Here is a 120,532-nt window from a genome sequence, read left to right as displayed (position 1 = left end):
GAGTCGATGCTTTTCTCGAGTACATCAGCACTTTGTTGTATCTATGCCCCTATTTAGTAATTATGCGTATCTGCGCCATCAGTCATCACTTCCCCTTCCAATTCGTCCCTTTTCATCCTCCAGCAGCCAGCTCCCGTAAATATGTAAAAGAACAGCATTGACGCTAAGCAACGCAACATAAAGGAAAAATACAATCATCTTGTATAGGCATAAAATATATAAGAGCACGTATATTTTATACCATGTGTTACTGTATTGGACTATTTTGCGTTTCATCGCATTGTTTCGCATCACTTCACGTCACTATCTGTGTATTCGTATCCTAACATTTTCATTAAATTACACCACATACAATATAAGGAATACTGAACTGTAGTTTAACATACATTTCGCATAATTTCACTTTGTTGTTTTCTATACATTACAATGCATTTTCTTCAATAATTAACTGTTAGTTCTAATGTTTGCATTATTAAACATATTTTTTATCTGATTTTTTAAATTAAAAAAGATTATAGACAAGAATAAAAATAACTACATTGAAAACAGGTTGGACAGGCGAGGTGCGGGACTTGCAACAGCGACTGCACGATTACCGAACAGCACTCTCGATCTGCTAATGTGGAGATAGTCGGTTTGCCAAAGACTGACAATGAAAATATTGTCGACTGTCTCCAGCACATTGCCGGGTCGCTTGGACTTGAGTTCAGGATGGAGGACATATCGATCGCTCATCGGCTGCGAGCTTACTCCACGAGAAGGCATGTACATCCGCCGATTATTGTGCAGTTCGTCTCCAGACGCGTCAAGGAGGACTGGCTGAGGGCAGCGAGGACGAAGAAGAATTTAAAACGCCGCGGACATCCACCCATCTCTCACACGGAGTAATGTATACGTGAACGACCACCTGACACCTCACAATAATGCGCTTCTGGGGGAAGGCTCGCCGGCTTAAGCGAGAGGGGAAGATCGTCCTAGCCGGATTTTTCAACGGAAAGGTCGTCATCAAGGCTGCTGAGGGTGCTGAGGCTGTTCGCGTCACCATGATGGAGGATCTCGACAGGTTTGACAAGAGATAACTTTCCTCTGTGGTCCGCATTACATAAGTAAGTTTATACGTCTATAAAATTGTTTTTCTTTCGTTAGTATAATAATCAGGCCTTTTCTTTTGTTTTATTCACTTTTTTATGTCATAAAGAAGATACTTTTAATTTTCATTTGTACTGTATTTATATAATCTAAAACTACATTTATAATAATTTTACAATACACTTTCTTTATTAGAGAAAATAATATTTCATTCTCTCGATAGGTTATTGTACGAGGAAATGATAAATTAAGTATGACAATGAGATTGATGTAATTAGTTATTATTAGTTTGGTGTATGGTTTTGTATTTTAATTTCTACGAGAAAGTAAAGTTACTAATAGGTAAGAGAGGCTCAAATTTTATATACATTTTCTTTTCATGTAAAATTTAATATCAGTATTTTTCGGATTATAAATTTCAGAATATAACTAACTATTTATTATTAATCAATTAAATATTTTCTAAATTACATATTTGCAATATTTTTTTTCTTTTTAAGTGAGTAAAAACATTGAAAAAATAAATTCAAATTATTTTAGTATTGTTATATTTGCATTGTCTGTTTGGTAATAAATTGTCAGCAACTTATACAAGCATACGCTTGTTTATTGTACTTATTATGTTTATTATGGTATACGGCCATCATAGGCCTAGGTGTAAGAAATTAAGATTAACATTATATAGTTAAATACATTTAGTACTATTTAATTTATATACACAGATGTCTTTACTTAGTCTGTCTTTCCACTATTTAATATCTTTATTATTTAACCAGAAACTATTTTATGATAAAACTTAATGTTCAGAATTCTACAAACTTCTAAATTTGTCTATGTAAGACTGCAATCTTTAAATTTGAAAAAACTTTAATATGTATAATTATGCAATCTTTTTAATCGTCTACTTGAAATTGGCCATTTTAAATGTAATTACATTGTAATAAATATGGATTTATATAAATGCATCTTACTGAAGTAAAAATAAGTAACATATTATATGCAATATTTAAAAGTGCTAATTAAATAAACTTCTGTGTATGCCAGGGTACGTATACGCATTTATAAAATATACTTTTATTACTTTCAAATATTTAGAACCGGCCGGGCGGGTGATTGGGCTTGAACGGCATAAATGGGTGAGAATGATGACAACTCTCTTTGTTTTTTCCACAACGATTGTTTAGAACTGGAATCATATTTTGAATACAAAGATTTTTTTTTAGTAGTAATTCTGTTGATAAACTTAAAAATATTCCATTGCAATATAAGAAGTATTTCAAAAAACTTTGACGAACTTTTGATTTATTTAAATGATCTTCCTTCGCTAGATATAATAATATTGACAGAGTGTTGGTTGAGGGGACGTGAGGAGGGGTGGACCATTGACGGGTTTTGACTTTGTACTTACTGAATAAGCAGCGTAACAAGGCTGATGGTGTAGTTGTTTACTACAATAACCGGTTGTCAGTTACTGCATCACAGATTTCTATAGGTGACACGTACGGCATAAAACTCTACTTTAATTTTTTGTCCATTAAAACTTTTTGTCTCGTGGCTCTCTAACCGTACGTTTGAACTGCGACATTAAACTTTTTTTTGGATTCTTTAGAACATTATCTTGACAGTTTGAATAAGGATGAAATAATTATCTTAGCTGGAGATTTCAACTTTTGACTTGCTTGAAACAAACTTCCCCTTATACTGACAGATACTTGAACTGTATAGTAGGTGCTGGTCTCATTCATTGTATAGATAAACCAACAAGGGTAAACAAAATCTAGAAAGTCATGCCTGGATCACTTTATTATACGATATAACGACATGAAACAAACGTACAGGCAGCTGTGTTACAGACTGAGATTACTGATCACTGATAGCACTGGTCTTACAATTACTTTTTCCCGTTTACAGCACCATCGGTTATGACAAATACAGCTTCACAGACGATTATAGACTCTGCACTCTTGTCCCGTTAATCTTGCTCATATTGACTGGAAGACGATTTTTCAGAACGAAAATGGTAAACGGTTCTACATACGAATTTTGTAAAATGGTAGGCCAAGCGATCGATAATTCTAGGAAAACCAATTAAAAAGTCATCTAGATTCAAGAGGCTTAAGCCTTGGATTACAAATGATCTGATCAAATTAATTCGCGATAGAGATAAATTGAGCAAAAAAATTAAAAAAACAGCCTTTTAATATAATTCTTAAAAAATAATTATCGAACGTTAAGGCAATTTATTGCCAATTCTATCAAAACGTCTAAGCGTAATTTACTACAGGGCTATAAATTAAACGAATATCAAAATAATCCTAAATTGTTTTGGACTGTAATTAACGAATTGGCAGGTAAAAAAAAATAATAAGGGTGTATTTCCGGTAGGAAGGTATCTGCCTAATGTACCAAGTGTTTACTCACGGTGTATGTAAAGAAGTCGCTAACGATTTCAACATGTTTTTTGCTAGCGTTGGACATAACTTGGCAAGTTCAATTAACCACCGGGGGTGCATTAATTATCGATGATGCAGATTACGGGCGAGACTCACTGTTTACGCTTCGGACTGTTCACTGAACTGGACCTATTCAGACACATTACTGCACTACGTGGCGGGTCCGCTCCTGGTTATGACGGCGTCACAGCTTCTGCACTCAAAGATAATATTAATATTTTCTCTAAAACCTTTTCTACATATTTTAAATCTTAGCTTGGCGTACGGTAATATTTCCTGATAGTTTTAAGTTAGCTAAAGTAATCCCCACTTCACAAGGCTAGCACATTTACGGAGAAAAATAACTATCGTCCTATTTCTTTGTTAAGGTGTGTTCTCTAAGGTGCTGGAGAGAATCGTCAAAGAGCAGTTTGTAAATTACCTTCAACACAACCATATTTTAGCGGAGTGTCAATACGGGTTTTAGGGGCTGATAAAAACATTTCAGACGTTCTCTTTGATGTAAACAAAGAAATTTATCATACTTTGTCAGATGGTATGAGGAGCTTTTTAATTTTCCTTGACCTAAAGAAAGCATTTGATAGTGTAGATAGAAAAACAAATTAATTTACAAATTATCAGCTATAGGTTGTAACGGGTAATGCTCTCGCATGGTTTAGGAGCTACCTTGCGGACAGACGGCAGTTTGTGTCTGTCTGCGGTGTGTGGAATGGTGATGAGGCTTCCTGTGGATTATGGTGTAGTTCAAGGAAGCACTCTGGGCCCTATATTATTTTTGATATACATTAACAAACATTTCAAAACTGCAGATTCATGGTAAACTATTTCTTTTTGCTGACGACACGCTAATTATTATCAAAGGTAAATCTTGGCAGGATGTTCAAAATAAATCTTTAAATGACCTCATGACAATTAAAAAATGGATGGACCAAAATGTTTTATCACTTAACATCTCAAAAACTAAATTTATGCCCCTTTCTCTTACATTAAATTCAGATTACAACTTACACGATTTAATTATTCATAATTGTAATAATCACTATAACAATGCCTGTGGATGTAATAAAATCGAGAAAGTGTCGTCATACAAATATTTGGGTGTGGATGTGTTGTTTGATTCTCGAATGAAATGGATAGATCACATTAATTTCTTAAAAAATAAAGCAAGAAAGTATATATTTGCTTTTAGGCAGTTAAATAGCATTTTGAGTTTTGATGAAACTAAAATCGTTTATTTTGCTTATGTGCAATCCCTTTTTTCGTATGGCATTCTAGCTTGGGGGGGTGCTTTTCCTTCACATATCAAAAGTTTAGATATAGTTCAGAAATCTATTCTGAAAGCCGGTTTTGCGAAGTGTAGACGATATCCCTCTGATTTATTGTTTCAAGAAACAGGAATTCTGCCAATTAAAAAAATTTTTATTAAAGTCTTATTTATTCATATTTACAAACATTTCGGCTCAATTTTTTCTACAATCCCACATTTTTATAACACAAGATATGCAAATATAGTCGGAATTAACACTATTCACCAACACAAATCATTCGCGACAACAAACAGTTTTTATCTAGCACACATTTTAATATCGAAATTATTCTAATAGTTTTAGAAATTTCAAGCTGTTCGACTCTCCCTCTCTTGATGTTTTTAAGAAACATGTCAAGGAGTTTTTGATTCTCATAAGCAGTGAGAGTGCCCAGTTACTTATCTCTGTTGACTACAGACGGACCTAGACTGTCTGACACTCACTGACTGACGGCACTGTCCTCTCTCCTCTCCTCTTCAAACTATATATAATAAAATCCAATCACTTAAGTACATAATTAGCCTAATTTTTGTAATTTTTGTTCACTCAATATTTTTATTTGTTTTGTCTACTTTATCCTCTAGATTGCTGATTATCGGAATTCGAGGTCATATCCGTAGTTTATTCTGCTTTAGATGTCTTCTTTTCAATTATCAAATTTTATAAAATTAATCTAACACTCTGCTCGAGATAAAATTTCGAATCGTAACAATTTCAACTCGAGTCTACGCACAGGCCATTAAGGCCCATGTAGGCTCTTTTCCCATTATTTGAATTTATCCAGAAATTATGTAGCAAATTTAATGCTGTTTTTTACTAGGTATGCGTGTATGTATGTGGATATGTATGTATGTGCGTGTATATGTATATGTATGTAATGTATATATGTATATATATATATATGTATATGTGTGTATGTATGTGTATGTATGTATATGTGTATATGTATGTATCTCTTTATTATATCATCTCTTATTCATTATATTGATTTTATTTATGTAACACAAGTTCCTCTTTTATATTATTTAACGTTAATTTATTTAATTTTAGTTTTTTAATTGTATTACTAGAATACTTCTGTAGGTTTATATGAATTAGATAATATACAAATGCTACATTTGTTATCATTTCAATGTAAAGGTTTATTTTGTATTTAATTTCTTTTTGTGTGTGGGAAATAAACGTGATTTGATTTGATTTGATTTTGATTTTGATTTGATTTTAAAAAGTTTCTCATTGAATTTAAAAACTTACTTATATCTTACTTGTAAGGGGTTCCCCTACAAACAAGTTAAATTTTAATGTAACTCCCTGTTTTGTAGCTGTAATAGGTTGTCCGTAGTTCAAACTGGTAGTATATTCAAATTCTGGTATGCACACTTTTTGATCCGAGAGCAGTAGAGCGGTAGGCGGCGGCGGGCAGAATCCCCATAAACAGTATCTGTTGACGTACACATAAACCTATTGCACCGTTATTGCGTGCCGGACACATTCAGACAAGTTTGTATTATGGCATGAACTCATGAGTAATGTAACATACCTTATTATAATTATTTTAATGCTTTATAAATATGTTATTATGGAGATGAAAACTTAAATTTTTCTGCCTCTTAAATGTTGCCGTCATGTGCGTTGGGGGGTGGGGGGGGGGGGGGGTGGGGGGGGGGGGGGGTGGGGGGGGGGGGGGGTGGGGGGGGGGGGGGGTGGGGGGGGGGGGGGGTGGGGGGGGGGGGGTTAAATCGGACCAAATCATGAATCTAAACCATTCTCGAATCCCCTTCAACACACACAGAAAATTTCATCAAATTCGGTCCAGTCGTTTAGGAGGAGTTCAGTCACATACACACGAACACAAGAAATATATATATACATACAGTATATATATAAAGATAAATATACAATATATATATTTATTTATTTAAATTATAGTAAAATTGCTATAAATATTCTAAATATAAATATAAACAAAAAAGACACGATCCAGTTTTTGAAAAATTTGAACATTTAATAGAAAAACTACAACATACCTTTTCTATATTTATGTCTTCTACATATTCATTTATATATTTTTAGTTAAATAAATATATAAATAAATATACTTTTTTTAGTTAGTTATTGTACACTGAGGCACTTGATGCTGAACCACGTTTCTTTAGAATAATAAATGTTAACAATAAATAATAATGTTTAGTTTCCTTTTTGTACTAATTGAAAAACTTGAAAAAATGTACATGTTTTTGGTATTAGAGGGTTGCTGTTGATGGGAGTGGTTATCATCTTAGTGAGGTCAAATACGTTGTTTAATATTTTTTTGGGAGGAAGGGGAGAGGGAGGAGTCCATAGGCGAACTCATTCCCAATATCTGTTGCAACGTGAATATCTATTTGGTCTCAGGAAGTAGGTAAATAATTTGAACGAAAATGTAGTTTTACTTTGTTTTAAAATGAAAAAAATAATGAATACAACATTTATTTTGCACTACTTAACTTTTTACAATAGTATGAGGGTTTCCCTTGGAAAAAAAGAAAATATCAAGAGTTTATTACAATTTACTGGTTTATAGTGACATGTACATAAGGAATATTGAAATATAGACATATTCACTTGAAATTATTGGAGCTTGAGAGAACCGAGTGGGGAACAAATAGACCAAAAAAGGTTTAGTAAATCGTAAAAAGTTATTTTCAGAACAAACTAATACCTCACATAACCATATGATATGATCAAAAACATAAACGTAAAAGCTAAACAAATAAGTAGTCCTTTTTTTTCTATTCAGCAAAGCATGAACTACACACAGTCCTTAAACATGTATTGGATACGCAAAAGAAATATCAGCTAGATAGTATAGAAAAACATTTAACTTTCGATTGTGTAAGGCAATAAGAGAATGTACTGGATACCAGAAAAACAAATATGCTGATGCCTAAGTAGCAGTGACAGCACAGTAACCAAAAGTGTATTAACGCGGGTACAGTAGGGTGGTCAAGAGTTTAATTTGAAAGTTACCAACCTGGATTGCAGTCAGTGAGCAGAGAGCAGATGGACAACAGGACCTTAGAGATAGTGAGGGCTGGTGACCAGTTGTCCTTGAGAATGTCCAGACATATCACCCCCTGACTGTTGATGTTACAGTGATATATCCTCGTGCGGAACGTCACCTAGTGGACAAATTGTGAACTATAATTCAAAACTTCAATTACGAGAAAGCGAATACAGTCTGGTGATGATTTTTGTTTAACAAGTGAAACTTAAAAGACTGTTAGTCTAATTATAACAAAATTAGTACCCAAGTCACTAACTTAACTCTTACCACGCGTATTACGGAAAATGTAGCACAGTGAAATGACTCTTCACGCGTATTACGGTAAATCTCACAATCGAAGTTTTTATTTCTTGTTGTTGTTGTGAACTATAGTTCGTAAAACTGCCGATAGAATGGGGTAGAATGTTGACTGAACCTCAAACGACTATCCTCCATTCATTGTTCTCAGCCACCCGTTACCGATCTGAAACTAGTTGTCACAGCAACTGAACGCCATTCTGACCTGTAGACTGGTGCGCCTTTCGGGATTTCCTGCGTGGTGAGGGCGACAGTGTTGTTCACGAGAGCTGCGCGTAAGCTTGTTCCTGTATTGAGTTGTGTGTTTTACGTTATTTCTGAACATTTTTTACATTTATACTTTTTGAACAATTTTGACTTCAATTTTGAAACACCTCAGCTTCAAGGTGTTTTTATTCACAAAAAAACTTAAAATTGGAAAATTCCATGTTTTGTTTTGTTTTACGTTTTAATCTGTAAAAATACAAAGGTCAAAAAAATTCGTTTTATGTTTTTTCTTCCAATAATAAGTTCAGAAATATTAAATCAAATAGAACTTTAACAAATTAAAAATTTATTTTTTATACTAATAGCACGCTAGGGGGAAATATAAGAATTTGTAATCAGCGCTCTAAGGGTTAACCTAAATCTAATCAAACATAACTACTGTTTTCAAAAGTTTGATACTGCCATATTTATAAATACAATAATCAATAGAACATAGTTTTGTATGTCTGCAATCTGAAACATGTTACAATTATTATTGTAGTGAAGTTATTTGTGTTTTAAGATCAGTTTAATTTATATAACAGATTTTTATTTGATGATACTTGAACTCTAAAGATGATAAATCATAAGCTTTTTGAAAATTTCTAGAAATCTCTGAGTTATTGTAAAACTTTATAAGACAATTAGTTTTAGAATTTTATTCAAGAATTCTAAATAAGTTTTTATTTGTGGTCTATTACAATGCTTTGTATAGCATTTCAGATATAGTCAACTACAACATCTTAACCATTATAACGTCAGTATATCTTTTCACGACTTTCAGCAAACGGCACAATATTAAAAAAAAAAAAATTTAAATGTGTAAAGTTTATTTTTATTTTTACTTTCTATAATTATGGGACATTAAATTGTAGATATAAATAAAGTCAAAATAAAAGGCACACAAAATTTTATTAGCTAAACTATAAACATTACCAGACAATTATATAAATATAATTAAAATAAATTATATTTATAATAAATTATATATAATAAAATTAAAAATAAATAAAAACCATATAAACAGAAAACACGACGAAGGAAACCGACTCAGCGATGGTTAGACACGCACTACCTGAAGCCAAACTGCAAACAAAAGCGCGCGTGTGCTGTACGGCGTCTGTGCCGTGTGGCGGGGAGAGTGTCTAGACACTGCGTCTATTGTTTCAAACAATGTAACGCGACAGCTATATTTTGATGCTTGACATAGGTCAATAACCCACACACATGGTTGACGCATACCGTTAGTGACATTGATCGGATTTAAAAGGAACTTAAATTTGCTATAGACGCAGTTTTGTGTCGATGCGCCATACTGCGTCTTTGCCGTTTGGAGATAGTTTGTCTATGCGCCATACGGCGTCTGTGACATTATAAGGGTTAAAATGTTACTAATTCCTAACAACTCGCAAGGGCAAAAGTTTTGGGAATAAATACATAACAAATTAATTATTGTATCAAATTGAAACAACTGCCATCTTGATATTTTCCTTGCTTAATGTTTAATATAACTTTTAATACGAATTAAAAAAAACTAAATGTTAATAAAAAAAATTGTTATGAATTAAAATTGCACAAACACTATTAAAATACAAATAATATTTATTTTTGGTCAAAATATATTTATTTATATAGTTAGTAAAAAGTTGCTGGGAAGCAATTTTATTTGGTTAAAAGTGCAACCACCACACTAAGTAAATAGTGCAGAAGTAGCGTAAAAAATAAAATACTTTCAGTAATGCAAAATAGAGAACAAAAATAAAATACACTACTACAATTTCTTAATACCAACACAACAGTGCGGGAAATCCATGTATACCAGTGACCCATAGGAGGCCATCCTACTGCTTGCATATATAAAAACGTACTTAAAGAGGATAGTCAGACTTAAAAAATTGATGGTTTGGTTAACCCTTTCAGGGCCAGGAGCAAATATGAAATGTTGCAAAATTTTTTCACATCTCATATCCCCGCCAGGCTAAAATTGGCGATTTTGCAGTCTCTTAGATTAAAATTAATAAGTTTTCATAAAAATTAGACAATGACCTAAAAGTTACACCAAATTACTCGTATAGATATATACTATCAACAAAAAAATAATATAGATGTAGTTTTAAGTAATTTAAAATAAAAAAAAATATTTTAATAGATTAGCCTATACGTTTTTTTATTTTTTTTTTTTTGCAAATAACTAAAAACGTAAAAATAATTTTACCATGTGAAGCTATTTTATTATATTATACATTTAGAAAGGAACATCCATACAAAATTGTGTGTTATTTCTCTCATAAATAAATTTTTTATGACACATTTTGTATCAGATAATGCAAGATCGTCATTTAACTGTCGGTCAATTTCACTCCCGTGAGATCGCAAATTGTCAGTCATTGTAACAACTACACACAATAGCTAAAACGTAACAACTAAAACTACTAATATTTACAACCACAAAGTAAAATAATGAAGAAGAATCCAGCATAAAATAATACGATTACACTGAAACATAAAGAATAAACAACGAAAGATCGAGCACTGACTGGCAGCAGTCAGCTGATAATGTCACGTGACAATTACAAAATAAAAATGCATAGACCTCCAAAATAAAAAATGATATTCATATTAATTATCTACAAATATACCAGGGAATAAAAAATCATAAAACTTTAATCATTTGACGTCGTATTTATTTAAGAAAACAACAATATATCAAGGAGACAATATATTGCCGCCTGGCGCTTTTCAGACACGATCTATGGCGGCAATATATTGCCTCTTGGTCCGGAAAGGGTTAACCCATTGGCTACCAATGGGTTAACCCCATATATAATGCCCATCCATCAGTAAGCATTTGTATAATTACTGAAGACGGGCACTGCCGTCATGCTCAGTTCATTATTTTGTAGTCGAACATCTTTCTGATATTGATTATTTTGGCATTTGTCTATACTATGATATCAATGGTTAGTCAGTTAAAACAAAGGTTCTATTTTGAAACTTGTCAACTCTCTGGTAATCGTTTGTCGTTCACTGTTTCATATGTTAATTGTTTGGATTAGTTGCCATCTGAAATGGTGTCATGGCAAGATCGCATTCAGTCTTTTAGTAACTTTGTAAAGAACACACTCAATGAAAGTGAAAATGAAGTTTTTTTTTTCCCCCTTGGGGCGGCCTACTGCCATGCACTTAAGCCTCAAGGGCCTTTTGCGCACCCCGGAAACACCATGAGGCCTACCAGTCTACAACTTCAGCAGTTCAACAAACCGCCGAAAACAACCTATCAAGTCCTCCTGGGAAAACTCACCACCCCTGTTCAAGCTACCAAAGATGGCATACCGCTCTCTTGCTATTGCAGGGCAATCAAAGAGCAGGTGCTCAGCAGTCTCCTCCTGCTCATTACACCTTCCACAGAGCGGATCCTCCTGAAGGATGCCAACTCTGTGTAGATGCTTCTTCAGGTGACCATGAAAATGAAGTTAGTGATGGTAACTTTGATGACGACATTTTTGAGTGAAAATGGTGATGAAGAAATTCAATAAAATTATGTGATAAGGCTAACCTCCAACTTGGGGGTGAACAAGACAAGAAAATGATCCACATAATTTTATTTTTAGTGGCAGAAATGGTATAGATCCAATTGTTGCGAGGTAACTAAATACTTAAAAAAGGTCATAAAATATAATTTTAACATGTTATGCATCTGTTTAGTATTTTTAATGAACTCTAAGCACTCACACAATGATTTCCATTTCAAAATGAAAAATTAATTCAGCATTAAGGGTAAATATATTTGAATTTGAAATTGTAGCCAGCCTATGAGTTTCACAATTTATACAATACTAAAACCCATCACTGTATACGTTAACTAATAAAAGAGATATAAATACACTTGGGACTTACTTTGGGTGGTTTAAATGGGTACTCCGGTGAAAAGTGTATATCTAGGAAGAAAACACCTCCTTCATAAACAGATCCTGGTGGTCCCAAAATGGTGGACACCCACTCATACAGGTTATCACCTTTAGGTCCAGCACTGTGTAAACAACATAACATTATTAGTTAAATGAATATATAAGAGACTTATTCAAAAATTTTTTTATTTATTAAAAAAATAAAATCGTAAAATGTAACAATTACAAACACAAACAATAACTCTGAACACTCTCATAATAAACAAAATTATAATTCAGATTTTAACCTGACCTTTTTAAAGTAACGTTTTGTTCATTAAATTTTGTTATGAGTGTTTTACTCAACTTCAAAAGTAATTATTGATTCGATTTTTGTAGGTTCTTAATACATATTTTCCATATTTAACCAATATCTTAAAAACTAAACAACTCATAATGGTGTTGTATCATTATTGTTTAAAACATGGTAGAAGTTATGACACAAGATACATATTATCTATAATTATACAGTTCTACATTAGTTATTGAAACCTTAGTATCTCTCTCAAGGTGTTGTAGAAGTTAGTGTTTCTTATCAACACATAAGTTATTTGCATCTGGGCTGGCAAGCAAATTTTCCTACTCACAATACAAATGTTTTCCTGTGTGCCAACAATAGCAGTTCTATTATTTTATTACACAAAACCTCTCTTATTATAAAGTAAAGAAATTAAAATGGTAATCAGCTACTATTCATATCCAGAGGTGATACAACTTACACTTTATATGAACACAACATATTTATTCATGATATATGTCGATACATGGATTTGTTTAAGAAAGGAATCGATTAACAACTTTGCTAATTTCAGTGGTACTCAAAACGGGAGGGTAGTGAAAAAGTTCATAAACTAAATGATATATATTTCAAACTCACATTTCTCAGCTTGATACACTTAACCCCCTCTGATGTAGTTATTTAAACCTCTGCAGTCTTGGTGGTAACAATTAATTTTTGTGAGAATGTTAGAGTTTGGTTATCCTTAACAAATTTTATGGTAGAGCAATGGAAATTGAAACATTGTTTACAATGAATGTAAAGGTTTAAAATATAATTATACATAATTTAAGATTAACAAAAATTGTATGTATATACAATTTTTTTCCAAAAGATTCATACCAAACTTTGTTATTGTAAATAGCGTCACTTGACACTGTATACACGTCTATTACTATCACTTGAGTTATGATCACAACACACAACAAAACCTTATCCACTTCAAAAAAATGCAAGTTTTCACGATTGTAATTGAAATATACCGTCAGGCAAACCAGTGTATAGCTGAGGTGATCACTGATGGCAAAAAAAAAAAAAAAACAAAAATAATAATAAAAAAATAGAGAATATATTAACAATATTTAGTGGAAATTGAGCGAAAAGTTTTATTCCAAATGTTAACCACACCAGTATGTAACCTGGAGTTTGGTCCCGCCCAAGCGGTAAATAATTTACCCCAACCACCAACCGTCATGCATGTCAATGACAGTTACATCATTATCAGCCAATGAGAAGTGAAAATAACCTGGAAGCCTTTCATTGGCTCAACATGAGTTAATAATTATTGTTTAGATGGCTGAAGGTTGGAAGTGTGTGACAAGTTCAAAATTTAACACCCCCGAACCCTTACATTTCAATTCACACCAAAATTATCAACTGAGAATCAATTCCTTTCTTCTATTAATCTTACATAAAACTAGGTTGTATAATATAAAGTAATAACTGATTCTCGCATTCTGGATTATACTTATCAATATTTTTACCTCAAGAGCCATATGTGATTTCAAACCCTTTAAAGAATCATAATAATTGTTAGTTTCTAAAAATGAATACAGAATCAAGAATATCGTCTCCATTTACAAAACTCAAAGTAACAGGCAGCATCAGGCTCATTCACCGCAAGACATCTTCCAGCATTTGTTTTACCATTTCATTAAATGTAAATAGTAAAACAAAACCATTTATATGTTAAGTTTACTATGAACTAGATAATGTGGTTAATAAATATAATAATAATAAAAAAATGTTTACCTGCAATTTGGTGGTGGGTCTAGAGTAATCTCTGCCAGTTCCTTTTGTATCCTGAAACAGATAATCTAAATGAATAAAATGAGTATAATTAGGCCAAAATAATTGTAATTTTAACTTAGTTTGAAATACAAAGCAAGAATAGTCTACTTTTCTTTTACACTTTAAACTAAATACCATAGAAATAACTAAAACAAACCACCCTTCAATGTTGTTTCATGTGGCAGTCTCAGTTGACAAACTCGCTGCACTGTAGATTTCTATTGAACGCCATTCTATTGTGATTTAACAGTGGCTGTTAGGCCTATATGTAACAGATGCTTGTGTTGCTAGATATAGGAACAATCATGTTATATTTTAATTACTAAGATTTTGTTGTATTATTCTTTTTTTGTTTGTTTTACATATGCTTACAAAAGAAGATGACTTGAATCAGTATAAGCATACAAACATAATAGAATATCGAATCCGCTGTTGTGTACTAGAACCTGTTGGCTTTAATCTTTTAAGTATTAGATCATAATTATATTACAATTAATGAGGATCAGTAAATCCAGGTTATATGTAATGATTAGTCATTATTAAAAACAATTATGGTAAATCTTAAGATCAGCGACTACCGCTCCGATTGCCATAATTTTTTGCATACTAACAAAGGTTAACGTAATTTCACCGGAAAAAAAAGTCCCAATTGTCGCCGGGCCGTTTAACCCCCCCCAAAAATTGAAAAAAATTAAATTTAAAAAAATTAAAATTGAACAAAATTTAAATAAAAACAATTAAAATTAAAAAATTTTTTTACTTACCTTAATAGTATTTTGGGAGGTACAGCGCAGCCACTGCCTCGAGGAAAGCGTGAATCCTTTCTTCTGGGATGTATTTGGTTTTAAACAAGTATTCTGCGAGGTATCTGACGAAGTGCTTGCTCTTGCGACCGTATTTGGGGACTTCTGACCGGACGTCACGCCACTTCCGTTCAATTGTGTTGGTACAGGCGGATGTTAAGGAGTCAACAAAGTCCTTTGAGTGATTCACAGTCAGTTCATTAAACTGATACTGTGAAAGGGTGTTGTAGGCCTTCCAGCAATCAGTTATTGTTGTGGATCCTGGCAACACCCAAGTTTTAATACACCGTATCAGAGTCTTCACCATACGGTCTTTAACTGGGATAAGGAAGGTGTGCTTGGTCTCCCGATCTATTTCCCCCAAAACCCACTGTCCTTTTACTATCTGTCCTCTGTTGTACTTTCTTTTGCCAAATTTGGCTTCATTAATTTCAACTACGGCGCCAGGTCCGCCCAACTGTTGGCTGTTTCTTTTCAAGTGGTCAATGTAGACTTCCCGGATGAATGAGTAGTAGTCCACTATTGTCGGGTCTGTGAGATGAAGATGAGTTTTAACAAATGAGTGCCTCGGAGGCGATGTGAAAAGATATGTTACAATAAAACGCCACAATGTTTTAATATTGACTTTACTGTATTTCGCTCCAGGAACGTGCCAACCTTCGCCGAAACACGCCACCCACACTTTTTCCGGGCTTTCTTCTGCAAAGCAACAATCTTTCCACACCAGAACTTTAAGTCATCTGTCAAGTTCATAGAGTTCCCGCACTTCACACAATTTGTCTTCGTTGGATGGAAGCACGTTGTGCGCACAAAACACGTTAATAACACGCTTTTCATCAAACAAACATGCTTCGAAGAATAGCGTGTGACAAGAACCATCGCACGCCATGTCAACAACTTCACTAATTATTCCTTGTCCATGTGGGTTTGTTTGTTTATGTCTGGCGGTCAATCGAAGCCATCCGCGGTCACGTGATCCGCCCGGCCAATTGGAAACTTTCCTGTTTGTCATGTGACTACTGTCAACTCATCAAAACGACCATGGTCGGCCATTGTTTTTAGTTAGATAGTCGAAAAATCTTGTTATATATGTGATTTGTATTGCCAACATTGTACTGCCGAAAAACGGGTTTTTATATATTAGCGACAATCAGGACTATTTTTTTCGGTGAAATTACGTTAACCTGTGTTAGTATGCAAAAAATTACGGCGATCGGAGCGGTAGTCACTGATCTTAATATTTACCAAAATTATTGTTTGATATTTTAAACCCTTTTAATATTTTCCCATTCAACCCACACCAAAAGTAGCGCAACTGATAATCAATTTCTTTCTTAGAAAAATACTCTATCAATTTTGCAAAAAACTTCATTGGGTACTAAGGCAAAATAGTACTTCGCTTCTGGCCTATTTAATCAAGTGACTCCTATCTGTAAAATAAATTTTCCTGTAATTTGTTTTAAGTAATAAAAGAGATTTAACTTTTATTTAGTGTGTAGAAATGCAATTGACACCACTGGTGACTCACACAACTGCCTAATCTAGAATTCCATGAACACTATTGTAAGTATGGAAATATTGAAATAAAATATCTATAGTATATATACAATGAAAGTTTGTGTTTTATTTTGACATTATTAATTTTATTTTAGTATTATTTATTTATAATAAGCTTGTAATTAATTTAAAATAGTCAGCCAAGCTTACCTTTTAGCAGACGTACTAAGTGCCTTGGACATTTTTGGATTCGGTTTGACTTCCTTGCTCTCGCTCTTAGTCTCTGGGACTGACGTTGAACCCCGGCCTCTACCTGTGCCACTAGAGCCTGCCCCTGACATTCTGGACTGGTATCTAAAAGGCAGATTAAGATAAAGATAAGACTCATCATTTTTTAATTAATTAATGAAAAGTTGGATAATGTTTACTTTAGCCAAAGTACCTAAAACAATCTAAAACCACTTTTAAACAATTTCTTAAAATAGTATGTATACTTTCATTTCCAGAAAGAAATTTTAGACAGTAATAGACTATAAACTAAACTATTTTAATTTTAGGTTATATCTTTATTAGTCCATCGATCTAGGAAACCGAGAGGCATCGGGGTGGATGAGGATAACAAACTAATGAGGAGTAGGTTAACCATTTGCGATAGGCATTAAACTTATATGATGCCGGGCCACAAGGGTGGCTATGGCTGTGTGAGGTCAGTGATTTATGACCACATCCTGTCCCTCAGCTCGGCGGGCCACACCTAGTGGCCCTCGATGTTTTGCAGGTCACTACGTGTGGCCTACTGTACTGCGCAGTTATAAAAAATTCAATCCTTTTATCCAGCTGTGGCTGGAAAATGCTGGAATTTCTTGGCCAAATAAGTAACTAAATTAATATTTCTTCATTTGCAGGACAAACCATAGGCTAGTAAACATTTTACAATACTTGGTTAGTTTAAAAGCAAATAATAAATAACAAATTGATAAAATTTCAACCTTGAAACAAATAATCTTTGTAAATTATATGAGATTTTCATTTACATCTAAATCATTTTAAAAGACGAAGGTAAAATACTGCCATTTAAATCCAAAACAGCGAAGTACATGAAGTGATGAGTGGTGACACTGTACCAAGCCCACACTACTACTATGTACTAAGTACTATGTGTCCCAGAGAGCTGAGAGGAAAACCACCTGAAACTCAACCTGAGCTGAGTGAGAGATAAGTTTCGGCCACATCAGTGGCCTCCCTAAGGGCAAGGGGTATGAACAGGGGATATCAAAGTTGCCAACATTGAAGTGAGAATTTGAGATAAAATAATAGGTGTGTGTACCAACTGCATTTGAAGGTAGTTTAAGAATTTTTCGTCATTTTGTTTAGTGGTGATGTTTATTCATCGTTTCTCACTTCCATGGTGAAGATTATTGATTGTTGTTTGTTTTCCTTTGTTATTACAGTTATGTTGACTATAGCACAACTTCTTAGGGAATCTCATTGCTTTTCTTGATTGGTTGTGTAGTCATTTACAGAAAAAGTCACTGTTTATTCTCGTCTGATGAGCTAGTGAGTGATGTTTTTCTGCATATACAATGTAAAAAGTTAGTGTGGTGAATGTACTTTAAAGTACATAACTTATTATTGTGTCGGAATAGACAGAAAACATGTTTTCTTTTACTTCTTATCGTGAATTTAAATTCTTTGTGTAGCCTACTTCGACAATAGCCGGTATCGGCCATTGCCCTGATACATAGAGTAATATGGTTAGGCGAGTTTGTAATGTTTTTAGTTCTCATGCATTAGTGATCAGCCTTTTGGAATTTATATTTTACTCATCAGTACTATCTCGAAGGATGTTTTTCGTTTGTTACCATCATTGTGGAGCAGCCCATTTATAGTAAGTTAAATAAAATCTGCTCTTTCTAATAATGTAGATCTTTTAGGTCTCCGTTAAGAAACTCTTCCAAAAACAGTGGCCTCTGAATAGTACCAAAGTACCCTCCAATCTACTCTACCTTAGAGCCAACCACCCTACCTGAAGGCCTACTCATACCCAGATGTACCCTTCCTATGCCCTTGGACAGGTCGGTTGGCCATCGGGTAGTGTAGGTGACTCCTCGGGTAGAGTAGGTTGAAGCACATGTGTAATAGTCATGTAGTTAGTTAGGGTAGTACTCATTTTTGTTTCCCAAGACCAATATATTTGCCTTATGTAGAATAGGTTTAAAATATGGGTACAAGACAAGTCTACCTTTCCACAGTGTCAAGAAAAAATTTCTCTTTTGCAAATTTGTTTCCTTCAAATATGTACTGTATGTCCATGCACTGCTGTCCATGAAGTGCCAGAGGTAAAATAGGGTAGGCTTATATGGTATTTAAAGTATTCGGTTTCTTTTTTTGTTACTAACCTGTTTCTTATAAATTAAGAGATAAACAAAATAAATATAGTATTAAAATAATAGTAATAAAAAGTTAAAAATTAAAATAGGTAAAACTTAAAACAAGTTTGTAATCATAATTTTTACAAAATAAACTAAAAGTATTTTTAATATGGGTATTGTATTTTGATGAATATATACAGTAGATGCTCTCTTAACCGGCCATTACAGGACCGAACCCCCAGCCGGAAAGCGGTTTGGCCGGTTAATCTGACGAACATTGGTATACTGTGTATGTACCAACTATGTAATAATGTACAAACAAATATGTATTTAATTCAAAAGGTTATTTTACTGAAAACCTAATTACTTTTAATGTTTAAAAGAACAGTGGCATACGAGGTCCAATCAAAAAGTATCCTACCTTTTGGTGCAACGTAAAACTGAAGTTACCTGAAAAAAGCTGGCGTTAATTTTATTCAAAATAAGCACCCTGAGAAGCAACACAACGATTCCAGCGACGTTTCCACTTCTGGAAGCAGTCTTGAAAATAACTTTTCGGCATTGCCATGAGATCAGCCGTCGTTTTTTCATAATTGCTTCTCGACTTTCAAATCTGGTGCCTTTCAATGGTTTTTTGAGGTGGGGGAAGAGCCAAAAATCGCATGGAGCCATACCTGGAGAGTACGGAGGCTGAGGAACTTGCGGAGTGCCGTGTTTTGCCAAAAAAGTTTGAATGAGCTGGGAAGAATGAGCTGGCGCATTGTCGTGGTGTAGCCGCCAATTTTGAGACGCCCACAAGTCAGGTCTTTTGCGGCGAATCGCATCTCGGAGACGACGTTGGACACTTAAATAGTACTGTGCATTCACAGTTTGACTCTCAGGGGCATATTCATGGTGTACAACTCCACGGTGGTGGGAAAAAAACAGTAAGCATCACTTTGACATTGCTTCGAACTTGCCTTGCTTTTTTTTGGCCGAGGATCCTGGGGAGACTGCCATTGTGATGACTGAAATTTGGTCTCAGGGTCATATCCATAGACCCAACTTTCGTCTCAAGTTATTATCGATGTCAAAAAGTTCCGCATCATCCTCACAACATTGCAGTATGTCCTCGGCAACATCCAATCGCCGTTGCTTCTGCTCGTCTGTCAGCAATTTTGGCACAAATTTTGCGGCTACCCGGCGCAATCCCAAGTCATCCGTTAAAATTGCTTCAGCTGATCCGAAACTGACACCTAACTCAGTACTTACTTCCTCCACAGTCATTCGACGATTTTCACAGATCAAAACTTTTGCTTTCTCGATGATTTCCGGAGTTCGACTTGTTTTTGGTCGGCCCGAACGTGCGTCACTTTCTGCTGAGGTTCGACCACTTTTGAAACGGTTATACCACTCTTTAATCTGCGTAACACTCATTGCCTCATTTTCGAATGCTAGCTGAATTTTCGGAATGGTTTCACTTTGTTTTTCTCACAGTTTCACGCAAAATTTAATGCAATAACGTTGCTCCACTTTTTCCGTCATCTTCACAGTTAGAGAAAACCGATACGCGCACTTGACTTATCAGTACATACTGACCCGTCTCCGGCGAACCAGTCGGGGGTTCAAGATAAGACTTTGTACCTTTCCTTATCATAGTAGGAACTATTGTCGCAACAAATCTTATCTCATTATTGGCAGCAGAAGCCGCGATACACGACGAGGTCGGATACTTTTTGATTGGACCTCATATAGAATACATAATAACAATAGAGTAATACTGTACTACATTGTATAAGAAAAATATAAAATGAAACTTACATTTTGTTTCCGAAATATGGTAATTTTAGACACAGAAACAGAACAGTACATTAAATATCCGGTACTGTAAATGCTAAAGGAAATCTGTTATTTTCTTTTCCACCGTCTTTATGAAGGCATAGTCTCTCCACTTTTTAATGAATATCACATCTACAGCTGTCAACAGGTCTTGCTGCTCAATATACATTGCGGCCAACCGAAGTGGTTTTTTTCCCCTCTACTCATACCCTCCAGTTCAATAAAGTGGTTAAATACAACTGATTTTTTCTGCTTGATGGTCTTCGTCTGAATCCTCTGGAATGCCTTGTTCATTTGCCTTCTCAATGACTTTTTCTACAATTTGATCGTAACTAAAAAAATCTTTTTTCAAGGTCGTCGTCACCTGTCACCCATTCATTTACATTTTTCTCTTCAAGATGATCATCTCTAGTACTCAATTTTCTTAAGTCATTAAGTGCTTACAGCTGATATAAGTTCCATCTCCGAGTCCATCTTCCCCAAAATTTCTGAAAGCAGTTTGCACCAATAACATCTCTTTCAGCATTCTATGACTCCTTGGTCCATAGGTTGAATGAGACTTGTGACGTTCGTTGGAAGGAAAACCAATTTTATACCGGGCGCTTCTTCACATTCAAGATCAGGTGGGTGTGTGCCAGAATTGTCTAAGATTAAAATGGCCTTTTCAGGTAATTTACGTTCTTTTAAATATTTTTTACTTTTGGAACAAACTCATTCACGAACCAGTCTTTAAAGATATTGGCATCCATCCATGCTGCTTTCTGGGCATGATAAAACACAGGAAGCAATGAAACATTTGCATTTTTAAACGCTCGTGGTTTCTGGGATTTCCCGATGACCAACACCTTTTCTGTTTCTACACTAGTGCAAAAATCCTGTAAGGATTTGCGATTATGTCACCAATCATTGACAGTGCTTTTACCGACGTTTAGTTGTCACATATCTTTTTCACTGTTTCGCCTTTGTCAATTCGCTGGATCGCATTGAGCTTTAGTTTTAGAGTTAAAACATTACTTTTACGTTTTCTTTCACTAATTTTTAAACTAAATAAAAGTATATTATCATACAAATTGTTAGTTCATTTAATAAAAACTGCACACCTAAAAACACTACAGCACAACACTAAACTGCACAAATTAAAACTGTCAACTAACTGTATGTATGTACTGTATGTATCACGTTCAGAACCACCTGCTCAACTGAACAGGCATTGTCTAAACCGTCCCAAAATAGCCGTTCGAGTTGTGACCTGTCGATCGTTTGCTTTGTGGCTGGTTAAAGCGGTGGTCGGTTGACCCGAGGCCGGTTAAGAGGGCGTCTACTGTACAAATAAAAAAAGGAAAACATATGGGAAAAACTTATTTTAGAAATTAAATATACTATGGCCACAAGAAGTAAATAAACATCAGCTTGAACAATTCACTGGCAATGGCCACAACAAATAATGCTAAGTATAAAACACATAAAAAAAGAACACTAAGTAAAACTATTTGTATTCAGATCTGAAGTTGTTTTCAACAATGGATAAATCGCAGATACCATATACCGAAAATTAGCAACGAGGCACCTGCAAGCTAATTTACCTCACTCATTTTGCTAAACAAAATTTTGTATTAACAGAAAAAGGGTAGAATTTGATTAAATTTGGTATGAACTCAGACTATGAAAATTGCCAATATTTTTCTAAATATCTCAAAAGGTTTCAAAGATCCTTAAAAACAACAATTTAGTTATTTACAAATCAATTGTTTTATAAAACAATAAAATAGAATAGCTTTGATTACTTTATAACACCTTTTATTTGAAAATGTAGGGAGACACTCATAAATAATAAATAGGAGATTCCGATCTAGATGATCCTTTAACTTGTGACATGAAAGGCGACTAATAGTAAGCAGGTCTGTTGATGGTTTCATGTGCAAACAAGAGTCTCATACATTCAAGTTGAGACAGGCTCACTCTTAACACGTTCAGTGCGGGTGGATTGCCGGCGAGCCAAAGGACCCTGGCGTACTGTATGGCGGGATCGCCGGCGCGATGCGTTGTCTAGGAATGCAAGACTGCTCAGTTTTTTTCAGTATCCAGTGACCCTTATAGGCGAAGATTTCGCAGTCAATGTGTTAATTTCCTCCCTTCCACTTGTGTTATATTGTTTAGTCTGCATTTGTAGGATAGTATGTGTCAGTGCATAATGTAGGTGTTAATAAGTGAACAACTTTTGATACTCAAATAATTGAAATATAAGTTATATTATTTCTTTAAAATTACTTGAATATTTTTTGAGATATTTAGAAAAATTGTCAATTTTCCCAATCTATAAGAGGACAATCTTCATACCAAATTTCATAACACTCTAAGGCTATAAGGTTTATACCCGGTGTTGATTTGATATGGAATGACCCAAAAGATTAAATGCATTTGTAATCAATGAATGAGATATACATGCAAATGAAAGTTATTAAAATTATTTAAGATCTACTCTTAGATCAAAAAGTAAAGACACATGAGTTTGAAAGTTACCACGAATTAACTAGTAGCAACAATAAAAGGAGTTTTTAAATTAAAATCTACCTTGTTTATTTCTGTGTTTAGACATAAAGCAAATAGCTTAATTTAGAAATAATAACTTCCACTTTTTATGAAGATAACAATAAAAAGGATAACGGGGTTGACACTTTTCAACCAAATAGTTAGGCTAATTTAAAAATTCATAGCTTGGAAATTTGTGAAACAACTTTTTATACTATATTTAGAATTTTTTTAATTGTATGGAAAAATGATTACAATTTTCACTTTAACTCATGACGGGTCAGTCCAAAAGTTTGGCCATTGGTTATGTAATTGAGCTCTTGAGCCTCTATCCTAGGCATATAATTTAGTAAACCATACAGCCAAAATGTTTCATTATTAATACAAATTTAATTGAGCAGGTTTTGTTAATTTCCTACCATGACCGGCACATACTTGTTTAAACACACAAACCACAATAAAGTCAAGGCTAAACCGTCCTGGTACCACACCTTGAGTACATAGTGAATTTAAAATCTCTTTACGAACTAAATAAAAAACAAATTTTTTTCCGTCCATTCTAGCACAATAATGGTAGCCTAGCCTACTCTACAAATACTGTACATGAATATGGAGAAAAACATAACTAACTAGCACCACAAGGTGTTAACATAAAAGAGAACAGAGTATTCTTATTGAAGTCAACTACCTATGCAACAAAATATAACCAATAAGGAATTCCAAAATATAAACAAACACTGACATGCTCCAAGTTGTACAACAGACAAAATACCTAAAATTACAGAGGAAAGCAAAAATTAATAAAATGCACTATTTCAAATATGTAATAGTGATAAACTGTATAGTTAGAATGTTTGTGTGCTTGATAGTTTAGGGATTTCTAATCGATAATTTCACTAATTCAATTGTCATGGTGGCCACTTATACTGCAGCCCTCGTACACTCATTCTTAGCTAACAAGTCATATACTAGTGACTTACACATTCCTAATTTAATCATTGATAAATGGAAATTTGGCCATAGCTAGAGGTTTCTAAGATATATGACTAATTTTTGTTAGCTACCTTAGTTTACTATCTCACTTAGGCCTTATTGTGATAATTGAATTGAAAATAATAATATATTGATCAATATCACTTAATGCTATAGGATGTCACTATAATAATGAAAAATTCTCTCATTGTAAGAATGACTAGAATCAATTGTCAAGAAAAAAATCCTTCGTCTCCTTCCATTGTTCATCACCAAGTGAAGAATGTCAAGGGCAATGCCCAAGAAGACTACCTAAAACGTTTCACATCTAAAACCATAAATGAATGTTGTTTTTACATTAATTAACACATATTCAAAATATGCAAGCCAAACTGCTAATAAGGTTTATTTACTACCAATACTAGTGCTTACTTACGTTTAGACTGGCAATGAAAACGGAACGAAAAACAAAATGAAAATAAAAAAAATTATGTCCAGAAGAAATCGATGTTTCGTTGTACAAGTTCTAAAATGTAAATGCATTTACACGTGTCTGTTAAATATTATAAAAGTCAAAACACAAAACTACAGTTTAATAAGAAGGCATAAATACAATTTTCTGAAAATAAGAACCAACCAAAAAGTCAATCACAAAACCGGCAGCCATTCTCAGTGGAAAATTAATCTTACTACTTTTGTGTAAACACACTAAACATAATTATAACATACAAGCAGTTTCCAAAATTTAGAATTAATTAAATTCTCAAACTATAAAATAGTAATTATTTAAAATAAATATTTAATCGACTTACTTTAATCAAGAAACTTCAATACGACCTAACAACGATGTAAATAAAAACATGCACCAACACCAAACCAAAGGAGAAGGGGAAGTTTCGACTTTTTGTTCTAATTGGAAATAAAGAGATGGCGCTGTGCAAATCGGATGAATACTATTTCATAGACCAACGAACGAGATAACTTGAGTAACACATTTAACAAGTTACCCTTTATTTTCAATATAATATATCATATTATACAAAGCAATTAAAAGTAAAAAGGTATTAATAATACTAATTATTGGAAATAATAATAAGTTTGAAAATGATAAGTTTTTGTCTAGAAAGTACTCTTTATGTAACTCTGTGAAATGCAGTTATAAAGACATTCCGGAACAAGTACTAATCGCTTATCTTCCCTCCTATAGACTTCGAAATATATCTCGGGCTTCTGGGATTTCTGGTACAAATAATAAGGCATATGAAGATAATGTAACGTTCCCTCTTTGTAGCTATACTCCTACTTTACTGAGCGACCTTGGTGCTCAGTCGTCATTCTTACAAATTATGTATTTAAGGCGTATCCTTGTGTCATTTTAATACACAAAATCAGTTGTTTTAGAGTATAATATTTTTAAAAGGTCAACATAAATATAATATAGTCACAGATTCGGAGGTTGCAAGAAACTGAAATCATATTCAAATTAAAGGAGAGAATCACAAAATCATCAAACGCTGTTAAGGTTTCAAACGGGGTGGATCCGTATATCTACGTGAACATCCACATTCTTCAGTCAATTAATCCATTTATGTATTAATTAGAAAATACTTTCTTTTAAACGATGAAACATTTGAACTGTAATGCATAGTAAATAGAACCAACATATTTACCACAACGATTATTTTGGAAATTATGTTGTAAAATAAAAAGTGGTAAGTACATTATATATGATTTGTTCAAATGATTTGACCTTAAAGCACAATTATATCGTAAAGTAGGTTGAAATATTATATATACAATTTTAAGTTTCAATCTTCGTATTGTTTCGTCCATAATGAAAAGCATTACTATACAGTAACTGATTCTTTGAATAATTATTATGAAATTGTAAGAGTAGTTACTTGTTATCTAACAGTCTTAAATTACATTGACAATTAATGTGGCATTTGTAAGGAGAACATTAATAAGATCCAAGTCTTAAATCTTATTTACACCAGCTCGTGGATCTGACCGTATGTAACTTATGATATTAAATAACCTAATGTAAGTAATTCTTAGAATATATGGTTAAAATAGAGCCTGTAAATATTACTAAATCATAGAGAAATTTTCTGGAAGTACTCGTAATAGAAAAATGTCTATAAAAGGCAACGAAGTAAAATAGTATTCTCGGTGTTCTATTTAATTTATTGTTGTTATAACAGTATCACAGGTGTGTAACTAGTACAATCGAAGGTGTTATATGTGTAGGAATATACAGCGTAACTTAAAAGTATGGATACACTCTGTTTAGCTCTTTTATGGATAAAGATGGAGGGATGGAACTCGGGACACTTTTCTAGGAAATAAAAGTGAACTTTTTAGTCACTGTTACAACTTTGCCAACTTTGCACATTTCCTCAAAATGGGATTTTGGGGAGACGTTTCAAAATTTTTAAGTGCAAAGACCCAGATACTTAATACAGAAGGAGAACAGTGGAAACTAGAGCTTTATATCTCAACCTAGTATAAAATGGCAGCTCATTGAAACTAATTAAGATAAAAGCACGGATGGATGATCATGCTCAACCTTCAATGGACAAAGATAGAAAAATGAAACTCAGGACACTCCTGTAGGAAATAAAAGTGAACCATTTCCTTAGTATGAGTTTTGGAGAGCAGTTTAAAATGTTGAAATGTAAAGTTAGAGTAGCACTAGTAATTACAATTACGTTAAGCAATAAAACGGCTAAAACTTACTAATCTAAGTTTTTATATCAGATGTTCTAACTGCTATACCAGGACAATTGAACAATGTCAAAGCCTGTTACAGAAATCTGAAACGGCACGCTGTATGGATTCACGCGGGATATTTTTTTTTAATTACCGCTACTATTCTGTTCCTAAGGTCATTAACGCACTGGGGTTTAGTTTTATAGACGTTGTTTTTAATGCGACCCCACACAAAGAAATCAAGTGGAGCTAGATCTGGCGATCTTGGTGGCTACTCGATGCTTCTTCTTCTGCCTATCCCGCGATTTGGAAAAATATTGTGTAAATACTGGCGGACATGCAAGTAATAGTGTGAAGGTGTTCCATCCTGCTGGAACCAAACTTCATTACAGTTGTTAGTTGACACTTGGATAGATGGATAAACCTGATTTTGTAACATTTCCTGGTATACTTTGGCATTAAGGTTTCCATCAATAAAAAAGGGCCCAACAAACTAATCCCTCACAATGTCAAGTGAAACATTTAATTTTTCAGGGTGCTGGGTTTGTTTCTCTCTCATCCAATTAGGGCAACTTCATCCCAATAACGAGCATTGTGTCTGTTAACGTTACCGTTTACCATGAAAGTTTCTTCATTTGAAAAAGCAATGCTGTCTAGTCTAATTTTATTATTATTAATGTTGCGCATCATTATTTCACAAAATTCTACTCGAAATCGACCTCACTTTGCTCATGAACCAAACGAATTGTCAACGCTTTATAACCATTGTCATGTAAAACTTTATAAACTGATATTTGTGATATACCTAATATTTGAGAAACATTTCTTGTTGAGGCATGAGGATCTTCTACAACAGACTTTAAACGTCAAATGCTTCGTTTGAATCCGATTTTGGTTGTCCAGGTTTGGGGCGGCCTTGAACGCTGCCTGTTTCCTGGAAACGTTGGATTTTTCTTCGATCTCCTGATTTAGATACAGGGTTTCGACTGGGATAAATGTCATTAAATAAATTCCTTACTTTATCATAAGATCTCACACGGTCTACTTAGCTTAGCATCACCAGGATCATAATACGCTCTTGTTCACTTATACACTCCATTTCAACGTAAAATATCACAAAACTCAACCAAACTTAATCCCAACCAGAAACTGAACACGATACAGGACTTCCTCGAAACTGATAAGATAGGGGAGCCCTGCCATGCAGCAGTAATAACTGTAAAACAGGTGAATTTGTAAGGAAAGTGGTTGTCTATTGAAGTTATTTACCTTTGAATGTGGATGTTCATGTTTTTCCTCAATTAATTTTTATTAATTTCAATGAACTGCCCTTTTGTACTGGGTTGAGATAGAAAGTTCTAGTTTCCACTGTTCTTCTTTTATCAAGACCTTTCAAATGAATTGTCACTTAATGGGTCTTAACATTTAAAAATCTTGAAACCTCTCCTCAAAATCCCATTTTGAGGAAATGGGCATAGTTGTAACAGTTAACCGCACTTCTGATAACATAACTCTTATGATTGCACATTTTCGGCACTTCCACAAAGCAATGTTTACTCTATTTAGATCAGGTTTGCTATCCGAAAGCTCCAAGCCTAAATCTTATAGAAATGCATGGCAATCACTATGATTATATTAATAGCTCTAAATTCTGCTGATAAAAATTTGATTGTTTGATTTATTTGTAGAACGGCCCAGGATTACTTTTATAGATAGCAGTCTTATTCAGTGCCAGTAACGTCTAACATTTAATTTTCCTTCGATTTGGTTGAGACGTATTGAGATTGGGTATCTTGGACCGATCTTATACTTACAAGTAACCATGAGGAGTAAAGCAATGCTAAATAGTTTTAGTAAGGTCTTATTAAGTTACCTTAACATCCCTAACAGTTATAATTGGCAAGTAGCTATTAAAATTTTACATTTGAATCTTCAGTTACTTGAAACTTTCCCAAATCTTTATCCCAGAACTTAACGTTGGCTTAGAAATATTTAAAATTTGATTTTAGGTACGTACGTTAAAATCAATTTGTAAATAGTAAAAACTGAACTTTTAAAACATACTATTGATGAAGGTTGAAACGAGAATTTTTGTGAAGTAAAACGACAAATAACTCTGTCCAATTACTATATATGAATTCTGCTATAACTAAACTTAAAATATCTACCGTATAGATTTCATATTTAGTTTTGATTCTCGTTATTATAGATTAGATTTAGGTTTTTGTCGTAAATGTGGTATGATCGTATCCTCATTCCACTATATCCTATTAGAATCAACTATATTTAGAAAGTTATAGTATTATATATATATATATATATATATATATATGTGTGTGTGTGTGTGTGTGTGTGTGTGTGTGTGTGTGTGTGTGTGTGTGTGTGTGTGTGTGTGTGTGTGTGTGTGTGTGTGGATTCACACACACTTTTCCACACACACACACACAATTTTAGAACACACTTAGTTCTAAAATTTTGTTTTAAAAGAATTTTCCTCATATAAGTGTGATTACTGCCTCTGTGGTATTTACCTTTCATAATATGATAACTTTAGCTGGATTTAAAATATCTGAAATGGTCCACATTGAAAAGAGCATTTCAAATATGGTCTTGCCATAATACATGTAAGAGTGATCTTGACTAAGTATTACAATGCTAATGCTGTAATGCGTCTGCCTCAGTCAACACATTGAACTACTGAGTAATAATTGTCTTGCTCGAATACATGTAGGAGTGATCTTGACTAAGTATTACAATACTAATGCCGTAATGCGTCTGGCTCAGTCAACACATTGAACTACTGAGTAATAATTGTCTTGCTATAATACATGTAGGAGTGATCTTGACTACTGTCACAATACTAATGCAGTAAGGCGTCTGCCTCAGTCAACACATTGAACTACTGAGTAATAAATTGTCTTGCTATAATACATGTAGGAGTGATCTTGACTACTGTCACAATACTAATGCAGTAAGGCGTCTGCCTCAGTCAACACATTGAACTACTGAGTAATAAATTGTCTTGCTATAATACATGTAGGAGTGATCTTGACTACTGTCACAATACTAATGCAGTAAGGCGTCTGCCTCAGTCAACACATTGAACTACTGGGTAATAAGTGTCTTGCTCTATGACATGTAGGAGTGATTTTCATTAGTGTTACAATTCTAATGCTGTAAGCCATCTACCGCAGTCAACTCATTGAACTACTATGCAATATTTGTCTTGCTATAATACATGTAGTTACTATTTTCATAGCAGTTCCATATTGAGTGATCTTGACTGGTGCCATGAGACTGGTGGGACAAAAAGTGTCTGGCGTAGTTGATAGGTTAACCAATTCTGATTATGGCAAAATTAAAGGATGTTAAAATTTGGGGTGTGGATTCCATACAGAACTTCATCAACAAAATCACGAAAAATTTGTAAATAAAATGATGGGTATTATTATTTTTTTTTCTCCAAAGATAAATAACAATAATTGGGTTGTTTTAAAAAGGAGCTATAATATTTTAAACAGTATTATAAGAGAAAAATAACCAATTCTGAATAAAGATTCTTTTGGAACACACTAGTAACTTACAAATATAACTAATAAGTTTGCTATGTAAGGGTTATTTATTTCATTACAATAAAATTGGTTATATATTTAATCTCTTAAGGAAAATTGAACTATTAAATTAAACTAAAGTTCAAAAAACAAATCTAAAGTATAGTATTCACTACTTCTTATTCACTAGTATGAAGCAGTATCATATTAAAATTCAAAATTCTTTTCTTAAATTATTGGTATTTATACTTTTCAATTTCAAAATACTTTTTCATAGATTAATTAATTGATTGACTTATTACCACACAGATATTGCATTATAAAACCTAAGAGCATGACATAAATAAACTAAATAATATTTTAATAGTTGTAAGATGATTAGTTTTAAGGATGAGGTTAGTTTTGTAAAATGTTGACGTAAATTGTTGACAAGCCGTTTTGCATTGGATGAAGATAAGATTAGTCACAATCATTGCACAAGAATCCACCCCTTGATAAATCCAACAACACTTGTTCAATTTTTACATGTAAGTTTAATGGACAAGTTACCAATAATAGTTAGAAATTTAAAAACTACTACTAAGTTTAAGAGAGCAGCTTCTAAGTTTTGTAGTGATCATGTGTCGTACTGCATACAAAACTTTTTAGATTTTTAATGGATAGAAAGAAACTTATCTGATATACACACCAAATCAATTTACCATGTTGTGTATTTTTGAATATGTTTGACATGTAAATAATATATTGAATCTTGAAGCTTAGATATTGAACCTGTGGCAGTTAACTAACAAAATTAGAGTTTTTATCAGATAATAATAAATGACAGTACGGTAATCATTCAAAGTGTTAAAAAATAAATTTAAATCTCCATATAAACTGTGAGGAATGTGATGAGAATGTGAATGAGAGACAATTCTGGGCTGACAGACACAAGACTATGGCTATGAGTACGAGTAACTAAGAAATAACTGTATTTTAAATACCCCATCATGGCGCAAAGCGTTAAGAGAAAACAGAAGAAATTTAACTTAAACCCACCTAAAACTCTAAACTAAACTGTAATAAACTCTGTACTGTACACATTTAGTCTTTGTAAAGGCACTAAATATATGATTTTGGATTCCTAACTAACAAATCTGATGTAACTAAACCTCAAAATAGGAAATCATTCCAATTTTTAAATTTCTTTAAAAAATGTTAATATGCACGCATTACAGTCATTCATTTTCATGCATATTAAATTATTGGTATATTTTTCCTGAATCTGAAAATATCCTTAGTTATGGATAGATAGAGTAAAAATTTATGACTTGTTAATATATTTTTGGTAGATGAAAAAATATATAATCTTAAATTTGTTATGACATACTATTCTTGAATGGGATGGTATCAATCTAAGAAAGTTTTGTGGACCAGATTATTTTGTTTTGGTTTTGGTCATGTTATAGATTTTTGTAACTGCAGTTTTAAAATGGAAAATATTCCAAATAGTCCCGTTGTTTGTGTATGACACTATGACATCAATTTTGTTATGAAGAGAAAACAAAAATGTTAAATTTCTAAGACAATTTTGTAGTACAATGCTATGAATGCAGATAGGAACTAAATCATTAAAACAATTTCTTAACACAAAAAAAAAGAAAATTATATCTTATTTTGTGACAAATAAGCCAAATTGATTATCTCCTTGGAGTTAAAGGAAACACAGAGAAGTGTGGTTTAGTAGTTTTGTTTTATTAATTATGTACTTGTTACTAATTATTGTAATTACTAAACTTATCTAAAATAACTCTTTATCTAATCTTTTAAATCTTATTAAGCTCACATAATACAGTTGTTAGTTCTATAGTTACTGAAACAAGATTTTAGTGTAGTGCCAGATGACATTGATTTAGTTTCAACAACTATAGTTCTGAGTTAGAAAAGTATGTCTCAGGATCTTAATTTTCAGGCAGTAGCAAATGTCAAGGAATATTTGAGAATACCTTTGGTTTATTCTGATTGTGATTATTCAGGCTGTGTGGAATGTTTGGAAGCTCAACAATCAGGTTAAAATTGCTGATTGTGGTACATGAGGTGGCTCCAAAGAAACCACTAGTGGTGATCAGCTGGACTAAGAAGTAAACCAGAACATATTTAGTTACATGTGTTTAAAACATAACTCTCAATGAGCTGCATTAGTTGGCTGCATATAGACAGATGATTTTTGTATGACCTATGATGGCTCATTTTATCTCTGGTTGGTCTGAGCAATACAACATATCCCCATGGACAGAATTGGGTCAGCATGGTGTTGGTTACTGCAGCATCTCTACATTTGGTTTTGAGTTACTCTAGAGTGGAATCGCTTATTTGGGCAGAGTACATTGCTTCGCTTACCCTCCTTTCAAAATGATTAACAGAATCTTGTTTTTTTTTCGAGGCGCATGAGTATGTCCCCCTCAAACTGTGTTTAAGTGTTGTGGGTTTAATCATTTTATCATGCTTTCCTCCACCGCACTGTCAAGTGACTTAAGTTCCCTGCCATGTGTCTGTACTGTTCAAACTCTAAACTTTTCTGAAGTGCACAGACAGTGTGTTGATTCTGTTATGGGCCATGCCACATAGGAGCAAGAGGCTCCCCATGAAAGAAGATGAAAATAAAAAAGAGGTACACAGACCCAAACTACTGTATATTGATAGAATTGATATTTTAACAGCAGGTTGATTATTTAATCTGTAAAACAACCTAATTGAATATTGCCTTATATGGAAGAAGTTTAAGCCCTTTAAGCCCTCCACTACCTTGTTAGTTCTTGCACCCCTACAAAATTTTCTGGTGCCGCTCATTGACCCTGAGATAATCCGTTTGTGAGGAGGTGAACCCTACTACTGTGCCGTGCTGTGTGGCAGATGAAGAGTTTGGCAGTCCTATACTATTTAACCTGTCTCTATCTGTATTACTTTCTTCTCTCCTACCCACAAAGTATATTAATTTGTTTAAATCTACACACTATTTATTTTTGTTCCCTGAACCTGATTTAAGTCTCTAGCTTATTAATTTGGTTTATTACTACCCAGATTATTATTTGTATGCATTTTTATATTTACACTATTCAGATGTAGTGCCGGCGTATCCAAAGAAATGGAAGTATGATCCGGCCAGTGCTAAAGAAGATGGCTAAGGCAATATCTTGGCGATTAAAATACAAGCCAGTCCTGGAAATACTTTCAGAACTTTTTTCTCTTAGGACAAAATCCTATGTAAACTGACATTACACTTACTATAAAGATAAGAATCTCTGCTCCATTTCTATAATGACAGAATATTTAAGATGGGTATTCAGGGTGTGGGATTGGATCTCCTGCTGAAATCCCATGCTATACTTATCAATAAAATGCGAGGGGTGCTCAGGTCTATTTGGAAGCAATCTATAGACTATACCTTCAAGGTTACAGGCCCAGGGGGTCTCATGTTTGCTCATACCTGATGAAGAAATATGATCACCCGGAATGAGACTTTGAAACTTTCTGGACTTTGAAATGTTGACTATGAGTTGGAGCCCTAATGAATCTGTTCATTTGTTCAATGGAGAGTGTACATCTTAACTTTTTATTTAGCATTTTCTGAAACTCCAGGTCATGGATCTTTATTTCTTGAGAGCACTGCTGGGGAGAAACTAGCTTACATCTTGAGGAAATTCATGGAGAAGACAACTGTAGAAGAACAGGAATTGGAGGAAAATTCAAACTTGATGCTGGGAGATGTTACATCAATAAACTTGAGCAAGAATGAAGGAGGTGTTCAGACCAATGCAGTACCACCTGAGCTTAAGGCCGTGTTTGACTCCAGAGTAAGTCTTGATGAAGACCACGATTAGTTTGAGGAATGAGCTAAGGATGTTTGTGTACAAGTTGGGGAAGGGGTTACCATTGAAAAACCTAAGAAGAAGAGATTGGGTTTCACGAATTTTGACTCAGGAACGGATGGTGTACAATTATGTATGCATAGTTTGATAAGATGAGAATACATGTTAATACAACTATTTTTCCAGCAGCAAGTGATATGAGGTAAATAAGAAATATTGGGATTCCTGCATGCAACTTCTCCCCTACAAATAATACTCTAGTATTACTGCACGATCCCAATAAGATCTTAAATATCAAAGTATTTTTTTAAATACTTTAATATCTGCCATAGTAAATCTGAAATTATTTACAATGTTGTATATGTTAATACATACCATATATTGCAATTAAATAGTGATATTTTTAAAATTTAATTTTGTTTTATAGGGCAACACTTCCTATTTTGTGATTACATAAATGGAATCTATTTGACACTAAATTAACTAGGATTTCCACCTTCTAGTTATTGTTACACGAGTCATATTTCTGTAAAATGAGCCTAAAGTATTCACTTTTTGATCTGGACATACTGTATAAACACATTTCTATGGTAAAGGAAAATAGTTTGTTGTTACAAGGACTCAACTGCGTCAGTAGTACAGGTATAACTTTGATTTGTGGAGGGGGGAGGATAAATATGATTGAAGAGCACATCACATCATGTGGGAATGGATAAATCTAAATTTAAATAAATTAGATAGACCTAACTGAAAATAACACAATTAACTGCTGTATTCCAAACAAGTTGAATTGTGTTATACATATTTATTTTAGATGTTTCAGAGTAGTTGTGGATGGGGGTTCTGTCCCTCTCATACCCTCCTTAGTTACACCACTGAACAAGTTATGTTAGCTGTTTAAACTCTAATTAAAACATTGGCAAGTCCTGCAAACACTTTAAGAGTTTTTATCTCTTAGGACAAAATCCTATAGAAACCGGCATTATACTTCCTATAAAGATAACAATCTCTGCTCCATTTCCAGAATGACAGAATATTCAGGATGGGTATTTAAGGTGCGGGGTTGGACCTCATGCTATACTTATCACAAAAAAGATTAGTGAGCACTATTTCAGTCATGTTACTCTAAAAAAAGGAAAAGCATTTTCTAGTTCAGTCTCTACAAAGTTGGCAGAATAAATTATAATCCATCACATTTGACCTTTAAGGCTAAAGGAGCCCTGCCCATTTCAACAATAATGCTGTGCAATAGACTAAACCTGTTTATCAACTCTTTGCCCCAAAATCTCAACATTTGCGGTTAGTGATGTACTGCTCTAGGACATCCATTGTGTTGCCTTGATGTAAGTGATAAATTGGTTTTTGATGTACAAAGTGTGGGTTATGTTTGCAGGTATAATTCTACCAGGACTGAACTCTCGTGGGGAAATAGTTTTAGTTATGGAAGATACTAAAATAATTATACTGAATAGATATATTTTGGAAAACTAATTAGTATATGGATCTTTGAATGGTTTTGTATAACTCCAGCTGCAATATACAATTTAAGTGCTCCAAAAAATTAAGATTGTATAAGTACTTTCAAGATCCATTCTTGAAGAAAAAAAATAATGTGTAGACTTCCTGTAAATATTTGCCCTTAAATGAACCCCTGAGCTATATTGCTTACAATTCCCTTATTTTCATGACATTCCCATTTGTGCATGCTTGTAAAACCTTTTAAATTAAATCAGTGCCCTCAAAATTGTAATGCATGAATAAATTTGCCCATTAATTAAATTTTAAACTCAAAGCTTTTAAAAATAAAATCTTGTTTTGACAAGGATTAAAAAAATTAAAACAATTTCATGTTGTATTTGAAAACATTAGATTACATCATCAGATATAAGAGAGTAACTGATTTAAAATAACTCAACAAACTACGATTAGTCACAATATTTTGAGAAAATGAATTTGAAATAATATTGACCTTCCAGACTATATATATATATATATATATATATATATATATATATATATATATATATATATATACATATATATGCTGTATGCAGAAAACAAATGCACACAGGCTACTTACAAAAATAAAAGAAAAAGACTTCATATAAACCTTCAATATTTTGACGAATTTCATTCTCAAAAAGGATAAAAATATGTATACAAACAAAGAAAAGTAAATATTATATGTTTAGCCATTATTAAGTGTATACTTATAGCCATTGCACACGTACATGTACTTTATTATAAAGTTACCTAATACTCAACCAGAAATTTATTTTAAAGACCAATATACATCATAACGTAGTGCCTTCAAATAGTGTTTAGCTCTTTTATATACATAACTGTCTCGTAATTGCGGTTTATAATGTGCAGACGCTTTGAAAACTTATCTTTTGCAGCTCCGCCTGGTGGCTAGTTACATTAATGGGCATAGCATATAAACCTTCTCCGTAGAAAACTACATATACATCCAAATTTTCATAATGATCGGTCAAGTAGTTTTTGAGTCTATAAAGGTCATACAGACAATCATTCATATATATATAAAGCTGCTTTTTCCACATTACTTTGTTGTTGATTACAAAGTCGAGGGTAAAATTAAACTGTCCTAGTTTGGTAGAGAACGTTTTATTGTAGTTTACAGGTAAAAAACATGATCGACGATTAAAAAAATGATAATATGTAGAATATGTTGATGAATTATATTCAATTACGTTAATTTAATAAGTTGACTTGAATTTTAAGTTTACCTCCAGTTACCTCCTTTTATGGTAGCGTCTGGTGTCTGACGCTGTCTCAGACTCGACTCCTGGAGCCTACAGTTATGTGCGTCTGAAAAGTTCCAAAGAAAGTCGACGAAGAAAAAGCTCAAAACAAAACATTTACATCGTTTCGACATCAGAGACACCTATACTTATAGTAGTCTCATTGTCCCATCAGGTACACGATTGAGTGTACTACGATGTGATAGACACGATCTCTAAGCTCGGTGGAGCAACCGAGTTTTTACACATATCGTAGCTAAGGCGTAGTTGGCTTACTGAACCACAAAATCTACCACAGGGCAACAAATCTGTTTATACTTACAAATTTCCAGTGTAAAATTTAACTGTAAAAATAACGGTTTTTATAGAAAATTTCAGCCTTAAAATAGCTAAAATGAAAAATTTTAGTGTATGTGTTCGAATCTTTTCCCCGTGCCCCTCGGTCCCTTCAATAGCTGAGGGGCATTTCTTACCTGCCAGGCCCCTTGGTAGACCCCCTCAACGTAATTTTTATCAACGTCACTGAGAGAACACCATCGGCATGTTTTGCAACCTTGCTTTTGACACAGTGAATCATACTGTTTTGTAAACTTGAGGCATGTAGTGTCAGAGGCATACTCCTTAATTTGTTTACTTTTTATTTAAATTAAAGGAAACATACACAAACTGGAAAAACTAATTCAGATTTTAATCAGGTCAGAGAAAGTGTTCCACAAGGGTTGAGTTTGGGACCTTTTTTTATTATATATATCAAACTTGAACTTAGAAATCACATATAGGACCATCTTGTCCAATAAGCAGACAATACTGGTCTTGTCGTGTCACGCTGTCTGGAATCTTTTCCTTGAATTGTACGAAGACCTTGAACTAACATTATTCATCGTTTCCAATAAATAATCTCCAATCAAATGTTGATTAGACTAAGATTATAAAATTCGACATGGCGAATAAGGTTCACAAGGTATTTCACTACAATGAGTTTTATCTCGTACCGTTCATGCCGAAATTTGTAAGTGCTAGAGTCTGGATGTTGTAGCAATCGCAGGAAATTTATGCGATGCAAAACGTAAAAGGATTTTTACAAACAAACACGCAACTTTTTTTAATAAACAGAAACAATATGTCTACAGTGACATAATTTTTTTCATATGTCGCCAAATTATAATATAATGAAATGCTCCATGATGTGATTCCTGAGTATGGCTTTGCAAGTTGAATAGTTTTATACATTTAATTACATTTATTGAGTTCTGTTACTGGATTTTTTGTTTAAAGTTTTATTTCCTGTTATTGAATTTAGAAGTTTATTATTTGCTATTATTGTTATTTATTGTTGTTATGAATTTAGATGTTTATTTTCAGCTATTGTTGTTCTTTGTCGTTATCATTGTTGATTTTATTGTTGTTATGAATTTAGATGTGTATTGATAGTTATTTTTGTTCATTTTGTTGTTATTTATTTATTTATTTTATTTATTAAGCAATAACTTACATATCTGGGTGTACACTCATGAGAGAGCTTACATGTACTGGGAGTCACTGACTTGGGATACATTTTAGTCAGAAAAGGTGTTTTGTTGGTGTAATTGTAACAGTATTTATTGTGCTTTGTTGGGTTATAGTTTTGTTTTAAAATGTTATATTTACTAGTTTTAAATTGTTATTATACATTGTTATTGTTATCATTATTAGTTATAAAAAGTAATGTAATTATTGAGTTAGGACATTTCCTGGGAGTATTGCACTCTATGGTGGCCATAGGATATGAAAAAAGTGTATTAATAATGCTTCTTTTTCAGAATCCCACACGTGCTGTGTGAGGTACATAGTATCATGTATAAAATAAAAAAACTGTTAATAAATAAACGTATTTAAACTGTGAACTGTGAACATATAAAAGATTGAATTAGGAAGCAAAGATATTGGTATGTGAGGTGTTATTAAGAGAGTTTGGACTTTTGTATTTTGGAAAAATCTTATTTTTTTTAGTTTTATTTACAATAACACTAATTATCTCGCGAAGTGTGCTGTATGAGATGGCCGCACAGACTATCAAGAACAGCAATAGTGGCCTGCGCGTAGTTATGACGTTGAGGGCGGCCAACCTGCTATCTGAAGAAACCTCAATCTGACTGCGCGACAGCGGTCAGGACGTGTTCTGGTCGTGCAAATCCTCCAGGAATGTGCCGCGTCGTTCAGGTCGTTCGGCACGTTTTGTCTCTCCCGATTCCATCAGCTGTGGCATGGTCGGTCAGTGACCGGGCGAACCCGGAGCCTCCAGTCAGTGGCCCCTGCTCTATCGATATCTACAACCGAATCCAAACATCGATACGTGTTTGTTGCGAACTTCAACTATGATTGCTCATTCTTTCTAGATCTCTGCGTATCTCTTGCGTTCCTTGGTCCCGCATGATGTCCATAGCTACAAACAGTTTCTGACGTCTCAGGTGGATAAGCAAGATACATTTTGCAGTTTGTTTTCTTATTTATACCATCGAAATACAAACATAAATAATTGTATAATTAATGCTGATAATTCTGATAAGAAGGGTTAACACACTTTCACTAACAACCCATTGATTGTGCATTCACAAACAATCAAATAATAATTACTGCAGAGGCAAAGTATTGGGTTTGCCAAGATAGTGGATGATAATGATAACAGACTTGTCTAAAAAAGAATTAAACATATTGTTATTACTACTGTTAAATTTATAGAAATGTTCGTATATTTGTACTCTATTTCCGTTAATATTAATTTAATTTATTGTAATGTTTCTGCTATGTCCTCACTGTTGTTGTTCTTGTTGAGTTATTGTTATTGTTTTACATACATCTATTTACTATTAGTTATATTGTTGATGATGTCAGTATTTTTTGTTGGTTGCAGTAATTGTCTTTACTAGCCACTATTTGCTATAATTGCTATGTTAAGCCCGTCCAGTGCCATAGACTTTAGATAGAGGCAATAAATAAAATAATAATAAAGTAATTTAAATACATAAAAACTTATTTAGATTGTATAAATTTTCACATGTGTATTGGACTCTGCTGACAAGTTGTATAACTTAGCAGAACCAGTAATGTATAAATTATGTATCAATAAATAAATAAAATGAAATATTTTAATTTAAAGACATGCCTACCATTTTAAAAATAAGTGAACCCAACAGCGCACCAAAGGAGTGAAAATAATTATCAAAAAGATACGTATCTAGTTATTTTTAAAAACTAAACAGTAAAAAATATATTTGTGTTGGAATGTCGACGAGCGGTCTAAGACGTCGGACTTAGGATCTAACTTGAGAGAGCGTAGTAGTTCCAAATTCTGTCTGTGTGGTTATGGCACTTTTTATCACTACCACCGACTTTGTACTGTATCGCTCTCCCTCTTATTGTGTTTGATAAGATCCTTGCAAAGGCCAGAAGCCCGTGAGGACGGGCAAATTAAGGCTCAAATGGGGTCGACTCTTTAAAAAACGAATGATTTTTTATGTTACGTTCTTAAATAATCGAGAATTTTCTAGTAGAATATAGCCCCATTATTTTTGGAATAAGCCGCCACTCCTGTGATTTTGGGTTTAATTTAATTTATTACATCAAAAACGTTAATAATTTTTTTTCGGGAGTAGGCTACCTAGCTTAAAAACGTGATTTGCCAAAACAAACTACATCTATAACGAATAAGACTAAACTTTGTTGAGTGGCAATTAAAAATTCTTCAAATAAATCAAGTCCAGCTCAGAAAGTAGCTGTTTAGTGAAAGCAGGTTCGAATCTTGCTGTGACTGTTGCATTCTTGCCTCTTCTGTCAGCCTTGTATTGTATCAACTCTCCACCTTGTTCTGTTTGATAAGATCCTCACACAGAATAGTGGCCTTTAAGGACGAGCAGAACTAGGATAAAAAGGGATCAGCTTTCCTTTTTATTTTGTTAAAAAAGATACTATTTAACAGTTTAAAAAGGAATACTAAGCTCCTGTTTGTGTATCTTTAAGAGGAGCTGGTAGGCTGAAGGATATTGAAAATAAGTTTATTATATTCTTATAATTTTATGAGCTGTATATAGTTACTTACGAAACCTGATGTTTTCTTAACAGACGTAAATTCTTTTATGTACATTCACGAAAATATGGAAATTCAATGAAAACTTTCATATTTGGTAATTTTTTACACTGATAGTAACTTTAACTTTACATTACTATCTATATGACCCGATAATTCGTTTTTGGAGCTTGTACACTTTTTAGAATTACGAGTACAATTTCTCCAAAAGTCATCCTATACTTTAGTGTAAAAATATGTAAGCCAAATAGATAGATTGCCCTGCTCGTAGTGAGCATGGGTTGGTTACGTTATAATCTACGTCAAGTGTGTTATTAATATAGTATAAATAATAGTCGAATATTGGTACAGCCTAGAACTGGTAAAAATGTTATATTAATGTTATTTATCTAGGTATATAAAAATAGATGTCTTTGCTGACTGACAGACTGATTCATAACACTCAGCAAAAACTGGGAAAGTTAGACATTAAATTTGGTAGACACGTTTATCTTGTGCCCCAGGCGCACTAAGGAAGAATGTCCTCTTCGATATCAGGGCTCCGCCCCACTGGTCTCTGGAGTTGTGAAAATTCCCATAAGAAATACATTGCTACAAACATATGTTATTAATTGAGAAATCCTGTTAACTGTAATCAACTGTTCTGTGTAAATATTGTATTTTTTCTCATTTAAGCCTCAGCGTCAGCTATGCCGGCTTCGAAGTGCACTGGTTTTTATTTATTATTATTACATTTTTGGACCTCTCCGGGATTTGAACCCGTGATCTTAGAGTTAGAGAGCTGAGACTATAACCATTAGTCTACGGAGGAGGACAAAATATTGTAACATGACAGCAAAACCACACGTTTAATTAACCACAATTTTAAGGTTATTTACACTATAGTCTTGAAAGTATAGGGTAAGCTTGATAGTAACAACACTTCCTGGAGGTTATCCACATAATAAAATTAGAAGTTTTACTAAAAATACACCTTTAACTGTAAAGTTTGACCAATATTAAATACGCAGTGCTTGATCAGTAGTGTAATGCAGATATCAAAAACAAAATTACTATCTTACTTTTCCTACAGATTCAAAGACTGTTGTAAAATAAGACCCACCTTAGTTTTTTTTTTTTTTTTTTTCTTAAAGTAGGGTTCTCAGAACTACGCATGTATATATTTTCTTGGTTGGTGCAACAAAACAAACTACAGCCCGGGGTGGCGTCGTAAATGTAATCCATTCGTACGAGAAATTATCATTTACCTAAAACTCCAGAAAAGCCAAAAATAATACACGTTCGGAATTTCGTTTATCATCTAAAGCTGTTAACCATAAACACTGAAATAATAGGTTTATAAAATATGCCGACCTACGTTCCTAAATTACGTAGAGATCTATCATATTTTACGTCATAAGTGAGTTAACTAAAAAGCTAAGTATTAGGACTTAGCTAAGGACTTAGGAGTTCTCCACATAAAAATAGTTACATTACTACTAAAGTCGTTGGAGCTATTTAATCAAATATCATTTAATATTGGAGAGAAATGCGAGTTATTTAACAGACACTTATGAAACAAGTTTCACTCTCCGAATTCAGGGTTCCATCTTGGAACTAAAATCAAAAATGAGTCAGGAGATTGGAATATCTTCCATTTACCGTGACTTACCTCAAGGATGTTTAGAATATCATTTAAGAGAATGATGCTGTTCGTTATATTTGGTTAAATATGTGAAGGGTTTTCAGATAACCAGTAATAGCCACCTAATAGGCAAAATAATAACAGGTAGCGTTGAAAATAAATTTTAGTAAACGTAGGTGGAAAAATACTTTTGTGGGAAACAACTATAAAAAATTAAATAACAGAATGGGCTATGAGTAAGATATTTAGATAATTATTTTGTTATAGTTTAGATAAGTCGGCATGTTGGACAAACCGTGTATGGTATTTATAATATAAGAAGAAAGTTACATACATAAACACTTAATTGTTTTAATCCAACAACAGCTTCAGTATTAGCCTACAGTTTTACACAACTTTTGCAGCACAAAATCAAAGAGTGGAATGTTTTGTAACGAAGCAATGCATTGTTTTCTTTGTACTAGGAGACTGAGGGCGTGTTGTTTAAAATTTTCAGTATAAACAGTTGAGTGCTAAAAATAAAAACGGATTCATATTTTACCTAAAATCATAACAAAATGCATTTTTAAAATTAAAAAAGGATTAAATTTTTTACTCTGCTACAAACCAATTACGTGCTTTGATAATTTTTATTGTAAATTCACTATAGAATTATGTCAATGCAAAAATCATTTTAATGCCTAAGACAATCGATCTTGTGCATCGATATCCTACTATCGAACTGCAGTTTCGATAGTATCGATGGTATCCCAATGTCGGCGAGGACTCCTCAGTCGGTCCTCGCCATGGTCCTGCTCCTAGTCGTCCTCCTAGGGACCGCCGCCGCATCCAGCCTACGCTACGATCAGACACAGACCGGTGACACCAACATCCACTTGCAAGTCAAGAATGTGGAGGTACTCGCCCTCCTAGACGATTCGGTCGGAGCAGAGGTCAGTCAGTCTTATAATAACTCAGGTGGTCAGGAGTGACTGTAATATAAACCAAAATAAAAAAAGATTGATAACAGTAAGAAATAATAAAAATTCCTGAGCTGCAGTGTAAGGTGAATATTAAAGTGTTCGTTAAATTATAATTGGCTAAAACAAATACGAAAACAATATTAATTTTTACTAAAAAAAAAAAAAAACAATGACTTGAACAAAAGTCTGGCAGTTTTAAACTTTGAATTTTAATGGGAAATTTATTTTAGAACAATTGTCGTACACGTTTTAGTTTTAAAGAAATATAAAAAAATCCCGTTTCTGACTCACGTATATGTATATAACATTCAGGGATAATATTAAGAAATAAACCAAACCAAATTATTTTATTGAATTTTGACTGCAAACAAAGATGCATTTAATTAATACTGCTCGTATTATTATAATACTGGGTTTTCCAAAACTACCCATCATCTTAACTTTTGAACTTGTGATAATATTTAACTCTCTTTCTCTGATATGTTAACAACACTATGTGGATTTTAAGATTTTATCTCACACACACACACACACACACACACACACACACACACACACACACACACACACACACACACACACACACACACACACACACACACACACACACACACACACACACACACACACACACACACACACACACACACACACACACACACACACACACACACACACACACACACACCACACACACACACCACACACACACACACACACACACACACACACACACACACACACACACACACACACACACACACACACACACACACACACACACAACACACACCACACACACACACACACAACACACACACACACACACACACACACACACACAACACACAACACACACACACACACACACACACACACACACACCACACACACACACACACACACACACACACACACACACACACACACACACACAACACACACACACACACACACACACAATACACACACAATACAATACACTTTTATTGCCAGAAACAATTTTAACATTGCATAGCGTCACATAATAATAATTGTATATTCATTAAAATAATGAAATATCTTATGCTAACGATTTAATTTTTAAAATATCGTAAACAATATCGATTTTAGTTAACAATATAAAAGTTGTCAAGCAGTAAAATTAATATATAATAAAAAATAATTTGGATGTCAGCGCCCCTGTACTACCGCACATTGAAGCTAGTGAGATGGTCCATGAATTCACCAACTGTATAAAAGAATGAGACACTAAAAAGTGTCGCAATGTAATTTTGAACCGATTTAGATCATTTATTGATTTTATTTCTTCAGGGAGCCCATTTAGAAACTTTATGCCGGCTTGAGAAGGAAGTTGCTCGTATCTTCTCAATCTATGCTGAGCAGGTCTGACATTTTCTCGATACCTCGTATCGTAGTTGTGAATGTCACGACCTCGAACCATTTGGCTCTTAAACCGACAATGGACAGTAGTCTCCAGTATATACAAACATGGCAATGTTAGTATTTTGAGCTCCCTAAATGAGATGTTCTACACGACTCTCTAAAGTCAACCCACCAACTCCTTTTAAAGGTATCGTTTACACAGATACTCATAAACACAGAACTTGTTTCATCATTGACTGGTGGGAGAGGAGCATTTACTCCACCAACAAGGCCGTAGCTAGTGAGGGGGTCCATGGGTGCCGGACCCCCCAATTTTTCAATTTTTTTATATCACTGTATTAGTAAACGATTATTAATATTTAAATAATTCAGTATTAGTGGCATGTACTTCTGAAATATCGTTCTCAACAAAGAAACGGGTCAAGAACAAAATGGGACCTTACTCTCTGTCCACTAAGGGAAAATAACAGTTGTCACTGCCGCCCTCCCCAAATTGTTTCCTGGCTACGTTCTTGTCCACCAATTACACTTCGCAGTAGCTGATATATGAATACATTTAAAAGCTCAACCAGGGGCGTCGCCAGCCGATGGCTCAGGGGTGGGCAAACTGATATGGAGAATGAGAAAAGTATGATAGTGGTCGACAGATTCTTTATTGATTCGGTTAATTAAAACACAATCTTCGTGGTTTTTTTGTAAAATTCTCGACCACTTCAAAGACCGGTCGTCAAAGACTTAGGGCTTGGTTGCTTTAAATTTGGTAACTTTTTTTAGAATCTCTAAGGGTGCAACTGCCCCCTCCCCTGCCCCCTTGGCGACGCCCTTGAGCTTAACTCTATATTTCACAATTAATAACTATATTTTAATATTTCCTTGTACGTCTTCTATATAGAATCATTCATAATCAGAGTTCATTTGCGTCTGCTAAACCGTGATCATTAAAAAGCGACATTATCTAATGACAAACGTCTACTAATTTTAGATAACAGCATAAGTATTTCCTAGATTTTATGATTTATATATGTATTGTAATATCTCATTGTACATCCTCTAGACACAAGCCGATGTAGAAAACAGTTGCGCCTGAAAACCATGGAAATTAACAAAAACTTCAATATTTAATGGCAAACATCTACTGATTTTCATGTGACAGAATAAGTATATATAAGTGCTTATACTTTTTAAACTGTTTATATTATGTAAAATCGTACATAACATAAGTTATTATACCGTTAACTCTACCATGTAGGGTTATATATTTATAATTAATATAAAGAATTAAATAATGAAAATAAGTGTTATTTGTTTATAGTCGTTATTAAATTGTACAGTGAGGATAGCTTACTGCCGAAAAACGTGTCTACAATATAACAAATTTTTAGCAAGGGTTATTTTAATTACGTAACATATTACTCGTTTCTCAGCTATGTTTGAAATTTTAAGACTTTACTATCCTTCGCAAAATCACTTAAAACTTTAAAATCGGCGAAGTATTTGCATGAAACTGGCAGACAAGAAAATGAGTTAATTTGGACTTCCAAATATGAGAGATCCACGCTCTGTCCACTTTTTGTTTCATCAGTAACCCCAGTCAACATAACAAGGTAAAATATAAGATGAAATGAGATTGCTGTTTAAGCTAAAATTTAAGTTCGTATGAAACCAACCAATACAGAAAATTAACTCATCACATGTGCTGATTAGTTATTGGACACCGTTATAAGACTAACCTGCACAAATAACTCTGTTCAAAATTCTATTTATTTAGCATTTTCCTCGCTGCTAACACGGTTGCCCTAAGTCCTATTTCAATATTTCAGAGGCAGGAAAAAAGACTCCCAATGGACCAATTATTACCATTTGAAATAGAGTATTAGAGCGAGGAGAGGTAGAAATACACACCAAACCACAAAGCTCTAGTCCGGGGGTTCTCAACCTTTCAGGCGCGTGTCTCCCTCATCACACTGAAATTTGGTTACACCTCCCCTCTACCATCACATTATGTGGTCAACACAAGTACTCAAATTTAAATTTGCACTTGTTAGTGTTATGGTAGATTTTAGATTTTCACGTTTTAAAATTAAATATTCCATAATTTTAAAATAAAACGTTTAATATTTTTCTCAAATACGTTTTTTGAGTAGTCTTCGCCTAGACATATTGCCACCAATAACGTCTTTTAAATAAACAACAAAACACAGAACAAACATTAATTTTTGTTTTAAAACTTCAAAAGATAGTTTTCTATTCTATTATATCAGTTACTTTGTAAATTAGTGAGAAGGTTTGCACGGTTTGTATTTTTAAAGTTTTTATATATCTGGATTTAGCCGTGACAAAGCATATCGCAGATTGCGTTTGACATCCAGTTTTGCTCGATTTTTGACTGTAGATAAGCATATGTTTAAAATCCAGACTCACAGAGGTGTGTGGGTGAGAATTGTACTAACAACTTTGCAGATTCCAAAGCAACTTGTACGTACTGGTGTGTTTATATGGCTAGAGTACTGCACTCCGTAAGAGTACTGTACGTACTGGTGTGTCCTTGATGTGGTTAGAATACTACACTCTGTGAGAGTACCGTACATACTGGTGTATCTATATGGCTACACTGTTTGTAATTTTGAAAACACTCTAGCTATATGGACACACCATTACGTACAGTACTCTCACAGGGTGCAGTACTCTAGCTATATGGACACCAGTACGTACAGTATGCAGTATGTATGAGCTGATATGATGTGAAGAACTGTAACTAAAAATGTTTTTGAACACGGAAAAAATGTATTACATTGTTTTAAAATCAAATTCAGTACTAAGGGGGTTACAATAAAGACAATTATATAAAGCAATATAAAATATGACGACCTTAAGCAAACATATAAAAGAATAATATGCCAAAATGCAGTACTCTAGCTATATGGACACAGCAGTACGTACAGTACTCTGCAGTATGTATGAGCTGATATGATTTGAAGAGCTGTAACCAAAAATGTGTTTGAACACGGAAAAAATGTATTGCATTGTCTTAAAATCAATTTCATCACTAAGGGGGTTACAATAAAGACAATTATATAAAGCAATATAAAATATGACAACCTTAAGCAAACATATAAAAATAATAATATGCCAAAATGCAGTACTCTAGCTATATGGACACAGCAGTACGTACAGTACTCTGCAGTATGTATGAGCTGATATGATTTGAAGATCTGTAAGCAAAAATTTGTTTGAACACGGAAAAAATGTATTGCATTGTCTTAAAATCAATTTCAGTACTAAGGGGGTTACAATAAAGACAATTATATAAAGCAATATAAAATATGACGACCCTAAGCAAACATATACAAAATATATACAGTATATATATATATATATATATTTTTTTTTTTTTTTTTTTTGCATATATATACCAAAATGAGATTTGGAAAGAGTGGTTGGATTTAAAACTTACTTAACTTTTAATAATATTTTGGAAAAACAAATAAATTGTATGTCCATGGAACTGGAATTATAGATATACAAATCATTCCGAATCGTACATGAAAAGCGAGAAGGCATCAGATTGTACCGCGCCTGCTAGAGAAATGAATACTATACAGCAAACCAGGAGAGCTGACTATTTTGCCTACAGAAAGAAGGAGGTGAACTGTAAATACGTATAACATCTATCTATACTGTTTGTTAATTAAAAATCGAATGGTGTCTGTCTGTCTGTGTGTGTGTGTGTGTGTGTGTGTGTGTGTGTGTGTGTGTGTGTGTGTGTGTGTGTGTGTGTGTGTGTGTGTGTGTGTGTGTTTTAAGCAATGACAAAAACACTTCTGGACCGATTATACACAAAATTTTACATGAACATTCTTAGGGTCCCTGGTTATCACATTCCTATTACGAAAATCCCTCCGGGCTACGCCTCACTGATCTCTAAAGTTGAATTACAGCAAAGAAATGTTATTAATTAAAAAAGCTTGTTACATTTAATCAACTGCTTTTTTCTTTTCTAATTGCTCTAGGCTAATAGGCTTCGGGAAATCTCATGCCGGCTCAATGTATTATTTGTTTCTTGTTGTAGGAGTCTTGTAGGATTTCTCCACAATAGCGTAAAATAGTTGAATAGTTGAAGTCTTTGGAGCTATTCAATGAGATGTTATTATGCACTGGGGAGAAATTCGACTTATTTCGTACGCACTAATAAAAACTGTAAAATGGATCAGGAGAATGGAATATCTTAGTGACTATCAATTGTCTATGGAGTGTTTAGAATGTCATGTAAAAATAAACATGCTCATGGTGTCCCTGTATTGCAACACGAAATTAAATGCGAAGTCCTGGGTAACTGTATGTAAAATATTATATAATGTATACTGTTACTACTTAATTTAATTTAAATATAGTTTGTAAATTGCATAGTATGTAGTATGGAAAAGCTATACAATATTTAGTTTTCACAAAAGTAAGCATAAAAAAATATTCCTTCGCTTAGTCGGGAGAAAGGTAGATTGTACATACAGTTGCCATCTTAAAAAGTCAAACTAAGGATGCGTTTATAGTTCATAAATTTAATTCCCAGAAACACGATGGTGCGATGGTGTTGACGTGTTAATATATTGATAACACTTTCAAACATTCAGAAAAGATCCTATGAAACAAAAATTGTTATAATCATATAAATTTGTTTGTAAATCATGAACTTTGTTTATTTATAATTAATTCTAATTTTTAAACATATTCACTGACAAACATTCAATGTTATCGTGTACTTCTGAAACAATAGAACGCCGCGGAAACCGAGTTATACAAAATGAGTAAGAATAACATTTTCCAGACAATTTTATAAAAGTGCCAATTTTGATTTATGTAGTGAAAAAAAAAGAAATCAGAATTTTCCATTTTACACAAACTACGAAAATTGAGCTACATTCACGACAAAAATGGGCCGTTGCATTAAAAATTTTACTCAAACCCTACACCATGCTAAGTGCTTTCTGGTCTTAAAAATTGTTTCATTGTAATATTTAAATCTAGAAGAAATTTCATGCAGATTTCATGTAAAAAACGTTTCAAAATTAGTACTAATAAGAGAAATGTGACAGATTTTGACCATAAACAGTGTTTGAGCGCAACGAGTGAACGACACAACAAATAATTAACTTAACCACATTGATTTGTTGATTTTGTTGATTAAACGCACAACTTTCTTCATTTAATCTTTGCTGTATCTCTTCAGTTTGCAAGATCCCTTCAGTGTGAATAAAATTTGGAACACACGTTATAATATGTTACTCTATGGGCATCGAGGTAGCAGTTTTTTTTCTAGCGAACGAAGAATAACAGAGCCACGCGCTAGGTTGTTAAGACTGCGGCTGTGATGGTCTGTTGGGTATGTAAACGGAGCAACATCTGTTCAATGGATGGGGTTGGTTACACGTAGCAGGCGTGTCACGGGGTTGGGTACAAAGGTGTGGAGGATCCGTGAGAGCCAACACAGCGAACGCTAGAGGATGGCCACAATAGCTTTTGGTATGTGTAACGTACGCACTGTTGGCGTTTTCGGTCTAAAATGGTCAGCTTCAAGTTTTGAACACACCAATGAATCAAGATTGAACATATATTCTTTGATGTCAGCATTCTGGGTAAACGAAGAAAAGTGGTAATTTCTCTTTCTTACGAGAAAGAACGTAACTTATTAATCTGATTGAGTGCCCTTTTTGAGCAAGCTCACTAGACAGTATTCTATGGCGACCGAACAGTGCAGCCCACGAATAACAACAAGAAAAGGTTTGTCATCAAATAATTTTAAAGAGTGGAGGTCATCAACTTGTTCCCTTAGGTATTTCACGCATGTTCTATATATTTTGCGGAAACGCACTTGACATTTTTTCCGATAATGGTTTTAAAACAGAACACATAGGTATGTAGGCTACTGAACATTTTTACTTAAGAACATTGGCGGAGGGCGAACATTGTTCGAGACTTCTGGTTAGTTATTCATAGTCTGATCAGGAAAAACACAGTCTGCCGTAAGAATTTGGAACCGATACGGAGTGAAAACAGTGTGCAGGTTGGAAACGGGAATGTGTTTGGGTATTTTAGTGTGCACATAGTTTGCTGTATTCCATTCACTGTTACCTTGTTGTAACCCGACTCCACATTGGAAGTCGGATTGATTTAGCGTCTGACACGTTCTTTACACCAGAACATTATTGTAACTAACCTAAAACGGTACTTTGGTAATCTACATTTGCCTCAGAACAGGTTCTTAAACTGGGTTACTTAGGCTTATTTGGATCGAAGTTGAGTTACGGAATAATATTATGGAGATTTGCTAGAGTCGTCAACTTTAACAGAGTATTCACTCTTAAAGAGTTGAGGGTCGTTTGGGAAATGAGAACAGATGAGAGTTGTAGAGAGCGTTTCCGATCTAGTGGGATCCTTACCTTGGCCTCCCTTCTCATTTTTCATTCGACAATGTTTGTTTTTCAAAATAAAAATCTTTTCTCTCATTTGAATCATGATCATGACAAACGGCACAGAAATTACCTAATTTCAGACCGTTTCAGTCTCAACCTTTTCAAAAAAAATGTTATTGTGGTCCTAAACTCTACAATTTACTTCAAATGTAACCAAAATTCAAACAAATGTAAACAGTTTCAAAAATTATTTAAAGGCTTACGTGATACCCATGTCTTGATTACCCCGATTTTTTTATAGTAGGGATCACTTAAAAGTGTTACAAGAATTTATTTTGTTTTTACTTTTAAAATGTACTGTATGCTCTGTTGTAAACAGTTATTCTGTTGCTTATTTTTTGCATAATGCATAATTATTTTTGATAGGGATGTTTTGACTTGCACAGAAAACCTATGAGTTCTATTGTGTGAATAAATTATTCTTATTCTTATTATCCTGATTACTATTTTGGTTGGCTATTGAGTTTTTCTCATCCGGGACCTAAAAAATTCCAAGAAGACAAAAAATGTAGAACACTTTTTGAATCTTTCTGAAGGAACATATTTTGCATTTCAATATCAACTTTTAATTTTAAATTCAGTTGATACATAGCTTAGTGGTATTAATTGATTTCCTCATTGCAGTATGACTATGATTACAACGACTTCACTGAGAAACCAGCAAAGCCGGTTCCTGGTTCCAACTCGAGCCTGGCCGGCACTTCGAATTCCAACTCCACCGGTACTCCTGACCCCATCGCTGCACTCATCTCCGCTTCCCCTGCTGTTAGCGCCTTGAACTCCACAAACTCCACAGCAGCCAGTGCCACCGACAGTAGCACCTCGGCCAGCGACGTCGCCCTCGACATCAAGGAGCCATTGCTGGCGTCTACAGCTTCTGCCCCAGCCGCAGTGGAGGACCCAACCCCCTCTCCTGCCCAGACCACTAAGAAGTCACGCCGATGTGGAGCAGGATTTTACAGGGACACGTCGGGCCGTTGTCGCAGGATCAGAAGACCCCATCTTCAGTAAGTCAGGTGATTCATTACACCGATTCTAATAAGATTCTGTTCTGGATAGTTTTATCATTGGGTTTACTGTTTCTTATTATGCAAATAAAGAAGTCACAGTTTGAAGTACGAATTTATATGGTGGCAAGAAAACTATTTAATTATAGTCTTAGGCTTACGGTGGAGTTGTTAATGGCAAAATTACCGGTTCAAACCTGGCCGAAGTATTTTAACATTCAAGCACAATATCAATAAGCGTATCGAAGAAGAAAAATAAAAACACAATACTCCAACCAAATTTTTAGCGAATTTCCAATTAGCTGAGCGAAGTAAAGTCAATAGCCTAAATCAGGACTTCACGAAAATGGTTAACTTTCGTAAGTGCAGGTAGGCTACATGTTTACTTGACAAAGTGCTACAGCAGATACCATTTAGTACCATGATGATCTATTGAATACTGAGTAATAAGGTACAGCCAGAAGTTATGATTTTCCTTCCTCTCTTTATACTGGAAGTAGACGCTCTTTGACCAAAGTAGGCTTCTCAGACCTAATTATTATTGTTACTTGACCGGGCCAACAAAGCAAACTCAATTGTGGCATCGAGAATTAACTAATTATTTCACACCGGAACTGCTTCTCCTACACGCACAAAACCGTGTAGGATATAATTTGTAAAAGTCGCCAGGCGCAGGTCTCTCAAGCAATAGATTCTGGGTGTACCGTAAATTAGTTAATTAAATTTCATACAATGTAAATTTCGCAACCTAATCAGCCAGTATAATATAATATTATTTTACATCCCAATGTTCCGGAACTAAATTATTGGGCGGAGTAACTACCTAATTGGCACGCCGTATGAATTTTTTCTTCTAACCCTTTGTAGCAGCCCAACTACGTAACCCATCAGACCTCGCGCGCTTTGTCCGCGAGTTTACGTAGCTGATGTATCTCACGTGTTGTTTGAATAGATGGCTACCACTTCCTAACTTCTACTCATCTTCAAGAAATAAAACCGTTCTTAGACTACAGCTTTCAATGTCTCGTGCCAAGACGCCGACACCCGGGTTGTGAGTCTACCTATTGCGAAGGGAAGTGAAATATTATTGTTTTGTAAAGTAAAACGTCGTACGCATAATTCAATAGAACATTGGATATCTTAGGCCCACCTAGAAGATATACTTTTTAGTTATTAATATTCTAATTGGCAGCAACGTGGCATTACATAACTTTTCCCTTTACCATCTAAAAGTGGTGCTTTTAAGTTTTCGTAATTAAACTGAACTTATAAGTAAACTTTGTATTTCTAGTATTTATTACTACGACCTCAGAAGTCACCACCCCCATGTGTTATCGTAATACGGTACACATATTTATTGCGCCAATCTGCTATTGATGTGCCTACTCTGCCATCAACTGGGTGAAACTGAGTGAAAACGCCACAATGCCTGCCATTAAAATAGAATATTTGTCTAAAGATGAGTTGGTATTTGAACTGATATCTAGAGGTATTATATTAAATAGTGACAGTACAGTAAATGAACTCAGAAAGTCCTTAAGACAGTGTTTGAGAAACAATATTTTACCTACTCCTAGTAGCCTATTAAAAATAGACCACAATCAGGAAGTAAAACTTCTCAGTGAAAAAGTGATATTATTAGAACATGGGTGCAGTGAATTGAACAGTGCTAGTTCACCTTTAGAAATCACCAAATTCCAAGAAAAGTGTAAACATTTAATAAACCGTTTATTTTTAGACAACCAGCTAGAACTAAGTTCTGTACATAGTGAAAACTTTATCAGCTTTTAAAGTGTAGGCTAGTAAATGTTGAACAACAGTTAGCTAAAAACTTGCTACCTACAGTGAACCTAGAACAGCTTAAAGTGTTAGAAGCCAATTTAAAATGAATCATTAGAACCAAGATGAGGCTATGGAACAGGCAGTGAAAGAACAAATAGGCCTTATTTCTGTACAACCACCAACAATATCACAGCCTACTGCCAGTACCCCCACTTTGCCTATAATGCCTATTTATAATGCAAACAATGATTGTATTAGTCAACCTATGTCTGGTTTTTTAAATTATGTTTAATAAGTTAAACAACCCTGTAGAATGTTATTTACAAAATTTTACAGTAACAAATGGCTTAGTAGTACCTGAGCTAATAAACTTTTTGAAAACTTTGTTAAAACTAAAATGTGAAACTAGCCTATCAGAAAATGAAATTTTAGCATTGTTACCATGTTATGCAAAAGGTCCACTTTTAGCCAAAATAATACAGTGTAAGTCTGTCATGCCAAATGTCAACTATCTACACAGGGAATTAATTAGTGCTTTTATCCCTGTAGGCCTAATTGAAAGACTGAGACTAGATTTAGTTTATAGGCCACAAAGGTTTGATGAGCCACTGTATGAATACATCTATGACATCAAAGAGCTCAGTCAAGTTTTATTTGTGTAACATAAGTGAACAGGACTTGGTAACTTGTATAAAAAGAGGGTATTAAGCCTACAGATAGAAATAAGTTAATTTTTGAAAACAATCCCATTTGTTTTACAGATTTGGAAAATGTGTGTATAGCTAGTAACAATATAACCTTTAATGATAACTTAAGGGACAATTTAAGTAAGACATATGTTAACAACATGTATCCACCACATGTTGACCTTAGAAGAAGTAGGCCTACTGTCAAAAACCCAAAGTTATGTTTCAATTGTAATAGGCCTGGTCACTTAGCAAAAAATTGTTTTAGGAATCCAAAAAAACTAGTAGACAGGGGAGTGGGTATTACACACAAACACCTAAAAATATCTCTCCCCGGTTTCATAAGTTTAAGAATAATAATTTTATAAATAATAATACAGTAAGAAAAGAAAAAACACTATTTTATGAGAGTCTATGGTAAGGTAATTAAAAATTGGAGTAAATAAACTATAGAAAACCTAATTTAACACTAAATGTTAGACAGTGTAACAATATGCCTTTAATTGAAGCTATAGTGGGTAAAAATGTAAAAACAAACTGCTTATTAGATACTGGTGCTACAAGAGATATAATTAGTAAAGAATTTTATGATAGCCTATTGTTGAAATAAAAATGTTTCTAAATTAATGAAGTCAGATGATAGAATGTTTGGTGCAAATAACACCGAAATAAAATGTTTTGGTTACTGTTATGCTAAGATAAAAATTTCTAAATTTTGTTGGAAAGTAAAATTTATTTGTATTGGATAATTTAAAATGGGACATTGTATTGGGAAACCCATTTATAACTAAATAGCAAATTAATTTTAGATCTTGATGGAGATTCATGTTATTTTATAAATTCAATTGTAATGAGGAAATAACTATTGCCAGACAACAGCCCTTTTGAACATGAAGTAAACAAGCATTGATGTAAAAATAGGGTGCACTAGAGCTGAGGCTGAGATACAAAACCTTATAGGGGATTTTCCAAATGTTTTTACTCCAAAATTAGGAGAGGCTCTAGATTTGGAAGTGAGATTAGTTCTAAATGACCCCACACCTGTAAATTATTAGGCCTTATTTTATGAGCCCTCCTACTGTAAATAAGATGAAAACAATAATACAGGATTGGTTGGACCAAGGAATAATTGAACCCAGTACTTCAGCCTACTCCAGTCCAGCCTTTTTAACCAAAAAGGACAGACTTGTAGTCAATTATACCGAATTAAATAAAAAGTTACAGAAAATTGATTTTCCCATTGGTGATTTAAATAATTATTATCAACATCTTAGTGGAGCCCAAATATTTTTTCAATAATAGATTTAAGAAAAAGTTTTTTACAATGTCCATTATCACCTGATAGTCAAGATCTTACCTCATTTAGCACTATATTTGGTAAATATAAATTTAAAATAAACGAGTACCCTTTGGTTTACATGTTGGTAGTGCTGTATTGTCCGCCTATCTGGACAAAGTCCTAGACAATATAAAATTTAAATATGTGATAAATTTTTGTGATGATATCTTAGTGTACAGTAAAGACCTTGATTCGCATTTAGTACATTGTCAGAGAGATTGTAAATAGACTAAAGCAAACATGGCTTAACGGCAAACCTAGAGAAAGCAAAGTTTTGTTTTGAGGAAATCTCCTTTTTGGGGAACTTAATAAAAATAATACAGTGACTATAGATCCCGAGCGAACAAGGAGTATAAGAGAATTTATGCCGCCTAAGAACGCCAAACAAATTTCACAGTTTTTAGGTATGACCAATTTCTTTTCAAAATTTATAAATAATTATGCCGAATTATGTAATCCTTTAAATCGTTTTAAGAAGGAAAAAAACGCTAAAATTTTGTTTGGACAAGTGAATGTCAAGATTCGTTTGTAAAGTTAAAAGAAGCTATAATGAATCCTCCTGTACTCCAGTTAGCCGATTTTTCAAAGCAATTTAATAGTAATGACAGATGCTTAGTGGAATAGCCGCAGGTGGTTGTTTGTTACAGGAAAACGACCAAAATGAATTAATGCCAATAGCCTATTACTCTAGGAAATTTACTGATGCCGAATTAAAATATACTGTTTATGAAAAAGAAGCTTTGAGTGCACTAATTTGCATAGAAAAATGGCACGAATTTTTAGAAGTAAGAACCTTTAAATTAAATAACTGATAACCAAGCTTTTATCCTATGTCACTCAATCACAAAAGGAAGGTAGGAAGACTTGCCCGGTGGATCGAGAGGATTTTGAATTTGCCATTTGAGGTTGAATTTAAAAGTTCCACCGATAATGCACTGGCAGATGCCCTATCACGTATGTTTGAGGGCGAGTCCGACGGGAACAGCTGATCCGAGCCCCAGTGACTGCCGGAACGGTCCAGACCAGGATAAAAATAGATTATCGATTTCCTTCTGCCATTCAAACTCCTCCCGAAGGCAAAAATGTAAACCAACATCTAATGTAAAGCCTAAAAGGCAGATAAAATAATAAGTGCAATAACAAGGATAATTTGTGGTTGTTAATTAATGATTTGCCATTAGCGTTTTAAAGATTTAGAAAAATATCAACTTCAAGATAAAGATACTCAGCAAATCATTCAATCTGTGAAAAGCAATAGTAACAATTTATGTTATTTTATAAAAAACAATTTACTGATGTACAAAAGGAATGTAAAAAGTAAGAGTAAGATATTTTTGCCTGTACAGTTAATTGATTTAGTATATGAATTCTTCCACAGTTCTTTAATAGGAGGTCATTTAGGCATTGCTAGAACGCAAAGAAAAATTAATCATTTTTTTTTATAGACCTGATTTAGACGAAATTATAAAGGCAAAAGTGAAAAACATGTAATGTTTGTAAAATGAGTAAAGTGTGCCAAAGAAAATATGAAGGCGAATTAGTATCTGTGCCATTTAAGAACAATATGGATTGTTTATTCATAGATCTTTTAGGTCCCTTAGTGAGAACTAGAAACAGCAATGTATATTACTTGTAGTTGTAGATGCCGCCAGTAAATTTCTATGGCTAATCCCTTTGAGGAATGTAAGAGTGCTGACATATGTAATAAATTAGACCGCATTAATTTTTAACAACTTTTCTGTACCTAAAATAATAGTGTCAGACAATGCCGCATATTTTACATCACTGTATTTTAAGAAGTTCTTATTTAAGAATTTTATTGAACACCGTAGACTAGCGCCTTACAGGGCTAATGGAAATCAATCAGAAAGGCATATTAGAAACATATCTACATTATTACGTAGTTTCTATCACAACTGTCATAATAATTGGGATAATGACCTAGGCTATATACAATTAAGTTTAAACACCGCCCATAATGAAAGCACAGGTTTTGCTGCCTTTGATTTAATGTTTAATCATTCCTGTAATAATGCTTTATCTAATTTATGGAAAGCTAAATGATCTAATTGGTGAGAATTTGTCCAGGGAAACTGTTTGTAAACAATTTAAAGAGAGCTGTGGTGAATGTAAAAAGTAGTATAGCACATAACAGTAAATAGACAAAAGTACTCAGAGCAAAATGTAAAACATCCCTTTAAGTTGCATTCCCTTAGTATGGATTAGAACCCACTATTTAAGCAATAAGGTAGAAAAAGTTTTGTGCAAAATTAGCACCAAAATATGTAAGGAATTTATAGAATTTTATATTTTTTAAGCCCTGTAACTTGTATTGTACAACACACTGAAAATGTTTTGAATGTAAAAAAGGTTCATATTGTAGATTTAAAATTAAATTAAGACCTGTTCTATAAAAAAAAAAAAAAAATTGTAGCATCCCTAGCTTAAGGAACCATTTGCTGCCAAATTTAAAAGATAAGATAAAATCCAGGAAGTTAACTGTTTGGTGAATTCTTAACGAATGTGTCAATGGAAATAAAAAATATAGAAAAAGAATTTGTAAATAGACTTAGTATAAAGAAATGAGACAAAGTTGATCCTGACTGTTTTGTAATGAGGGAATCAAATATGAAAAATTGTCTGTGTTTTGTATGTATGCTGAAATGTTGAATTTTGTAGATATATTTTGAAGTGTTAAAATTCATGTAGATGTAAGATGTATAGGATGTTGTATGTAAAATATATATATTAAGAATGATGCAGTATTAATAAGAAATGCGAGACTTAGCTTCTCGTGAGGGGACGTTTCATTCCAAAGTATTCGATCCATATTGGTAACTTGTCCGCAAGTCTCAGGGTATTTAATGGCACAACACTATACACAAAACACTGGTATGAATGCAAAAAGAAGTATGAATGCGGCGCCTATATAACAAAACACTACACTACACTTGTTCACGATTTAATCGCCTTAAATGTCCTTATTCTTGCAACGACCCGCAAATTCTAAAACGCTGCAACGTGCACTGCACATGAAAATAGTTTGCCTAAATTGATTTTCTAATTTTTGGTCCCTAAGCGAGCAGTCATAGAACTGCATTGGCATGCGATCTAGCGGATTTGATAGGAAACTTTTGAAACCCCCGCGCTATCGTATTGTTATGGTTGAATTTGAATTTATGTAATTAATAAAAGGTTGAATTAAGTTTGTTATTTAGAATATGTTTAAAGTAAAGCGACTAATTAGGTTGCGAAATCAAAACAGGGGGGATATTCTGTACCGTAAATTAGTTAATTAAATTTCATCATACAATGTAAAATTTCGCAACCTAATCAGCCAGTATAATATAATATTATTTTACATCAATGTTTCCGGAACTAAATTATTGGGCGGAGTAACTACCTAATTGGCACGCGTATGAATTTTTTCTTCTAACCCTTTTGTAGCAGCCCAACTACGTAACCCATCAGACCTCGCGCGCTTTGTCCGCGAGTTTACGTAGCTGATGTATCTCACGTGTTGTTTGAATAGATGGCTACCACTTCCTAACTTCTACTCATCTTCAAGAAATAACCGTTCTTAGACTACAGCTTCAATGTCTCGTGCCAAGACGCCGACACCCGGGTTTGTGAGTCTACCTATTGCGAAGGGAAGTGAAATATTATTGTTTTGTAAAGTAAAACGTCCGTACGCATAATTCAATAGAACATTGGATATCTTAGGCCCACCTAGAAGATATACTTTTTAGTTATTATATTCTAATTGGCAGCAACGTGGCCTTACATAACTTTTCCTTTACCATCTAAAAAGTGGTGCTTTTAAGTTTTCGTAATTAAACTGAACTTTATAAGTAAACTTTGTATTTCTAGTATTTATTACTACGACCTCAGAAGTCACCACCCCCATGTGTTATCGTCATAACGGTACATGGGTTAGGAAAATATTTTATGTTAAATTCATAAATGTTTCAAATAACTTGGGCCATATTGAAATCAGGACTAAATAAAAACGACTAAAGATAAAAATGTGAAATTTTGCAGCATATGCATAAGTCAGGTTCAGGGAATGACATGTTCTTTATTTATAAAAATGTAATTTAACTAAGAAAAATATAATTTTTCTTTTGAAAAAAGTAATTTTCCTAAATTATATAAAAATAAAAATGTAATTATCTTTACATAAATCAATAAAAGCATGTCACCACTTAAAGCTATCACTCGAGTAGATGCTGTAAAAAATTTACCTTTTTATCTTCAGTTTGGACCTGATTACAAAATTTCATAAATTACCTACTATAAATGCATGTATTTTCACGTGAATGAACAAAAAAATGTTTCCGCTTTTTCTGTTTCCAGAAAAGTTGTTTTAAAGGATTTCGAATGTAAAGTAAAAATATTTTCCAAATCCAAAATCAATTGTACCACCTTAACTTCGCGAAGTCAGTTACGGGAAGAATAAGCTTTTGCCTGTTGTATTGAAGCCCATTCATTGCTAACGGGTTACATACTTAAGTCTATTGACAGATAGGATTTTACAAGCCACACTCATAGATAATTTTGTGTCCTTCATCCTCCTAATGATCCATCACATTTTCCTATAGATTTATTTGCAAAAAGTAACAATCACATTGTTTTTCAGGATGATGATGAACCTGGCTCGCGGACAGACCACAGTTGCTGCTACAACTTCTTGAGTCCTCGTCGACAGTTCATTGCGTTTCCACTTCTATCCTTGACATTATTAATTAAGTTTACATTAATAAACGAAAACTTTCACAATCTTGGTTAACAAAAGGTTTTGCGCACATGTTGTGCTCCCTTTTGCACGTTTCAACAGAACAGCGTGCAAAAAGGAAAACACGTTTGGCAGTTAAGGCCCCATTTGGGATTTAACTCCGTGTTTGCAAAATATTAAGCTCAATAGGTATAATGACTAGGGAGTTTTCGTACTTGTGATAGTTATTTATGGAAGTTAGGCTATAACCACATAATAAATGGGTTTTTATATTTTCTAAACTTGATTTATTCACCTGTTATGTACTAAATTGTGTTAAAATTCTAGAAGATAATTTTACAAATTCTTCTATAAAAATTATGCAGGAAAGTACTATGATATATTCTTCGGCACTTTAACAAAAATCGTGTCGGTTGTAAACTTCTAATCAATGCTTTTCCAATTCTTTGCACGTTGAAGAATACGTCACTGAACCACTTGGTTCCTTAAAAAAGCCAACATAGTGTGTATTAATCTAGTTAGTTGTAAAAAACTATGCTTCCGTCCTGTTTAAGCTCCCGTATTCCGAAAGTTCTCAGTCTCTGAAAGCATTAGAACTACTGGAGTTCCCGGTCCCTGAAAGCTATCAGCTATAAGTAGCCCTCAGTCTCTGTCTCTGGAAGCTCCTAACCAATGGAAGTTGTCAGTCTCTGAAAGCATTAGAATTATGGGAGTTTCCGATCCCTGAAAGCTATCAGCTATAAGTGCCCTCAGTCTCTGGAAGCTCCTAACCAATGGAAGTTGTCAGTCTCTGAAAGCATTAGAATTATGGGAGTTTCCGATCCCTGAAAGCTATCAGCTATAAGAGCCCTCAGTCTCTGGAAGCTCCTAACCAATGGAAGTTGTCAGTCTCTGAAAGCATTAGAATTATGGGAGTTTCCGATCCCTGAAAGCTATCAGCTATAAGAGCCCTCAGTCTCTGGAAGCTCCTAACCAATGGAAGTTGTCAGTCTCTGAAAGCATTAGAATTATGGGAGTTTCCGATCCCTGAAAGCTATCAGCTATAAGAGCCCTCAGTCTCTGGAAGCTCCTAACCAATGGAAGTTGTCAGTCTCTGAAAGCATTAGAATTATCATGGAATTTAAAATTCAATGAAACTACTTTTATAGCTACGCAAGATCAAGTTCGATCGCCCAATGATGGTTCATGTCAGTCCATGTAATTTGGCTGGACGTTAGCGTAGTCTAACTGTACTCTAGAACGAATGACGATACCCATAAAATTTAAATTATAATGAAACTAGATTTATACCTAAATAAATAAATAAACGAATTAGCGTCTTTATTCAGCAAACGTACTTCAAGATGAAAGATTTTGATTTACAAGACAACTTTTGTCATTACACATAGCTACTGTATTTAATCATCAGTTTGGAAGTCATAACAATTTTTAATCGATAACACCTTAGAACTTAACCTAACTTCACTGATGTGACAAAATTTTTTCAGACTTTAGAAAAATTCAGAGCTTTGTTTTGCAGTTTAGTGAGAACAGGTACATTTTCCCTAGTAAGAAAACAAGCGAGATAAGGAAGAGCATAGTACACAGTAGAAAAGTTGTTAAGCGGACAATTTCCAACTTAGCAGACACTAGCAATATTTTTACATCTATATAACGTTTGGTCACGACGCTGTTACATATAAATTTTACATGGCGTGAACGTGACGAACTGATTAATACTGATGATAATGTGGTTGGCAATTCAAAGATGACCCGTTCACCTGCAAAACAGAACATTTATTCGAGTTATGCAGAAGCCCATGATCGTCCGACCACGGATTCACCCTCTCCAGGTCCGAATTGATGTTTCCACAGCCTCAGCTCTCTCCAATGGGCTGCAAGATGTGAATCATCTGCATAAAATTGATAAGAACAGAGCTCCAACTAATATTTCTAATCTGCAGTGTATGCAAGAAAGAGTATTGGCCCCAGGCAACTACTCTGAGGGACACTAACGGATCTAGTTAGCATGTGAGATAATGCTTCATCTCATTATTATAGAGACCCAGCAACATAAATGCCCTCATAATTAGCATGTAGATGTGATATCTTGGAGGGTCCTGTCCAAAGCTTCAATCGTCACTTCTGGGACATAGTGGTACACGCTCCCGCTTCAAAAAAATCATTCTGGAAAACTTGGACTGAGTTGGAATGTTTTGAATTTTGCAGATTGGAATGTCCTTATTATTATTATTATTATTGTGTGTGTGTGTGTGTGTGTGTGTGTGTGTGTGTGTGTGTGTTGTGTGTGTGTGTGTGTGTGTGTGTGTGTGTGTGTGTGTGTGTGTGTGTGTGTGTGTGTGTGTGTGTGTAAAATAAGGCTTTTCAATAAATTAAGAGATTTAATAATGAGACTTAGTAATAACAATTCATATTGAAACTACATATACTACATAAGACAAATTTTAGATATCTAGTTAGTGCGTGACCTAAGAGTGTGATGATTGGTCAGCTAATTCATCGATTTGCACATCAACTCAGTTTCTAATTTTTAACATACTTATATGTCGGATTTTCTAAAATCATCTTATTACGCTTCTATAGAAACACATGAGTACGCATATAAAGAATATTTGTATCTAGTTTTATGGCTCAAGACCTTATTAGTTAAAAAAATTGTGATCATGCAGTCTATCGTATTTTGCTTTAATGCATGTATAGATGGGCGAATCTCGATGATTATATCCGTGGAAGCATAATTGTGTGATTAAATACAATTTGTATGGGAGCCGATTTTAATAGTAATGATCATACGGACGGACAGTGATGGAGAAATAAAAACAAGTCAGCGAGCCCCTTCAACAGATTAACGTAGGCAATATGCACCTCAACTTAGTTTCTAATATTTAACATACAGGCTGAATTTTCCAAAATCCTCTCTCAGCATGCTTCTAGAGCATATAAGTAAAAATATATACAATATTTATATAAAGCAAATTTAACAGTCATCATTATTGGTCTTTAAATTCTCACAAATAGCTTCTACTGGTATGTGCAAAAAAAGCATGGATAATCAAGTTAAATTTATTATTATTGGTTTATTATTATTTGGATAGTAAAAAGTGAATGATCTTATTGTTCTCGAAAAGAATAGTTGTATAAGACGGCAGCTATTTTTTGTGAAAGTTTATTTTCGTTTTTTTCGAATTTTTTATGATGAAGTGCTTCTTCGATTGTTCACAAGCAGAATAAAAGGAAGAAATTATTGAGTTATAAAGTTCTATTCTCGTTAACGATTTAATACAGTTTTTTTCTGACTTAAATGTGGGGGATGGTTAATAGACGAATATAATATTTCCTTACCCTTTCTCGACACTTTATCAGTCTCTCCTTTTGATACTTCAACAATACTTATATGTGTGGTAGAATGGTTTCAATTGGCTTCAATATCGGAGTCCTCGGGCTGTGTTTCTATTCCATTGTAAAAGCTCTCCGGATGTCATCACAAAGTGGCACGTTGGACCAAAAGTCTATAAATAATTGTTGGACTTTTCAAGACGATAAATAAGGGCTACATATAGTTAAATTTTGTTTCAAAATGATCATGATCATCGCAGATAAAAACCAACCATAGACTTTTGGGATGACCGTCAGCGAAGAAGCAGGAAATTGTCTTCTTGAAAATGAACTGACCTACATACTTGAGTTCAGCATTAATCTATATTTCTATATAAGTAAGATGGTGCATGTAACTTCATGCTTTATGACAGAGCGTTAGCGAACGTTGATACACTGGTGTTACTAGTAAACTTGTTGGCAATGAGAAAATTCTATATATGAGCAATATTGAGTTCGATGCTTATGCATGTCACTTTAAGAGATTTTTCAGAGCAAAATATTTACATTAGTCTTAAGGATACACGTGATGACAATGAGAAACTCGTAGGATAAATAAAGTTTAAACAGACTGAGTACTTCATTTGTGCACCAAGAAAATATATTCCCGGGGGGGTGCGTCTGAAACACCGGGGAGTCGGGGGTATGGAAACCCCTACAGATCAGTAAGGGGGTCCGGGGGCCCTTCTCTGAGAGATTTCTGATATATAACGTCCGAAAATAGTTATTTTATAGTACTTTTATAGTACTCACAAAAGGAGGGCAAAGATCAGGTCAGAATGTATAAAGTTTACAAAAAAACCATTCTACCACCAGTCACCAGGAAGCTTATACAGGGGTAATTAAAATCTTCTGCAACAAATAAAATTAGTATGAGGTGTGTTTAACTGAAACAAAATGTTATTGTAATATTAACCAAATATTGAACAAAATAGTTAAGTTTAAATCACAAATGAGGACCAACGCTAAATCTTTATTTCTGCTCTCGGATCAAAAAGTACAGCAATCCGAGTTTGAAAATTGATCACAATCTAATTAATAGTGCTACAATAACGGGAGTTATATTAAAACTTAGGTTGCTTATGTGTGCGTTTAAAAAAATAAAACTGTTTAATCACAAACTAATAATACCGGGGTTTGGCGCTTTTCAACAAAACTGCAACTTTTGTGATCCGGTTGAGACTAAATGTTTATACAAAATAGATACAAGTGTGCTGTAATTGAGTATGTACTTTTAGAATAGCATAAAAATAAATTTGGTATTAAATTACCATCTTAACTTTTATTCTTGACCGGGTGGTGACAGGTCCAGTTCGTCCCCCCCCCCCCGTCGGTGTGCCCTTGGAGTACAATAATACATCTTTTACGTGTGACATAGCAACAAATGTTGTCTAATGAAACAGCTATAAGCTAGAAATTTGATTAGAACCTTAGCTAAGCCTGTAAGGCAACATTTGATGTAGTGTACTCCTTCCCTTGGTACAATTTTTCAGTTTTACCAAATTCCACAAAACGTGAGTATATTTTAATTGCCGTGCATGATGTATATCTACTTACCTTTACCATAAAATAAAAGCCTATGGGCTAGCCACATAATCAATAACAACTAAACTACGAACACATATTTATTGTTGTGTATTAATCACATGTTGAATGTTTATCAGCATTGGTCCGTAACGTCCTAACAATTCATGTGGTCTACGAAACTAATTTAGGCCAACTCAAACTCTTAAGTAAAAGAAAACAAGGAATAAAAAAGTTCATTTTTAAGACAACCGAGTGTTTTAATACCTTAGATGACAACACAATTTTTTCACTAATTTGTTTTTCACGTTTGTTGTTGTGTTGCGTTGCTAATATTTATTAATTGAGTGATTTTCAAAAACATCTTTATTAGAGTTGAAGACAGCGAATTGTTTGGTTGTAGATCAAATCTTGACTTTATAGGTTTGTACCTGTGGTTGCCTGTTTAAAACTGTCGTTAATTGTATTTTCCATTTGATTAACCCCAAACAATTATGGTTTAACTGAGGTGTGTGGTGTGTCTGTGCCACTCTAGCCTAAGTTAGATATTTATTAGCCTTCATATTTTTATCCTTTTTATTTTTGTTACAATATGCATCACATTTACACACATTTTAAATTATTACGGTAGGCTGGTCCTGACAAAATGTCTGGTTCAGCCAACTCCCCTCCTGGAGATATTGAGTCTTAGAATTTTGAAATGGAAACTCAACTGGCGGTTGATTCGATTATAGGTGTAGAAACATAAAATAGAAACGTCAATCAGGATTTTGCAGACAATTTTACATTAAAATCAGACCATAACACTAATAATGCAGGCCAACAGAAAAGAAAGTTCAGTAAAGGTGATAATTCTATTAATTTTTCAGAACAAAATCGTAGACCTAATACCTCCAATTTGGACTCAAATCATGTGCCAAAACACTAGACGGTTGAGACTATATAACGAATCGAACAAAGGACCGTATGAAGTAATCATACAGAGTAGATACGGAAAAAAGAATAACCCATTTATGGTACGCAAAATATTTAAACATAGAAACTGTAAAATTAACCATAATAAGCGAGTAGACAGAAATGTAACTGTGACTTGTGAAGATACTTTTTCGACAAAGGAGTTAGTAAGTTGTGTTCGTGTAAAGAATGTTAATGTTTTTATACCAGCCAGTAAGGTAGAAATCACTCTGGTTGCGTATATTGAAATTACTTTAACAAGAAGTGATGAGTGAGAGTAAGTCCCCCCTATCTCGTAGTTCGTGCCAAAAGAACGTAAATCGACAAGTAACAGACACACATTTCATGACTAACATTTGAATCCGACCAGCTTCCAAATTTTGTGTACCTAAAATTATGTGCGAATACCCATTGAACGGTACATGTTGCCTATCAAGTAATGCTATAACTGCTTTCAATATGGCCATGTAACTAAGTCCCCTTGCAAATTTGAAAAAAATATGCAGAGACTGCGGATTGAAGTTTCACAATAGTGAATGTACACAGTTAAAAAAATGTGAAAACTGCCATGGCAATCACAGTGGCAACAGTAAATCGTGCAAAGAATATGAGAGACAAAAACATTATGCAAAGGATGTCTATCCAAAGAGAAGATTTTTTGACGACAATTAAACTCTTCCCAACAAATGGCCTAAATATAAATCTATACAACATCCAGAGGAAATCATATACAACCATAACAAAGCAGACTGCATTCTACGGTCAAACTCCATCAGTTACCGGCAGTGATCATTCCCTTCTGTTCTCACGTAATAGATTTCTAAGACTCAGTGATACAATAGAACCCAGCAATACAACCCTTGAAAAACCTATCAACACCAAAACAAACCAAGATTCGTAAAATCCAAGGAAAAATTGTCTGAAAAATCCTATAGTAGGACCTCCAGTTCAAGAATCGACAATATATCTTACCAACCTGAAAACAAAAATCCGAAAATCGAACGCTCAACACCTGCGAACAGCGGACAGTTAAAAAATTACTAAATGACAAAATAAAAGAATTGAGAACTAAAATCCAAGGCGAAGGGATTATTAATAAACAAAAGGTAGATGACTTACTGGCACAACTGCTTAAAAGTTTTATTGGTGTCTCAAAAACCTGTAAATATAATCCAGACATATGATAAAACACATCAAATAAAGCAGGAAACAAACAAATAGACCCCAAATACAGGGTGTTTTGGTCCTAATCCACGATACGTCTGCAACGAACATAAAAGAAAATACTCAGTTCAATTTGATTCAATGGAACTTAAGATCTATCAAACAAAAGTGCTCAAAATTTATTCATTATATGCCAAGATTCAATATTGCAATCCTACAAGAAACATGGCTTAGTTCACAGGATACGATTAGAGATAACAATTTCAAAATATTACGACTTGATAAAGAAGATAGTTATGGAGGTGTAGCCTTCCTTCGTTATTCATAACTCTCTGACCGCCAGTATAATCAAAGAACATAATACGAATAATATCCAAATCCTAGGCATAGCAATAACGAAATCTCTTAGAACATTAAAAGTATACAACGTATATTCTACCAATAAACAAAAAAAAAAAAACAAAAAAAAAAACAAAAAAAAAAAACAAAAACTGCTCCTTCTGGCAAGAGTATATTTTTTAGCTTAGATCAAGGTAATACAATGATTTTTGGAGACTTTAACGCTCACCGTCAGTTCTGGAACTACAACAAACCTGCCAAAAGAGGTAATGAAGTCTTCAAGGATTTCAATAACTCCAATTTTTTATTGGCTAACAACCATTTATTCACTACCATTCCGAGCTTGTTTCATAATTAGTCAACCATAGAATTATAATTCTTAACCCTTGAACATTACCGTGATATCTGGGGAGTTTTATCTGATACGATGAGGAGCAACAACATTCCACTATCGTAATGACTCTAAATTCTGTTAAAAAATCATCACCCAAGGTAGAAAAACCAAGAAGGAACTTTTAGAAAGCATATTGACATAAATATTCAAAATCAGTTGAATAAAAAATATGACAAGTATTGTTCACGAGCCCTTAAACATCCAATTAGAAATGTTATAAAAAATCATGTAACAATAATGCAGCAATGATAAATCAATACACAAATGGAACAATCCTAGAATAAATAACCAAAAAGGCTTTACACCAAAATTATGGTAGACTGCGGAATGTTCTCATGCAATTGCTCAACGAAGGCTTAGTTTTAAGAAATTCAAGATGGGTATGAACCCTGTAAGTTACCAAACATATCAAGAAGCTCAGTTTAAGACCAAAGACACAATCGAAAGGGCAAAAAAGAACGGATGGCATAAGTTATGTGAAAACATAGGTGAGAAAAAATAGCAAATTTGCATGGAAGATTATAAGAAAACTGAAAATAAACAAAAGCAATAATGAAATGTCACTCATCAAAGAAGACCAGCACTTAGCAGAGAAGTTAATGAAACACATTGTCCCAGATCACGTTCCACAAGCTGAAGTCATATCCACTATAATCAATAATTAAGAATACAGATCACATACTTGAAGAAAACTTCACAATGAACTGAGTTAATTGCAGTTCTTAAAACAAAGAAAAAAGACACTGCTCCGAGAAATGACCTAATTGCCAGTAGTATGATTACCCATCTACCTGAGGAGGCCCTAAAAGTAATACTGAATATCTATAATAATATTTGGAATGACAACCTAAGCTTACCACAAAAATGGAAAAATATAAAAGTCATAGCTCTGCTTAAACCAGGTAAAGAGAAAGATCGTGAGGAATCGTACCACCCAATTTATTTGATTTCCGTTTTTATTAAGGTGATGAATGGCATTATAAAAAAAGACTAGAACGGTATGTAGAGAAATACAATCTGATTCCCTCAACTCAATATGGATTTTGGAAAAACCATGGATGCGCCGACTATCTACTAAACCTAATACTGGATATGGAAACTGCTCGAACTTTTAACGAAACATTAATATTAACAAGTCTAGTCATATCATGTGCATATGATAATGTAAATTTACCTTACCTAATTAGAAAAATGTACATTTATGGTGTTCCCAAGAAATTTATCAATCATTGCCAAAAATGGCTTGTGGATAGATCACTTAATTTGGTTTCTAATCAAGACATCATATATATATATATATATATATATATATATATATATATATATATATATATATATAGTAACCTGTAGAGGTCTGCCTCAGGGAAGCACCTTGAGCCCATTGCTATTCTCATTAGATTTTGCAGAAATAAACAACTGTTTTTATGAAGGAGTCATATCCCTACAATATGCTGATGATGTGGCTTTGTACTCAATATAATAATAAGAAAACTGATCAAGTACAGGTTAAAATGCAGAATGCACTCACAAATATTGATAATTTGTTCAATAACATGAGCCTAAGTTTAAGTGTCAATAAATGGAAAGCTATGGTAGTATGTAGAAAGAAGAGGATAAACAATAATGTAAATCTTAAAGTCGAAGGTCACCAACTCCCAATTGAGCCAAGAGCTTGGTATTACGATCAATAATAAATTTGAATTTGATGAACACATAAACAACTTAACGAACCAGTGCAGTAAATACCTGTATATTTTCAAGATAATTGATTACCTGTTGAAGAAATGGCGTAAATCCTCATTTCGCACTTATTATGTATAGAAGCCTAATTAGATCTAAACTTGATTACTGCTCATTGCTGTTTGGGAACTGTTCAGAACAGAGTTTGTTTGAAATAGAAACAATTCAAAACCAAGCACTAAGGATAGCTTTAGGAGCTCTCAAATCATCGCCTTACAATCTGAACCAGCTTTAGAAATTTGAAACCTGCGAAGAAAAGTTTTAAAGGAAATACTTGTGTATAAAACTATCACAGATAGTGATAACCAAAATCGAGACAGATGCCTATACCTACCACTACTGATCATCATCAACCCTTACTGGAACTGTAAAAAGACTCCATTACATATTGAAGCTATAGTTTCCATGGTAAACTTCATCCCAGACTTCCCTGAAATAAATAAAAATTATTAAAAAATCAGAACTACTGATTGGGAAATTTCCCCTCAGCTAAGCAAACATTTCAATACAGATTAATGATGCAATAGATGACAGAATTGTAAGTAAGAAAGATAATTCCCCAGAAGGTTTCCAACAGGTAGTTAACCAAATGATGAACTTGACCTATAGAGACAGAATTAAAATATTTACAGACGAGTCTAAACCAGGTGAAAGTACTGGCGCAGCAATTTTGTTATTACAAATGAATGTGGAAAAGAAATATAAGCTTTCACCAAATTCATCGATTTATACAGTTGAACTTTTTGCTCTGTACAAGTGCTCTCAGCTTATTAATGACCTCACCAACTGTGACATATTAATCTGCAGTGATCCTCTTTCTACCATCAAATCACTACAAAGTACATGTGATGGCATAATAGAAGAACATGTCCCTAGAAATAATGAAAAACTGAGTAGACTCCAAGAACAAAATAGCCTTTCAGTGGATACCTAGTCATGTAGGTTTGAAATATAATGAAATGGTTGACGAGCTCGCAAAAGAGGTAACGGTGAATGGAATATCTGTTCAAGACATGGCCTTCCATTATCTGACTTCAAATTCCAAAAAAGGAATATACTTGAAGAAAAAAACAACTTGTTACTAAATACGACAAAGGCCAGGTGGTATAGGAGTACACAACATATCAGTCCTTTACTGCCATGGCACCAAGATATGAAACTTAGCATATGGGAAATAGTAAATATAATCAGACTAATAATATGAAATGTCTCAGTGAACAAGACTCTTCATAAAATGAAACTTTATTTCACTCCTCCATAAATTGCACTGCAGGAGTGAATGAGACTGCGGATCATCTACTAATGAAATGCCCACAATTTGACTATGCAAGGAACTCATGTTTCCAACAAATTAGGAGAATGCCGGATCACGATACCTCAGAAAAACTAAAAAAAATGTTTTGACGCAACATTGTATAAGGAAATAAGTCGATTTCTGTCAACCATAAAAAGAAACATATAACCTAATCGATGAATAAGAATCGAAGGTAATAGCAGAGGAAAACAATGTCAGTTTTATTAAGTGAAAATTGACTTCATGGTGTAATTCCAAGTCAGCCGCAAGGCATTTAGATAATAATAATAAAACATAATTTCATAACATATGTTTAATTTATGTCCATTAATTCTATTGTTATATTTTAGGGGTTTTAGTTCTTTTTTAGCTCGATGTGCATAGTATGTACTGGTTAAATGAATACGTTTTAATGAATTTAGCTTTAAATTGCTAAAACCTCAAAGTGGTAAAAATTTCCACAAAATTAGTCACGAACGCAACATATGTATGTAATCTACGGAGCGATGTAACATATGTAATCAGCAGTGGTGAGCTCGCAATCGAGGTATAATGTCATAACAGTACCCAGGACCGGGCGAGCGGGCGGACGTGGTCACCAACGTGCAGCTGCAGAGACGCCAATGACCCATCCACAAATGACAGGCCGCAGCATCCTTGATTGCGAAATTACGTTAAATGGCATCGGTTTGGACCCGGGCAGAGGTACCGTTGGCGGGAAGTAGGAGTGGTTACAAAATGGCGGCTTAAGAACTCGTTTGCTGACCTTCCTCGCAGCATCGCCGCGGTCCAGTGAGACCTTGAGAGCAGAGAGAGTCGGACGGCAAGATGGCGACTGTTGCTGCAGGACTGCTGCTGAGCTTACTGGGAACCGTGGTCGGCGCACCCGTCAGGACCTACGATCAGCGTCAGCAGGGAGAACTGAACATCCACGCACAGCTGGACAACATCGTCATCGTGCTGATACCCACGTCGAGCTTCAACCTGCTGAGTCTTGCGGGCAAGACCAAGTTCACGAGTGATAAGCCTGGTGGCGTGGACAAAACGGACTTCCTCCAGTTCTTCCAGAAACCACAAAAGAGTGACATTGACAGGTATGAGGCCCTCTTCGCGAGCGACCACCCTCAAGCTGAAAACAACGCTATAAAGACAGAGGAGGCGGTCCCGATTATCACATCTTCACAGGTGATTCTCGACCAGGAGGGACAGACAGATGGAGGAAAGGAAGAGGAGGTTGTTGCAACAGTGGAGGAGATGAAGCCTGACACGGCCGAGGAGACGGCGGCACCGCCCAAACCTGAGGTTACGGAAGATACGTCCATCAAAGAGGCGACTGTCAGCGAGACCGTGCAAGAATCCGTGCTCAAGGTTTCCATCCCTGACGCTCTGAAGGAAGCAGCTGAAACAGCTGAAAAACAAGCCAGCGCCCAAGATTCTGTGGAGAATCCAGAAGAAGATGAAGTTAAATCTCCGGAAGCTTCACTTAGCGAAGCCTCCCAAAACAAACTTCCTGACGAAACCAAACCAATAGATTTACCCGAAAAAATTCCAGAGAAAGAAGATAAAGTACCTTCACCCGTTGAAGAAGAACTAGTACAATCATCTGTAGATTCCTCTAAAAGTGATGAGCCTACGATTAAAGATCTCATCAAACCTGTAGCCGAAAAAGAAGAGAAGCATACACCCGATGTCCTGAAGAAGACGCCAGAGCCAGCACCCTCCACTGTGAAGAAGAGCTCGGAACCGGTGAGACTGGAGGGAGTGCGCAAGGAGAAGGTGATCAGGTACAAACCGGAGACGAAATGGGCACCGGAGCTCGTGGACCTCCTGGGACCAACGAGACAAAAGCCTAAGGACCTCGAGGAGCGGAGATTCGCCAACCTTTGCTCGCCGGGGGTCTGGGACTCGGAGCTGAAGACCTGCATCATGCCAGGAGAGACAAGGAGGTGAGCGAGAGAAAAGTATTTAATAGTAAGGAACTGTTAAATATATCTAATCCAGTTTGTAAAGTATAATGAAGGTTTAAATTTTAAATATTGATGCATAATAAAAATGCTAGTAATACAACCAACTGTGAATGAACATCAATTTTAAACATTAATTATTATATATATATATATGTTCCGTTTTGGCTGCCTAAGTAATGGTTACAACTATGATGAAAAATTTATAATAGAAATTATTGTATGACGGATAAATCAAGGCCGATTTACACTAGCATAGTATAATATTTGGTAAACAACATTATTATAGTTGAAATATGGTCATATGTCATCCTAGAGAGAACATATAGAATAATATATGATAACATATCTATTTAATAGAGCTATGATAGTACAATACCCTTATAAGTGATGGAGTAAATACCCAAATGTCTGTACAATTTCCATTTGATAAAATTCAAAATTATTCTGCAAATAATATGCTTTGAGTATATTACTATGGATACATTATCTTTGAAATATTTTTATAAAGGGATTAAATCTTGTTTTATTGTGTTTAGGAATAGTTTGACTATACTGAATATGTCTTAGGTATTTTAAGAGGTTTCAATAATGTTAAACTGTTACATTGTTAATTGTGTACTCTTTCAAACAGCTTGGTTAATTCCTGTTAATTTTCAACTTTTTTACCATACAACACAAATAACAGATGTTTTTGCATACTTAAGTTAGTTCCTTAAGTGATCAGCTGGCGCCAAATGCAAGTTTATTCAGTGGGCTAACCACAAACCTCGTTACTGTTTCAGTACAAGTAAATGCACCAAACTCGGCTGTTTGTGTGTATGTAAACTTGACTATGACTATATTGAGTTATTAAGTGATAAAACTTAGTTAAAGCGTATAAGTTATTTTTTGTTTTTTTGTACGACACAAATGTTGTTCATCACGTTGAGCAATGGTCTTAGCTTTGCCTCAATCGTAAAACACGACCATAAATCCACATCTATTGTTCGTAGTGATGAAAATTACTGTTTTATAATTTAAATTAGTATTAGAATTAGTGCTTAAATTTTATTTCGATGTTTAAACTCAGCCTACAGAACAATGTCATAACCTATACTGTAAATAATACGAAAATATTGTCTTACGTAAAACCGTTCCAATGACAGGTTAAAATAAAATTGACCGTAAATTTAGCAGCCTACAAAACATGGACATGTTGTAAGAGTAATCACATTCCGGACAATCTCTTCCACTACGAATAATGTCACATTTATATTTTAATTATTATTTAAATTTGTATCTAATTTGACAACGGTGTGTCAAGTTTTTTCAAAGTAATAACATTTGTAATGAGCTTATACTTAACCGTTTTACTGTAGTAGATACCATAGTTTAAGGACTATAGGAAATGTTTAAGCAGGTCTACCAACCTGTTTAATTCTTTTATGGATTGTTCCAAGTCGATTATGAACATTAAAATCCAGTAATTTAACTATTGTAAATTAAAAAAAAAACAAAAAAAAAACAGAATATAGGAACAGTTTTGAAAGTTAAATTCTTGACGATGACAAATGTTGGTAAAAATCTTGATATGTAGAATATATCAAATTTAAATTTACGTTTCAGAAATCACACATGGGTATTGCTGACATTTGCAATGTTCACGATAATGACACAATGTGTCGCATGTGTAAAATATTTGAACCAGATTTGTAATCCCTTGCAAGAAAATTAGGTTTAGTAAAGCTAAACCCAGATAACAGAAGAGCAGAATCAAATGTAACGTATTTAATTGTCCACATAAAGTGCCATTTTCATACAGGGTGAGCAAAACTTTTTGTCTCAAATTGTTCACAGTTTCAGATTAAAAGATGACCTTGAATAGTTCAAGGTCATTGGAATCCACTCTATGGCGTATTAAACTTCGAGGTACTGCTGAACAGAAGTGACATACAAAATAGAAATTTTCAAATAGCAGCGACTCTTGAAATACAAACTGTTGTAAAAAAGCAACAAAGGATTTTGCCGTAAATTTAAGGTATTTATCTTAACAGGTTTGAGTATTCAAGGTAAAATTTGAGTTAATCCCACGTGAAAAATCATAATCCTGATAAAAGTTTAAAATAAGGTAAACTACTACAGCAATATGCTCAGTATACAACACAATTTAACACCGAAATTGGATTTTACCTTTGAAAATAATTGTCGAGACGCTGTGTAAAGAGATTGTAGTAACTTTTTGGCATTTCCTTCTGGATCATAGGTGCCATGATCCATACAAAGCGAACATAAAGTTATAAAACAAGGGTACATGTTGACATTTATCTTCATTTTTTGCGATGTTTAGGCTCAGAGATTAACGCAAAATGTGCAACGCATATTTAAAAGTTGCAACAGGTTGATTGCCCGAAGGATTGGCTCTCAGAGACAATGACTTTGTTTAGTTTTATTACTTATCAGACAAAAATAACCTTATTTAGTGATTACTTCTACTCTTGTTTTTGATATATTAATAAAAGATATGAAAATATACAATTAAAACTGTTGCTTTCGATTTGAAAATGTGGAAAATATAAAACCTGGTATGAATATATTTTTTTTTTTTTTTTTTTTTTTATAATTGTTAGATCTGCTTACAATATCACATCTAAAACCCCTGTAATGAAATCTTAAACTCGCATACTTTTATCATTAATCTTTCATGAGATACACGATGTTTCTAAGAAACAAAAATCGCCTATAATCAACAAAATCAGTTTTTTAAGCAATAAGAGCGTTAGTGTAATCGATTGTCACCCCTAGAGTTTATCAGGCTCCGGCATCATCTAAAATTTGGTACATAAGTGGTAATTAGCCTTATGCTGAAAATAAAAAATAGCAATTCATAACTCACCTTATTTATAGATTGTCAAGTCATCATTTTTACTAAAAACTACCAAATATGTATTAATAATACAGGTTGGGTAAAATTAAATGAATGTATATTTCAATAGTTAGGTGTCAAATAATAAATTGAAAATGTACGTTGTCATAAAATTTAAAACACCTCCTAAAATTAAATACAAAAAGATGTTTTGCTCATAAGGAATCGTTTAATTAAAGTGTCAGTATTCCCCTGCTAGTGTATTACTGTCATTTTAAATTTAATTTAACAACGAATAATACAGTTTTTGTGTGTTTTTGACGTAAGAGTAAAACACCTAACCTCCAAAGTGATTGTATTTATGTGTTAACAATTTTTATTAAAAAAAAAACGCCACTGAAAAGACAAATTTTAAATTTTTGCACTTTTTAGTTAAGATTTGATTTTTTATGAACAGAAAATAAGAACAAATTAACTAAAAACTAAGTAAAATCTAAATTAACATTATAAAATAATACCTGTTTTATGAGGAGCTGTCCAACCACAACCAATCTCAATGAAATTAACAAACTAAAAATGGTCGGGGAAACCCAATACCAAGTTTCGGTAAAGAGCTAATCTAAAGAGTTGTTTTGTTTCTTAACTGATACTTTAATTTCGGTGACAAGAACATATATGTATCGTTCAAATTATTAAAGGGTTCTATTGAATTTTGTTTAGCGTTTTAAAGAATCGAAAATTAATAATTTCATATATATATATATATTAAAAACCAGCCGATTGTTTAAAAAAACCCACTAACGAACTTAACATCAGCTTATTTCTTTATTATCGTTTGCACTCATCTTTGTAAAAATATGTATGAAAAATTGAGAAACAAAATTTTGCAACTCTACCATATTTACCAACACGTCTTCAAACGGATAACAATTATCCCTAGCAGACAAATTAAGATTTAAATTACAAATATACATATTATATATATATATATATATATACATATATTTGTATGATTTGAGAGTAACGTTTTTCTTAAAAAAATTATGTATTGAAGGAAAAGAACAAATGAAGGAATTTGACTACTACGTGATATCTAATTTTGAAGACAAAATACGTGTTGCTTCATTGAATATATACCAAACTCAAAAAGAGATATAATGGATTCCTCAAAACAATAAACTAAAAAAAAACATTTTTGAAGTTGGGATTTGTTACACAGGAAGTAGTAATACATTGACAGGATGTACTAAAAGTAGTTTTTAGATGATTTGAAAAATAATAAATTAAGAGGAAGTAAACTTATTTAGCCTATCTATCTGTTCATTAAATGCTTGACATTTTTATGTTCCTGTATAATTTATAACCTAACGGACCTCATTATATCATATTTCCTCATTAATATCTTCTTGTACATACACCATTTGCATAAATTTAGATTTTGCAATGCAAATTAAGACTGTCAGAGCAATTAAAACGCTGTTGTGTAAAATAGACATTAATTTCCGATAATATTTCATCAATAGATGTTAAAAAAATGTAATAACTCATTCTTCTTTTTACAGCCGAACTGAGCTAGCAAGATTCCTGGAGGCTATGAGATTTGGAATCGCAATTCCAGCAAAGTGAACGGGAATCTCCGGAAATCCAGATTTGGAATCCACATATAAATCAAAATAAGCGAAATATGAATCAAAGTACCTAAGTAGTGAGTGATCTGTTAAAAATGAAATATGTAGAGATATTTAATGACTGTTGTACATTTTTCATATTATTTATATAATACGCTTAGAATAGATATAAATGCTGTAGACTGTTCCATTTTAGATTTTAGTTCTACGTTAATATTAACTGAAACATTAGGTTTAGTGAAACAATAAACGATATTTTACATGAATTATTTGTTTAGCTTTGTTTATCATATATCCCTTTGGAACAAACTTATTGAAGTTTTCTCTAAACGATTATCATTAAAAGATTTAAAACATTATTAAAATAGTAATAGGTTTACATATCTTTAGTTTTTGTTTATAATTATTCACTCCGCCTGGAAATTCAACGTGGGGTACCTCAAGGATCCACCTTAGTACCAATATTATTTCTGGGATAAACCAATTAACTCCAATAGACCTTAAACTCCACATTATCCGGTTGATATCTTTGCGATTCACACACATTAACTGTACTGACCAAATGTACAGGACCTGACAAATTAAGCATAAACAAATCAATCAGCAACCAGAAAAACTAATAACAACTAGGCAGATTTAAACAAAAAAGTTTACAATATCATCGGCGAGGTTCCTCGAAGTCTTTGTAGTCAGTAGGTTAAAGTGGAAATGCCATTTGGATCAGGTAACTTCAAGGTTATATAGTTCTTTCTTTTCCCTCAAGGTTATTTGAAATTGTTAACCTTGAGAAAACTTTTCTTATGACTACATTTATTCGCATATCAGAGACAGAGTAATATTTAAATGGAAGTTGGTGGATTGTAGAAGATTTTAAAAAGATAGTGCTAAAATTTTGGAACCCTTGTTTTTATTATTTAATATTATTAATGATTAGTCTAATCTTGTATTAAAGTGTCTTACATATACCTAAGTCTTTACTAATTCGAACATTAACTTTAAAATTCAGGCATTGGCTATACACTTACGAAATTCTCTACAGTGATGCAAAAGATTCATTATACAGTTCTTATACAATATTATACGTTATAAACGTCTGAGTTCAATACGCAGTCCACCCTCTACCTGTGTATGGAAATGTGCTTTAAATTAACCCTTTTCCCCCTTTCCCCCCCAAGAAAACCCCTTTTTTCTTGGTCAAGTTTAAAAACCTCTAAAACAATTATAAGTTTCCCCGATGGAAAAGAGCTAAGAAATTATGTGTCATTAGAAAAGGTTTCTTAAACATTGACCATCCCCCTTAACAATTGTGTAAAAATATTCAATTTTGGAATCCGCGATTGTAGCAGTCATTTATTTAGCCCCATTTATAAGTAAAATATCCAGGAAAATAGACTACATTATTCCCCACACTACATATCGTAGCATGGCCTTCACTGCGGTTGAAAGCGAGAACGATTTCTGTGTTGTTAAAACAGGTTTAGAATGCATAGGCAGTGTCATTAAGACAAATTATCTGTATTTCACATTCATAGACCTTCATATAACATTGTTTCACGAATCACTCATTATCTCTCTAACTTGCAATCAGGCTACCCAACAATTGTCAATATTGCAATATTGGCATATTGCCAATGAACTACCCCAGCGATCTTCCATGACCTCTACCCACTGAAAATTACCTATTTTAAATCCCCGAAGGTAGTAATTCAGCTTAAAGATAAGATTGCTTTTATTCTCTTAGAAGCGTGTTGATTTACCGTTGACAACTATCGATATAGGTTTTTATATCTAACAAGCGGCGCAGTGTCTCAGTGTCATATTATGTTGGTGTATAGGGAGAATCCCAGAAAGTCTATTGATTTAGCCAACACGATATAGGCTAATAATACAGATACAAATAATATTGGTCATAAAATAGATCCTTGAGGCATCTCTAATGTTAAGACTGTACACTCAACACGCGCAACTTATGGTAGTTAACGTGGTTATTGTTTCTTATTGGAATCTATAATTATTACCTTTCTACTAATTTTGCAATGAGTATCTCTATCTTGGATCGAACTGCAATATTGGGTCACCTCGGGGAAATATAGGCAAAGCGGTTACAATCTATAAGGTTACAATCCTTCAAGACACACTTCCTGAAAACAGAAAAAGTACAAAAGGTTTTTGAGTTACCGTACTTCACGAGAAATTATAGACATTTCAAGTTGTCATTTTAGGTCTTTTTTAATGAGGCCCAATAGAAAACGTCAGAGAATAAGGATTTCAAATTGTTACAGTAGGTATGTGAAATATGATTGGAGGGATTGAAATATTTTTTTATTTTGAAAAACACGAGTTAATTTGTCCACTATGTTTAAAATGTTACGGAAAATATTAATATGATATGTTTTGGAATTAAAAATATATTACTCCCTCTAGGAAAAATATTATATAAAATTTGGAGTTTTTAAAATGTAAAAAACGCATTTGTATGGAATTTGGAATTTGTATTGATTCTTAAAAAGACACCGCGCGCCTTCGGATTTTCAACTTTAGTCTGTTCAACTAGTCTTGACAACAAGAGCGCTTTACATGACCTAAGCTACATGCTTTAAAATGTTGCATTCTTTTTCGATAACGTAAACAAATGCTGAACACTTCGTTTTCTCTGATAACATAAAATAAAACAAGTACTCTAATTTGAATTAGTCAGGTTATAATAAATAGTCGAACCGTATAATTAACCGTAATTATTAATTAATAAGTTATCTATCTATAAATTTAGAGGCAGGAAAAGCATAAATTATTATACAATGATCAATCGAAGAGGCTATACATTTGACGTAGAATGTAGAGAATAATGTTATAATTTGATTCAAAGTAAATCGGGTGAATATAAGGATAAGATTTGTTACGATCGTATAAAAAAAAGATATTGTATGCGAAAGATACATTCAGACGAGGAATAGACTTGTGCTTTCATATTTTAAAATAACTAATAACAATAAAAAAAATAAATCCAAGCGCTAGATTGTACTACTGGTGTAACCTTGTTAGATGGATGGTTAGCTTTAGCAGAAGTACTTACTTTGGAAGAACATAGCGTTGTCAAACTTTACTTATATTTCACTCTATGTACTGAAATTGGAAATTCTTATGAAGAACTGTACATATTATGTTAAAGACGGTTTTGAATTAAATTAAATTAGACAGCATAGTTGACAGCTTGTTTAAAAGATAGTACCAGGCATACAAATCCGTTTACCTTTATATCCCAATGGGTTGAGCTACAATACTGCAACTTTAGACGATAAATCTTCCTATTTTAAAAATAGCTGACGAGTGTTACTTTACGATTAGGCCACTTTTGTGGGCAAAAAGATTCTTCAAAAAAGAATCTATATGCCTAGGCAATAATTTGTGAGGTTAAAAAACTTGCGTCGTTGGTAAGGCAGGGCCTCAAAGACCTCGCAAAAGAAAGACGTAGCCTGGTCCACGTTCCCAGTGGTCCAGTGGCCGTGCAGCGTACTTTCAAACTGCCTACTGCAGAGAACGTCGGCTGACACGTCTGGATATTTTCATGCTCGTATTTATTTATTTATTTCATATACGGCAATATACATTTCAAATCTGCATCATAAATAATCTAACCAAGAAGAAGGCTAATACTGCAACTATACTAAATTAGCAATAATATAACAAAATAGTGTTACCTATCACCAATAAAAAATGTATATAGATATATAAGTATAATAACAATAACAGAACTCTGAAAAAAGTACTCTGCATATCGGGATCCCGATAAGCACATAGTATCACTGAAACTAATGTGGCCCTCCAAAGGCACCACCTAACACCATCAATCATACAGCACTTCAAATTCGGGTGTTAGGGCTATTGTTTTCGTTTTTTTTCGTGGCGTATTTCTCTAGTGGCGATGTTGGTGGTGGTAGTAGTTGGTAGTACTACTACCAACCACCAACATCAGCAACATGACAGTGGTGGTTGCTACTCCTAGTCTTCTTCGTACTCTCTGTCCATTGCTCCAGCCAGTCGCAGCATTGATCCGCTTCCTACCAAAGGTATGATACTGGCCTCCGAAGCATTAGCTGGTATCATGGTGTACTGTCTTTCCTCCCCGTCTCCAACTGGCAGATCGCCAGCTGACGGAACGGGATTGGCCAGGTCTCATTGCCAGGACCAGCATCGGGGCCAAATTCTGGGTCTGGATCATCAGCTGCAGGGTCTTCAACTTCAACTTCATCACTGATTGCAACAGGTTCTGCAGGATCAGGATCGGCAAGAGCAGGGGGTCGCCAGAAGAACGGTATTTGCGTTATGCCTACACACCACTTCCAACCAAGACAGCAGCTATCGTACCACCAATGAAATTTCTTTCAAAGTAAAAGAATAAAAATCCCATTTTCTTCCATAAGATTTTATATTGAAAAGTGTTTTACATAAACTGATTATTAATTAATTCTGTTTCTAGGGATATCCAAGTATTGAGGAACTCATTATTGTACTCTATTTTATACATTTACTTTTAATTTTTGATATATTTTCTGGATCTAAAATGTCATTTTTATTTTAAAATTAAATTTTAATGTTACCCGCTGCTTCCTACGTAATTTTAAAAATCTAAGGGCGCAGCCTTCCTGGTGAAAATGATAGTTTTCATTCAGAAGTAGGTATACAGGGTGTAGGCTAAATTAAGTCCTGATCACCTGGATAAGGTCCAAACGGATTGAGATATTGATAAAATCTTCACCATACCTGTTAAAATACTTTTTTGGACTTTTTGAAGAGTAGAAATATTTCCCCCTTTTTTCAAAGGGGGGGTAGAGGGGGTCGCTTTAAATTTTCAAATTGAACCCCCTATAACGTGACGTCATTTGAAAGGAAATTCAATTCTTAACTAAGTGTGTTCTAAGGGTGTTCATGTTTGTCTTGCGTAAAGGTGTATGAAACCTTATTTGGTCAAAAAGCGTCCACATCCGGTCATTATAATTCACGACAAGTTAGGTTTGTCTTGCTGTCCCGATAAGAAATATACATACGTAGGACTGAGAAGCCTGTGTCTACGGTCATTTTATTAACAAATGCCCTAATAATGAATATTTCCACTAATTAAATTCACTTTTGTATAGAATAAAACTAATTTATTTATGGTACTAAAATTAAGTTTGCCTTGTTGTCCTTATCGAGAAAATCAATACATATGTTGTATTCCAATTCCTACTTCGGTCAAAAAGCGTCAACCACCAGAACTTGTAATCTACTTCCAATCTAAGATATTTCAATAACAACAGTTCAGTTGGTATTTTCAGAACGATGAAGAAAATATACATACTTACGTACAGGAAAAGTTGCTACGGTAATAAAGTGTCCATTACAACTGTTTAAATTCTCTTCCTGTCTAATTCATTTACGGTTTAACTAATGAGTTTACGTTGTTATCAGACCGAGAAAATATATAGATTTGTATGTCTCGGGAATTATTTTGATTAAAAAGTGTCTGCTTCTTTCTGGTCTACAATATTTCTGGCACTATAAAATTGTTTTGATTATTTGCGCCGATCAATATTATATGCATACGTAAACTTAAAAAGGTTACTTTGATCGATAATTATCCGCTTCCATCGCTTTTGTTCTGCTTCCGGTATAAAGGAAGAGTGGAAAATCATTGAAATTAAATTTCATTAGACATTTTAAAAATAATCGTTTATAATAATAGCTTTGCGTGATGTTTGGTCTTGTTGATTTTTGAACTGTAATCTGGGAGAGAGCGACTCTTTGATGCATGTTTGCGTCCATTTCCCTGTGTTTCCTTAATGACATACACAATTTCAAGGGAACAAACCAATTTTTGGTACATTATGTCCAAATATCACAGCTTCGTTTATTAACGTTGAAATAGTATTTCTAATAGATAGTTTAAATTCGTGACTTGTGCAACCTGCAGTAAACATCCTAGTCGTAATCATAATCTTGTAATATTATAGATGCGAAAGTGGCTCCGTTTGTTTATTATGTTTTCACATGTAAACTATTCAACCGATTGTACTGATATTTTACAAGGACATTCTTAGTGTCTCCGGTATGAATGCCTATTCTTAATTCGAAAACCCTTCGGGCTACGCCCCACTGGTCTCTACAGTTGCGAAAAATCCCATCTTGGTCTATAAGTTTTGGAATATTGATTAAAAGATCCTGTTAATATAATCAAATTTTTGTGTAAACGTTGTTTTATGACATCACAACTAAATGTTTAATTACACATTAATTACAATTATGAATATAGTTGTTTCATAATGTAACTAAAAACTAAACAGTTGTTGACACTTTTAAACTTTCTTCGATGTTTCAGCAGAAGTACATCATAGAGACAGGCAGGCAGCGGGTAGGCTGGGACTCTTGTCCCTTGCTGATGCAGCATCTCTGCAACAAGCAGAATGGCTGTTGGTCTGGTGTGCATCCAACCCCAGGTGAGGCTATTGTTGCGGCGTGGTCAGTGGGGAGTTGATGGTCGTGTAAAGGTAATGTTTTTGAAGTTCATCTAAGAAGTCTGGTCGGTGGGGTAGTGTTGTGGAAAGTCAGCTGGTTTTACTGTACTTGAGTCATCTTAGGGTGGGTCATATACGATAACCTTCAGTTGAGGGATTTTCCACGGATGGACGGTTTCTCTGTTCGCCTACTAACGAATGTCATCCCACGGTGACTCAAATGCTGCTGCAGGCATGGCTCTCGCCTGGCCTGAGATGTATACATGCAGTTTCTTGATCGCAAGGCTAACTATACATTGGTGAAGAAAATATAATTCACTCGAACTACAAATGCGTACACCCTGATATATCGCTGATTTATGGGACACACTGTGTATGTTTGTGGATGGATGATATGATATGAAGCTATAACTCATATTCGTATCAGATTACATATCAGATGATTATTATTTTGTTAGCGTGAAAAAATACACGGTCTTAGCCAAGGTTCAAACCCGGGCCCCTTAGGTGAGAAGCTAAGACGCGTACCACTCACCTATCAGGGAAGGCGTGCAACCTCTAGCACGGAGTCTTAATACCAATACAACGTTTAAAAGGCAACCAACACTAGACAAGATTCAGGACATTCAAATCTCTTCAGCTTTAATTCACTTCTTTCTTAAGACTCCAATTCTTGAACGAATGATTGCCGATGCATTGTGTAGACTTGTTGACCAAACTTATGAAATCTACAACTATGTATAGAACTTTGATATCCTCATACTTTATTTGGCTCCCAGGTAAGTCCATCAGGACATGGTTAAGACTTATTCCAAACCACCATAATTACAGTAATGTACTTTGGCATGCAGAGAAGATAATGTCCAACTTGGGGTGAGCACCGAAGAGTGATAGATCTACCGCTTTCCCCCACTGATACTTGAGGTTTCTTGAATAAGAAGTTGATAGCTTCATTTTAACAGTCAACTTAACAAATATTATTAGCTGTACAAGTACAAGAAAAGCATTGTCAAAGATGAACTAAAAGTTGATCCAAAACTGAAGTTGAACTGAGTCAAAATCCAAAATATTGGATACCAAATTCTGTTGGATATATTAGGTAGTTATTTCATATAGACGTGTCCACTATCAAAGATTAAATTTATATGAACCTCGCCGACTCAGATGTTCTTAGACTATTTTTTGTAATCCTCTTAAAGGTATCTTGACAGGGGGCTACCCTTACACCACAACCTTATTCATCCTGAATATCCTTTCACTCCTGAAACAAGCGCAACAGTTCTTTTAGGACTAAGTCCATTGAGAGGTTTCTCAGCTTCTTGCACTAAATGAATAAAAACAAATCTTTTGTAAGGTACTTTATTTTTCTGAATAGGTCTTTTTAATCTCTAGTGATCTTAACTATGTATAGATAAGTGGTGCATGTACCAGATACACTTTCATTACTACTAGTCTGTATCTCAACTACTATCACTACGGATCAAGGCAATAAATACGGCAAAACTTGCGTAAATTTCTATTTCTTGAGATGAGTACTTTCGCCTTTCACGGCGGTTCATGTTTCGGGCATCCGGTGATCACAACTCCGCTCCGCCGGAAGTTGATCAAGGTCATTCGTGAGTGAACCTCCTGAATTTCTCCCCCAACTTGATCTGTAACGGCGGAACGGAACCACTTTCTCAGCTAAGTCTGCGTACGGTCTACCAGGTGTTTGGGCGAAACTGTTCCCACGGGAGCAGGCTCGATTTGGCGATTTAATCAAACAATTTCTGCCAGTGCGCTGCGATTTCCTGAGAAAGTAATGAAACTCTGGTGATTTAACTACACCCTAAAGAATTTCCAAACTATATTAGTGGTGCCACAAACCCTTATTACCATGATACATGATCATGATTGCTCCACCAACTCTATATGTCCATATGATCACTTTATTCAAATCCATTTTTACAGAGGGTGTTGCCTGAAATTGTTGTACTTAACTTTATTATAATAGAATCCACGTATCAAACACCTATTTCAGTCATCCTCGTAGCATTAAGGGAATATGATTTTTTTAATACTTGTCCGTCTGTGGTACACAACTACGTGTAGTACGTTAGAAGTTCTTGAACAACAATACTTGATTATTTGCAGTGTACCTTGTTATACAACGATACTTGATTATCTGAGTAATCATTGTTATACAACAATAGTGCGTTATATTTCTTTATACAAAAAAATTTACTGTTTATAGTACGGATTGTATGCGTTTATACGACCACCATTAATATAAAGCGGTTAGTATCTCCTTACTGGAACTGGAGCACTGTATGATCAGGTGGTCTTCAGAGGGTTCAGTTCACAAAAGTGATAGTTTTTAGGAATTACGTTTATTTATAACAAGGTAAGAGTACGCCACACCACAATAGCTCCACTAAGGTTACATACAAAATTTCAAGTGCATAACTAATTTAAATCATACGGTATACATACAAGTTTTACATCCCCTCGGCACACAAACGGAAATCGTATCAGCCTGCTAAGTGCTTAGCCAAATTCCATGGTTCCAGCTTGTTTACAAATTTATTTATTCTGCTTTTTCTAGTTTCCATCATGGTTACTCATTATACCAATGCAAAAATATATGCACAGCCAAATCGTCTTGGAGTGACATGCACTATCACCGAATTCAGTGTGGCTTGTGTAGAAATGAAGCTTCATGCACAATTTCAAGTTTGTGGGTTTGTTTTCTAGATATCGTGCAACGGACAGACAGACAGACGGAAATAAAATTTGGCCAGTCCACGAATAATAGTTACCCCCAACAATCAATTTTCTGATTTCTTCAAAAGAGAAATAATTGGAACCTTGAGTGCCTAAAATTATTTTTAGCATTATTCTCAAGAAAGTGTTAAGTCGCATTGAGTGGAAAACAAGTGTTTTGAATATATTCCTATCACTCAAGTACGTATTACTACCTCATACCCGCGGCTTCGCCCTTCATTTCTATATAACATTCCGTGTATTTGCTTGAATAGCTACCACGATTTCAGTAACACTATATAATTTTATAATGAGTTTGGATCCAAAAAAGTATAGATTTCTAAACTGTATGGATATAGATATTGTCAGAGGAAATTAAAAAACTTAACTCAACATCAATAATACCAACACATTTAAATACTTACATTATGACAATTAACATTCATATGTAAAAATAATACATGATACAGTAAAGTTCTTGCTTCCCAATCCATGTGAGCTTTACCATATTATTTCTTCGGTCCAATGTAGGAATTATATCAGTATTTATATACCCCATCAGTGAGAAATGGATGCTATGTCACCCCGTCGGTTTTCTGTCATAACAATTGCATTTAATGTCTCGTCTATAGCTTTGTGAATAGTGAACTAAGATGGGTTTTATGTCCTTGTTTGTTTTATTTTATTTACCTTTTACATAGTAAAAGTTAGATAGTAACAATGGAAAATGACACTACGCATTCGTTTCTTTATAAACTGAAAAATATTGTTAACATTTTAGAATATTTAGAGCTGGAATTGGTACATTAGTTCAAAAGCACAGTCCAGCACGTTAATTATTAATATAAATTGATTGATTTCACATTCCGCTCCTATAAGGAGGATCTCATTCCAAAATTAAGGGGCGGCTGTTCTGGCAGCCATTTTTATGGTTTTAGAACAATAAGAACAATGTTAACCTCATACTCTTTTACGCCTTCAACGTTAGTTGTAGAGTTGACGGAGCTGTATCGTTTAAAGATATAATTTATCCGCATAAATATACTGTTTCAGATTTTTCAATACTTTTTAGTGTTTTCCGAAAAAGAAAATTAGCTGTTGTGTACTTTATCGTTAAAATACAAAAAATTGTATACATTACAAAAAAAAGAAAAAAAGTAAAAAAAACAAAAAAAAACGAATAGAATAGTATTAATCTTAAAAATGAGCCATCAACCGTAATTCGACAACTAAAAATAAGAACGTAAAAGTTTTTGAGTTTAAACAGCACTTTACCATCGTCTTAAAATTTGATATTTTTAACTGTAAAAGTCTTTTAATATAAGTATCCAGCTTGCGTTATCTAAAACAGAGCAATCAGGCTTTCACTTGGACTGCTCAAAGTACACATCCTCGTATAATCAGTATTCATTCATGATCCAAGCGGCTTCATTGATCAGAGTTAGATTATGATTATGGCGGTTGGATTTCCTGCGGCCCGGTCCCGACCATTCCAGGAAAGGTAAGTACGTGGTTTCAATTCTACTTTTTGTACCAACAGAAGCTGACCGTCAGGCCTTTTTGACTGGTTAACCTACCCTAATTAAAATCTGACCATCGGCGCAGGAGGTAGTCATCCTTCCTTTCAGGTGTCTGCAGTCGCAACTTTCGACGTCGACCCAATTAATCAGGCAGAGCTTGCTCGCCTATAGTACGTGCACATTAACTTTTCATTTGGAATATTGCAACTTTGTGTCGATCTTCTAACAGGCTCACAGACGCACATTCTGAAGAGGCTCCTCTAAAATTGTAAACTTCAGTTTTTCTAACGATAATTTTATGTTTTATCATCATATAATGACTAGTCATTATAAGTTTTGCCCATATCAAAATTGTTTATTACGCATATGTGCATTCGATCCTTCAGTATGGAATCATTGCGTGGGGAGGGCCTTCTAATACAGTAATAAAACCATTACAAAATTACACAACAGTCTATTATGAAAGCTGGTCTTAAAAAACCAAGGAGTTTCCCATCAGAAAACTTGTTTCGATTATTTATGATTTTTTTTATTCTTAGACAACTATTCCTAAAAGTTTATATTTTGTACGGTTTCAAACATAAATTTCCATTTTTAAAGAAATTGGATCATGCATACAACACAAGACATAAGTTAAATATTGGTATAGCCACAGCACGTTATACTAAGTCTATAAATAAAACAAATTCTCTGTACGTTTTACACACAATCTACCCAAATTCATCATTGGAACTGAGAGAAAATTGGAACATTAAAGTCTAAGCGTACAAAAAGAAGTTAATGAGCTGGTTAATTGTATTGGGGAGGAGTGGTGCAAACACTATACTCACTTCTATCTACTCTGTACTCTGGGTGATCTGTTCGTGCAGTTTGTTTTGCAAAATTTAGATATAATATTGCGATGATATTTTATATTTATTTAGTTTGTGATTACCGTGGTGAGGGACAAGTTGAGGCATTCTTAATTAGTGCGTGGGTTTTTGTATCTGTATGTGGTGCGGATGTGTGCGCGCCCTCGCGTGCGTTTGTGTGTGGATGGATATGTATGCGCGCGAGCGCTAGTGCGTGCATGTGTGTGTGTTTTGTTTTGAGTGTGTGTGTGTGTGTGTGTTGTGTGTGTGTGTGTGTGTGTGTGTGGTTTTTTTCTTTGTGGAGGAATGCAATAATTTCGATGTAGTGTATGTTCCAGAAATCGACCACAATTATTTCTTCTCTCCTCTCTCTCTCTCTCTCTCTCTCTCTCTCTCTCTCTCTCTCTCTCTCTCTCTCTCTCTCTCCTTTTATTTTCCTTTTTTTTTAGCTAATAAAATAATGTTTCTTGCGTACTCTTTAAGCTAATCCCGTATGTTGTCTTACACCTTATAGGAATATAAATTCATATAATAGAATTTGTTGCATCTTGGTCATGTGGTTTCATTATCATAAGTGATTAAATTATTAATTTTTACACTGCTTGAATTTAGTTAATATGCATCCAAACAGAGTAGCCTATGTTACTATTAGTTATGTTTAGTTATCTTTAAATCATACAATTTTAATTTCTGTTCTAAAATTTACATTGTATATCAGTACTATTGTGATTGCAAACTCGAGTGAAGATGGACTCGGTTCTCACACTCAGGGTACCTTCTTTTGCCCATGTGGGTACCTTCTCGTGTATTCTATTACCACTATATTTGGATATATGTAAATGAGATAAATAAATTAAATAAAATGAAAGTCATGCTCTGCTGGCAGTAGAAATGAAAAATTACAATCCGAAAAACTTTAAATTCCGTTTCTGTCAGGATTTTGTTTGCCAATTATGTGAAATTAACCCACACACAAAAATACTTTTTCTATGCTTCATAACGCGAGTTTAATATGTATTACCATGCATGACCATAATTTAAAAGATATTTTCTACCACTGTATAATTACATTTTTGAAAACATAAATGCCTATAACCAAGCATTACAAATGGTAAGGGAGGTCTGCAACATCAAAATTAAAGGCTGTACAATAGAAATTTCATATTTAAATTCTTTTCTATATTTTACCATTACAAAACTGCGGAAAATAAACTGTACTTATGAGTACCGAGTGGAGATTTGAATCATTTGTCAAAAATTAGGCAATTAAGAGGCCAAAAAATTAACATTAAAATGTTCTCAATACGTTATAAATATCACTTTAACCATGCGTTAGGACTTGGAATTTGCATTTTATCTCTTATCATTAAAGGAGTGGGGTACAAATTCGATTTGATTACAACTTTCAACACTTATTTGGCACATTCATTACAAAAGCAATGTACAATAAATGAACCAAAAATCTAAAAGATATTCTCATTCCTTACAAATGCTCGAAGTGCATGCTCGTCTCTGAAGAGATTAAATGTGATATAGTTGTTCGGTTTTCTGCAGACTTTCATTTGAGGTACGGGAGCTCTTCTTGCCATTTGAAGCTTTTTGGTAAGGATCATATTAATTTTGTCAAAAAGTACATTTTAAAGGGATAAAACGTAATTGAAAAATAGGACCATGCATGCTATTATTTAAAACTTGTGTAGTGAAGCTTCTAAAAACGTTTTTGCGTACGTTCATAACACAAGAGTAACAATAAATAGAAATACTGTAACACTATTGTTATACATTTTAGACAAGTTTGAAAGAATTTTGAAGACCTAACGATGTTATAATTATGCACATCATGACGAGTGTTTGCTTATGCATATTTTGAGATTTATAAATGGGACCTTCTATTTTTGCCCCCTGTATTTTAAGAGAATTGAAATTGTCTTAAAAAAATTATTTGGGATCGATTTAATGGAGAATCCGTTTAAACTGAATCCCTGCAGTCAGCCGTTTGACTACTAGATATTTGAGACGGGTGGCATGAAGCACTCTGCGCATGCCTAGTAGTAAGAGTGGAGTATTTACAGCAAGTACCGGTTCGCGTTTATTAAACAGTGTGAAAAGCACTCCAGCGGCATTGCATGGCACTGCAAGTCGCAACTAAATAAATATTTAACCACTGAAGTTCTCCGCAAATTTATCTAAGTACTCGGTTTAGGTTTCACAGTATTTTTAGATTAATTTTACTGGTAGACACGTTCACCAAAATGTTATTGACAAGGGTATTGTTGCCAATCATAAATGTTTTACTGCTTTTAGATTCTTAGATTTTTAATTTACAAAAATATCTTTATGAATTTTCGAAAAATAAATAAACCGAACCGCATTTCTAATTTAGGAAGGTTTATAGTGATGATAAAAACGTAAGAAAACTGTAACAAAATCTAAGCAAACCAAACACATTTTTTTATTAACAGATAAATATTATTAAATAAATTAATGAATGAGCAAATCATATTTAGAATTCAGCACATTGTATGAAGAAATTAAATTGTTATAAGCTTAAGAATGTTGGGCTATAATAATAATGGTATTTTTGAACCATGACCTTCGGTTTGTGTACTGCCTTAATATGCTATAATGATGTGATAAATTAGAAAGACGGAGAAATTTACAGCATAATCTTTAAGGTCTTATCACCAATGAACCAATCCCAAAAACTCTTCGACCCTCATGAAGTCTGTTACATCAACATGCTCCCCGTGAGAGTTACACGGTCATCAAATGACTTGTAGTTTGGAGCGACTTTCGCCAGCCTTGCGGTGGGGACTCCACACTCGTCGTCCAAACTCCAGTTGCTCCAGAGTTCCAGAACTCCAGTAGAAGACAGGCCTCACATCTCTTCGCAGCGTTATAGTTCAGAATCTACATAGTCTCTAGCATCCAGAGTCTTCCATCGCCAGAATCTCCAGGAAGGTCTCCAGTGCACGATGGCCGAGAACACCGCCCTGTCAGTCCTGCTCCTCAGCGTCTTCGTCTTCCTGTTCTTCAAGTATTGCTTGGGAGACAACACGACAGGAGAGGAGCTCCAGTTTACCCCTCAGGGAGACAAGTGTCCTGTAGGGACTGTGTACAGCACACACCGCCAAGGCTGCAAGGACATCGTCATGTCTAACAAAAGGTACTTAATTTGAAAAATATAGTTCGAAAATTACCGACCTATAGAAGAGGTTTAGAAAATCGCTCATTGGAGTATTACTAATAGAGTAAGCTTGCCTATTTATTAAAATATTCTACAATGTTGTAGTTTGAATAATATTATCTAAAAAATTCTACTAGTATCTTATAGAACGAATTATTTTATGAGTATACATAATACTTGTAGAAAACTGGGACCCACTTAGCATTGTAAGAACACAGTTTGGCTTTTTCTGGAATCGGTAGAGAGATTTCCCCTAAGAGAAAAATCGATCGTCAGCCGCGTTAGTTTAGGTGCAGTTTTGAAGAGTATTAAAAGGGTTAAAAATATGAAAATTATATTCTTTTTAGCTTAACGTATTTAAAAATAACCGCCAGAAATGAACGTAAATGTAAAATTATCGCCAGCTACCATAAACAGACCCTTAAAGTCTTTGAGATATTGAGATGATATAACTATTATTTATATTTCTTATGAACGGTTTTACGTATATCCAGCTATAAAAAATGTAATGTGAAAAAATATATTTTCGTATTTTAACCCTTTTGATGCCATTAATATCAACTAAATCTTAGCGTGGCTTACGATCGATTTCTTTCTCAGAGATAATTTCTCGATCGATACAATAAACCCAGGTTTGATGCTTGTATAGCGCAATTTGGCTTCTGCTCCTAGACCAATACAATATAAAAAATGCACCGTTCAGGTAAAACATTAAATATCTGGTTTGTCGTTAACATATTGTTTATCTTTGTTTTTTTAGTATTATTATGTACAATTATTTTAACGCTGCATGAAAAAATCAAAGCGCAGTAAATTAATTTTATACGAGTAATTAGCTCTTGTTAAATCAGTAAATGTATCGTATATCAAGAAAAAATGTGAATTCAATTTTCCAAACCTAATGCGACCTATTAAACAGACACTGTCGGTTTGCAAATTTTCTCTGAAACAGTGTTTCCAAAAAGTGCGCGAGTGAGATCTTTTCGGTAGGCTATATCCATTGTTGAAGAGAGATTGGTCATAGTTTGTCAGCCGCTTTCTCCGGTCTTTCGAGCAGTGGTTTCTCCAGCTCAGCTGATCACATGACGTATCCTAGGTCAGGTGTCAGAGTAGGCGGTTTTCTCCTGTCATCTGTGATAGAACTTTGATTTCAAAGACAAAACGCTCGTTGTGTGTATGCATAAAGGAGTTACATCTTTCCAGTTCTCTGTCTCCATGGCTCTTTCTGATCTGGATTTTTTTTTAAATTTGCATTAACTCAAAATTGTAATAATAACATATTATATTAGTTTTTATCTTTTAAAATTTAAATAATTGTAATAATACAAAGTTAAAACTCTACTTAACTTCATTAATATATTTTATTACATTTATATTTTTAATCAATTTTTACTATCAGATTATCTGACCTTCTGAATCGGGGAAAGAAAGTGAACGCATGTTAAGCCTACATAAAGTACACTCTAGTCATTCGAATGATCCGCATGATCTTAGCTTAACAAGAATTTATTGTCTTATATAATAAGTTGGTAGAATAATGCTAGAAAACTCAATTTAGTATTTTTACATAAAAGTTACCTAAGATCCGAGTAAAGGTTTAAATAAAAAATCTATAGACTCAAATTTAGAAAAAAATAAGTAATATTAGGAGATTTTCATGCACTTCATCAACTCCGCCGTGAACCCCATGACAGGTTTCGAAAAATTTTACTGTTTCTGTGCGGTACAAAAAAACTGAAATAAATTTTATAGTGCTGGTCAGTTTTCTGTTACTTGTATTAAATCCCAAATCACATGATTAATCAATCTGACTTTCTGCTTTATTTTTGTTTAGAATCGCCACCTGAAGAAGAGATAAATGATCTCGAAACGTTGAGAATGGTATTTTTTGTAACAAACAGTGGCTAATTCTGTTACCTTCACAAGCCATTCATCGCTAATATCAAAAGATTGGTACAGAGGGACGAATAAATTAAAAAAAAAAAAAAATTATAAATATCACATTGTTCTGTTTGTCCTAAACTGATTTCATTGTGACTTAATTGTCAGATTGCAGTTAGAATTCCAGAATGGCTAGTCATCAAGTCTAACTTCATCTCAACTTACTTTCGTCACTACCAAGTATTTTCGTAAACATTGGTAAAAATACTTTTTCCGTTATGAGAACCATTGCTCTCTAAAAATTCTTTCACAAAATCTCAAAAAAAAAAAAAAAAAAAAAAAAAAAAAAAAAAAAAAAAAAAAAAAAAAAAAAACGCATTGAAATCTTACTGTCACCTCACCTTAGTGATGAGTCAAAGGGGTGATGAGTCAGGATTCGTAATTTGTAACCTCTATGAAACCTAATCTTAATTTTCATACACTGCTTTTAAGCAGAATTAAGTTTGTTTTGACTACATTTTTTGTATTTCCCAAGTGAATGATCTTTCCCCACTCTTGCCAATGTTTATATCAGTAATTCTGAGCTAAAACCTCATAAATAGAGTGTATCGAACAATAAATTTGTAATAGGAAGAACATTTTACGGAACGCTTGACGTTAGTGAAAAAGGCGCTGGTCAGAGCTCCCCTTTTCAACTTTGTTTTGATATTGTTAATGCTTCCCAAAAGGTGTTCCAATAAAAAAATTCACTCATTTTCGTCCAATTTGACAATATTCTATCTCAGAAGACGTGCCTTTAAATTTTGAATATTAGCTTGGAAAAATAGAAATTTAATAAACCCATCAAACGAATGCAGGTCCATAGTGTCATTCTTCGCCAAAGTCCTTCAGCTGAAAAATTGTAACCTAATCGGACAGAATCTTACGGTTAAATTATGAACCTAGGAATATCAAATATTTAGAAGATGTAATTCTAGCAGAACACTTTAACGATTGAGCTGGAAGTTTACAAGTAATTATTCTTCTGAAGAAGTAATTATTGTCCTAAATAATACTAAATATGTGGTTTGTGTATAAGAAGTTACCTTTAAAGCATTACTTTATGTGGCTGATTAAAAATCTTCATGGCAAATATAATCGCTACAGAGGAAGTCCGTTGGGCTAAAATGTTTGCAAACCTCACACTACAATTTTTACAGGTTCACTAATGGAAACGGGGTATCCCCTATTCGACAGTAAAATATTCATATTTCAGACAGAAATGTATTATATCCTAAAAAACATTATGAATATTGTAAATTTTAACAAATCGGTTTTAGTAAGAAATCAAATTTCTTATAGTATTGCTATTTTAAGTTTGTTCTATGCCCACTTGAGGATTAAGGTCAATTCTGACAGGATCAGCTGATTAGATGACGTCAACGATCAGCTGTTGTTGACGACAGAGGTCACCACCAAAACCGGTCCAGAACCTTGTACCCGTCTGCAATCAGGCGGCACCGCCGCTGTTTACACACAACCAACGAATTATAGTATAGTTCGTTGCACACAACTCATACTTTGAGAATAATTCTCTGGCAACAGCTGGTTCAGTTGGGTTTTAATATAAATAAATTTTGTTTCACACAAAAATTTTGAGTCATAACATTAAAAAAAAGGAAAAAAATGGCGAATAATAAAAACTAGCCATTAATTTTAAATTAACATAAATTCATACGGCAAATAAAACGCCAACGCGTTTATACGTTGCAATTTAATTTGTTATTCTAATGTTCAATGATCCATTGAAGTATTTTAAGAATATTACAACTACTACTATTATGAATGAAAACAGTTAAACACCTTAACGAGGGGTTTATGTACCAGTAAGATAATGTGAGTTAATCGACTACGAAGGGAATTCTAAAAATACCTATATATTAACATAGATTTATACAAAATTAAAATAAATAATAAGTAGAAATTGAATTTTAAATTCAAATGATTGAAATCGATATTTTCAGCATTAATTCTATTTTTATTGAGTTTTCGAAAAGGTCTAAAAATATTGCTGAACTAGGCCTCTTTGTATTAAATATGAGTTTAACGAATTTAATCCTACATTACAAATGGTTTTTAATAACAATGTTTTTAAAGTAACACAAGTGGTATTTTCAATGTTGTCAAACGTTGTTTCCTGGGTTGGGTTCTTCTGTAGTTTTTTTTTAATTTAATCTATTAGGCTTTCAGAAACTTGCAGTAAAGCAGGGTAAATCCACATACTGGATCAGGATACCATACACTTCTAAAGTTGCTGGTAACTGAAATATTTCTAATCCCACCACAACCAAACAGAATATGCAAAATAAATTAATGCTTCAAACAGTACAAATGGTATCTATAAAGGAAATTTAAGCTAATTGTCAGCTTCTTGCACTGCTATTAAAACACCCAATCCCCTCACTGCACAAGGCAAGTTCATATTTAGGGAGCGAAATTTTAAAACTCTACGTATGATAAGTATCACATAACATCTCATTTTGATAGTTCCAGTGGTTAATATTCATCGTGAAGATTGACAAAAATTAAGAAAACAATATTAAGAACGTTGAACATTAAGATAGGTTAAGTGCCAAGGTTTAAAAAAAGAATCTGTGGTCACCATAATGTAAAAAATAAACTCTATTTTTGGATAAAAGAAGAGCCATGAGACGTTCAGTACAGTCTACAAGGTCATTTTTTTAACCATTATTTTAATCGGGATTACTCTATTAAGAGTAATAAACATCCCGTAACTGTCGAATCTTAAACTAATCTACCACATACGGGTGTTTCATAGACCACTAAATCCACCATTGTTGAACACTATCCCATATCTCTATGACCATAAGTGAAATGACGGAGAGGTTAAAATACACCTAGCAGATTCTGTATTTGATGCCTAGCCAGTCAATTAGTTCCATATCTACACCTAATCACCCAATGGTCTCTCTTTATGAATTAACTGTGTATTCCTGTACTGTTCCATAGCTCCTAAAATCATAGCCCCTAATACCATAGCGCCGACTGCTGTGCAATAGGTACAATGAACAGATTCGTGTTTGTGTAGGGGCTGTGCTACGTTTGGGACATCCTGTCGGAGCTATGTTATTAGGTACTGTGGTACTCTCATGGCAAATTGTCGGTGCTGTGGCTTTAGGAGCTATGCCCCACCACGGTATATTCCAGCTCGAACCACAAGTAGCCTACTAGTTTGTATCTAAGTGTATCTCCAATAATGCATACGAGTGTTGTACAATATTTGATGATACGGTATTATACAAATGATTGATTATCAAACTGTGTTGCAGCCTAGCTGATCGCATGATGCTGTTGATTCCTTACTTCTTGAAAGGCTCTGAGAACCCACACTAGAATCACCACAACGAAACTGCATCGCCAATTGTTCAAACTTCCACCTGCTCTCGTGCTTCTGACTGTGATGTACCTCCTAGCCATTTAACGTCGTGTTTTATTGTTCAAATATAATTAATTGTTAGTAGCTTTGTGTTTGTATTACAATCCTTTCCAGACTTCACGAAAGAGAATCCCTCTGCCAACACATTTGTTGTATGGCTTTGCTTAAAAGTTATTTCGAAGTGAGGAAGTTATTTAAACAAACAAAGTTTAGATTTATTATTTTTATTTGGCAAGTTTTTAGAAGCAAGTTGAACGAGAATTTGGCAAGTCTTAAACTAAATATAAATCGATCGATGTTTTCGGTGGAATTACGTCATTTGAGAAAGATCCAGTCGTCAGCCGGTCCATGGTCGGTCCACTGTTCAGTCCATAACGCCCACTTCCAGCGAAGGCCTCGGCTACTTTCGGTGGTGGGCTCGGTTGACTAGAGGCTGAAGCAGGTTGGACAGTCTTAGGCGAGATCTGGAAGAAATAATAATTAATTAGTCAAGGAAAGAGTTTTCATCGAAATCAACACGTTTTTATTATTGTCAAACCGCCTTGCTAAGTTTTTGCCGTTGTCAGGCCTTCTTCTGGATCTTTACACCTGACCTCCTCAACAACTTGTAAAGGTCACTTAGAATAGGTTTCCCTTCGTTGTATTCCCACTCTCTTTCATCCGCTTCGAAAACGAGGAGAAATTATATAACCGTTAAGCGTCGACGTGATGTCTGCATTGATATGTCGTCGGAGGAGAAGATATACAAGAATCGGCAGATTAATAAATCGTGTTTTTGTCTGTCCGTCTCTATGATAACTCTTGATAGAGAGGTCTTAGGGACTAGAAACTTGGAAGATGTTAGTCTTCGTCCAACAGACAACTCTATTGAACTTTCGGGTCGAAAGGTCGAACGGCAGGCAGTCCGTCTATCTGTCTATCCGTCCGTGATAAGTCTTAATAAAAAGGTCCCAGACATTTGGTATATAGGTTCCTCTTGGTCCAAAGAAAACCCCTATTGATTTTGGGATCATAGTCAGAGGGTGTCATCTGTCCTGTGCAATAACTCGATAGAAAAATCATAGAGTCATGGTTATACAATAACTTATATTGGTTATACAAAAATTTATACAATGCTTATTTTAGTGGCCAACGCCATGATGTTTCACTAACTGAATTAAGTTATATGGATGATTGAGGAATCATTAGTTCCACTTGAGCGTAAAATATATAAATCACAATATAATTAAAATAACTCAGTTTTCGGGTAATAGCCTAGTCGTGCGTGTACCCACCTTGTAAACTAACCATCCATTAAAATATATTTACATTAATGTGGTGCGAACTGATTTTAGACCTGAAAATATTGTTATGCTAGATTTAAAGTTTTTCTAAGATAACTTTCCTAAATACAGAAAGCTAAAACATTTTTTATCACGCCATGTCAATATGCAGGCATTCAAAGCAGAAATATTTTGTAATCAGGCCCAAATAAAAACAACTGCAAACAAAAATGTGAACTTTTTACAGCATGATTCACATGATTCAGCTTCAGGGAGTGATGCGTTTTAATTTCTATAAATGTAATATAGTTATATAAAAATGTGTAATCTTTTTTAATTTAATTTAATTTTTAAATCCTTAAATAAACGAATATAAACATGTCACCCCCTAAAACTGTAACGTATACTAAAAGATTTCTTATTTTTTCCATTAGCCGCTTTTATTATTTGGATCTGGTTACAAAATTGCCTGCACTTCCCAACTTAAATGCCTGCATTTTCACGTAGAGCAATAATAAATTCTTTCTTTCTGTTTTCACGGAAGTTATTTTAAAGAGCTATGAATTGAACACAAAAATATTTTCCAAACCAAAAATCGATTCCACCTCCTCGATAGAAACCGATAGTAGAGTACGTCAATTAACTGTTATGAACACAGGCGATGAAAAATATTACGACAGGATTTTCGAGAAAATGAACCAACACGCAAGTTTGCACCAAACATAGCAATAAACAATTAAAAAAAATGTAGTAATCGTATTTTATTGGAAGCTTATAATTTATATTAAAATACAAACAACACGTGCGGATAACCTGTAGAAAGGCTTAGTATTGTATATTTATAATTTTATATTACGCTCTAAAGGAGTAAAACAATAGAATGACGTCAAAACTGAAACTAACCTAAAATTCTGCGAGACACCTTCAAAATTTTCGTTGCATATAATAATTAAATTAATGTTGTTCTCACGACGAATGGGTAAGTATAAAATGCTTACCAACTTCTTGGGAATTAGTATGAGTTCACAAGGCGTTGTACGTGAACAATGGAATTGGTGAAGTCTTTATATGATCCCATATGTGTCTTTTTTATTAATTTTATTAATTGTATGATATGTATCTCGTTGCCGGATAGTCATATGTGTTGTATATCCCACGGTCAGCATCACACAACCTTGTAGCTTTCACCAAAACCGGATCATGTGTGTGTTGTTTTCAGTTCTAAATGACTATGACCATTTTTTTTCTCTTCTCCTAATTTTTAGCTCTAGACTAATAGGCTTTGGAAATCCCATGCGGCCTCAATGACCAATTATTTTAACATCAAGTTGGTTATGATTAAGCCTGCAGCATTGTGATGAAAACGATAGTACTTTTGAAAGAATTTCTAAGAATTAATTAACAAAATGTTGTGCCAAAAAGGGCAAACCCATTTTAAAGTTAGTTATGCTACTTGCAGTATTTTAGTAAATGTTATGTATTTTAATATTAAAATAATTTAGAACCATAATTTTGTCTACGACTTTCATAATACTTTAGTTCAAACATCGTAAAATCTATGCTGTTATGATCGATTTACAGGTACCTGTACCTCCAAGGTCAGTGTAAGTAATATTACAGGAAAATAATATTATCAGAAAAATGTGTGCGAAAATCACACCAACTTTAATGAGATTTTACTAATTTAAAGTAATACAGACCGGAAAAATTATACAAGATAACTTTTATTAACTTTATGCTTAGTATTAATTAAGATTAAATCTTAAGTGAAAGAATGATAGATTCACAAAATATGAACACCAAATAAAAATAGATTAAGTAAATCCCTAATTTGCTCATTTACTCAAATTATTTGTAACAACTTTAATGTAAATATTTCAAGCAACGTTATGATCCATTATATTTATATATTTAAGTTATTAATTTGTATACCTATATAGAGATTTTGTATTTTAACCGGGTGTTAAAGTTGCCAAAGAAATTGTATTGTGAATTTAAAGGTCTGCAAATGTGTAGCTCGATATATATATATATATATATATCTATATATATAAAAATGAATGTTTGTATGTTTGTCCTTTATGGAATCGTGAACTATTGGACCGATCATGATGAAAATTTGTACGTATATGTATTTTTCCACGGAGAAGGTTTATAAGCTATGCCCATCCCTTTCCCGATTCAGGATTCCGCCCCACTGGTTACAGAAATACCCATAAGAAATGCATTGCAGCAAACATATGTTAACGTCTTTTCAAATTTTTAATCAGCTGTTCTTTGTAAACATATATTACACTTATAGTTTTAAAGCATAGAGTAAGCTTAAGAGAAACGACAAATTTTGTTTAAACTGTTTTTGCAATCACTGTTAAACATAGACTTTACTATCCAGATAATACAATTCAAATTTGACGTAAAAAATTCACCTTTAACTGCAATATTTATTTAATATAAACCATGCTCATGCTTGATCAGAAGAGTAATGCAGATATCATAATTACTATCTTACGTTGGCTACAAATATAAAGAATGTTATAAAAATCAACCTTAGTTGTTTTTTTTTGACAGAAGTATGGTTCTCAAAACTCCGTGTGTACATATTCTCTCGATCGAGACAACAAAGCAAGCTCAATCGTGGCATCGGAGATATAACTAATTTAATCTAAAATTTATTATAGTAAAAAAAAAAATTACTAAGTAATATAAGGACTTCGGTTCTTAAGATTTGCGTGCGAAGCCGTGGGTAACAGCTAGATAGAGGCAGGAATATGGTACATACCTTCATAATACGCCCAAGAGGCTCACGATGGAACGACTATCAATTATCTCAGCAATGTTTAGAATGTGATAGAAAAAGAATAAGTGAATATAGTGTACTGTTTTCAACGGGAAATTGCGTGCGAAGCCGCGGGCAACTTTTGCAAAAAATTATTGAAATGCGCAGCAAAGCGCGCCGGGCCCGCTAGTATATATATATATAAATGAATGTTTGTGTGTTTGTCCTTTATGGAATCGTAAACTAATTAACCGATCATTATGAAAATTTGTATGTATATGTATTTTTCTACGGAGAAAGTTTATATGCTATGCCCATTGATGTAACTCACCACCAGGTGGCGCAGCAAAATATACAAGCTATCCAAGCGCCTGCATATTATAAACTGCAATTACGGGACGGTTACGTATATTAAATAGCCAAACACTATTTGAAGGCAAATAAATACACGGGCAAAGCTTAAGAGAAGCGTGTGAAACCGCGGGAAACAGCTAGTATATTATAAAAACAACGCGGTCGTCCGTATTGTATATACTGATTTATTTCAAAACCAAAACATCCTCTGTCCAAATATGAAAATAAGGTTTAAAAAAATCATACTTCTATTTATACCAAACAGTGATTTCTATTTAAATTAAAACTATCCCTTGCATCGGTACGAACTTCATCAGATGAAAATCAAACTTTATATGTATCTTCTACTCATTGCCTTTGTAACTTCAGGTATTTTGCTTTTAGAACAGCGGATATAAGGAAATGTCTTTATTTTGTTAGTAAAATATATGAAAAACTACACGAGGTATGTAAAATATGATGCAATGGCCAATAAATATTGAAATAATGAAATGATCTGTTAACGTGAGTTGTCATGTTTGAGATTTTTTGAGATTCTTGTCCTTAAAAATATTCAATCTTATCACAAGTACTAATAATATTACAGAACTATCTATTACACCTCATTATTTTGAATGGCGAATAAACGGTGATGTCGCCAACTTTAATTACAGGAATAAAGGTCTTGTTTATTGACATATATTTGGTCAACAAATCCGCCTAATCTTCACTGTCAGAGTGTTGTTAAAAATACAGTTTAAAACAGTCTTCATAACCTTAGCTAAAACGGTAAGAATTTTTGTGTACGCATTATTATTTGAAAACCCATTCTTAAGCCTTATATTCAGTTTCTCTATTTAACTAAAATACCTTACACAATATGTATACCTAACATAACATTTAAACTACCCAATAGGCCTAATTTAAAATAAAATTATTTCGTGGCCCTGTTGCAATAAAATAATAAGAACACATTTTGTCTTATTATTTTATAGACATAGTCTTGAGAAATGGTGATCGAGTGTGGCGTACCTCAAGGATGCAGCCTTGCACTTCCCATGTTCTGAGCAATCTGGTGCCGGGGCCTTAACCTTGTCCATGACAGCTGCTCCCACGACCCCCAGAGCCAGACTGTTGAGAGCACCCTCCGCCATGGGCACCAGGCTGTCCGCAGGGGCGACCAGGACCATCACGTCGCTCACGCTCACGCGCAGGTTCTCGCTGCCATTCTGCCGCTGGTCGTACACGACATCCCCTGTGTCGTCACCCGAGCCCGCTTCCTCCCCCGTGGTCGCGGGGGCGCCAACCGCCGAGGCCACCAGGGCCGCCACCACCGCCACCGTCACGCCGACCAGGACTCGCCGCATGTTGCAGGGAGGATGAGGTTATGACGAGTTTTAACCGGGAGTAACGGTACGGACGACTCGCGGGACGTGGTCATCCCGACCCGGGTTATTCGCGGCCGTTGACGCGCTACGGGACACGGCGCAGGCGCACTGCACTGCAGGCACGGCGCAGCGAGTGTGGGGCGTGATGCGCATGACTGGCACCGACCACAGATCGTGGCCTGTCAACCACCGGCTATCGTCGTTAATGCGCATCCCGTTGCTGGATGCCACGATGTCGATTCGCAGTGCGATCTCACATGTCTTGAAGTAAATCTTAATCGTGCTCAATGGTCATTAAAGTAATTGTAAAAACAACAAGGGAGCTGCAACTCGTCGTTCACGACGTCATTGTAACCTATTATGAGTGCACGGATTTAAAATTGTAACCTATTTAAAATAATAATCGAGATTTGTATAACATTAATTCTCGAGTTCCACCGAACCGTTATTTTTTAAACTGACATCGAGATTTTTTGTATCATTACAATGCTCGCAATCTGCTGATAAGTAAAAATTTGAGATTTTGGGATTATTTAAATTTAAAATAAGTAACAATAAAGATTGTAAAGTAAAATTTAAAAATCTACTAAACATGATTATGCTCTCAAATACGGCAATGTCAGATGGAGTGGCAATATAATGCATCCGACGCCCATTCTAGCTCTTAATATAGACCAGGGCAAGAGTGCAAAGTGGACTGGTCAGAACTCCAGATGTATTAAAAACTATTTGTCCATTTAGAACATTATAACAACTGAAGATGTTTGCTCAACATATCGTCTTGATAATTAGGAATTTTCATTGTATTTTATCATGTACCAGAGTTCCCCTCAACAAAGGAACTAAATTTGTAGGGTTACAGTAGTTTGTATTCTTAGGGACTCAATATTTTTCTATTGGTGAAATATTGGGTCATATCGTAATTAATGGTAAGTTAATTGTTAAGTAAGAGAAGGTACTCAGCAAATCTTTCAATTCGTATCGTAGCATAATAAACTTAATCTTAAGATAGCCAACTTAACATTTATATTCATTAAAATGTTGCCATTTTAAATTTAATTCATTTAAACAATTTTGCTTTTTCCATTTTTTTATTTTTTTTATCTATTAGTGTATGTCCGCTACTTTGAAACTTGGAGTAATGCTTTACTGGTCTTGATTAGACTCAGAACTACAAAAAGTTTAAATTGAATAACTTGATCCGACTAAAAAGACTTCCCCACAGATATGTGGTAAATAGGTTAAATATAGGATTGAAATCTATATTACACTTCTATTTTTTCGATCTAACAAATCATTCTCATTAGTTACACATGAGATAATTTGTTAGACAAGGTGTGCTAAGGTCCAGGGATTATTTTTTTGTTCGTTACGGTTTTTCTCGTAACCAATTCAACCGATTGTACTGAAATTTTTCATGGACGTTCTTAGGGCATAGGCTTAGTATCATTTCAAAATCCTCACTGGTCTTTAAAGTTGCGAAAAATTCTATCTGGTCTCTCAAGTTGCATTACAACAAACAAATATTTATAATTATTGAAAGAGACTGTTATAGCAGACTGTTCTGTGTAAACATTGTTTTATGACAGCACAACCATATGTTTAATTAGTTTAACCACTATTTTCAATTTGTGTACATTTATAGTGTGTAAATTCTCTTAGGAGTATTCACGGCGTTTTTAGATTTCATCGATTAGTTTTTGCTCTACCTTAGAAATCTACCTTAAAAATGTCCTAAACATAAGATGGTCAGAATTTGACTCCGAAGACTCGATTTGAAGCAGTCGGCAATAACTATGCTAGATAAAAGTTCCCTAGACTGTGATTTTGAACTAATGTACTGTACCACCAATTCCAGCTCTAAATGCTTTAAAATATTTTTAAAAATTGCTCAGTTTATATAGAACCAAACACGTAAATAGTTCCATTGCTAATGTACTTGTAACTGTACAGTTTTAACAAATATGAAGTATTAGATTAAAAGACAAAGTTATTATTTAACTTGTACTATACATTTAAAGTCTGTTATGAAACCCTTTTGGCAATGGTAGGATTCTCATACCTTTGAGTATGTACATATATTTACTTGATCGAAAAACAAGGCAAAATCAACTAGGTATGGAACAAAAGATACCAGGACCGGAATAAATTACAATGGCCATAAATATACACTGTTTGGCGTATTTTCTTGATCATGGCAACAAGGCAAAATCAACATTGGCGTCTGAGATATACAATATTTGAGCCAGCAGTGGCCAAACACGTGCCATGCCTACTAAATTGCGTGCGAAAGTAGCGGGTAGCAAATCCTGCTGCAAGTCTTCAAAGGATAGAGCGAGCTTGATAGTAAGAACATTTATTAATGTCAACCTTTTCCGCAATCATCGTTGAGCACAAGGTAAAAAATATACAGATAACAAAATTAAAATGTTTGGCAAACATATATACTTTAACTTACATTTGAGCAAATTTTAATTATGCATTGCTCTGTCAGTGATATAATTATGATATAAAGGACAAAATTACTATATAAAATTTTACTATAAATTTAAAGATTGTTATAAAACCCGTTTTGGTTGTCTTTTGATAGAAGTGGGCCTTTCAAACCTGTGTGTGTATGTATATAGCCTACAGGGTGTAAATTAAGATCTGATACACCTGACTATATTCTAAACAAATTGATATATCGATGTAAAGTATTTAAATCCCTGTCAAAATACTTTTTTGAAGGATAAAACTATTTTGACCCCCTTTTTCTGGGGGATGGAGGGAGTCATTTTAAGTTTTCAAATTACAGCCCATATATATCTTGTGACATGTCATTTGAAAGGTTCATTCAAAAGAAACACAATGAAAATGAACAAAAAATCTCTACGATGATCCTAGTAAAAGTTATGGGCAAACAACCCTTTACACCTAAGGATTTAATTTAAGTCCTGATACGCGTGGACATATTTCAAACGGGTTGAGATATCAATGTACAACCTTCACCATGGTTATAAATAAATTACTTTTTTAAATTTTTGAGGGTACAAATATCATGCTCCTTTTCAAAGGGTGGTAGAAGGGGGTACCTTTAAAATTTTCAAATTGCAACCCCTATCTTGTGACATGTCGTTAGTAAAGTCTAGTCTGTATATTTGAGAAAGTGTAGTCTGTATAATCATTATAAGCTTATAAAGAAAGTATAATGATTATATTTCATATGCAATAGTATTTCATTATTGTAAATAGCCTACAACTTAATATTTTGTATGTGGCAGACGCCATAGTGTATGCTGAGGAAGAACGATTACTCACCATTCTGCACATAAAAGCAGCATTGAAGGTTTTGATTTATCTTTCGCAAGTGACTTCTTTATTCCATACTTGAATTACTGATACTCCGAAATAAATGACACAACTTTGGATATCGATAACGTGTTGTATATATTATTCCAATCACTGAATTTGTTTTTCTCAGGAACGGAAAGAGCTACACCGTAGCGTAGATGACTGCGGATTTATTAGCCGAGAGGTCTTGGGTTCGATTCTCGGAGAGGTCCATAAATATTTACAATTGAATTAGGACATTTCAAATTGAAAAGTTTAGTGTAATCGATTAAATTGCCATTGGCAAAGAATGATTAAAAATTATTATTACGGTATAATACTATACATTCAGATTTCTCTTTTGAAGTTTAGGCTCGAGAAAATCTTGAGAATTTGAATTCTGCCACATAGATATTTCGCCCAGCAAGAAAAGTTTGTGTGTAAAAAGGAAGTAGTAATTTACATGCCAGTAACGGGTCGGGTGTCGTAGTATGCGAAACGTGTTCGTGTGGAGAATGTGTCACGTTTTTTGCCTAACAAATGACGCCGTACCAAATTTCGCGATGCTGTAGGAAAGAAGACGGTGGCTGAATTTTTATTCGATTCCGCTTGGTTTGGAATGTGGCAGAGGAGTTTTCGACTCTGACCACGGATACATATAAAAACAACTTATGTTATATTTTAATAATAATAAAATAATTATACAGTATATTATTACGTAAATAAAAACAGCATTAACGTTTTTCATCAGAATTTCCGCTTTGCCGCTAAAACTATTTTATGTCTCCTGTAATGTTATCTCTGGTTTACACTCTTTGATTGCACACTTAGCTTTCTTGTAGTAACAAAATCGATTTAATAGGTTAACTTTGGGGTTACAATAGTTATACAATATTGTAGTACTTAAGTAAAAACAGCGATAACGTTTTTCATCAGAATTTTTGTTTTGCCGCAAACACGTTTTTATGTTTCATGTAATGTTATGTTCGGTTTACACTATTTTATTATACACTTAGCTTTCTTGTAGTAATACAATCGATTTTATAGGTTAACTTTGGGGTTCTTTAGTTCCGAAGAAGGCAAAAAGAAAGGTTTGCATCCAGGAAGAAAGAAAAGCTTTTATTTTGAACCCTAAAGTGTGTTCCTGCTAGTTACATAAACGTCATACACCGAGTAATAACTTATGTTCTTTAATGTTCCATGCAGAATATATCGGTCAGGAACAGTTTCAGTATTTGGAAATCTCATTATTTTATTTTAACGACAGTAATAAAAACTATATATTTATAGTCAATAATTTGGGTATTTCAATTGTCAATGTTAATACAAAAGAGTGATCATTCACATCATGGTAACCGACGTGATGGTCAATTTTCATCTTTGAAAACAGGTTCAGGAAATAACCCATGCAGATGATACTGCTCATTAAATTATAATGTTGGTGTTCACGAAGCTGTTCCATGTAAAAAGCAGGTTGGTTATCATTAATGGAGATAGTTTTTGTGAACGTGTGAACACGACTTTCAGAACCTGTATCTTGTGCGGATTTCCCATCTAAACCAGTGGCGTAGTCAGGATCTCAAAAGGGGGGGGGGTTCAACACAAGAGAAACCAACAATTGTGAGTTATATCGGTTGTTAAACAACCATTTGCTTTGTATTAAAATATTCAACTAATTTTTCTTTGGCTATAGGCTACAATGGAATCTATATGAGACACGAAGGAGTGAGTCGGGGGTTGCACCCCTATTGGCTGCCCCACTGATCTAAATTACTTGTCTAATCTGCAGCATAATTTGTAACACTTTTACTTGCTTGATACTTGTACACTAAAAGCGCTATGTCCCACACCATATTTTCCAAAACAGACCTTTCCCAGTTGTTTTCTCACTTTGCAGTATAATGTTCTATAATTAAATTTTCCATTATTTTGATAAACAAGCTAAAATAAATGCCCTTCACATCTCATACAGTTTGAATAGTTCTTTATTAGACTAGTACAACTAATTTAATCTTTTAAGGTTAACCACTTTACTGAAAAGGGCAATTTCCTCAGGAATCACTTCTGGTCCAGTACAACGGCATTGGCCTCAGGTCAAACAAATGTCACTTTTGTACGGGCAATCAATCTAATGGATATCACTAATTGGAAATCTTACAACACTTGCAGCAGTGAAAAATAACGCCCTTCTCAAAAGCCCTAAAATATTCATATAAGAGCGATCCAAAGTGTTTGAAATACAGCAGTAAATTATTTTACTTCAAATTAGGCTTATCTTTTATTCCAATTTAGATTTATTCCCTACCACCAGAGTCGTGTCAGAGAGTGACTTCAACCATGCTGGTACAAGGATACAGCCCACTGCCAGCCAAGTGTCGCGAGCGGTGGTGGATTTACCAGTGATAAATTTGAGAATTGAACAACAGCTGATCTTTATCGCTCACTCACTAATTAAACTTAATTACAAATATCGACCTCTTTAAAGCTTACAAGCTTCATTAAAAACACAAAACATGCATTGAAAAGAGTAAGAGGTAACCTAGAGATAACTTTGGGGACATATGTAAATTTCAGTTAATTTAAGGGGAGCAGGTACACCTTAACTAAAGGTTGTTAAAAGTGACCACTAGGAGTCTTAAGAGTGACTACGCATAGTACACCGTTTGGTCCCGGGATAACGGCGGTAACTCTGGCAAGAGTCCAATTGAGAGGGGATGAAGTTGTATGAATCAACACCAAGTCCCCTAAATATGAGGTTTGTTGTAGCTCGGCTCCACTTGGACCGTTGTTGGAGAGTATGCAGACATCCATCTGCCACATTCGCCAAACTCGCTGATGAAGAGCTTGGATGACCTGACAGTATTTCAAGCGGTTGCTCGGAAAATTGGAGAAGTCTGGTAGTTGGATATCTGATAGGTGATCTCCAATCAGGAAGTGTCAGTGAGTGAGCACTGAGAGATCCGAAGGATCACTGGAGAGTGGAGTAAGAGGGGAGAGTTGAGTATCACTTCAATTTGTGTGATGAGAGTGATAATTTCCAAAGGCTTATACAGTACTACTCCAAGAAAGTTTTGTTGGCTGTACTTCTCTTGAATCTGCTTTTAATTTAGATTTGATAAATCTCTTCAATTTGGTGGTTTCAAACTCAAGAAATGGTCTAGCAGTCACCCTGAGTTAATTTCTGAAGGTACATTGCAGTTAGATGAGATTCCTTCCATTTCTTTGTGACAGTTTTAAAAATTATTTAAGATCAGAAGTATACATTTTACACATAACAATTTGATATTAATCTGGAACAAAATTTAATATTTGTTTCTAATAACAAGTTAGATTTCATTGATTCTAATGACAAGTTTTATACTTAAATATCATATTTCCAAGTTAGTATACTTCAGGTAAATTCCATTTATAAACTAAGCAAGAAGAGATCTTTCTCTTTAAACATTTAAATACTTACATAAATCTTTGCGTAATTAACTCAAATGAATTTCTTTTCCAAATTAAGAATAATTTACATACTATATTATATGGAATTTATAAATATGTTTTTTATTATTATTTTATATTACAAACTATTTATTTCATCTCTGCTTATGATCATTAAATCGATTGCTTTTAGTTACTTTGGACATTGAAATGAAACGTATTAATATTATTGATAAAACTCTGATATTACCTAATGTTATTTCTTATCATTAAATACAAATTTTCATAACTTACATATTCACTGGGCACTGACACTATAACGCCTAAAGTATTTCACCGTACACGAACACACCTCCGCATTTTTTCTTTAACTTCTACAACCGTGTGAGGGCTGAATCCTGCCGACTGAATGATCTCCATTCCAGGGTTTTGTATTTGGAGCATCCCCCCGTTACCTGGACCTTGCCTATTGTGAATCTCATTGGTCATTGGTGAGTAACAATATTATATCGGCATATATGTTGAAAAATTATCAATAATGATGTCATATCCTGTTGTTAAGCAGCGGTGAGAACGGAAGTGAGTGTTTGATAATATGCTTTGTAGTATGGTTGGTATTACTATACTTCCTTTCCTACGGTGGTGGTTTTTTCTTTTTAATCACTGGTTTTTATTTATTAATAATTTCAAATCCCTTACATTCTTAAGTTCTAAAAACGAAAACGGTGTAGTAGCTATTATTCAAATAACAGCAAAATCTCATATTGACCCTTTTAACTTGAAAATTCCACATCTTGAACTTAGTTGTGCTCTTTGGCTCACTAAACTAATCGAATAATACAATTATGCTGTTGGATGCAAAATACCTTTTTTGCAAGGCGTGATTCTCTTGTCAAACTAAGAACATTTGATCCATAACCCCCCCCCACTCACAACCAGTTAAAGACCAACTGACCTGATCAACCGACTTCCCACTTTCCAGTGAATGAACTACCAGAAGTAAAATCAAATGTTTCATCTGTTATTGTTGAATCAAATGTAAAAGACTCCTTTTGACGACATTCTGAATAGATTATTAAGTCTCAACCGGTCGAAAAGAGTTACAGCTTAGCTTTCACACTAAAAGATTTGTTCTTGACTATAAAGTGTACACAGAAGAACAAAGGAAAGGAATCTTATCTACGACTGAACTAAATGACACATTAGTGACTTGGGTCAAACTCATTCAACACATATATTCAGATGATATTGAAAGTTTCAAGAAAAAAATCTACTTGTTCCCAAACTGTTTTGAGTATTGAGTATAACTCCACGATTCCATATGTTGTCTGTGACGGCACTAGAGTTTAGACACTGCACTAAGTGGAAGGTGAACTGAAGCTACACTCAACATTTAAGTTGAATAAACCCTTCTCACCATAGCTATGTTATGTGAAGAAAACTATAGCCCCCTATGTAGACAAAAAAAGGGATATTTTGTGTAGATCGAGTTCACCATTCAAAACTTCAAAGTTCGGTACCCTATCCTAGTCCCAAAAAAGGACATTACATTCACTTACCGATTAACAACTACCAGATTAACCATTTTTGTCGGACACTATTTTACAATTACTTCTACAAAGAAATTACTGGAATCTTGAACATTTGAACTCTTTACAACAAATATTTAAGAGGAATTTTGGACTTAAATCACCAACCATTAAGCAAGGAGATCTTGTAATCATCGAAGATTTGAACCCACTTCCACAGACTTGGAAATTGGCTGAATTTAAACCACCTTATCCGAACCAGATAAAATTGCATGAGTGGCCAAGTGAAAACTGCAAGAGGAGTGATAACTCATCCAATTTCCAAATAGAGTAATCTTCTTGATTAACATATATTATTTTTGCCCCCAAAAGTTTAATATTTTGTATCTTATCTACTGTTCAAAATTATGATTTTGGTGAGTAATTGTAGATAATCTGTTCTAACTTTGACATATTTCAACATCTGACAGTGATCTGTCATAATCCAATTCTTTAACCATCTAAGAGCCAATAAACATATGTTACAACCCATTATTGTGTTTTCACATTATCTGTTTGATTAAAATCTCGAGTATTTAACTCTCCCTTGCTTTTGTTACCAAAATTTTTAGCTTTTTAGTTTATTTTTATTTCATCTTTTCAAAATATAATATAGTACCGTCCACTAGCTTTAGTAACAGCTTTTTTGTTTACCATTAGTTTACTTTAAAAACAAAAAATCATTTTACTGTCACAAACTCTTAACAAATATTTACATTATTTTTTATGATAGGGGTATATGAGACACACTACTAAAACATGACCACATAATTATTTGTAGGTCATAGGACATAAATTAGTATTGAAAATCATGATTTAACTGTTTCTTTGTATAGCATCGTCTTCTTGAACAATGAACTTTAAACAGATTAATCATTTTGTAAATATTTTTTTTACACGTTTATAATGTTTAGTCTTTTAGTTGTTAAAAGTTGCTTATAGCACAATTTTAGTGTTTTTATTTTGATCAGGTGGCCTAAAACTTTTCTTGTTCAAATTATGAATTTTTCATTTCATTTCTCAACATCTTTAACATTGTGGTGCTTCAGGTGTGATTGTGTCCATATATTTTTATATGCCTATCAATCTTAGTGATATGTTTGCCAATTTATTCCTGCAATCACAGAAGTGAAAAAGGCAATAATAGAATCCCCCCCCCCACAGGATAGGAATTCATGTGGCAGGAAAAGTCACAGGTGCACTGAACAAATTAAGCTACAACATAGAACAAATAAATATCATAATAATGTTTTAAAACTAACTGTATATTTCACTTCCAGGCATTCAGGAATTTTTTTAAGTTGAAAGATTTTTAAGAAAAAATACAAACAAAATATTAAATATAGGAAATTGAATAGGTGATTGTAGTTACATTAATATATTATACACACAAATGATTACAGCAAAGTTTCCTTTGTATACAAATCTGACAAAGCAAAACAAATACTTCACTATTTCTAAAGTGTATTTCTTATTCAATAATAATAAAAATATCACAAATTACTCGGGAAAAACCCCTTTGTTGTAACTATACATCAATCAGAGATGCTTGTTGGTAGACCAGTGTTGAAGTAGTAGGAATAATGCAATTGAAAGGAAACTTTTATTATAAAGGAAACAGTGAGGTTTGATTACAAAATAAAACACAGGATATTCATAATAGTTAATATATTTAAGTAGTAAACACAAATATTAGATATTTTTTTCATCTCACAACTACCTTTCTATAAAAATAGTTCACTATCAATAAATTTCATGTAGTATAATACATATACCCTAGTGGAACTTTGTTGTTTTCGCATTGAAAGAGGTTTTAACGTCAACAAATTAAAAGCAATAAATAAACAATATTGTACAGCCAGACAAAACAGTGTATTGCGAAGTTGGATTTTTAGTAATATTAAATAATATAAGCAACTATTCATATACAAGCCTATCAAAATAATACAAAAACCATATTTTCGTTTCTACGAGCCACATTGGAGGATTGTTTAACCCTTTGCGCTCGAAAGGCCAGCAGCACTGGCCACACCAAGGTTGCAGAAAGCTTGTGTTATTTTTGCATAGTTTGTCCTCGCAACTCGTATGACCAGTACAGAAGAATGCACTACTTTCATTGACAGCTCGGCGGCCATATTTGTTGTTTGCCTCCTCAGATCGAAATTATTTTTCATTTTCCTCCGCATTATTTGTATAGTAATTTAAAAAGTTTAAAGAATAAATGAAAAATAATTTTCAATTTATTTTTAATGAATGTTTTTAATACAAAGACAAACATAAATTTGGGAAATTTGACTCTTATATGTATATTTCTTATCAAAGATAAGTAAATAAAATGTAATAAAGTAGACCTTAACAGTTATTTATTCTTAGACATGAACTATTTTTAATTTTTCTTAGTCTTTACATTTTTAACGGAATATAACTTTTCAAAATACATACTTATGTATAGCCAAGAATAGTTAGCACACTTTTCTAGTAAAATTTTATAGGTTTTTATCACTTCAGAGTAGTGTGTGACCACTACGCTTCATTTGTCTTATTTGCACATTCAATATTTAGAGAAGAATTATAAGCCAATTTAAAATTAACGCTTTACTTAAAAATTATTTTAAAATAAAGCTGCTTGGTAGGTTTCAGCACTCACCATTCAATATAAAACAAAGAGAATATTAGAAAATAACTGCTATGTTTAAAGAACAGTGGTGCTGGACATACGAGCTCTAAGGACAAATTATAAATACTGCCTTCGAGTGCATAGGGTTATGAAGGGTTGCACGAAATCAATCATTTCCAAAATCACTTTTAGCTCACCAGTCCAATCATGTGGACCATTGACACATTAGTAAACTCAAAACAAATAATTGGTTACTAGATTTGCATATTTTCCGTCCAAGAGTCTAGTGGTTCTGGCTTGAACAAAATAGGTCTTGGTTACAGTTTTAATCCACAACTCTATCTAGCACACAGTTCAACACAATCATAATTTACTCCTTTACAGTGCTTTGATTGCGCCAAATGGGTGAATTGTGTAAAATAATAAAGGACTAAAACTGAACCTGTATTCTCTCTCTGATCCACAGAGATAAAGCCTAAATATTTAGAAGGCATGGTATGGCATGATATTAACATATTATACGCTTAATGAATAGATTAATTAGACTCTCAGGTAATTAGTATCGATATCTCAACTTTAGAAAGAATTTTCAAGTTTTTACCACTAACACGTAAAACTCAACGTAGTAGCAGTTGTAGTCTAACACGTAAAAGATTATAATGGTTTTGTACATTTTGTCAAACAGATCTAAACGAATTGTTTAATTAACAAACTAAAAAAAATTTGATTTCATTTTGCGGTGAAATAAATGACTTAAAACACTATCTCAATACGAAAACACAATTGTAGATGTATACGACCATAACATTTTATATTTCTCTCACTCTTATAGATAATAACAGTTATATTACAATTACATAAAATATATTTCTAGCTATTCGAATATACATTAACAGGTTTGTGATTGAAAATCAGTGCTATCCTAAAGTAATTTAAAACTTCATATTCATATTAGTACTCAATTTCATAGTTTGTGACACATTTCTCTAAGTACTTAACTTACAACTTTGACAGTGATCACAGTGACCATTAAAATGGTTATCGTGACTGTAATGCACTCACTGACATATTATCTTTTTTAAATCAATTCATTACAAAATTTCATTTCCAATGTGAAGTTGAATAACCAGCCAGTCCTGTTTCACTACAGTATTGAATCCCTTACTTTAAACTCGTCGGAGAAAATTTCAAAACTTCGTCTATGTGTAATACTTAAAACAAGTTTTTAAATGGATGCGTCAGTCTGTGGGAGCATGGCATGCAAAATTGGGCGTCTACATGTAAGCGCAAGTTGCAATAGCATAGAAGAACGAACCTTAACAACTGTTTCTGCTCTCCAACTAATGCTGGAAAGACTCAATTTGGTCCACTCTCAACTAGAAATGTGTAAAATAAAATCATTGTTTGACTTTCAAAGAATTGAATTGAAAAAAGCACGCTATCAGAATGATTGTCTCCAAAATACTCAGTATTTGATTTATCAAAAAAATGTTCATAATTTTTAACACAACATTTATTTATATATGACACGAAAATAAAAAAGTGGATTATTTTACAAAATCATACTTAACCCTTTGAGTGACAAGTATTTATTGAGTGGGTATACTGAAAAGTGCCAGGTATTTTTCTAGTGGGTGTACCTAAAAGTGCCAGCCCTTTTGCAGGCATTTTGCAAGGTTTTAGTAAACAATTCACAGTTCGATTATTTAATAAGCTATCAACATGATTCTTTTTTTATTTTTCTCTGAAAACTCTGTTTAATTAACATAAAATAACAAAGTTACCATAACACTAAATTTAGTAATACCAAAAATGGACTTACCTAAAAAAATTCAAAAATCTTTTTAAATTTCATTTTTCAACCAAATTATTATGACCAAAAAAATTCATATCCTATTCTTAGTCCAAATCACTGGAAAGTGTATGCAATTGTCTGTAAATCTTGAAAAATTTATATTATTATCTTCAATAATGAGCAAGTTATACAACTTTTAAGAAACTATTGTCACATTGTTTCTGGTAGCTATGGGAACCAAAAATGTTTATATTATGTGAGTTTCATAATTTAAAGTTTGATCGGAAGTGTACTATAACAATTTATTTTGAAAAGAACGATTCTTCACAAACATTTCAATATGATATTATTTAAAAATATTAAAGGTCATAATTTTTAGTGACTTTTTTCCGAACGTCCGGTAAAATCGGACGTCGGCACTTTTCGGCCAACTTTTGTCGTCCGGTAAAATCGGACGTTGGCACTCAAAGGGTTAAAACTTAACGGTTTTGTTTTATACCTAAAATTATGTTGTTTTGCTTAAATTTTATTTTTGCTTTTTACACAGACAGGTTTGTAGAGTTTCAGATATACATTTTTAGTAACTTTTTAAAAATGTTATATATTCGTCCACTAAATTATTTTTAACATTATGTTCATGCCGTCATCAAGCAAACAAAGCCAATTGTTTATTTGTACGTCATATATTTCTATGGTACAATGTACACTTGGAAAACACCATAAAAATACTCCAGGATGCGTGACATGCAACAATGCTATTTTGCCGAAATATAAATCGAACTTTACCCAGAAGGCATTCACTTAAGAATATGTTAGGTAAACATGGCATTAACCGTGTTTTAATGTTGACAGTTTAACAACTGAAGTAATTTTTCTTAAAGGAGAATAATAGCACAACTGCTATTTGCTGTAAATTCTTTGTGCAATTCTGTTGTTGCTATGACAAAGTTCTAATTAATCCGCATAACCTCACTTTTGTGTGATCAATAACATAATAATTGTCATCTAAACACAGTGACAGTGACAGGCTGGTGGGAAACGAACAGTAAAAATCTCTATATTATTTACATCATCAAAATACTTATGTAAGATACATGTTTGGTTCCGTAACGACAAGCAATTGTTTCGATTGCGAGATTTCAATAATACAATTGGCATTTAATAATTACGAATAGTGTTAGAAACCTCGGTGGAAATACTAAGATCTATGTTAAAGCTATTCTACACACACTCGCACCATCGACCACAAATAAACAATTTCAACTCAGAGCAGAATAAACTTCAAAGAAGTAAATGCAATTAATTGATTAGTATTTCTGTTAAACAAGAATATTATTTTTATATTTCCATAAAGATAAAAGAAGAGATATAACAAGAAACATTTTCTACTTTTAAAGTATTAAACAAAGAATTAAATTGATAGAGATTATTACGTTAAATTCAAATCAAACTTTTGTAATCGGTAGTTGTAAAGAAACAAAACAGATGGCGTTAAGAATTAAATAACAAAACTAAAAGGTGCTTTAAAAAGGTGTAAATATGTAGTCCAAATGCCTCCTAAAAGTAACACATCCTGTACGAGTTAAATCTCACACAGCAATTAGTGCAATTGTCACAACTCGTGTTTTTAACTTAATTACCCCTAAATACTGATTAATACTGACAAAGATATTAAAAGTAGTCAGTTAGTGAACCCTATCGTAAGGTGACATCGGAAAATTATTCACAAAGAAACAAGGAAACGAAAGAGTAAAGAAGTCGGCAAACCTAACAACATCACAAACACAAAAACATAATACACGCACAACAAATAATAAAGTATTCTCTGTAAATAAACAAAATAATACTGACAATAATTATATACAGCATGATGTGACAATCATGAGGGTAAAAACCAACTGCTTATCTAAATCAGTTATGTGCGGACAACTCTGAACCACCCTTAAATTCAACATATGATGTAGTATACATTCATTACTATAAGCTTTGTACATAACATTACATCCCTCCTGTGAGCAAAGGCCAAACTAAATTATAAATAAGTGTCAAAAACTAAAACGACACAGACTAATAGAATAATATAATTCATGTGATGGAATTGAATTTTATATTATTAAATTACTTGTACATGTACATAACATTAGTTTGAATTATTAGGCTATGTAGGTATTCCTTTTTTATTATATATTTCTTTTACTGCTTTGTTTATTCATTTCAATTTTACTTTTATATGCAAAATGTCCTAATAATGTGTTCATTTTATATGTCTAATATTATTAATAAACCAATATTTTTCAAATATTTTACTGTTGAAATTAAACCAATATAGGTTATTTATTTTGTTTATTTAACTATCAGAACACAGTATTGTACTAACTAATATTTTACAAGCTAACAGGGAAGTATTTTACTTAATTTTGTTAATAAGAAACAAATGTATATACAGCATTAAAATATGGACATCTGATACGAACTTAGTAGCACAACTTAGGCAATAATAAATTATTACTTGCCAATTACAATTTGTGAGGTAGAAATCATGTCAACTAGGGTGAGGGAAACGTGAACCTTCCTACTGTACCTACTTTCTTTGAGCATGACATGCTCTCTATTGACATGATATCTACAACATTAAGAGTCTACTTTATTCTTGAAAACAACCAACACGGTTGGTGAAATTAAAATTCCATGGCCTTTACTCCCTTCAGAAGACTCTCTCCTTATTTTCTAAACAACGATATTAATAGTTCACACATTGTAGCTTACAAGGCACTAACAACGGATTTAAACACAGGCAGTGCCTAAGCATGGAAGGAAATAGCTTTATAGGTACAACCAAGAAAGCTGCCTGCGGTGTTAAATACAGCTCTCAACACAGATTTACCGCTATCACGTATAATTCACTTGTTTAAAAATAAAACTACCACATTAATCACAATAAAATATTGCAAACACAAACGCTGCAAACAACAACTTAATAATAATAATGCATTAATTAAAATAGGTGCAATGACCCTTGTGAACAAACTGTGTGAGTAGTACATAACAATATAATAAACATAACTGTTTTTAAAGGTCTCAAGACGATAAAGACTAAACAATTCAGACTATAACACAAATATTCAACATTCTGGATATTGTTAACACAACACTAAGTGAACTAAATTTTAAGTTAAAACATCATTAAATTTCATAATGTGTAACAATATTTTTATTTAGCACCAGAACAGGTGTACAATTTTTAAGTGTTGAAAACACCTATGGATAGATAACCACTGCACTGAGAACCAACATGGACATATATGAAATAAATACTAAACGAAAATACCTAATAGCATGTTCTTTACTGAAAACG

At 33.8% G+C, this 120,532-nt stretch overlaps 4 protein-coding genes across 6 annotated transcripts; 2 read left to right on the top strand and 2 right to left on the bottom strand.

The window, feature by feature from the left end:
• Positions 1-7,832: 7,832 nt before the first annotated feature.
• LOC124367787 (ubiquitin-conjugating enzyme E2-24 kDa-like) lies at positions 7,833-25,364 on the bottom strand. Of its 2 annotated transcripts, none has more exons than XM_046824900.1 (5): positions 25,257-25,364; positions 16,964-17,107; positions 14,415-14,465; positions 12,336-12,468; positions 7,833-8,010 (listed from the first exon to the last, which is right to left on the bottom strand). In XM_046824900.1, the coding sequence occupies exons 2-5, from the start codon at positions 17,092-17,094 to the stop codon at positions 7,855-7,857; spliced, it is 471 nt and encodes a 156-aa protein (XP_046680856.1). In that variant the 5' UTR covers positions 17,095-17,107; positions 25,257-25,364; the 3' UTR covers positions 7,833-7,854. The 2 variants fall into 2 exon arrangements, with proteins under 2 accessions (XP_046680856.1, XP_046680855.1); XM_046824899.1 differs by lacking the exon at positions 25,257-25,364 and adding an exon at positions 24,881-25,040.
• Positions 25,365-43,752: 18,388 nt separating this feature from the next.
• Positions 43,753-61,648, top strand: LOC124367786. 2 transcript variants are annotated; one of them, XM_046824897.1, is made up of 3 exons: positions 43,753-43,939; positions 52,447-52,829; positions 61,276-61,648. In XM_046824897.1, exons 1-3 carry the CDS (start codon positions 43,760-43,762, stop codon positions 61,328-61,330), a joined length of 618 nt encoding a protein of 205 aa, XP_046680853.1. In that variant the 5' UTR covers positions 43,753-43,759; the 3' UTR covers positions 61,331-61,648. The 2 variants fall into 2 exon arrangements, with proteins under 2 accessions (XP_046680853.1, XP_046680854.1); XM_046824898.1 differs by having other exon boundaries at positions 52,447-52,838.
• An 11,269-nt stretch (positions 61,649-72,917) lies between these two features.
• On the top strand, positions 72,918-78,858 carry LOC124367785 (cell surface glycoprotein 1-like). Its single transcript, XM_046824896.1, has 2 exons — positions 72,918-74,101; positions 78,527-78,858. Exons 1-2 carry the CDS (start codon positions 72,984-72,986, stop codon positions 78,588-78,590), a joined length of 1,182 nt encoding a protein of 393 aa, XP_046680852.1. The 5' UTR covers positions 72,918-72,983; the 3' UTR covers positions 78,591-78,858.
• Positions 78,859-98,908: 20,050 nt separating this feature from the next.
• On the bottom strand, positions 98,909-104,516 carry LOC124367784. Its single transcript, XM_046824894.1, has 2 exons — positions 104,104-104,516; positions 98,909-99,164 (listed from the first exon to the last, which is right to left on the bottom strand). Exons 1-2 carry the CDS (start codon positions 104,436-104,438, stop codon positions 99,101-99,103), a joined length of 399 nt encoding a protein of 132 aa, XP_046680850.1. The 5' UTR covers positions 104,439-104,516; the 3' UTR covers positions 98,909-99,100.
• Between the last annotated feature and the right edge of the window lie 16,016 nt (positions 104,517-120,532).

The sequence above is a fragment of the Homalodisca vitripennis genome, chromosome 8 (assembly GCF_021130785.1).
Source record: "Homalodisca vitripennis isolate AUS2020 chromosome 8, UT_GWSS_2.1, whole genome shotgun sequence".
Classification (NCBI taxonomy): domain Eukaryota; kingdom Metazoa; phylum Arthropoda; class Insecta; order Hemiptera; family Cicadellidae; genus Homalodisca; species Homalodisca vitripennis.
This window is presented reverse-complemented; position numbering and strand designations above follow the sequence as displayed.

Coding starts and splice junctions, on each gene's coding strand:
- LOC124367784 (XM_046824894.1), bottom strand. CDS start 104,438: ATGCGGCGAGTCCTGGTCGGCGTGACGGTGGCGGTGGTGGCGGCCCTG. Junction 99,165..104,103: donor TGCAAGGCTGCATCCTTGAG/GTACGCCACACT, acceptor TATTTCTTCCAG/ATCTCGCCTAAGACTGTCCA.
- LOC124367785 (XM_046824896.1), top strand. CDS start 72,984: ATGGCGACTGTTGCTGCAGGACTGCTGCTGAGCTTACTGGGAACCGTG. Junction 74,102..78,526: donor ATGCCAGGAGAGACAAGGAG/GTGAGCGAGAGA, acceptor TTCTTTTTACAG/CCGAACTGAGCTAGCAAGAT.
- LOC124367786 (XM_046824897.1), top strand. CDS start 43,760: ATGTCGGCGAGGACTCCTCAGTCGGTCCTCGCCATGGTCCTGCTCCTA. Junction 43,940..52,446: donor ACGATTCGGTCGGAGCAGAG/GTCAGTCAGTCT, acceptor TCCTCATTGCAG/TATGACTATGATTACAACGA. Junction 52,830..61,275: donor ATCAGAAGACCCCATCTTCA/GTAAGTCAGGTG, acceptor ATTGTTTTTCAG/GATGATGATGAACCTGGCTC.
- LOC124367787 (XM_046824900.1), bottom strand. CDS start 17,094: ATGTCAGGGGCAGGCTCTAGTGGCACAGGTAGAGGCCGGGGTTCAACG. Junction 14,466..16,963: donor CTTAGTACGTCTGCTAAAAG/GTAAGCTTGGCT, acceptor TATCTGTTTCAG/GATACAAAAGGAACTGGCAG. Junction 12,469..14,414: donor GACCCACCACCAAATTGCAG/GTAAACATTTTT, acceptor TTGTTTACACAG/TGCTGGACCTAAAGGTGATA.